At 40.4% G+C, this 144,179-nt stretch overlaps 1 protein-coding gene across 4 annotated transcripts; it reads left to right on the top strand.

Annotated features, from left to right (window-relative positions):
- Positions 1-74,047: 74,047 nt before the first annotated feature.
- Positions 74,048-143,793, top strand: slc12a7b (solute carrier family 12 member 7b; the record flags this gene model as incomplete). 4 transcript variants are annotated; one of them, XM_083901657.1, is made up of 25 exons in its annotated part: positions 74,048-74,294; positions 118,469-118,563; positions 118,974-119,105; positions 120,042-120,188; positions 124,412-124,466; positions 126,516-126,646; positions 126,802-127,043; positions 127,214-127,425; positions 128,527-128,694; positions 128,786-128,884; positions 129,233-129,290; positions 129,849-130,023; positions 130,125-130,243; positions 130,373-130,471; positions 130,770-130,889; positions 131,669-131,773; positions 132,209-132,377; positions 132,845-133,040; positions 133,259-133,428; positions 133,535-133,666; positions 134,845-134,952; positions 135,808-135,924; positions 138,328-138,503; positions 141,743-141,876; positions 143,378-143,793. In XM_083901657.1, 25 exons carry the CDS (start codon positions 74,048-74,050, stop codon positions 143,467-143,469), a joined length of 3,498 nt encoding a protein of 1,165 aa, XP_083757783.1. In that variant the 3' UTR covers positions 143,470-143,793. The 4 variants fall into 4 exon arrangements, with proteins under 4 accessions (XP_083757783.1, XP_083757784.1, XP_083757786.1 ...); XM_083901660.1 differs by lacking the exon at positions 74,048-74,294 and adding an exon at positions 91,527-91,549; XM_083901659.1 differs by lacking the exon at positions 74,048-74,294 and adding an exon at positions 106,505-106,611.
- Positions 143,794-144,179: the final 386 nt, after the last annotated feature.

The raw sequence follows: 144,179 nt of genomic DNA, 5'->3' as shown, positions 1-144,179 counted from the left end.
TATGGATACAACTGCGCATATAGAAATGATCCAGTTTTTTTTACATGCCATTATGTATACATTATACAATAAACACTATGTGGGCAGGCTAAGTGATGTTTGTACATATATCTACACGGTAAATTAAGAAACGGGAAAGTAAAGTAATAAGTAGTGAAGTTACTTTTGAAATCCAGTAACTAGTAAAGTAATCTCATTACAATTTACAGCAGTAACTAGTAACTTGTTACTTTTTTTGAGTAACTACCTCAACATTGATGCTATATAGTGCAGCAATGACTTCTATTGATACTGTTGCCTTGGGAGAGACTGCGACATATTTCAAATTATGATATTTTTCATCCACTATATCAAGTGAGATACAAAGTTAATTTGGAGAAATCTACCTCGACTGTGGATTACTTGTAATATATAGGACATTTTATTAATGTGTATAATCACTTTAGAATTCAAATGTTTTGGATTGTGTAGCTTTACTGTGTACTTTATGTACAATTTAGGCCTTGCTTTACAGAGGCCGCTGTATTTTGTCGTCATATTTCTATACAGCAGCCCAAAAACACAAACCAGTCAGAGAGTGTATGAAATCCTTTTGGGTATGTAGAGGCCACCTTAAATGCTATTTCTTGCACACATACACAAGTTCCTTTTTGTGTCCACAGAGATGTATTTACTGAAACCTCATACAGTTTAAAGCGGACCTAGACCGAAAGTTCCAATTAACGCTGTTTTTTAAGTGTGTATCTGCGTCATTACCTTGTTTAAGAAGCCCTGAAGGTTCAAAACAAACAGTTCAGCCACTGCAGAGAACGCTTTGTTTTATTGTAATCTCTGGCTCAGCGAGATCTCTGAAAAAACCCGGTCCGGTTACGTAAACAGCGGTTCTCCTGAACAGCAGATCCTCCTGCTCCGGGCACTAGTCCGGGCACATAGGGTTGCGTACATTGAACCGCAGAAGAAGAATAACGTCCGTTGTGGAGGTGTTTCACGAGCGACAGTGTCTTCTGACTCTGGGTCCGACTCCGGGTCAAAGTCATAAAAGGGACTGCATCGGGGAGTCGTGAAGAAGCCATTTTTAAACATAGTTTTTGACCATAAAAACAAGTTAATGTTTGTAAGTAGACCTTCATAACTAACATATATGTGCAACAGGACCACTCTATGTGAGCTTTAATCTCCTGCCTGACTCCAACATTGGAACCACAACCTGAAAAATGTACTCTGCCTCTACCTCTGCAAACCCTCTACCAAACCCTCAATAAAACAAGCACATTTAATATATAACTTGAACAATAAACCTTTGAGTGCCTCCAAAAGTTTTCTCTCACCAACCCATTCAACTGTGTTGAACATAATTCTCTATGTAATGCCATGTGACCAAGGTTTACGAAATGTCAGCTGGGATTGACTGTAATTCCCTCTTGGAGGCTTTTAAGGATAAGCATAATGGATGGATGGAGGAGAACATGCAGCAGACTCTCCTGCTTGTTGCTGTCCCTGCAGATTGTTAGTATAATAGACTGAGTATAAAGTCAGTGAACTGCTGTGACTAAGACCAGTCAGTGCTGACACAGCAACAGAGTGATGGAAAAGACAAGTAAGTGGATGGACGCCACAAACAACAAGAAGTGGTGGTCTCAATCAGAAGCCATTCATTTTCAGCTGCTGCGCTGTTTATTTCATTTCCTGTCTCACTTTATCTTCACGGTGGGAATAATGGGCTGGGTAATTAGAAGGGACTAGGATAATGGGAGACTCTGGCTCCTGCCTCTGTAATGAGACTGTGGGATTTGGACTGGGGGAGATGGAGAGAGGTATGACAAATACTGGAAAAACAAGCATGTGGATATTGAGATGTGGTGAATACTGGTGTTAGCTACTGTTGCACATATGACGGAAAAGAGGACCAACTGTCTCAGTGAAGTTACCGAGATGTTTGTGACAGTGAAGTGACTGTAAATGTATCGCTGATGCATGTGTCACAATATAAACTTTACCTGAATCCATCATGTAAGGTTGAATGCTGAATGAAAGAATGCTTTTCAAGTGCAAGCATACACACACAGGTTTGAGTAGCTAATCTTCAAAGGACACATTGACTTCCATTGATTTTGGCAGCCTCAACAAAGTGTGATCCTTAACCTTCACAATAATCAGTTAATGCCTAACCCTAACCTTAACCTAGTCAAAGGGCAGCCTTAAACATAGGTCCTGACAAGATGACAAGTATACACACACACACACACACACACACACACACACACACACACACACACACACACACACACACACACACACACACACACACACACATGAAGATGACCATTCATCTTCATGAATACAATTTAAAAAGGACCCTGGCAATTCACATTCACAATTGTTTTTATGAATGGACACTGAGAAGTGAACTGTGAAATCAGCTTTTCATTTAATTAAATAAAACAAATTCCTGCTGTGAGAGGTTTATTACAATGCCATTTCTCTGAGCTAAACAGCAAAAGCATTTCATATGCAGCACAGTGACTCTTTGTCCAGCAAATGTTTTTCCACAACTTGAATTCACTTTCCCCTCTTTAAATCAACTATTTTCTAGTGGGGACTGGTGGTCTCACAGTGCTGGATCCTATTTCACTGCTTGTTATTGTATAGAAAGTCTTTTTTGTTGAAAAAACGCCATGCATGTATTTCTCCAGAGGCAGCCATTTTCATCAGACCCAGTGTGTTTGGATATACAAGTTCTAAATATACCCATAGTTTAGCAAAACTATACCTGTGCAATTAAAATGGTATGGTCTGTTTCCTGATAGGGATATATGTGAGGTGACCTTGATTTCCTTGACTGTGCAATATGTGAATCCTTACACAAAGTTTTAATGTTTGGATAAAAATGAGGAAATGTGGCCCCTAATAGTTTCCATATGAATTGATTAACGACAGAAGAAGCAAAGATCCAACGTCCAGTGGCAACTGTCAGACGGCAGATTCCCAGCCAAACACCACAGGCCTCTGAGAGCAGGAAGCACCCAAAATGCCACCTTACTGGGTTGTCACATCCCTTCATGCTAAATCAAAGAAAACATTTTTAGCATTTGCATAGTTCTGTCATAAGTCCCACTTACCAAGTCTCACATAAAGATGATAAATACTAGGTCAAGTTCCAATTGAGATAATAAGTCCGGTCAATATCAAAATCAACAAGTCCCTAGGTGAGATTACCAGGTCTCAATTCAATATAAACAAGTTCCACATCATGATGCAAAATTAGTACAAGTACAATTATTCTGATTCCAGGGACGTACACAAAAATGACTTTTGGAGTAATTGAAAATGTTTTTTGAAACTTTTTATACACAGATAAGTGGTGTTTTGGGAGCCCTATAACAATATTTTTGGAAGACCAAAAAATCTCTGAAAGCCACCCTTGTGTTATTGTGTATATGGCCTATAAACTACTTTGGGAAAACAATGTCATATCCTCACCTCTCTCTTGCTCTTGCATTGACTGTCACTATCTTCGCCGTGGTAGTCTTCTTGTTTTTTTGTGTTTGGAGTTTGTTTTACGATACATTTTTTTTTCTTGCCTTAGTTCCCCTGGCTTTGTTCATTCTGTCTCTGTTTCTGTAATTGTATTGTTTTAAGAACAAAAAAGAAAAATATCATATAGGGAGAGTTCTGTCTCAGAGTGGATATGGTCTCAGCCTTAAATATCTTTGTCTCTTTCTTTTTTCAGAGTTGTAAAACAAGTTTAGCTGGGGAAGTTGAACCAGAACATATGTCTTTACTGTTATTTTTGTAAAATTACATCATTATTATGGTTTTCCTCAATGTATAAAGCCTGTCTGAAGTTGCTTTCAGACGTGCACTGAACTCTGGAGAGTCAAGAGATATTCAGAGATGGTTACATCCACAAAATCTCTGAGGACATTCTCCAAAGATCATCCTGCCAACTCCCAGGTATAATATCTGGTTTGTAAGCACATTGACGCTCAGTAGGACACTTTCAGCAACTGAATTGTCAAGTATCCTCACAAGTGATTCTCCTGCTGCTGTGACTATCTCAGCTGGATGATGTCCTGCTGCATGTGTCATTTATGACACAGCAAACTCCAGTGAATGTCCAATTATTACTCAGATTTTATGTCTGAAAATGGCTGAATTTACATCACAAGTCACTGGTAGGTCAGGTCATGTGACACACCACTGCTCTAGTCATATCTTACTTGCTTCCTTCACACACTGAAAAAAAAACCAACCAAATCCCTCATGTTCATTGAGGTACACCTCTAAGTTCATATTACCTAACCAGTAGCTGAAACAGTCTGCCAGCACAACTGAAATACCAGTGCATGTCTTAATCCTGTCAGAGTCTGCATGACTTTGATTAATCCTTCCGTGTTGGAGGGGAGAGGTTGAGCCTGGCTGTAGCGTGACAGAACCTCTGGAAATACAGATATACCTAGATTAGTCTTTTTTTTATAGAATCTATGGCCACATTCCATGACAGGATTAGACACATTGGTTCAAGTTTTTTTTTTGTTTTTTTTCATCTTCATTCAGACATCATACAGTGGGATCTGATTGATAAAAAAACTGTTTCTGTCTGTCACTGTTATACAGTATGTTTGTTTCAGAGGCCTCTGATCCTGTGTGAATCCAGGGAAGAGGTGGGTGAGGGAGGTGGTGGTGGAGGAGGGAGTTGATAAGCGGGAGGAAAGAAGAGAGAAGGAATGCTTGAATGCCAGATATGTTGACAAATCTTGTGTGCTGCTGTGCACTGTACTAGATACAATCAGGGGACTAGAATCGTCTGCCAAGTTGCTGTATCATGGTGATAGTAAATCAGTGCCATGCGAGACTCAGAAGATTAGAGCAAAAAGAGAAAACATCCCATTAAATCCAGCCCTGACACTATAGTGAGCATGCTGGAAGAGACAGACAAAAGCAAAAAAAAAAAAAAAAGCTGCAGTTTAATTTTTGGATTAATTTGACAGCTCATAACATTGAATACATTCCTGCTTGTAATCACAAAGCAGGAGGGGGTCACAAAATAGAAAGTGCAGAGTAATAATTTGCATGAGGCAAGCATTACCTTGGGATAAGGGATAAAGAAAACCAAAAAAAAAAAAAGTATATAAAAAGTCTCAGGAGAGGGTGATGGGAGGTGGTTTCCAGGGAAATGAGGCCATATCTGATTCTCTCTGCTGACAAACATGCAGCCAGGTTGAGGCCTGTTCTTAGGCAAGACCCACAGAAGCCACATCTCTCTCACTCCCTCCCTCTGTTTCTCTCGCTCTCTCCCCGTTGTTATTTGAGGGTTTTCTTGGCAGTGTTCAGGCGCAGGATGCAGGCCATTTGCTGCAGGAAAGTATAACCGCATTGTCTGAGCTTGGATGGCCTAATTGCCCCACAACAAACAATGTGTAAACTGAGGCTGATTATAATTTGAGCCCTGGGCCTCAGTCGGCTGATTGTAGAGGGGGGCCTCCAGCGTCTATTTCATTAAGTCCCCGGGGCCGACAGACTCAAGCGAAGGAACTCTTGTGGATATATATTTACCCACATTTCTTGTGGTGTGTGGTCAAGCGAGGTTAGATCCAAAATGAAGGTCTCTTTTCATTCCTCCCAGCCCTGCAGTAAATAACTATGTAACACAAGCACAGGCACACAGACTGTAATAAGCTAGCCGCAGCGTGCAATACGACTGAATGCAGAGGTGACAGTGACAGCACAGCCATGCATAGCAGTGGCAGCTACAGGGTTAACCATCTGCAAGTATTTATATTAGTGCCATTCATGCATTCAGTCGGTCCACAGTTCAGCCAGACTTTTTCCACTTATCGTTTTAAAATGAATGTATCGCTGTTCTACGCATCAAGCGCATGAGTTACACCTGGCTTGACCAAGCCACGCCTTTGTATCCTGGTTTGACGTCCATGCAACCGACTAAGCCAGGATGAATTTAGTAGCATAGGCTAAAGCCCAATTTATACTCCTGCGTAAAGTGCTCTGCGTAGGTTACGCAGAGCCCTCTGCGTCGTCGCAGAACCTGTCAGAGAGCCTCTGCGTCGTCTCTGACTGCAAAAAATATTTTTTAAGTGTCCGTCACTCCATCAAGGGACAACAGAGATGGCAAGAGGCCGAGCGAAGCTGCTCTGTGCCGGCTCACAGTGAGCACCGAGCGTCCACAGACACGGGGCTGATCCCCATCGATAACGCCGCTGCCAAACTATAAATACGTCATATCTTAACACACACAGCACATGTTTAGACTCTAAATGGCCAATTTCTCGCTTCAAACTATCTTAAAACTGAGTTCCGTCACACAGAAAAGTGAGAAACGGCAACTGTTTCAACAACAACAGTCTTTCGCTCTCTTTCTCTCTCGGACACCATTGCTCACTGTAGCCAGAAGCACAACAACCTTGCGCAGCGACCCCTACTGATCGGGCGGGAAATTGCAGCGCGTGTCCGTCACCATGACGCAGAAGTATGAAGGCTCGAGGCGTCTCCGTGGTGACGCAGTCGGATAACGCATTACGCAGTCGGAGAAGTATAATGTGGCCTTCAGGCCCACTTTCTCAGATATCCTGATGTCTTTATTCTACTTTTGTTAAACAGGCCCCCAGTGTTTTCTGCTGTTAATAAACAACATCCCAATATGTCAAGAATCTTATATTTGTTTCTTTCTAGAAGGCTGAGCATGAAGTGTCCCATAAAAGCCAAAGCCTCATCCTCTGTGGCTTCTGTTTCCAGTAGATTGAGGCTTGTAGAGAGCAGACATTTTAGTCTTTTTTTATACATTTAAAATATATGTTTGTATAGTTCTACTAAGAAAAAGACCAAATACAAGCATGGCATACGTACTACATAAAACAATACACATGCACAATACACGGACATGTTGCAGTGTATTACAGTTTTACTTTACAATTTATGATTGTAGTAATATAGTGGAACACATTAGACACCCTTTATGTGCATTATTTTAAAGATAAGATAAAGTTGTTTTGTCTGATTGAGAGCAGGATGGATTTTGATTAAAGGTACAATTTGTAGTATTTATGGGTTTATATAACCCAAAATCCACTTTTTTATACATATTATGTGCTCCTGCATTGTCTAGTCGCTGTATAATAATTTTTGTTTCATTTTCGTAGTGTTTCAAAAAGTCATGTTAAATAACATGACCGCGGACCGCGGTTGCATAGCCACTGTTAGCAGCGAGACGCCATGTTTCTACCGGAGCCTGTAAAGACAAACGCGAGAGAACAAAACAAGCGTCTCTTTACTTGTAGCGGAAGTCCCGCCTCCTCTCTCTCCGCTTCGTCTGCTACGGCCGCGGTAGCTCGCCCTCTCCCTCACCTCACGAACCTCATCTGCTGACACGGAGAAAGACGACGAGGACGACATTTGACCGGCTGCGGATACCGTAGCGCTCAGGGAAGGGAGGGGGTGAGCAGAGCAGCAGTTCTTTGTTGTAAATTTCAGCCTCTCCTCTAGATGGCACTATAAACTACTTATTTCCCCTTTAAATTGTTTGGGGATGTTGGTCATGGCCCAGGGAGGAAATTATACTTTGGGGTCACAGAAAATGAGCAGCCTTTGGAGAGGAAAACACATGACATACATGGTGTGACTAGAAATGATGATACAACATCTACTTCTAACTCGAAAAAAATAACCATTTAATGTGGATTTAATTGAATATAAAATTAAAGCGGAACTAGTTCCTATTATCGCTGTTTTTTTTGGTGTGTATCTGCGTCATTACCTTGTTTATGAAGGTACATTGAACCGCAGAAGAAGAATAACGTCCGTTGTGGAGGTGTTTCACGAGCAACAGTGTCTTCTGACTCTGGGTCTGACTCCGGTTTAAAGTCATAAAGGGACTGCGGCGGGGAGTCGTGACGAAGCTATTTTTAAACACTGTTAAAACAATGTTTTGATAATGAGGAGCAGTGCATCCACCGCTCCAGAGAGGGAGCTGCGCTTCTGAGAGCTGACGTGATAGATTACGTCACTTCCAGATACCTGGCCAATCACAACACAGGTGGGAAGGCTCTACGCTGGCTGGCCAATCACAACACACTCTGTCTTCTCGGGCGAGATTTATGGCTAAAAATAGCACGAAAAAAAATAGCACGAAAAACAACTTAATATATGTAAGTAGACCTCCATAACTCACATATATGTGCAACAGGACCACTCTATGTGACCTTTAAGACATTTCAGTCTTTTGTCCTTTATTAAAGTTTATTGTATTATGTCATAAACTGTCATACAGATCCACTTTAAAGCCTAGTTTATACCTCTGCAGACAGTGCGTGCCCTCTGAGCAGGCACAGACGCATTAATAGCCAGCGTGCAATGTATGTCAATATGCCCCAAACCATTAGTCAGCATACAAAGAAACTAATCCGTGGATAAGCAGGAAGTCTTGAGCAGCATATTACTGGATTAAGGTTTGCTTTCTCTGCATATTGTGGTTACATTAGAATAGATGAAAGCATTTTATTCCATATTTCTACTGTCAAGTTTCACGGATGCAGTGTTCATATTTATTTTGTGATCAGTACTGTCACAGTGCAGCAGAGGATACAATGATGTCATGTCATTTTTGGCACCATTATGCTGGGCATTCAACAAACCAGGGTGAAATCTTTGAACACACCTGTGTCTCTAGACAGAGATAACCATTATTGGGACATTGGGACATCCAAACTATGGGCCAATTCCAATTCCTATCTTAACCCTCAATCTTAACCCTCAAGCTCAACCCTTAATTTTAACTGGCCCTCAAAACCAAGTGTTGAGGGTTATTTTGTCACTTAGAAATGGGACACCCCTTAAATGCAGATACGTCTTCACACACCACGGCTTGTTAAAAAGTAAACGATAGCAAACGAACGCTTGTCCGCACCGGCCGGCTGTTGACAAATGATCTTAAAATAAAAATAAATGTTACGCAACAATGACGTCAGTAATCCATAATATGGGCCTAAACTAAGATAATACAATGGTTTTCATCATTTTTATATCTCTATTAACAAAGAAAATACTTAATTTGCAGCATACTCGTTTCGCTGCTTTCGGCGCCATCTTTGTTATGTCAAAACACGCAATGCATTCTGGGTAGCCCTTGCTCCCAACGGTGGTCTCGGAAAATCTCAATATTGAGGGCGATACAGCCCTTAAACTTGCCCCTCAACTTAATTTTTTCTGAGAATCGGGACAGCACTTGCACTAGAGGGAGCGCACATTTTTGAGATTGAGGGTTAAGCAAGGGATTGGAATTCACCCTAAGTTTGATAACTTTGATAAGTAAACTTTTGATAGTAAAGACAGTTTCTGAAGTAATGCATTGTATTCTTTCTACATCATAATGGCACCCTGTGGTGAAGTAGCTGAGTGAGCACTCCTGACCTATATGAAGGACACATACCAGTCAGGGAGGTCCTCCTTTGCAGGGGAATGATGTTTGTAGATCATGTCACACAAACTGTCATGACTGGAAGAAACGAAGGGAGGGGATTTTAAGTGAGATAACTGGAGAAGAGGAGAAGCAGCTCCAAGAACTCTTCACTCAGAACTCTCCACCTCCTCTTCTCTTGGGGGGTTATTATTGTTAATCATCTTATTACTGCAGTCAGAGTGAATCGCAGATTGTGGGCCACATGACAGGTCAGCCGCTGAGCTCCACAGACATCCAGCCGTCAAGTGATCAAAGCAGATGCTCCAATGATCCTACACTATGTCGCTTTGATACTGTAGCACACAAAGAAGCATTGGCTTTGGACAGATGACAAAGTTTGATCATACTTTTCAACTGATACCTTTACCCTTCCCTTTCAAAGCCGTGCACTATGTGAGAGTTTCACCTCACTTGGTAAGAGAGGAGTACATACATCACCCATCAGTCTCTACTAGTGCAGTGCTCGTAGGAAGTATGTGCACACCACAAATCAAACATGCCTTGTAAAGAGATTTCAGCGTGGCTGACAGTCACAAAACAGCTAGCTACGCTAATGCTTATTGTAGCCTCGCTAGCTTACCTTTGGAAACAGGTTCCCCAGTTAGCCGCAAAATACACTCAACAAAAATATAAACGCACAAAGAAAAACGTGTAGTTATTATGTGACAAAACAGAGTAACTATCCCAAAATAACAGTCAATAAAGTGGCTTTAATGTGTGAGCATTAGGATCAATTTCAAAACAAAAGTCCAGGAGTAATGGCAGGAAGAACACAATGGGGGTCAATGATCCAAGTTCACAAACTTCAATGTGTGTCCACCATGAGCCTCATGCAGAGCAGTACACCGGCGACGCATGGACATCACCAGGTTGTCGATCGTGGCCTGGAATGATCGTGGAATGATGCACATTCAGTTGTTTGGCCACAGCTGTAACACTCAACCCAGCACTCAGCATGCCAATGGCACGATTTGTGACATCTGTGGCATATTGATAAGTGACAAAAGTCCACATTTTGGTGTGCCCTTTTATTGACCAGACCATAAGGAGTGTATGTGTACTGGTCATGCATATTGACCACCACTCTGCCATGCTCCATGACTCTCGTGAGTTCTGAGATTGTAGTCAATAGGAGTGGCCAAGTGACACTGGACTACTGGGTTTGAGCAAAACAAATCATTCCATAAACAAATGCTTCAAGTATCTGAGCAAATGTCATGACATTCTATTTTTGTTCACCATTTCAAGTTTATGCACTGATGAGCCGATGCCTGCCTGCTGTAGCGTGATAAATCAGCGAAAATTTAAATTACTCCAAAAAACGAAAAATCAAGGATGCACACCAACGGGCCATGCTCAACCCATATCCAAAATCTTAGGTCGATCTGACCAAGGGTCAGCAAGATATGCCCGTCAAAGACACTCAGACAGACACAACTTTCTTTATAGATAGATGTCTGTAACAGATTTTATAGTCTATTCAAACATCCATGAAGATTCAGGTTTTATAGCAGATCTTACAACAAGGACCCTAAATTATATTTAAAATAGGAAAAACATTTTAGAAGTTTTAGTGAGCTGCAAGTTCTTTAAAACAAATGAAATCCCATGGCTAACTAGCTTTCCTTTAAAAAAAACCAAAAAAATAAAATAATTATTATTTTGTGGTGCAGTTCACATAAGCAGCCTTTAACAGGACTGGATTGTCCGATTCAATTCAGCTCAGTTATTATTATATTTTTTAAGTGTCCGTCACTCCGTCAAGGGACAACGGAGACGGCAAGGGCTGCGATTGGTCCTCATGACAGGCCGAGCGAAGCTGCTCTGTGTCGGCTCACAGTGAGCACCGATCGTCCACAGAGGCAGAGCTGATCACAGCCGACAACGTCGCTGCCAAACTATAAATATGTCATATCTTAATACATAAACCACATGTTTAGACTCTAAATGGCCAATTTCTCACCTCAAATTATCTTAAAACTGTGTTATGTGACAGAAAAGTGAGAAACGGCCGCTGTTTCAATGTCATTCCGCTTCCACAGTCTTTCTCTCTCAGACGCCATTGCTCACTGTAGCCAAAAGCACAACAACCTTGCGCAGCGACTCCTTCTGATCGGGCGGGAAATTGCAGTGCGTATCCGTCATCATGACGGAGAAGTATGGAGGCTCGAGGGGTCTCCATGGTTACGCAGTCAGATAACGCATTACACAGTCGGAGAAGTATAATGTGGCCTTCCCTGCTGACTTGAGATGTGAAGTCCTGATGAAGGAAATCCTAACTGCGTATTAAAACACCACCTTTTTCCTGGACCTGCCAAGAAGAAACAAACCAACATAATGTATTCCCTTTAAATTATTTATGCCCATCCATCAATCCACTACTACTGAGTGTCACTGCTCTGTGACCTGTTTACTTTTGGACCGGCTTCCCTCAGTACATACACAGGAAAGGCAAAACTCAAGACACCCAACTAACACAGCTCTCATGGATCATCAGCCACATTTGAAGAGTGCAAAATGATTACTCTCCTTTACTCTGAGGACAGAGAGCATTGTTAGAGCACAAGGGTACGGCTCCCTTTTCAATGAGATCGCTGATGTGATGAGGTTCAGATGGAGTTACTGTTAACAACATGTGTTTTACGAGTAAACACACTGGTAAACGCCCATTCCAAGGAGTTAAATACTGTTCAGCACCACAGTTGCACACAGGAAACATAATCATAGCAAACAAAGTCAAAGTATATCACGCAAAGAATCATAATCACAAACATAATCAATAAAATATCATGTGAATGTTGTCATATAGGTGTGCTATTTATTAAACTGTTCAACAAAGTAAAGCTTTGTCATTTTTGACATGAGCTTTTGTAATTGTAATTGCATATGGACGTCTTGGGCTAAATATTCAATTATTTGCATAGGTTTTGTGATGTTACCTGTGGTACCAGGTTTCGAGATGGATTTTGCTGTCCCACTCCACTACAAGTAAGAGGAAGCCACTCTACACTGCCACCGCTGCATTACGCCTGTTTCCCCTCCCGTAGATCAATACCTCTTGATGGAGTTCCAAAATTGACTTTCATGCTTCTTGTGGTCAGTAAAAACACTCACTCACAAGGAAATCATCATTCGGGAATTGTTTCTGCCAAGAATGACTTACCTCTCTCTCTCAGAGCCTTTGATCTAATCCCAAGGGGAACTCACAGACCAGCCACTGTTACTACTATTCAGTAGTATATATTTTGTTACCTTTATTGTAAATAAATGACTTTTCTTTTATTCGCTTCAACCCTCTCAGTCTCCTCCTTGGATCCTGCCAACCTATTCATGACAACACAAGGGGGCATTTAAACTGGATCTAAGGCCAGGTTAACCTCACAGCACCCTTTGTTGGACCAGGCAGGATTTACTTCAGATGGTCTGAATATTGTACAATCTTGATTCTTCAAAGCTGAAACGGGAACATTAAGTCAAACTGCCTGTTCATTGCTTCATTGCATCACTCAAAGTCAATGTTCCTGTGATCTGTTTGCTTATTGTGAGCTTCTGTCATGTAGCTTTGCTTTGTAAAAATCTGTTTTTAGAAGCCACACGGCGTTCACAGTAAACATCAGCATAGCTAGATAACACATCAAGGTAGATCAAGTTTTCTAAGGCACATACTTCACTGTCTAGACTCCTAACAAACTTGATATCTGCTATGATACCACTGCCAGGATTCTGTCTACTTTCTCATACAGAGGTTATTTAGCTCGCAGACACCCAGCAGGAGACCACCTCCCCCTGTGGCACAGCAATGTGAGGTGTGAATGAGTTTCTGTTACGACCCCCTGACCTTTTCCTGTGTCAGGACCGGCAGTCAGTTTGAGGTCATAGGGCATCTCTTCCACGACAAACCCCCCTGAGTGCAGGCTGTTTCACACTGTGTCAGACTGGACACAGAGGGAGGATTAGCCTGCCTTTGATCAATTATCCTCAGGAAGCAGGAGATCTGGACCTGAAACTAAATTGATGAATTGTGTTACAACTTATTTTTCATGCACATTCCCCAGACCTGCTATTAACATGAGTCTTCATTTTCAGATGACTGACAGTTGTGAGTGATATCGCTGAGAAAAATTTGTAACTACAAGCCATTTATTTTAGTTAAATGAGCCCAGATCAAGAATAGATTTTGAGTTAAGCTCTGAGCTACTCCAAAGAAAATCTGATATGAACAGCAGCAGTCAGCCAAGCAGACGTCAGGCATGTCAAATCAAACTGTGAAGCTGCTGGCATTCTATTTGTACACATTCTCCAGAACTGATATGGAAGCTGAGAAATCCCCTTTCCTCTCACAGGCTTTCTGATGAAGCATCCGCTCATGATCACCACCATCAGGACAGAGAGCACAACTACATGTTTGATAAGGAAATGTTTGATGATCTGTGATGATAATCCTTTCTTTGGTAAGAACCTGTGCAATTTGTATGATATTTCAGAGCAGCACGTTTATTTGGTGAACTCATTAATTGTTTTTTCTCAGTGAATTAAATATAACATGTATGAATTATGTCAACAGCCCTTTGTTGATTATTTTTAAATCAATAAATCAGTTCTATGTGAAAATTGATAATCCGTCATGACTAAACTAAATGAGCCAGTCAGATTTCTGTCCACTGCCAAAGTTTGTGAGAGAAAGCAGCAACACTGGCATCAGTAAACACTAGCAGGTCCTGGGGAGAAGATAAATGTGATACCTATTGACATACAAAGAGTCTATGATTGTCTATGCAAAATAAATGCAAAGTCAGTGTCACAAAAGAAAAACACACACAAAGCTATAGATGCACATCAGCAAACACATGCTGTGTTTCCATCAGCTCTACTCGCCCTTGGACTTCACCTTGGCACGGCACGATTAAGTTCTGTTTCCACAGGTATAGTACCTGGTACCAGGTACTTTTTTTAGTACCTGCTCTGGCAAGGTTCCAAGTGCACTGAGATACTATGCATGACGTCCTCAGATTGCCAGCCACTGATTGGCCAGAGTGCCGTCACAGGAATAGCCGAACAATGCCTAAAAATGTGGGTTAATCTCCAACAATAACCAGGGAAATGGCTATAATGTCAATATTTAACAGTGGAGTCTGGTGTATTTAGCGACAGCACTGCTGATTGTGACCGGCGAGTGGTATCACAAACCCTGCTGCTGTATTTCTGTCCAGTGACTTCGTCAGACGGAGCTCGGGTCATGGAGGAAGTACTGAGCGAATAGTTTTAATTAACTGATTGTAATGATTCAGTTGCACTGAAAACAACGGCTTTACAAGTCACTCGTCACTCGTTTATGTGTCTGTCTTTGTGTGTCACGTGTAAAACAACTAGGTACTTTTTTGTAGTGGAGATGCCAAAGGGCCTATAGACATACAGATATTGTTTAAATCTGTTACTAATGTACATATGTTAACAGCTAATCAAACATTATATGTAAATGTATTTTACAGGTATATGTTTATGTTTCTCTGAGAACAGAGAAAAGTAAATGTAGTATAAAATAATTTACTGCTAAAGAGAGTACTGCTGATATTGTTTCATAGAACTGTACTTATTGTTAGAGACAGTCACAGATACAGTAGAGTATTGGACTGTAAAAAAAAAAAGCACAAACGTAATGCAATATTGAGCTATGTCAGTTTGGTGTGTCCATAGGTAATTGTTTGGTAAAATGTCTCCCCAATTGAAGGCCTGTCATAAATCACACTTTCATGACAGTTGAAATGTTCACTTCATCATTTCAAATGTGGGAGAGCTGCTGATTCTGTTACTCTAAAGTTTACTAAAAAAAAAAAGCTTGACTGAATGAAATAAGGGTGCATTGTTTGGACTGAGTGAATTCAAAACCTTCAAAAAAAAACGGTTGTTGTTACTTTACCAAATCTACGCAGTTGTGTTTCAATGTTGATATTATTTCAAAACCAAACTGTAAGATTACACACACACACACCAAAAAAATATATATATATATATTAAAATGAAAATAAAGCCCTTCCTTCTTCTCTTCCTGCATTTTTCTCATTTGCTTTTTTTAACAGTGTTAAATGCTGGACAACATCAAACAATAATTGAGGAGGAGGTAGTGATGGTTAGGAGGAATTATGAAATGATGGATGTGTTGTCATTGTTGTAGAATGTTTGTAGAATTGTAGAATTTCCAACTCACAAAGTTTCATCTGTATCCTGAAGCTTTTCAAATACATCTATAAACACACATTGATGAAATTAACACAGTTTAACTGATTTCATTTAATTTCATTATGTTTTTGGGGGGTTTTGGAGAGTCATTAATGCTGTTTCTGCTCAGGATGTACTGGTATCCAAAGAGGGATTTACTCTGCTAAACCAAACAATTCTCTGAAGGAGAATCAGGATGGACGAACATGTATGTATGCTACAGTTGTAGCTCGACAATGCTGAATTAAGCCCCCTTTCAGCTTGTTAGTATCTTCTTTCTGTGACTCTTATCTGAACGAATTATACTTGCGGTAAGTTGTTCAACTCCCAATCGCATATGTGAGTTTTGAGAAATTATCCAATGACTGTACATGTACTTCAAAAAAAGTCTTTCACAATCATTCATTGTTGTTGTTTTTTTCTAATTTCCTGTAAATTCACTGTGTTCAAAGCATTAGACTATTAAAGCCTGCAGTAGCAGGCGGAGCAGGGCCTCACTTTATAAGCAATGTTTAATCCTCTGAAAGTCTCTGTTCTGTCTCCTGTCCTGCCCGGGCCCCTGCTGTCCTCACCCTCCCATGCAGCTCCCTGCTCCCTGACCCAGACCAGAGAAGCAGAAGCTTTTAGCAGGCAGAGATTGGGAGTTTATCTGCATCCTCGTGGCTAACGTAACGACCTCAGCTTCATCAAAGAGTACTAATGTCCTCGGGTGGGGACACTTGCTTTAATGAGCCGACCCCTGTGGCCTGAGGATATGGAGACACTCTGTCCCTCTGTCCCTCTCCTCATGATGCACGCATTAGCCATTTACTGTAACATCTTATTACAGATCACTGTCTGGCCACAGACTGTGGAGTCTGTCTGCTTGTTTGTTTCTCTTGCTACTTGCTCCTCATTGTTCTGTTGTCTCTATTCCACTCGTCGTCTTGTTCAGCACTTAATTTTTTTTATGTATGGCCTCTTTTATTCCCTAACCACACTTTCTTTTCATCTTTCTTCATCTTCTTTACCCCACAGCAGCTGCAGACATGACGGTATCGCACACCCTATCTCCATGACGCCTGACCCCCTGCCTCTGCTCTCTACCCGCCGGCGCTAAGACATGACGTTACTATAGCAGCAGACTCCTTGCTCCTCTTTATTCTTGTGATGGTCAAGGACAACAGATTCCAAGCTGTCTCAGCCCCTGTCACCTTTATGTTTCCATTATAACAGTGTCAAACTACCAGTTAGCTCCGTCTTGTGTGGTTTGAGTTAAGACTCCAACACCACACTATTTGGTAACACTGGATCTCCTCACCCACCTCAACTTCATGCTGACATGTTTATACTAAGTAGTAGTGTGATTTATCCCCCTCTACCGCAGTGGTACATGAGTGTCAACATCAGACGTTTGCAGAAAAAGGGGCGGGACTGACTAAACAAGATCTGTTGCTAACAGTGCGGTGAATTGATTGTAACAGTAGATAAATAAGCGCAGAGATAGTCCGACAGACGAGCACGGGAGAAACACACAGCATAACACCAGTGGAAAAAGGAAGTGACAATATGTTTCAATTCATATATTGACTTTGTATATATATATATATATGAACATATATATATATATATATATATATATATATATATATATATATATAAAAAATACATACATATATACCTGCTCCGCTGATAATAACAGTGTGGATCTAATGTGCATACAGGATTTGGGAGTTTTTTGTGAATGTGATGGAGGCTTCATAACTGTCTGTATGAGCGGCTGTGTGTGTGGCAGAGGTGTAAATTGACTGGGTTAAAGGAAAACTCAGGTGGCCATGTTGTAATGTATATACACAAAATGGCACAAATGCACATTCACACACAGAGACACGCATAAGGGAGTAAAAATGGTGTGGCTTGCATACGTTGAGGTATCCCAGCTGCTGAGGCCCCCAGTGGGGTGAGAAGGTCAGGAATATTACCCACCATTTGTAAAGGAGAGAGTAGGCATGTCTAACAAGTCCCACCTGCCACTATATTTATGAAATTAGTCAGTGTAGCATTTGGCTTCCATCATGCTCGACAGTGGGAGCCCCAACCCCCTATTAGTCGATCAATTCTAGTGTTGTCAACTAAAAACCTCAGAACTACAATCCGAAATCCAACCAAGCTCTACACTCATGCAGGCAAGCAAGGTAAGGAACTTAACTGATTTCTAGGGTCATGGGTTACTCAATGATCTGTAATCGGGCCAAAGCTATTGACTGACATGACGTACCTATTGGTTTTGCTTCGATTGTTATTTTGCTTGTCTTTAAATGACTACATTTTTGGCATCTTGAACATGCCCCAAATCATTACCAGTGCCAGCCTGAGTAAAATCAGTGCCAACTTCAGGTCAAAGTTACAGTGACTGCCATCAGGAAATTATATATGTTTGCCTTTAAAGGTGCATTATGTAATAAATCTAAAGCAACTGGCCATAAAATCCTCCTAATATGTCACAGAGACTCAGGAATAATGTTCATATAACAAACTGAACTCACCAACAACAACAGTACAGACAAAATATTTGCATTAAAAATACATAGAGTGTATTCTTTTACAGCTTTGATTTTATTTGTTTTACAATGGCATGATCAATGTCAATCATTAATATTATTTCCCTGAATCCCTCTTGCATTTGACACTCCCAATGAAAATCTCAGCATCTCGGCTCTGCCACCTCCAGCTCCAGTACCCTACTCTCTCTACAGATTACAATATCATCTGCAAACAATATAGTCCACAGAGACACCTCCCTGACCTCATCTGTCAACCTGTCCATAACCGTTGCAAACAAGAAGGGGCTCAGAGCTAATCCCTGATGTAATCCCACCTCCACCTTGAACCCATCCGTCACTCTGACATTTCACCTCACCACTGTCTTCATACATGTCCTCACATACTTCTCTGCCACTCCTCACTTCCCCATACAGTACCACAGTTCCTCTCTTATATTGTTAAATCATTCTTAAGAAACAAGAGCTTTAACAAAGTTTCATCTGTGCTCGGAAAAATGTCTTTATCAGTTGGGGAAGACTGAAATGGAACCCACCAGGAATGACATTCTCCAGCAGGATGCAGACATGTTCATCCCTGTCAGAACGGGCCTGCGCATGGTTAAAACCAAGGGGATGGAGTAGCTCGTGTTGGACTATTGAGTGGAAAACACAACCCTGGCGTCTCAAAGACACAATTGACTCAAACCATGCTGCCCTACATATGACAAACACCTGAGAGACAGCAGTAAATTTGCAAAAAAAAAAAAAAAAATGTTAATAGGGTATTTGTGTTTATACAATTGTGTATGTATGTGGTATATGAGCACTGTGGTCCATACCCTGACATAGACTGGATGAATACAAAGTCCCTCTTTCCTCTCCATGAAGTGGATGCAGGTGGACCTGGCAAATGAACGTAGACCCTGGATTATGGTATCTCTCTCTTTGTGGGCTGAATAGGAAAAAGAAAAGGAAAGAGAAATTATCCATTGCATTGTTGTTAAAGTGGACCTAGAGTTCCTGAGTGTTTTTTGGTGTGTATCTGCAATTACCTCCTTTATGAAGCCCTGAAAGTTCGAAAACAAACAGTTCAGCCACTGCTGAGAACGTTACGTTGTGTTGTAATCTCGGGCTCAGCGAGATCTCTGAAAAAAACAGTTCTCACATTTCTGCGACAGTGTCTTCTGACTCTGAGTCAACGTCATAAAAGGGACTGCGGCGGGGTGTCGTGACGAAGCCATTTTTAAACATTGTTAAAACAATGTTTTGATAAGGAGTAGCAGTGCATCCACCGTTCCAGAGGGGGAGCTGCGCTTCTGAGAGCTGGTGTGCTGATTACACCGCTTCCAGGTACTGGCCAATCACAAGACAGTTGAGAAAGCTGTCGTTGGCTGGCCAATCACAACACAGTCTGTCTTCTGGGGGTGAGATTTCAGTCTAAAACACTGCGGCTGACGAGAGCTTCAGTGACTCGTTTCCAGCAACTTGGAGGTTTTTGACCATAAAAACAAGTTAATGTATGTAAGTTGACCTCCATAATCATACCCTGCCTTCTTCACACTAAATAGTGCAGTATAAAAGTAAAAGTGTGAATTGGGATTTGCGTTAAATTGAACTAATTTAGTCTTAACACCCAATAACAGTTAAATTGACTTTAAATGTTATTAGAATACTGGGTAACACTTTAGATTCGGGAACACATATTCACCATTAACTATGTGCTTATTAGCATGCATATAAGTAGCATACTAGCCCTTAATTAGTAAATATTAAGCACATATTAACTTGTTGATTATGATTGTGATCATGATTATGACTATGCATATGAATCAGATGAAATTTCAGTGGGAGAAACTCCCAGTGGGAGTACAAACCTGTATTCCCAAGAGGAAATAAACCACTTCCTGGATGAAACTTAGAAAAAATCAGTTTCTATAAAATATGTATACTAATAAATTATTAGTATTAGTGACACTACTAGTGCCATGTATTGTCATTGTTGAGGAGCTACGGCCAAAGAAATTCATTGTTTCATGTCAGGGTCCTGTTATACCGTGCTCCGTGCCCATGGAAAGCTGCTTTGCATTTCTGCATGTGCATACAATTGCATTCATACCGAAAATGAACGTCTGCATTGGTTTAGCTTTGCGTGCATGTGTATTCACTTGTATTCCATTCCAGTAGCTGGAATTTCTCACCAGGAAATCCTCATTTGCAATTCCTTGTTTTCTCTTGAGTGCTGACGTATACATGTACTTTGCATTATATAGGGAACATGTGATCAGTCATGTACGGTCCATGTAGAATCCAGCACATAAATGGATGACGGAATTTACATCACACATAGTCTTGCAGAACTCTGTAAACATGCAGATATGGACGGCGTAACCTGGCCCTTATTCATCTGTCATAATGGGTCTGCCAAAAAATCATATAATGCATTACAGAGGATAGAAAACTTCATCTGAGAGTGAAATGTGTAGTTTTCTGAAAACACTGTGTCTTTTGTTAAGCACAGGAGGATCACTGGTAAATTCCCACTAATGCAGCAGCAGCCAGTGTGAGGTTCTATACACTGATCCTCTTCAGCGCTGGTTAATTTAACAGAATCACTTAATGCCTCTCACACATGTACACATGTACACTTGCACACACACACACACACATGCACATGTGGCATGGCTCTTCTCACACCATATATTTAGGTATGTAATCCTGTGGGAAGCTGATAGTGAATGGCTAAGTTCTAAGACCTCTGACTGTGTGTATAATAAGGGAGACTTATTGAAACAAGGCTGGCACTGAGAGCTCAGTGGTGGGGGGATTTATTTGGAGAACAGCAGGACACTGGCTAAACTTTGATCAGCACTCGTGCTCATACCTCCCCTTTCTCATTCTCCCAAACTACAGACTGGTAAAAGAACACTGCCAGTCGCAGGGGGTGACCCTGGTATCCTAGCAACAGGACCAAGCCTGACTCCAATTCCCAGTTTTGCGCTGTTAAGAGAGGCCCCCTTTATTGACCATGAAATACAGTACCAATATGGTCTACAATTATTATCGTGTTCTGTTAATGGTGTGTGTAGAGTGTAAGCCAACAGCTGCATACATGCTGTAGGTATGTTGGTTTTTGATATTGATCAGTCGTTACAGCTACAAAATTCACTTCTGCCTCGCCCCAAGTGTAAAGGGGCCACGTGTAACATTATTTATGCATTATTCAGGCCTCATGTAACATTCATTTTTGTAATGCCAGTCCAAATTTTCCAGTTTCCTCTGCAAGTCAATCATGAAGTGAAAATAAACCCAATAGCCACCAGGGAGCTACACCGCTGGGTGCAAATAGAAGTCTATGGGAAAATGAGCTTACTTCTCACTGAATAAATAATGTTTCCATCCAGTAGGAGCCTGGTTGCAGATGATGCCTTTGAACATCTGGAGACTGGTGGTCAAAATGGGAGGTAATTGATTAATTGGTTTCCAATTGATGTCAATTAATGAATAGATATAATAACGCGTCTTAAAAAATGTAGACCTATGGGAAGGCCACACTAGTTCCCTGACACTTAAAGCGGACCTAGACCGGAAGTTCAAATTAAAGCTGTTTTTTAGTGTGTATCTGCGTCATTACCTTGTAAAGAAGCCCTGAAGGTTCAAAACAAACAGTTCAGCCACTGCTGAGAACGCTGTGTTTTATTGTAATCTCGGGCTCAGTGAGATCTCTGAAAAAACCTGGTCCGGTTACGTAAACAACGGTTCTCCTGAACAGCAGATCGTCCTGCTCCGGGCACATCAGGTTGCGTACATTGAACCGCAGAAGAAGAATAACGTCCGTTGTGGAGGTGTTTCACGAGCGACAGTGTCTTATGACTCTGGGTCTGACTCCGGGTCAAAGTCATAAAAGGGACTGCGGCGGGGAGTCGTGAAGAAGCTATTTTTAAACATTGTTAAAACAATGTTTTGATAATGAGTAGCAGTGCATCCACCGTTCCAAAGGGGGGAGCTGTGCTTCTGAGAGCGGGTGTGCTGAATATGTCACTTCCTGGTACTGGCCAATCACAAGACAGTTCGGAAGCCGGGGTGAGAGTTGAGTCTGAAATATCACGGCTGGGGCACAGCTTCAGCAAAGAGGATTTTCTATCGGCTCGTTTACAGCAACTAGGAGGTTTTTAACCATAAAAACAAGTTAATGTATGTAAGTAGACCTCCATAACTAACATATATGTGCAACAGGACCACTCTATGTGAGCTTTAAGAGTGGGAGGAGTGAGTGGAAGAGTCCTTAGTTTGTTACAGTCAGCAGTCACATATAAATGTCACAACTTCTCACACGATGGACCTGAAACAGCACTGTTTAGTTTTGACACAGTGAAGATGCTGAAACTATACCTCAATTATTTGTACAGCCGTGAATTATTCCAAAATATTAAAGATCTCAGTGCGTTTATTACTTTGTCATAAAAAACAGTTGATTGCTCTCAACAATTACCTTGGTTAAGCCCCCCCCCCCCCCCCCCCCCGGTCTCTCCACCATCATCTTCTCACACTAGCTCAGTATCTGATACATATAAGGGTCAGCCAAAATACAATTACATTCCTTCATATCGAAATAAGCGGCGGGAGACTGGGGTTAAGGGGCTCCATGCTGATCTCAAACATTTACCAAGGTCATTGTTTGACTCTGCCTCGCCATAGGCATTGGGAAACAGAACTGTGCAGTTTAATGAAGGCACACTTGTAGTGCATTTATTGCACTGATATGTGTAAATTGTATGGTTGGAGCAAATTTTCTCATTTTGTCAGGTCCCTCCAGCCAAACTGAAGCACCTTGAGACACTCAGTCATGTAATCACTTTAGTCAAACTAGCATAATGTGATTCATAGTCATATCAGTATACTGCTTACAATGTCTTGAAAATAGTTGTAGTTAGAAGGGGTTCTCTAAATCACAAATTTTACTTTGTGCCATTCTGTAAACCGTTCACTCGAAGCACTTTTTACTTCAGTTTTTGAAAGTAATGACTCAAACGAGGCAGCATTTGACGAGAGTCCATGTTTTTGGCTGAGTACTAATGACATGCATGTTGGCTTACTATTTGCCAATACCTTACACAACCACACCTGGACTATCCATTTATTCACACTAATCCAGCTTTATCACAATGTCTGGATTATGCCAGAGGTAGAAAACTCTTTGCATGCCAGTTTTGCAAATTCTGAGTGAGTTATTGAACTTACATCATTCTGTCATCAACAATCAAGCAGGGAGTCAGAGCGAGAGCAACAGCTGAGCTCCTCAACCTTCCTGAAAAAGACCATTGTGCAAACTTGACCTTGTGGGCTCTTACTCAGGTAATGACACCCCGTCTTTTGACCGTGGGGCAAACCTAGCAGTGAGCTTAGCCAGAGTGATACTTAAGTGGCTGCAGTAAGCAGAGACACTTCACATGGTGGATTTTTCCTTCCAGAGAAAGAGAGAAACCGAGGCAAAGGTCAGGAGGTCAGAGCACTCTGCAAGCTCCAGACAGAGATGAAAGTTAGCCTAAATAATCCTGTAAAGTGCTCAGACAGAGCAGAAATTCCCCTTTGGGAGGGTCTCCAGTATGACCTCAACCCCTCTGTGCGTTTTGCTTACCCCCCCCCCCCCCCCCTTCAACCTCTTCTGCCTCAGATAAATATGGACACTTAAGTTCACATCCATTAGGCAAATTTGCAATTAGAGGACTAGTGGACATAATCAGCTAATGTTTGTAGAGACTGGGACTGTTGAGAGAGGTTCAGGGTGGGTGTGTCACAGCCAAAGTCTTACTTTGACATTTAAGACTTGTCACTGATAGACTGCTGAGTGACTAGTTTTGGCATGCTGTGTCTCATCTGCCCCCTCTCCCTGCCCTTCCCTCTGTCCACTACCCTCCAGTCAACACAGTTAGATAAACACTCTCGAGTATAGGACAGGGCAACTTAAGAGACTAATGGAGCTAAAAGCCCCAATGAAAAGGAAACCCCAGCTAATAAATGTAATGTTTTAAACAGTTGAACAAACAAAGACCCAATGACAATTTGGTTATGTTTAGCCAACAGTATTAGAGGACATGAGGATGCAGTGTACAACATGGAGTTGCTTGAGAAACCCCTCGTAAAATGTCCTGAAAGGTTCAAATTAAGGCCAAGTGTGTTTTGTTTTCCCTCCAATGTTAGTTTTCCCATCCAGAAAAGCCAGTGACACAAGTGCTGTTTAGCTGATATTACCTCATAACTTCCCCTGTTTCTTTTAAAGCTTTTACATGAGTCATCACCTTAGATGTTTTACTGTAACACAGTGAGCCACGGAGGTCACATAAAGACTTAACTGTTGGGTTTAGTAAAATGTACAATTATTCAGCTGAGGACAAATTCAAAAGCAGAACCATCTTCAGATCTTTGATTCCTTTGGTTTTGCTGACTAATGTGATAAACAGACACTTTGTGTAAATCTTTATTCTGTCCACAACATGGATTTTCCTCAACATCCCCTTAGCCATCCTCTTCCTCTCATCTTTTCACCCTACATGGAGCCTTTGCTTTTAAGGACCAGTGCCTTTCTCCAAACGGAGGTTCAAATCTGACATGGCTTTTGAACCTTGCAGTATGTCTGTTGCCCAAACAACACACCTCTGTTGCAGTCTGCCTGCTTCTAATTACAAGCTCAAAACAGTTCAAGTTTGATGTTGATGGTTGAGAGGTATAGAAAGAGAGCGAGAGAGAGAGAGAAGGGGGCCAACTTGAAACATTGCTGTTGGAGCAGACTGACCTGTCTACTTGATGTCTACCAGACAGACGGGCTCTGTCACTCAGGCAGAGTCAGGGCTCAACTTCAAAGAGAGGAACTCATCTCACTCACAGCAGTTCTCACAGTTGGGACCACCAGGAAGAAATACAGAGCGAGGAAAGAGGGAAAGATGGCATCTTTAGATTATGTTGTGTGGGACATGGTCAATGGTCTGTATTTGTATGGCACTTTTCACACACATCATAGAGCAGGGATTATCAACTAAAATTCTAATAGGTCCACTTTGAGAAAATGTCCTCAAGCAAAGGTCCGGAACATCATAATGTCTAACTTGCGTTATCATTTAGTAGTGGGATATATACTGAAGTAGCCTAGTAGTCTGCATGTAATCAACAACTGACTCAGATCAAATACAGAAAGAACAATTCAAAAACATTTCGACAATATTTATTGTCACTTTTATACAATTATATAGATGTAACACTGAACATATGTATTATTTTCTTCTCTCTTAAAGGAAAAGAAGCTCTGAGAGTGCTTATTTTCTGTGACCTAAGTTCAGATTTGAGTGGGTGTGTGGTCAAAAATGTTGTTTGGTCTCATAGTGGCGTTTCACGTTGCCACTTTTTACAAGTGCCACGGTCTCTGAACATATGAGACAGACTGGTTTTGTGCTTCCAGGGGGAAGATTGAACATGAATGAGTCCGTCCATTCTGGGTTGAAAGCTCTATTTTCGCTGTCCACTTTTCTCTTCTTAGACAGCGCCATGTTAATTATTTTTCTCTGGCACACTCTTCTCTACCTGTATCGCTCACTCGTCTTCTCTCGCTGTAAACACTCTTTTTTCTGTCTTCTCTCGCTGTAAACACTCTTTTCTTTCTGTGTCTTCTCTTGCTGTAAACACACTTTTCTCTGTGTCTTCTCTTGCTGTAAACACTCTTTTCTCTCTGTCTTCTCTTGCTGTAAACTCTCTTTTCTCTCTGTGTCTTCTCTCGCTGTAAACTCTCTTTTCGCTCTGTCTTCTCTCACTGTAAACTCTCTTTTCTCTGTGTCTTCTCTTGCTGTAGACTCTCTTTTTTCTCCGTCTTCTCTCGCTGTATCGCTCACTCGTCTCCCTGTCTGTCACTTGCCCCTCACTGCCTTCATATGTCCGTATTCATGGTCGCAATATTTAGCGGGTTGCGCAGATTTGATTGGCTTTTAGTGGCGTCAGGTGGGATGGCTTAAGTCGAATGCAATTGGTCAGTGGATTTCCGGATTCACTCAACCAGTACCGTAAAGTCTAGAGAAGCTGCGCCGGTCAAAATAGAAGCACCTCATCAACATTTAAAATACTTAAATAATTTATTCACTGTCACTGACTCGTACCGCGGTCCACCTGTTAGTGACCTCTGTCATAGAGTGTAGCTATGCGTAGCACATTTTCTATTATACATCTTTCATACCCATTCACATTCTGCTGGCACAGTCATCAGGGGCAATGTGGGGTTAAGTGTCTTGTCCAAGGACTCATTGGCATGTAGAGTAGCAGAGCCGGGAATCAAACCCACAACCTTCCAGTTAAAAGATGACTCGTTGCACTGTATACATAAATACAGAATATGTGCTGTGGAAAGAAGTGATGTAACAGTGATCTGTGATGTCGTCAGCGTGACAGCACATGGAACGGCACCATGATGGAACCTGGAGCCATTCTGGCCTAAGATGCTACAGGCAGAGTTTCTTTGTGGGCACCAGCATGTTCACACACACTGTAAATATTATGCCAATGCCGCAGTGGTCATTATAATGAGTTTCCATTCTGAATCCCTGACGCTGAGTTCCTTGGAATTCCAGACTCCCGCAGCTTCCTCGCCCTTCACGGTGAAGACAACCTTTGTGTGCCTCACTGAAGAGGATTTTCCAGAGGAGAAGGAAAAAAGGGAGGAATAAAAATGAGGCTCGCACTGTGACGAATCACCTAAAGAGGTGCTTTAATATACTTAAAAGAGTTGAATCCAAGGGTGGAAATACAAACAAACACACTGGTCTGAGTGAAAAGGGTGATGGGAAGACTGAGTGTTATGGGCTACAGTTAAATTTACTTTCTTTAATAATTCATGTCAATTTGTTTTTTGTTTCCCAAACCTCAAAAATGATGACTTCCTTGAATGTCATCTTCTGACATTTTGGTATAACAAATAAAGTGGTGAAAACAACTGCACTGTCCTTGTCTTGGTTGTTTGCCATTGCACATATGAGGCACTTATGGCTTTTCATTTGTGTCCGTGTGAAACAATGTCAGTGCCATTTTTCTTCTAACCAAGTTATTTTTGCCTAAACGCAACACAAGTACCTGTTCAATGAAATTACATATTTGAAATGATTTTCTGTTAGAGTTCTAAAGGTTCACTTTGGTAGGCTAGTTAGCTAATTTGAGAAAAAAGTCTTGACTGTCATGTCAAGTCAAAACTGCAGTTTTGACTGTCATGTATAAACACGTATAAACAAAAACTGCTGCTTGTGTCAGCTGTGGTGATCATGTAACTCCAGTCCAGTCAGATCAGGTAAAATATATGGATTTTTCAGTGCTGAAACAGTATTACTGAAAGAAGTAGTGCAGCATTTTGAGCCAAGAATCCAATGTGAAGGTTGGAACTGTTTTCATATCACTTCCATTTTTGGTAAACTGCAGCTCACTTTACCATAACAGTGGGAATCCATCTCTGTTAGTCTGTGGTTTGTTAAAGCTGTCAGACTCACAGTGCTGACAACTGCTGTGGCTTTTCCCCAAAAACCCTGTTCCACTGCTGAGTCTTCACATAAACTGCACTTCCACCAAGCATACGGTGCAGTTCAGTACGGATCTGGCTTGCATTTCCACCTTGGGGTGTGTAGGCAAGACTGCAATATAGGAGGGATAGCAGGATTTTCAAATATTCAACAAATAATTTGATCATAAAAAGTTGGTAATTGAATGTGACTATCATTTTACTAGGCATAATCCAGGTTCAGCTGAGGGCCTTTCTGTGTGGAGTTTCTTCAGGTTCTCCAGCTTCCTCCCACAGTCCAAAAACATGCAGAGGTTAATTGGACACCCTAAATTAACCGTAGGTGTGAATGTGAGAGTGAGACAGCACAAGGAGATGACAGTGCTGTTGTGACTGTGTGTCTCTTTTTCTGTGTGTGTATAGGGAGGTCACCGCTGAGGGACACAGGAAAGGCCTATGCGTCTGACACTTTGAATGTAGATCATGTTACACTGCACCCAGCTCCCCTGGAGTTCAGAGGGGGCAGGTCATTCATTTTGTGGATATTATGAATGTCAAGTTTGTTTTCTCATTGAGCAGAACACGGATGTTTTGCTTATTTCGCCACATGCTGGCTGAGACGGGAACTTTTAGTCTAGGTGTGAATGTGAAAGTGAATGATTGTCTCTGTGTGTTGTCTATTGTTGACTAGTCCAGGGTGCATCCCGCAATTGTACCCCACCTACGTCAGCTGGGATTGGTTTCAGATCCCCTGTGACCCTTATATGTAGGATAAAGTGGTAGACAATGAATGAATATATTCCATATCAGATCGAAGCAGTGAGCAGTGTCATGAATACAAATAATTGCTAATTTATAATAATTATTTTATCATTCCTGAACTGTCCAGGGTGTACTCCGCCTATAGCCCTATGTTAGCTGAGATAGGCACAGCACCCCACGCGACTCTCCAGTGGAGGACGAAGTGGTAGAAAATGGATGGATAGATATTGTAATTCCATAGAGTGTAGTATTATGGTTCCCAACCAAACTTCTGTTTTGAAGCCTCAAGATGTGACTGGTGCCATGTCTCACCGGCATCCAGGCTCCTATTGGAGTGTCAATCACACTGTTATCCACTCTGGTGTCTACTGTTCTATATGATTTATTATCCATTTTCCTCTAAATGGGAACATCATTTGTAACATTTGCAGCGTGTGCTATTGAAAAAGACCTGAAACTAGCAAGTGAGACTATTAAGTCATCCCTGGAAAGTTTACTGACTATAAGTGAGAATTAACTGCTACTTCCATCCTACTTAATGCTTCACTTATTTAACCGACAGTGCAGATTATCTTGCCATGGCACAGTTTGAAATGGTCAACTCTGATCTGGATTGTATTTCCAATGTGGGGTGTATAGGCTGAGTCACAAACTTTGACAATCAAAAAACAAGTCAATTATGTACTAAACAGAACCAAACTGGACTGTTTGGTGGAGTCAAGGCTTTATTGGATATGCAAATTAGGATATACACAGAAAAACACCTCTTTATCTTAGAAATGGACGCCCTTCTGCCTACAGCTCTATCCATTCACACATAAAGGCAGAAAATACATGCCAGTACTCCCCAACAAGACCCCATTTAAAGCTTGTATATCTGTTTAGTAAATCATTTAATCACATTTTGCCAACTTTATATTATTTTTAACATTTCCAACAATTATTTCTTTTTTTTCTTTTTTGGGGACACAAATATAGGTAGATACGTAGATTCTGTTTGGCAACAATCGCCAACTCAGTGGCATAGTAAGATACAATAAATGAGACAAATTCATTTTTGAATGCAAGTACTAGTTTTAAATAATTAGGTCAGTAAATATTCATCTATAAAGTACAATATAGTTAAGGAGAGACGGTTTGTTTCAGCACCTCAGAAGTGCATTCACATCTAACAAGAAGTCCGGGAATGTCACTAAACAATAATTAAACTTTTTAAACACTAGATATTGATCTTGTTAAACAATTAAAATAAAAACTCTAGACTCTGATAAGAAAATGTGAATTTCAAGTAATGCAGCCTTAGAAATTAATATTATGGGCCAAAACAATGCATTAGACAGATAACCTAAACAGTACTCAATATATTAAAATGAAGTAGTGAGAGTACTGCATAACAGACAGTAACTCAGAAAGATCATCTCCAGTTCTGAACCAACTTGAAATCACAACAAGGCAGTGATGTCCTGTCTTCACAGACAGAAACTCAACAGTGGCCAACTGGGCACAGCTACATCTCTTCTTCTTTTCTTTTCTTTTTTTTTTACCACAATCCACCCACACAAAAGGCACTTTCTTCGGATGAAAGCACAGGCGGCGCTGCTGTGGTAGTGTTGGGGTGAGGGGGTGAGGGTTAAGGGTTGGGGGTGAGAACAGTGCAAGGGGATGACAGTGCCGCTCTGACTGTGTCTCTTTTTGTGTGTGTAGAACAGAGAGAGGGCACCGCTGAGGGACACAGCCGAGGCCTATGCGTCCGACACTTTGAATGTAGATTATGTTACACTGTACTCGGCTCCCCCGGAGTTCAGAGGGAGCAGGTCATTTATTTTGTGGATATTATGAATGTGGGATGTGTTTTCTTGTTGAGCAGAAAGCCGATGTTTTGCTTATTTCTCCACACAGCGTCTGAGACTGGGACTTTTATGTTGGACATATCTAAACCATTGGATGAACCACCCTGTGATGTAAAGCCCTGCAGTGCAAGTATTTACTTAAACATAAAACATGAGAAAGGTTGCAGTGTGGAAAAAAAAAAAGTAGTCGGGAGCCTTTCAACTAATAATCATACCTAAAAATCCAGGATAAGCTCATTCATGTACCCAGTAAAAGCTTGACATACACAATCTAGAAATTAAAGAAAGGTTAAAAGCTTTCTTTCCACTGGCTAAAGGTCCTGGGGGTCAGCAATAATAACCCAGAGCAGACTTGGGCCTGATTGGGAAGAAGATAAAGCCTCACACGGCAAAAGAAAGGCAGGCCTGGGCCAACACAACACCAACATTATTGGCTCTTTTCTCTTCGTCTCACTCTTGCCTCTGAAAAACAATGCCTTCATTCAGTTTTTTTTAAGGTGATATCAGTCACATAATGAGCAAAGAAAAAGCTGAGAGACATTCCATGCAGAGAGGGAATTTTTCCAAGAGAGGCATCGCAGGAAAATCAAAAGCTTTAAAAAGGGGGATTTATCGGGGAGATATGGTCACATTCCACAACGTCTGTGTGTGTGTTGTTTTTAAGTGCAGCCAGTGAGGGAGACTGAGAGGCGGCTTGTTGGTTTTGTGCTGATGGTGCATATGAAATATTTTTAGAGTGACTACTTAGATTTAGCGGGTGTATGAAGGGGTTTGATCACCTTAGTGCTGCGGCTATTTTAATAAAGTGAGCAAACACAACTCGGACAAGCAAGCTTTTGTGTGGAAACACAGTCGTCGTGAAAAATGTTCATATTAATCATCAACTCCCAAGTAAAAGAATGTGTGTGCGGGTTTGAGGTGCAAACGCCTGCTTGTGTGGGAACGCTGTGTCTCTAAAATGCAACTTACTTTTGCGTCTTTCTTTCCTTGACATTAATTTACACTGGGATTTTTTTTGTTTCTTTCATCTTGAGGATTATAATCCCATTTTCTACCTCAATGTGACTTCCTCCCTGAACAGCATTCTTAATTAAATTGGCTCTGAGTCTGGGACAAAAGTAATCGCTGCCATTAACCACATCTTGACTTATTCTCAACAAATCCCACCTCATCTCACTCGAAAGTGACTCTGAGAGACCATCCTTCTTTTTCCCTCTCTACACGTGAGTAGCCTGCACTGTGAACACACATGTTTCTTCGACTTAATCACAGACATGAGTTTGAAAAGGTCACTGCTCTCTATGTGTGATGGATGCCTTACAACTCATAAAACTGTACAAGTTCAACAACCCGCAGGAAATGCAGGTTTCCTGCAGGTTCAGACTATGTCTGTGTGTGTGGACTGAGAGCAATACAGTCATTGTATTTGCGTTACCGTCTCAGTCTTCAGTCTATGCTACAGAAATCAGTGTAAGAGTTACACTCTTTTGTTTGTGACCTGACCACCCTTCGGGGGCCCTATTTCCTTTGGCACCTAGAGAGAGGCCTTATTAAAGAAGTGTGGGGGGCTGGAGGAGAGGTGGGGGAGATCCCACTCACTGGTTTGAGGCATGCCCAGCTGACTCCATCACTCAGGGGTGAGATTTTCAGGGGGGTATTTAGCAGGGTTGGGTACCATCCATAATTGAATCTGGAATACATGAATACAGGTACCAAACTGTACATTATTCATTTCGTACTTTTAAAATGTCAAAGAACAGTAAATAAATAAACTTTCCAACTACTTATTCACCTAGTTAGTTAGCAGATAATTACCTGAACGTGTCGATGAGGTGGATTCATCGCTCATTTCGTCATTAACATTTCTAGCTTGACTGGCTTCAGGGGTGTAGCTACTAGCAGTGCTTTCCATGAGTCAAAAACGGTACATTCTTCAGCTTTTAAATAAATCCCATATTTGACAAGGTGCCTCATCAGGTTAGAGGTGTTTCCCCGGCCCGCCTTGCATTTTGCGTCACAAATATTACATTGAGCGCTTTTTGCATGTAATTGTGTGAAATGTAGCCACACTTTTCTTTGCTTTCGGCTCTTATTATTGCTGTTGTGCTCTCGTAGTCTTGCGACGCGTAGCTCTCACGCTCTGTCACTCTCCCGGACATTTCAAGTACCGAAATATGGCACTGATTCATTAAAAGTGAACCAATACTCTGTAGTACCGACGCAAATTGGTACCAAGTACAAAAATAACAGGCTTTCGGTAGCCAAGCCTAGTATTTAGAGGTGTGTATTTATGATTCCATACAGTCCAAGTATTAAGATCCATCCTCAGTGATTCATTCCACCACCCCACATTCTGGGGTGGTTTGAGGGTGCATGTTTTCACATTCTTGATCGTGCAATAACGCAATCTGTCCCCGGGTAGATTAAAGACCTCTGACAGATTAGAGACCCTCTGACCAGGGGTAGTTTTTACAGCATTTTTATATTAATCATCTCTCATATTTAAAAGTATTTGGAGCCACCACAACAGCAGTAATTCTGAATTAGTCCCTCTTTACTTTCGTCATCCTTATGCTTTGTCAGTGATGACACTGAACTGCCACATGTGTTGTGTTCATCCTGACCAGGACTTGATTGATTTTAACCATTGTGACATTTATTTTTATAGTGGCCACCAAATCTGTTGCATGTGACAAACTTACCGTGCAGTGTAATACAACTCCGTTCTTCTGGATAAATGTTGTCAGAACAGGTCTAGAGTATCGGCACACTGTGTGGCAGCTGAAAACTGAGGGTAGCCCAGTAAATCAGCAGGCAGCAGCCACACATGTGATCTCCTTAATAAGCATAAAACCAAGCATGTTCCACTCGCACAGTTATTACTGTAACGAAACAGGATTTCCAGGCAGCATAAATCTGTCTTTCCAGCTCATCTCAGTCAGAAACTGGTCAGGAAAGTCACTGTGTCAGTCGAGCACATCACTTGATGGTTGTGCTGCGGAAGACCCAGATTTGAACAGGTCAAGTAGTTGTTACAACTGGTTGTACAACAACAACATTACATCATAAAACCACATACAACAAACTATTACTGGAAATTCAAAGTATTGGATTATTGCAGAACCTGATCTAATCTTATCTTTGGAGTGTCCGGTAGACGGCAGACGGTTTTTCGTCAGCAGTCTTAATTAAACTCTAATAGAGTTCAATTTAGCACTTTCAATGTGTCCATATAGGTCCACTAAAACACCACTTGTAACAACACTGTCACAGATTTAAAGCGAAATTCTCAAGAGTTAAAATTGAACAGTGGTCATTTATTTCCAACGAGCACACCACACACAACATTTTTTTATTATTATTATAATACTTGTCATGCGGCTGTCCCAGCCGATGGGCAAAGTACAATAAAGAAATCCAAAATATTTAAAACTGAAATAAAGAAGATTGAGTCAAGCTTAAAGAGTATTGCTGCAATGACAAGAGGTGTTCCACATAATTATTAGATGTCAGAATCTTGCCGTCTTCAAGGATCCTAGGTTTGAAAAACTTTGTATTCCACCTTGAGAAACTGCTCATTGTACATAAAAAGTGTACTTCTTGCAGTAGAGTACATTCTAAAGTGGACCTGCTCACACACAAAATCCCACTATACATGCAACCGTACCAGATTAATACAGGAAAATACAGTATATGTTCTTGCAAAGCCAAATCCTAAAAATGAAAACATGGCTGATCAGTGTGTTTTAATTATTCGACACAAAATAACACTGATAACCTGCTGCTTCATATGCATTTTTTTTTTTAAACAAACATAAAAGCCTTAATTTAAAACTCCGCTCCATATGTGGCTAAATGTTGTTCATTAGAAATGCAAACCTAGACGGAAAAAAAACCTCTTAAAACCAAAAATGCATTGTTTCTCCAACAGTCCACATGTGCATGCATTTTATCAAGCAGGTTTTGCATGTTTGTGGCAAAGGAACCTTTTTAAACTCATAACAACAGAGGAAACAGTGCAGCGTCCTTACACAAGGCCTAGATTCTTGCAAGCTAGTATCACATGGTCATCATGGCTATGGTCAACTTAAACTAGCAGCTACCTTGTCCATGCTCTGACTTAATTGATTGTTTTTAGATCAATTGAAGTTGAGTCTCCCGCCTCCTTATGGACAGACAAGTTAGAATTCTGGGAACAACTCTGTGTAGTGTTGATGTTAAAGCCAACACTTTTTGAGACTGTCCAACTGCATTGGAGTTAAATTAAAAAAACAGTGTTAAACTGACTCAGTTTTTTTTACACTCTAAACCAGCATTTGGAACATAACACTTGTGTTATTTGTTGCTGTGAAAGCACGTGTCATGCCAATTACATGAGGAAATTACAATAAAAATAGAGAATCAGTTAAATAAAGCTGTCTTATAAAGATTGACCCAATGGCAGACAAAATCCAGCCTGAAAAATAACTAGATATTCAGTTATTTTTCTCATTTATGTCCATATACTGTAGGAGAAGCAGTTTTAAAGGGGACATTTTATATCCTATTTCTTCATGTTAACCTAATTCCCTGGTGTCCTAATGAACATGTCTGTGACATGTTTTTGTGAAAACACCATATGGATGAAGCACCGTAGCCGTTCAATCACAGCCCTGTTACGAATGCTCAGTTTAGTAGTATCTCTTTAGGTCCACCTTAAAAAAAAAGTAAAACAAAACTTATGGCCCCATTATACTTCTCCGACTGCGTAACCAAGGAGACCACTCGAGCCTTCATACTTCTGCGTCGTGTTGACGGATACGCACTGCAATTTCCCGCCCAATCAGCAGGGGTCGCTACGCAAGGCTGTTGTGCTTTTGGTTACAGTGAGCAATGGCGTCCGAGAGAGAAAGACTGTTGTTGTTGAAACAGTGGCCGTTTTTTCACTTTTCTGTGTCACGGAACGCTGTTTTAAGATAATTTGAGGCGAGAAATTCGAAATTTAGTCTAAACGTGCTGTGTGTGTTACGATATAACGTATTTATAGTCCGGCAGCGACGTTGTCGGCGGTGATCAGCTCCGCCTCTGTGGACACTCGGTGCACACTGTGAGCCGGTGCACACTGTGAGCCGGCACAGAGCAGCTTAGCTCGGCCTGTCCTGAGGACCAATCGCAGCTCTCGTCGTCTCCGTTGTCCCTTGACGGAGTGATGGACAATTAAAAAATATTTTGTTCAGTCAGAGACAACGCAGAGGCGCTACGACAGGCTCTGCGTCGACACAGGGTTCTGCGTAACCTACGCAGAGCACTTTACGCAGGAGTATAAATTGGGCTTTAAGGGACAGGAAATGACATCAGCCACAGAGGCTACTGGGAGCTAACAGCAGTTAGCATTTGCAAAAAGTGATCATTTGCAGGCTCTAGCAGGCACATTGCCATCATATATAACATGTATCCACTGGACAGCTAAATCCTCTGAGGCTGGAAGTTTGTGTAGATCTCTGTGCTGCACTGTGGAGCCAAGAATAGAACCATTCACGGACTTCGCTGACCTCCGCGAGACAACAATTCCAGGAATTTTGCGCATTGTGACGTCCCAATGAGGACCGTTGAGCTTTGAACACTAATGTCAGAAAATAACTGACGGTTTATGAAAGGAGCTAACTATCTAGCTAACTAGCTGGCTGGCGGCTGTTTGCCGGTGCTTCGGGAGAGTATGCCCGTCATGTAGAGCTGCATGGCGGGCATACTCTCTCGGGGGAAACTCGGCAGGTAGCCGCTGGCTAGTTCTGTTACATCTGGGTAGTTTTGTCAGTGTTTTGGATGTGTGTACCAGCGTTCAATCAAACACGAATACCCTGGACTTGTCAGATTTCAATCACATTCGTGATATAGCGTTTATGTTTTTTTATGGGAGAAAAAACGGCGTTGACGGACACAACAAACACAGCCAACGCAACAGGCAACACAACAGCTGGATCCGCCGGCATTTTTCCTGAATGAAAATAGTAACACGCTCCACCGGTAGAATTGTCAAAATGTGACGTAGGATAGCACATTCGTTACGTTCACTACACTAATTTGCATATAGTGGTGTCCCAATTCCATAGAGAAGCCACTTCCCTGAGTCATCTTTTTTCACACTTTGCCGACTGATAGGGCCTCCAGAGTCCCAAATATAAGGATTTTAATGATTAAAAAGTTGATTTTGCGTAATATGTTCCCTTTAAGATAGTCACTCTTGGCCATGTATGTCAGCGGGCCAATCACAGGGCTCCAGTTTTATAATGTATAATTTACGCCTTTACAAGTAGACCTATGTCATTTCTTGTCTTGTGTGCTGGTGGAACAGAAATCTCATGATATTAATTATATTTTTATAACAATTCATAGAAGTTTTGACTTTTCTTAAATGGGTTCTTAATACAAAATAATATAAATAACTGTCATTTTCCTATTGAACTGTATTCTCAGCAATGTTTTTTTGAGGAAAGTACTTTCTTAACCAAAATTACTCATTTACATGTCTACAGATGTACAATTTGACATAAATCATAAATGGTTATTAATGATAACCGGCACAGCGAGTAACCTGTGATTAGGTGTAGCACAGAAAGGCCTTGGTTAAGACCTGGAAAAGATCACTATTTTTGCCTCAAAGTGTAACAATCCACAATGAATTGTCCAATATTGGGTCTTTTGAAAATTTAAGTGAGCTATGAATAATTGTAAATTATTATTAATAAATTGTTTTCTATTGCGGCTCACACAAAGCTACGCAAAAATGCACTCACACCATATTGGTGGTTTGTGAAGTGTGAGCTCATGTAGACACGTTGGCTTTTAAACAGGCTTTCTCTCTTTGTTTGGACAGTGAAGGTCAAACCTGACTGGTGTGTGTGTGTGTGTGTGTGTGTGTGTGTGTGTGTGTGTGTGTGTGTGTGTGTGTGTGTGTGTGTGTGTGTGTGTGTGTGTGTGTGTGTGTGTGTGTGTGTGTGTGTGCACGCAATTTTCAGTATTTAGGGCTATCCTGTACTTTACAGGAGGTCAGTTCTTGTGCGACAGGGAAAACCTCTACACTTTCAATATCCTGGTATAAACTTTTCTGAATCAGCAGTGTCCATGATGTCTAACAAAGAGGCTTTTATCCTCTAATAGCAACACAGTGTGTGATTTTAAACATGTCTCCGAAGAACCACTGCAACTTGCTTTCTCTTCAACAAAAAATCCACACATCCGGATGCAGAGTCACTCTGGTACCCCTTGGTTGAAAGAAAACAGGAAGTTAAAGGACTTTGGGATGAGATGCTAATGTATCTCTGTTGTCTGTTTTGGTTGGACTAGTGTTCATTTATAGCTTCTTTTGGCCCTAAAAGAACATTTACTTTCCTGAACATAGCAACTAAAGATCAGGGAAACCCCTGCATCCATAAAAGCACACATCCTCCACTCTATTCATAACACAATGGCCTGGTCTTCGGGATGTGACTTGAGTTCATGACTGCAATGTTTTTGGTAGCTTCTTTCTTCTCTCTGTTTCTCACAAGGGGACACTTGTTTCAATGTATCCCGAAGACTTCCCAAGTTTTTCTTTTATCAATTCCCTTCTTTCTTGCTGCTTTCTCCAAGATGCATAAACCATGTGTTAAAGAGGACATATTATACCATATTTCTCCAGGGTAAACTAGTTCCCTGGTGTCCTAATGAACGTGTGTGACATGCTTTGGTCAAGATACCATAAGGATGAAGCACCACAGCAGTTCAATCACCCTGCCAAAACAGCCCTGTTCAGAATGTTCTGTTTAGTAGTATCTCTTTAGGTCCACCTTAAAAGTGCACATTAAAAAAAGTAAAACGAAACTTAAGGGATAGGAAATGACATCAGCCACAGAGGTTACTGGGAGCTAACAGCAGTTAGCATTTGGATAGGTGATAAATTGCAGGCTCAAGCAGGCACATTGCTGTCATGTATACACTGGACAGATAAATCCCCTGAGGCTGGAAGTTTGTGTAGAACTCTGTGCTGCACTGTGGAGCCAAGAACTTCTGTTTTTCTTGTACTTTCTTCAGGTTTGTAGATTTTTGTAGGTTTGTTCAGGTTGTACTTCAGGTTTTCAGATACCGTTGCCCTCGCCAGCACTCTCGCGTGATTTACAGACAAAACTGAGCTTTTAATGAAGGAAGATTTATGACAAATGACATGGGCTGAATAATGTTAAACACAAAGTTTGCACTTTTCACCTGTATAGTGATGCAGATAATTCTGTGTTTTACCCACATGCTGTTCACCTCAACTGATTTGTATTAACTCATTGAGGCTCTGTCTTTGACCTGACCTTTACACTCTGTCCAACTGTCAGCATCCTGTATGCACTATATATATATATATATATACATTTCTGGCTCTGCTGCCTCAGGATGTGTTCGACAGGTTTACCAATGACAAAAACATACTCGCTGAGATGGTTTAACTGGGCTGGGAAACACGTGGGTGGTTGTGGTTTGTGCTGCAGGGAGAACACTACACTGCAACCAATGTTGAACCAGCCAATGCCACCTTTGGTTTTGGAGTCCAGTTCCGGCCCGTATTTATTTATGAGTTTGATATAAATCAAGTTTACTCTCTCCCCTTGACAAGCTACTGCAAACGTGTACATTTGACTCTACTTCACTGCTGCTGACACCAAGTTTTCATACTCACTAACTGAGCCTTGACATATCCTGTACATGCTGAACTACAGCTCATACAGAAAAAGATGTATGAGATGATGAAGTAAATAAAAATCAAAAGTTGTAGTTCTTTGCACAAAAACACATGCTGCACACAGAGCAAGACCCTCAGATAAAGGACATGTAAAAGACTTACGGTTACGAAAATTCTAATGTTTTTAAATAATACAATTATACAAACCTACTAATGTGTTGTAAGGTATTATACTGTGTGATGCAGGGTGTAGGACAGATCATGGACCCTTTTAAGGTAACACAAGTTAGGTCCGCCTGTGCGTAAAAGTGCAGACATACATTAATACGAGTGTCATGTTCACCACTGTGAATAAAGTGGTTTAGAGACGATCTACGAGTCTGTATATTTTCTGACATAACACTACGCCATATTAATTTTTTGCCAATAAAGTCACACACTAGACATTCAAGAAATGTATCAACATACTGTCAGTTTTCTACGGTGTGTCCCTTTGTACCTGTTTTTTTTTTTTTTTTTAAATCCCCCTGTTTATCATGCTGTGTCTCTTTTCTCCGACTGCAGCTCTGGAGCCTTCCCACTTACAGAGCGGTGCACCTGTCATCTAATTATCTTCCGTTAGTCACTACAGAACAAGATCATTGCCTCTACACACCCTGTTTGTCAGATTATCCGATTACCACAGTAGTGTTTGTGCGATGACTAACCAAACAAACCTTGATTCTTATCATGTTTTGCGGAAGACTTATTCCTGATTCCATTTCCCTGATTCCCTGTCCCTCTGTGAATGACTTGTCCATCCAGTTTTCCCTACTCCAGCTTCATTTCTAGTCTTGTCCTGATCCTCTCCCATGATTCTACATTAAGCTGGAGATCATCTATTTGCGCTGATATTTATTTTATATATATTTACTCTGTTTCTTGAACTGGTAAAGAAACTGAACAGAAGAGGAAAGACAGGAACAGGATCTTTTTAGTTTTGTTTGGGAAAGCACACACTGTGAATCTGTCTTCTCAGGATACACTGATCATGCAAAGTCTCACATAGACCCCAGGTGTTTGCTTTTATAAATGAGACAAACAGCTCTGTGTGCGTTTAGACTTGGCTTCTTGTCTCCAACAGTGTGAATGAAAGACAGCCTCCTCTGCCCCCCCACCTCCCTGCTAAAGAAAGGCAAGACTACATCACTGTCTTAAGGGGTCATGTACCCAGCACAGAAGAGACACAGTAGTAAACATAGCACACTGTTAGAGGAGTGTGGGTGTGTAAGAGCCTGAAAGAGGACGGATACACTAATGAGGAAAAAGAAAAGTGAAAATGGAATATGTGGCCTCGCTGAGATGCAAGCCAAACCTTATTCCGGATACCAACCCGCCCAGGATGCTGTGCTTCTACTTTCTCTCTTTTTTTTCAAAGCAAACAGATGTATGGAAAAAGCAAATCTATTAATTAAAGTGTGCAGGTGGGCAAAAGGTCATCCAGCGTTCCTTCAGATTTGAAAAAACATGGATTAGACGCCAGCTTACTAATGAGCTTCAGCCGTGTGTTTATAGAAGTGCCAGCCTAGTTTGCTTTCCTGCAAACCACAGGAAATGTTAAATTTGTTCAAAAAAGCTTGAATTAGGGCTGGGCAGTTATTCAATAACAATATATTGCGATATCATTTTCAAGAAGGGTTCAGTATATATCAATATAATGTTTATAAACTGTGTAAAAATCCTCTGAGAAACAATAAATAACTTCTATGATTGTTTGTCTCAGATTTTCAAAATCTCTCTTTATCTCTCTCTCCTCTGTTTTCTGTCCTTAAAGAAGTCTAAAACCACAGTTAACCAGGAGCAAAAGTCAAACCCTAATTGCATTTTATATTAACTAGTGCAGTGCCCGTAGGAAGTATGTATTCCTATATAATAGCTGAAGAAGATTTTTCACTTATGGTAATGCATGATAAGGAACGTAAAGGCTAACATAATACAAATGCTGTGCAACCTCATTAGGCACAACGCAAATGTTTAATTTTTCGATTAGCATTAGCATAGCTAGCTGTGCCACAACAGTCATGCTAATGGTAGCATCGCTAGCTTACCTTTGGAAACAGGTTTGCCAAGTTAGCCACTAATTAGTAGCATGCTAATGCAAAATAAATATGTGCTCGCGTATTGGTGAATGGACACCTCGTCGTTTCAGTATAACACCATTGAACCGTGAGAAAATGTCTCACCCACCGTGAGGACAGCCTCTTCACTTCCACCTTCACGCTCTAGACAGCACAGCTGCTGCTGATGAGCCGCTGCCTGCCTGGTGTAGCGTGATAAATCAGTGAAAGTGCAACATGATAAATCGGTGAAAATTAAAATTCCTCCAAAAAATTAAAAAATAAAGGATGCACACCATCGGGCCATGCTCAACCCATATCCAAAGTCTTACCCTGATTTCCACTGGACGCGGAACGGCCGCGGAAAGGCAGCGGCGCGGTCGCTGTTGCAAATCGCTTCCATTCTAATCAATGAGAGCATTCCCACCGGACGCGCTGCGGCGCATCTCAGCAGCGGCCCAGAAGCGGCTCGCCGCGCCATCGATAGGAATCAGTTCGAACTCGCGTCCGTTGGAGATTATCGCGCGATCTTACGTGAATACCGCCGGCTCCCAAGGCTCCGCGCCGATGCCGTAACGCGTCTGTGATATGCCCGTCACAGACAGACAGACAGACAGACAGAGAGACAGAAGCAACTTGCTTTATAGATAGATTACCGCCATATTTATGGTAACTGATTTCCCACATATGAACATGTCTAACCCTGGATTTCCACTGGACGCGGAACGGCAGCGGCGCGGTTCTGCTTCGTCCTCTTCCCAGCGTAAATCCCCACCGGGAGCGTTACGGCATCGGCGCGGAGCCTTGGGAGCCGGCGGTATTCACGGAAGATCGCGCGATAATCTCGAACGGACGCGAGTTCGCGAGATCCAGCGATAGACTGTGTGTATAAAGTAAACAACAACAACACAGCTTCTTTTCATTCTCCGACGTGGAAGAACTGTTGATCTAGTGTCATAAATGATTGTATGTTTCTCTACTTCAACAATCAGTCTCTCGTCGTACATTATGACTCTCTGAGACGCTCTGATTAATTGACTGTTGACCTGGCAGCAGCGGTGACGACGTAATGTTGATTTGAAGTTGTGACAGGCTATATGACCTGCGTATTGTGTTTTATTTTGAAAGGGGGGCGGAAATGTTTTACTTTGATTCTGTGTCGCTTTTCCTGTCTGGTGCGATCTGCTTCATTGAAATTTACGAGGTTCAGCAGCGGCAACGGAAAAAATAGAACTGATTCCTATCGATAGCGCTGCGGCGCGGCAAGCCGCTTCTGGGCCGCTGCTGAGACGCTCCGCAGCGCGGCCGGTGGGAATGCTGTCATTGATTAGAATGGAAGCGATTTGCAACGGCGACCGCGCCGCTGCCGTTCCGCGGCCGTTCCGCGTCCAGTGGAAATCCAGGGTTAAGCAGTTTAGTCTTGTTTGGTTAGTGTTTTGGATAGTGGTGGTGGCGTGTTTCATAGTGAGACATCTGTGGAGCTGTGAAGCAAAATATTTAAGAGACATATTTAAGAGTTTTCTTGGTAGAAAGCATTTATTTGTTGATACTTTGATTGTATTTACTGTTTATAGTCAGGCAAGCAAAGTAAAATGTGGCCTTTTGGGTTCTTCTAAATGGATGCTGTCTCAATAATTTAAAAAGCCAATAGCAGATGCATTTCTCTCAATGTGTCCCACCTTCCAGAGCAAACCCTGCTCAAATGTGGATGGTCAAACCGGAAACAGAAACACTCATCCTTGTAATCTCACTCTCACCAACACTTTCTAATTTTTCTAACACAATACCAAATGCAACACATGATCCTGGTGAATATATCCGGCACAATGATAAAATGGGTCTCTCCAACTGTGACTGAGCTGAGTTGACATCAGTTATCCTAATGCTTGCTCGGCTGCAAACTGAAAACAACAACAATGATCCAGCACATTAACTTGAAAGCAAAGTCTGACTCGAGTTTGAATTTCTTATACAGTGTAATTTGCTCCACATGTTTATCATTTCCTCTTGGAAAGTTTTGATTCTGCAGAACCAACAGGGCCTGGATGAATTTTACTCACTGTAGTAATTGCCATTGTTGTGGGGACAGAGGAGGAGGGATGATGCCATTTTCCTATTTGATCATCCAGAGGGTTCAGTGGTCTCTACGCTGTGCAGCTCCTCTGAGGCTCCAACATGTTATTAAAAAGATCTGAGGAGCTGTGGTATGTCGTCACGAGCAGGGACACTGGACATGGGATGAAAACAGAAACACATGCAGGACTCTGGCTAAATCTAAATCTGGAGATTTTGATAAGTCATCTAGAATTGTAAGCTTGAGAAATACTTGGAAGCCAGCTGTTAAGTGTTAAATTATGTGATGATATTGTAGATTGTGCAGTAGACTACTATTAGCTGGTTCAGGTAGATCTTGCTAATAAGGAGTTCTCTGAAATTAGTAGGGAGAGCAGGATGAAGCAGGATTTAGCGCTGGTAGCTCCACAGATCAAAGCTTTATCCTAATAGTGTTTCTGCCTCTCTGAGAAAGAGTTAGAGAATTTTTTTTCCTGCACAGACTTTTAAGAATTTTTTTGTTTGTCCGTGCTTTAGGTAAGCTCCAACTTCCCCGGCAGGCAGAATTAATTAATAACAGCAATAGGGTGGTGGAAAAGCATCAGCCATGTTTATACGTTTCAGCTACAGGAATAACATAAATCCTTAAGTAAACCTAATCTGTCTGAGATTGTAAACAGTCTGTCGCAGTAATGGCCTCTAAAACAAATGAGGACCTCATGGCGGGGCCTCAACTAAAAGCCCCCACACACCAAACCCCCCCCACCCATACCTCCCTCCATCCCCATCTCATATCTAACCTCTTTTCCATTTAAAATGTTTCATTCCCTCCACGGTCCTTGTTTGGTCTAAGCAAGGAGGGAGCTGAGAGGAACTTCCTGTTTTAGCTCTAAACTTTTGAGGAAATATGAAAAAGACGGGCACCATGCGCCACAACCCCCTCAATTTCTGTGCACATCCACTGCTCAGGAGCAAGCAAAGGCCTGACACCGAAGCAAGCCAGTCAGGATCTGTGTGCATGAGATAAGACAGGCAACGGGAAGGAGACAAACCAGAACCCTGTTCCCTGGTGTGACACAGTTACTATTAATTTTTCAGGAAACAACAAAGAAAAACAAAATCAGAATCAAAAGCAGTATAAAGCCTCTGATATACCTAACATGCACCATGCGCATGACACAGATCGCGTTATCGGCGCGCAGATGATTTTGGAACCGCACACAAAGACTGCATTGGTTGCGCGAGGACAGCACATGAGTGAACTGAACTTCTGCTCACCAAGCAGAAAAAAACATTTTCGACAGCAGAAGAAGTAGTAGCCAAGGTAACAATGCTATGGATCCGGAAGATGAGAAGCTGGCGGAGGAGGTGAGGAGGTGAGAAGGTACCCCCGCTGTACAATGCAGAGTACAAGGACACCTTTCGGTGTTCGAACCCCTGGAGGGAGATAATAGACGCAGAGAAAGGACGAGCAGGCTTCTTGGCAGAGGTGGAAGATCATATGGGTCAAGCCAAAGAAGAAGGCTAAAGGAAGGAGGAGTGATGCTGTCTGAGTGAGGTCTCCCATCCTGGAACATTAACGAACGTTAACGACATTGACGTTAATGCTTCAAGTTGTTTGCTATTATTATTCCTCGTACCTTCGGTCCGATTTGGCTACATTTCATTTTGTTTTAGAACATGGACAATTGACAATTGTCATTGGCTACATAGGTTCTCCAACATACTTGGAAGGGACGGTTGAGGTGAGGGACACCAGGACATCATTCTTCCACCTCTTGAACATCGCACCCTCTCCACACATCCCTCTCTCACTCCAGTGCATAAATACTCATCCACTTTCCTTCATGACCTCCAGACTCGATTATACTGTAATAGCATTGTCTATGGCCTTCCCCCTACTGACCTCCAAAAACAGCAATACATACAAGTCAACTGCCCGGTTACTCACTCCAGAGACCGCATTACCTCCATCCTCCAACAGCTCCACTGGCTATCAGGAGAAGTTTGTATTGGACACTGTACACTATATCCAGTCCAAACTCCTCCTCATCGACTACAAAGCCCTCAATAACCTTGCCCGCTCTTATCACACTGACCTTCTCCACCACCATTCTCCCACCTGCCATCTCTGATCTGCTGACTCCAACCCCAACCTTGGGTTTCTTCGCCGCCTCCCTACCCTCTGGAACTCTTTTCACAACAATAGAAACTTTGACTCATTTCAAACCTTCAAATCACTGATCAAGATCCACCTGTTCAAACTGGCATTTCCATAGCTTTAACAGTCATCATTTAATCTATTTATTTATTTTTACTGTTCTCTTTTCTTGTTATTTTATTAAGCATATATTAATTATTATTATTATTATTATTATGAATGTAGTAAAATTGTACCCACTGTGCTGTTAAAATCATCCTATTCCAGTCAGGACGAGTGATAGTGTTGAGTCAGTGCCTCTGGGCTTCAACTGATCACACAGGATAAAGAAGCGCCTTGGCGCCACGACAACCCAAACACTTGCGGATGTCACGACACACATAAATCACTCTTTTCTCTTCATCTCTGCACAGAAGCTGCGAACAATAGCAGGTAAACAGAGCTGACGGTGGAGGACGAGTCAGTTAGCCCTCTGCTGTCCTCTCCCACACACATTCCTAACAGCCTGTGTGTGTAGTTAAGGTGCAGATAAACAGCAGTGGCACCAAATGTCAGCACAAAGCAAACACACTGGACAGAGACAGAGCAATGATTAGGATCACTGACACACACACACATGCACACACACACATGCAAACAGTGGCCACATTCATGTGTGCATGTGGACACACATGCACCTTTACCAAAGCCAGGAGTAGTGACATAAATCCACATTTCCCTTCAAAAGTTATGTTCACCTTCACTTCTCATTGTCTCTGTGTCATGTATGCATGTCGTGCTTTTTTACTATCATCTCAAGCCAATGAAAGAGTTCATTTGCAAAGCAAATAGACACAGAGGGAATGTGAGCGACCACAAGCAGCTGTACCAAACTACACTAATGCACGTTTCTGACATTGATTAACCTCATTGATCAGTCATTGATCAGTATGTTCAGTTATCTTAAATGAATTTGATAAAAAAAATAATTTGTTTAAATTTATTAAAACAAACAAAAAAAATCAAATACCAATGCTGTTTTCAATTCCTTTTTTGTGATGTGCAGCCCATATTCATTAGTGGGAGAAATAAGTAAAGCACATGAGACACATATTTTAATAACTATATTGCTTATATTTAATAAATATTATTTTATTTTATTATATATATATATATATATATATATATATATATATATATATATATATATACATATTGTAATAATGTGTACTGGAGCATATACATGTTTTGTGTTATAATCTGAGAGATTACACTGTCTTTGTGTAAACCTTAATTTAGCCCTGATGCCTTCAGCCAAATAAGTCGTTAAGATGACGTAGCATAGTGACGTAGTTCAGCCGCTGAACACATGTAAGTCAAATATTAATATTTACTTACGGGGCAGTTTTGGTGTGAACCAACGCCTGAGGGACATACAGTATGTTTCTGTTTGTGTCTTCTTTGTTTTGCAGACAGATGTATTGTGTCTCTAAATTTGTCTTTCCGCTTTTTAGTGCTGCTGAGCAAATGGAGAAAAAAGTTTCATGAAGGTTACAAGCCAAACAAGAGAATGTGGGAAAATCAATAAGGTGAAGGATTCTCCATGGCAACTGGAAAGTTACATGATAGTTAACTCATTTGTGTTGACATCAAATATCACTTTCACACCCATTTAAATATCCAGTGTAACTTGTGCTCAGGCCGTGGAGGAGGAGTCACAGTCATTTTTAATACCAGACTATTAATCAACCCCAGGCCAAAACCTGAACTCTTCTCTTATGAAAGCCTGTTCTTATAGTCACGGTTTATCGTCCACCTGCACCTTATTCAGAGTTCCTAGTAGATGTTGACAGTGGTAGTCTCACGGCGCTTTCACACAACTAGTTCGATTATTTGATCCTCACCAGGCAATACAATTGTTATTATGTAACATTTGACTCCAGTGTGGACCGCTTTCACACCAGCAAACGAACCAAAATTGGCCCGATTGACGTTTCATCAATGTGTATATATCTTCCGGTAGAAAAGCGCCAATTTTGACTCACTATGGAGCAACACGTTCGCACATTGCTACTTGCTCTGATCTTCGTTTATTACATTCTCTGCATTGGCCATTTTTGGCAAAATATCCAATTTGAGAATGAGTCGCGGCTGCGTCTGATGCACTGGAGTCGGCGAAGACGTATAGCGCGTCATTTCAGGCAGAGGAGACGCGCTATTTTCATGAATGTGGTCGTGCTAACTATGAGACGAAGATTGCTCCAAAGACCTACAAGGTAGGCTATGTCCATGGCATTTACTGCAGAATATGGTTTGGACCGGAATTCGCGTTCTCACCAGAGGGACCGCACCAGAGTCTGATATTTGGTGCGGAGTCAAGCAGACCGAGACCACCTCTTTTTGGCCTGCTTGATTTGGTGCAGACCCGAGTGCGATTAAAAGAACTAGAGTTTTTGGTTCGAATGGATCGTTTGGTGCCCTTAGTTCTGAATTTAATTTGCTGTGAGAATCAGTTGGTTTTCTCTTCTGCGGAACCAGCTCCAATGACAGTTCAGGAGGCGGACACTCTCTCTGTGTTTAAAGTTAAAATAAAACTTAAATTTTTGATAAATCTTATAGTTAGAGCTGGCTCAGGGAGACCTGGACCATCTCTTAGTTATGCTGTTATAGACCTAGACTGCTGGAGCACTCTCTCACACTCAGGGTATGAATATGACTTTATGCATTAACCTTGTTCTTCCTCTCTACATCTCTCTTTCTCTCTGTCCTCATCTTATAGGATCCAGATCCAATTCCGAGGCTATTATTATTATCACTATTATTATGCTATAAATGTGACATTGCAGTCCTATAAACGTCATAACTGATTCAGAAAGGTCCTGTCTAAACCCATAACTTGATACAACTGTTATAAATCTGCTCCTGGTCTCTAACTTGCCTCCCTCTTTCACTTTCTCTCACGCCTTTCGCTCCCCCACCTCTCCTCTGTCCCCCATTTTTTGTCTCTCTTTCTTCTTGTTAAAAGGGAGTTTTTTCTCTCCATTGATACCTAGTTGAGACACTGTATGTTGTGATTTGGCGCTATACAAATAAAATTTAATTTAATTTTTTGTTGTTTTTTCATGTTAGGTTATTCTTGTGCCTCTGGTCTTCATTAACAGACACAATGTGACATTATTTGTATACTGTGTCTCGAGCTTCAGCTAACAGCAATACACCTCCATAATTTGAACTAATTTGACAGTTATTCAAATGTAACCACTATTTGTTTAGATTTAAAAGTTACGCTCCTCAGTTTTAAGCATGGATTAGAGTTTTAAGCTGCACACCAGGTGTAGTCGTTTTGCTATTCAGTTTTCAAGCAAGAAAATGAAATTAAAATACTAATACAAAACAGGCTTCAGAAATGCCCACAAGCGATGACCTTTGAAGTCATGCTTGGCCTGTGTGTGCTGTCAGGGCGGTGGCCTCTGGCTCAGGGAACCAGCGGTTTGTCAGGTCCTCACGCTGGGACCAGAGGAGGCAGGAGGGCAGACGGAGAGACAGAGCCTCGGCTGGGAGGAGGAGGAGGAGAAGAAGGACTGGAGTGACAGCAGCAGGTTGTCCCGAGAACAATGTTGGCTTCATATGAACACTTGGTCTGTGAGATGAATGAAGAGGCGCCACCTTGTTCTGAGGTCAAAGCGTTAGTGTCACTGAGACACAGAGACGATGAAAAATAAATCAGTTGGTGAAGCAATGAAATTATTCATTTCAGAGATCAGCTGTTCGATGCGCCAGCTGTTGGTAAAGTGAAACTGTGTTTATTTACTGAAGCCTATAATCTAATACAAACAAAATAAATATGTATATACAGAAGATAATTTTTTTGGGTGCAGAAGATATAAACATTAAAAAGTACAAGTTATTGAAAATATAACAAGAAGGTCTTTCACAGTATGTTATGTATGGATGTGCCTAGTGCAGGGATGTCCATTAATTGTTCATTTGAGAGATAGCCTGAGGGAAGATGCTCACTTAGAGGATGTAGTCTTGCGATACAGATTCTCTCTCTAAGTCTAGTGCTAGTTCTGTTGGATTCTTTGTGCTAATTGTTGTTTCCTGTGCCTATAGCCACTCAGCCCCGACTCCTGCCTCTGTTCCACTCCTGCTCAACTTGCTACACATTCTGGATCCTCTGGACACTGGACTTGAAACCTTAGATACTCTCTGGAGACACTGCCTGCTAGTGTCAAAACATCAGAATAGACATTAATTGGACAGATAAACAATTAAATAAACAAAGTCATTAAAGCTGAGGTGAATACCGATTCAGCTGATAAGATCAAGTAGGATTTACAGTGCATAATGTTATTATTTAGTGAAGTCATTAAGATGACAACTGCCATGTGTTGCTAGCTATCACTTACAATGTTGGATTATTTGCTGTTGATATTCAGACTCACTCACTCTCTGCCAAGGTCAGATAAGAGAACACAGCAAACCAGAGGGCCCATTGTTTGGAACCGAACATGTTTTGTTTTTTTTTCTTTAGCTAGCATTAGTGGATGTTAACATAACCAGCACATGTCGATAAATCAGTAAGAAAACATTACAGGTGCCATGTGTAGGCTTGCGACTGTTTAATGAGCTGTTATGTGCACAGTGTGTTTAGACTCCATATTCAATCCTCCCTAATACTCCTTCTGCATTCCCCAGGCCCAGCCGCCACAAAAGATAAATCTCCACAGGAGCCACAGAATAAGCTTCCTTGTTGTTAATTGAGATTTAGTGCTAATATTAACATTCTTGGGGCAGTGTTTGAAAGCTCAAATGCGTGCCAAGTCCACTGGAATAAGGATTAAAGGTAAAGAGACAGTAAAATAAGTATGGCATGTCCTGTTAAATTCAGCCTTGACACCCCCACCTCAGCCCTTCACTCCATCAGACAGACCTTTCATTTCACCTGTATTTACACAGACAAGACTTGCACTTGGGTTCATATAGTGGAGAATAAATAGTGCTCCACTGGATTGTTAGCTCTGTGGAGTTTCATGGTGGGGGTTAGGGAATAATCAGGTTTGAATTTCAGAGAGGGAATCTAAAGTTAACGTTTGACGTACTAGTGAATAGCAGTGATGGGAGTAACAACGTTAAACATTAACGGCATTGCTCTTTTACGAGTTATCTAATTAATTGCTGTTTCAATCACGATAACAATGTCACCGTTACTGCCAAAAATGTGGCACGCTACTTTAATTGTTAGCTCATTGAAGCTGTTTTCAATCGAACCAACTAGATCTCTAAACTGAGAGGAAACGTCTTTTTTTACTTTTCTTCCTCGTGAGGGGGCACGAGACAACCGCACAAGTGATGATTGGCTGAGGTAGAGTAAAAGTCTTCAGCGACGGTGTCGACGATGAATCGGTTAAAAAAAAAGAAACATTTGTAAATTGTAATTACCACATCTTTATTCAAAAACTGAACAGTGCAGACTGACGTGTAAAATCAACAGGTTATTGCTCCAATGTCCCTGAGATATTAAATGATATTATATCAAAACATAACTGCAATAACACAAAAAACCATTCAATGTATGATATATTCACATACAGTATGTACATCTACAAAAATGAAAATGCATATAATAAAGTGCACAAAATAAGATTTTCTGTTTCCTGGTCTGTTAGAACAAAAATTATTAAATAAATAATAAGAAAAATGCAAATTACCCATTTGTCCACAGTATTTGTTTCAACAATAACATTAAAGCCATCTTGCTTGGTGCTCTAACACACACACACACACACACACACACACACAAACTCACTGTTCACTTAACTGTCTATTCAGGAACTTTGCATTGCAATGCAAAAATGTAAGCATGTCTACATGGTCCTGGCTAAGGCTGGCTCTCTTCTTGGAAGCTATGTTGCCTGCTGCAGAGAACAGCCGCTCTGAGGGTGTTGAGGTGCCAGGGATGCATAAGTAGGACTTGGCTAGCTTGGCCAATATCGGATATTAATATTAATATTATATTATATTGTCCTGTTTTTTCTTTCACCACTGCAATGGGTTTTCTTCCTTAGCAAGTTTCTTTTCTCCAAAGTATCTGAGGACTTCTTCCCCTACTTGGACACGGTGGACATCATCATCATCTTCGCTTGCTCCATCCCTTTCTTCACTGCTAGAACCAAGGAGTGAATCAAGTAGAGTGGCAGGAGGTGTTGATGCAGAAGTTGTATCGGTGGAAGTGACGGACTGCTGCACATTCATCTCCATTTCTCCAAGTGCCAGTCCTTGCACTTTGGTTTGAACATGAAGGATTTCTTCAGGGGAAAGAAACTTCAGTTTCCTGAACCTTGGGTCAAGTGCTGACGCAAGAATCACTGGGTTTGCTGCTGTGTCTGAAAAGGAAGTCTCCCTTTTCCATCGCTCCTGTAGCTGTTTGGTAGCAGTGAATTGAAAAGCCTGCAACGGGCCTGACTCGAAGACAGCACTCTGGGTGGACTTCAATAGCCTGTTCACAATTGAAGGTATTGCAGATATTGTTGTGTATTTCTCTGCGCTCATGAACACAGTGGCACATTCAAAAGGCTTGAGGGCTTTTAAAAGGTCTTCTAGCAGGATCCACTGTTCTGGTTTCAAATCAAGGTACCTTTTTCCTTTCTGTGTGACGGAGATGTCAGATAGTGTTGCTGTTACAGGCCATCTTTGCTCAATCAGTCGACTGATCATATAAAATGTGCTGTTCCACCTTGTGCTTACATCTTGAACAAGGCTGTGCTCAGGTGTGGTCATCTGTTGTTGTTTTGCTCGTAGCTTACTACTGGCTAGCTCACTTTTTTTTTAAATGTTCCACGAGACATCTTGCAGCCCCAACAGCCTTTTCAATGCTTGGATGCTTTAATGCAGCATTAATCACAAGTTGCAGGGTATGACCAGTGCAACGCACAGAGCACCACCCATTCTTTTCCTCTAGAATGCATGCCGCAGCCACAACATTGGCACCATTATCATGGACAACAGCAATGATGTTGCTAGGAGGGATTTCAAACCTGGCTACAACTTCTTCCAACCATTCTGCGATGTTGGATGCAGTGTGTCTGTCCTGCAGTGGCATAGTAGTGAGGCACATTGACTTCATGTCCCAGTCGTTGGTGATGTAGTGTGAAGTAACACCGAGGTAGGCCTCAATGGCTGCACTTGTCCAAACATCCATGGTGAGAGCAAGTTTGTTGTTGTTGTTGTTGTTTAAAGCAGTCTTTACTTCATTGAATGTCTGTTCATATTTTCTCTCCATAAGCTTGGTGAAATGGGTCCTCGAGGGAAGAGTGTAACCAGGATTCAAGGTGTGAATCATCGTTTTGAAGCCATCATCTTGGACCATTGACAGAGGCCTCATGTCAGTGACTAGCATGTTAAGGATGCTATTGGTCAAGGCAGATGCTTGCTGTGGTGTACATGATGGTGTTCCAATCAGGAAGTCACTCATCGTGTGTTGTTTTTTTCTGCAATAAAAAAGGTTATTACAAATATAACTATGTAAAACAGCACAGTTTACATAAACTTAATATGCCTGGTTTTAGTTATGAATTACTGTTAAAGGCAAGTAAGTGACCCAAAGATCAATTACAGACAAGACACATTTTTTATAATATATTTATTTATACTCATCTAAGTAGATTTAATATGTTGATTTTGACCCTGTCTGACCACAAAATGTTCTACCTCATTTGAATCTCACCTGCTTACTACAGAAAGTTTACACTTAAAACTTAATTATTACATTATTACATCATTGTAGTATGTAAACTCGTTTTTAATAACTTACAGCATAAGTGCTTCAAAAAAGGGGGAAAATGTAAAATGCAGCTTAAGCTGTAAGTACTTTAATAATAGAAGAAGAAAAAGTCTCTCACACACACACACACACATTAATCAGCTAATGCTTACGTGAGTAATAAACTGTTCGTGTTGACTTACCCTGTTGTCGAGCTCCCTTCCTCGTCACGGATGACTCCGACATGTTTTCTTTTCAAATGCTGTATCATCACCGTGGTACTCCCGTGCCACGCCATTTGGCTTTTGCAGAGGTTGCAGGTAACATGTTTTTTTGGTTTTAAGAATAGTAAAGTGTTCCCACACTTTAGATGTTTTCGGCCGAACAGTTTTCTCTGCCTCCGCCATGTTTCAAGTCGAAAATAATATATGTCGCTCACTCTACTCTCCTGCTCCACTATTCACGTGCGCAAGGCTCGCTCTGGGCGCGCATGAACCGACATGAAACAGGCGACATCTGTAAACAGTTCCGCACGTACGAGTGACGTATTAATCGCGCGACTCAACGAATCGATAACTAAATTCTTTGCCAACGCTTTTAGTAATCGATTTTTATCGATTTTATCGATTCCTTGTTGCAGCCCTAAATATGTCCAATGTTTTATCCAGTATAGTGCAATGTTTGTGTTTATGGTTTATTGTGCATTTGTCCTTGAGTGGTGTCTGTGAGTGTGGGTGGGTGCACGTGTGTTTGTGTGTATCAGTGTTTGTTTGTGTTCAGTACCGTGATGGCTTATGGGAACAAGCTGTTTCTGAGTCTGTTGGTTCTTGTTTTGATGGACATGTAGCGCCTGCCAGAGGGTAACAGGTCGAAGAGGTGATGTGCGGGGTGGGTATTGTCCCTTGTGATTGCAGCGGGATGAGTAGTTGTCTCTGAGGGAATGAAGGGGGCATCCTATGATCCTCTGTGCTGTCCTGACCACTTGCTGTAGCCTCTTCCTATCTGACTCAGTGCAGTGGGAGAACCACACACCGTGATGCAGTAGGTTAAGATGCTCTTGATGGTACAGCGGTAGAAGGTCACCAGCAGCTTCTGTCAGATGTTACGTTTCCTGAGCACTCTCAGGAAGTGCAGACGCTGCTGTGCTTTCTTGGTGACAGCCGAGGTGTTAGCAGACCAGGAAAGGTTTGCAGAGATCACGGTGCCCAGGAAGGTGAAGGTGTGGGTCCTCTCTAATCAGTCCCCATGTATGTAGAGGGAAGATGGATCTTTCCTGAAGTCCAGGATGATTTCTTTCAGAGGCAGGTTGTTTGCTGAGCACCAGTCGGACAGTTTCAGGACCTCGTCCCTGTAGGCAGACTCATCTTCCCCCGTGATCGATCCCACCACCATATCGTCTGCAGTCAGTGGTCTAGAGGGTGTAAAGCAATGGGTTCAGCACACACCCTTGTGGGGAGCCTGTGCTCAATGTCCGGGTGGAGGAAAGGTGATGTCCCAGTTTGAGGGTCAGTTTGTGAGGAAGTCCTTAATCCAGGAGCTGGTGGGTGGGTCAGTCCCAGGTCAGACAGTTTGCTGGCCAGGATGTCAGGGATGATAGTGTTAAAAGCAGAGCTGTAGTCAATGAAGAGCATCCTGACATAGCTCTCCCGGTGCTCCAGGTGGCTCAGCGCGGTGTAGAGTGTGATGGCTATTGTATCCTCTGCTGACCTGTTTGCTCTGTAGGCGAACTGGTGGTCGAAGGAGGGAGGGAGGGAGGTTCTGATGTGGGTTAGGACCAGCCACTCCAGACATTTGGTGATGATGGGTGCTAGTGCAACTGGGTGATAGTCTTTGTGTCTTTGGTTGATTTCTTAGGAACTGGGATGATGATTGCCAATTTCAGGCAAGCTGGGATGGTGGACTGTGTCAGGGAGAGGTTGATTATGGTAAAGACCTGCGAGAGTTGTGTGGTGCAGGCCTTGAACATCTTCCCTGGAACACCGTCAGGTCCAGAAGCTTTCCTGGGGTTAACTCTGCTTAGCATCTGTTCTACTTCATGTGGGGCTGGGAACTGGATGGGGCTGGGATGGTGTGGCTGCAGAGTGTTGGGCAGGGTTCTCGAAGCGTGCGAAGCAGGAGTAACTAAACAAACACACCAAAAGTGTCAAACAAATGAAAGATTGTCTCTCTCCCAAGGTATTTTGATCAAAAGATCTTGCCCCTACTCCAGATTTGCATTTAAAAATATAAGCTGGCTGACTGACTCTCTGATATTATCTGTCCCATCTTGCTAAAAAAGAATCCTCTCTGATGGGACAGATGGGGCCACAATACAGAGTCTCCTCTACATGATATCAGAAAGTCTTGGATAGACCAAACCTCTGCTTTGCTACCATGTGAGGGGGTTTGAATATCTCGACAATAGCACGGACCTCCATTACTGAATCTGCCACTTGATTTCGACTGCTGGTCACAAGCCCAGAGACCTGCTGATCAAATTTCTGACAAATTTTACTGTCCTGACTGTGGATTGTGCATTGCTGAGATACTGATAGGCCCTGTGTGCATCCACATCCCTGCCGAAGGTCTTCCTTTTGAACCTGGGGTCCAGTGCTGCTGCTTCAGAGAGCAAAACATGTGCCTCGATTTTGTGGAACCTGCGTGAGATCTGTGTACAAATGGTCTCCACCATGAGTCTCACAGGATCCGGTTTTCAGGTTTCAGATCTTTTTGGACGTTTGTGGCTATCTTCTGTAACCCTCTTGCCAGAAGAATCACCTTTGACGCAGTGATGTATCTGAAAGAAAGAAAGAAAGAAAGACGAGGTTAGGGCCTCATAGTAACAACAACAACAATGATAATAATGTACACTACAGTTCAAAGGTTTGGGGTCACCTATACAATTTTTTTGTGTTTTCCATTAAAAGTCACACTTTTATTCATTGTAAAATAAATAGAAATTATAGTCAAGACATTGAAAAGATTAGAAATAATGATTCTTATATTATAATATTTAAATCCCATTTCTGCCCTTCACCCTTTGCTTTGGTCAAAGAACGAGCAAAACTGTTTTCAGCTGTGCTAATATAATTGCACAATAGTTTTCAAGGGTTTTCTAATCATTAGCCTTCTAACCCGATTAGCAAACACAATGTACCATTAGAACACTGGAGAGATGGTTGCTGGAAATGGGCCTCTATACACCTATGTACATACTCCATTAAAAACCAGACATTTGCAGCTAGAATAGTTGTTTACCACATTAACAATGTATAGAGTGTATTTCTGATTCATTTAATGTTATATTCATTGAAAAAAGTGTGTAGTAGTGTATATTGTTATTGTAAATCTATATTTCATAATAATTACTAATGGTAATAATGCTTGTAATTCATAACCATTTGACACTGATGTCACACCCTCACTGAGTGGGAAAGCCAATAAACAAAAGCCTTAATTGAAGCACCTCTGAAGTCAAGTTTCCATGGCAACGACCGAAGTCAAGCCAGACAAACAGGAGCCTAAAGCTCGATTGACAGTTTTATGACTTTCTTGTGACTGACTGTGCTAGTTAAAAAAGAAGCCTTCAAAATCACAGTTTTATCACAACATTGCAAGAATAAAATTATATACATACCCCTCACCGCTAATTTCTACGGTGACTTCCTCAAAGGGCTTCAGTACGTCACAGGCATACTTTATTTCTGCCCACTCTTCTGGTGTTAGGGTGGATAGCTTGGATTGGTTAGTGCTAGAGTTGTGATGACTGCATCTTTGTTCTGAAGGATAATCCGGACCATGTAAAATGTTGAGTGCCATCTTGTTGGGCAGTCTTGCTTCAGCCGAGCTTCTGGCAAACCTAATTGCATTTGGGTGGCTCGCAGTTTTTCTGTGGCAACTGTGCAGATATTCTACAATTGCCTTCACTTTAGCCACCATTTTTTTATTGCATTAATGCCACTATTTACAATCAGGTTTAAGGCGAGGCCAACCTGTGCTCTGAATTGCTTTCACCACATTGGATTCATTGTCAGAAACACAGGCAGCCACCTTATCCGTGATGCCCTTGCAACTCTAACAAGCTGCTCTGACAGGTTGTTTGCTGTGTGTCTCTCGCTCATTAAAACAGAGACCATATACTCATCAATGAAATGGCATGTTACTGACATAAATGAAGTGGTTGTCCTTGATGTCCAGCCATCACTGGTCAGACTTAGACACATAGCCTGGGATCTTCTCATCCTGTCTTTTATTTTGTCATGTGTTTTCCTGTATAAATCAGGGATGATTGTATTGGAAAGAGTTTTCCTGCTCCAGCCAGTGAAAACACAGTGTTGGTTCAGTTCCTTTGTGAGCTGGCGGAATACAGGTTCTTCCACTATGGAGTACATTTGAAAATCCCATGCAATCATTTTGGCCAGCACTTCATCCAAGGCCTTTTGCCTGAGTGGGACATTGGCCTTGACACACAATGGGTGAGTCTGGCTTGTGTTCCTCTAGCTCTAGGCCTACTAGTTTCCCCTGCTGTGACAACACTAGCTGGACCTGGACCGGTGCTACTCGCTGGAGCAGTAACTGGTGTAGTGGTGGTGTCACTGGCTGGAGCAGTGCTGGTGCTGGAGTCTGTAGGATCAGGGTCTTTTATCATCGCTTGCAGCTGAATAGTTGGGTGTTTGGTTCTTAAATGCCAGAGAAGATTTGTTGTGGAACCACCCCAGAATGTGCGTTTGTTTTCATGTAGCTTCACTCAATTTGATTTTTGATGAATATCTTAAATATTTAATTTCATACTGTTTCACTATAATGGCCAATTTCAGCAGAATTTCACCTGTATTAAGTAGCCGCCTACCATTGGCAACTACTACACCAATCAGAGTGAGACAAGGTCAGCAATATCCAGCGAATATCAAACCTGCTGCTAGCTTATACCCGCTATGGGAATGAGAATGGATTTGCTTAATGTTAACAGTTATTAATAGCAGGTTTAATAAAGCAAATGCCGCTAACACGATAGGCAGTGTTAGTTTGTTAGTTACCTGCAGTATTAACAGGAGAGTATGCGCTAACATTGGTGCTGCTGTTGGGTTGAGAGTCACTCCGGAACAGATCAAAAATGCGATATTCATTCAAAGTTATCGCATGCTGTGTGTGCAAATTCTTTTGCATATAGGTAGTGTTTCCTCCCTTTCATTAAATATCAACTTTGCAAGTATTGCAAGTAGCCCTGTTGTCATCCTTTCTCTTAAAACGTAACCAAACTTTCAAGCATTTGTGCCGCTTAGGCGCCATGTTTCCTTCTGGCTGCACTGGTAAATGACGTGCACATTGCGTAGTGGTCACAGAACACAGCAGTTCCAGTCCCGGCCGGCACGCTCACTGCTGAGCTCAACTGAACTGAGAAAGGAACGAATCAGTTCATGAAGTGATTCCATTCAGTTTGTTCACTCAAAAGATCTGTTAGTTCGAACGACTCGTTCGTGAACAACCACTACTTCAAGCTCAGGAAAGTTTACCGGGCTCTGGGTTGAAACATACACAGAGCAGGGACACCTACACCACAGAGCAAGACGTTAGTAATGTGACACAGATGTAACCCGTACTGGTGGTTTGATGATAGGGTTTCTGTGATTTCAAGAACCTTTCCTTTGCTAGCACAGGCCCTCCACATGGGATTTTTGTGGTGAGCAAGTGAAGAAATCTAAATAACATACCTAACAAAGCTCAAATCTGAGATAAATGTAGCTGGCATTGTGTTTATAAAAGATGTTTTGGTAGTTCTGATAAAATGCCAAATGGGAATTAATGTCTTTGGAAATATTGTTTATAAAGAAGGAAATGTGGAGAAAAATGTCATGTAAGAAAGACCACCCATGGTCAGTGTAGTTCATTCTTTGTGAAATTGTGTGTAATTTGGGCAACTAGTGTTTGTGAAATTGTTCCACATTGAACAAAGACTTAATTTTCCCATGTTTATTGCCTTGAATGAGCTCCAGATTATTGGCTTGCCTGTGTGACACACTGGTGTGAATTCTCTGTCTTTCTGATATTGCCAATAATAACATACAATCTTCTACACGGTGGGAAAAAAAACCAAAACACACAAAAGAGTCTTGAAGAGATTTGATCAGGCTTTTGTTTTGTTTTAGATTTGAGAGTTTTGTTGAGTTTGTCAAAGTTTAAGTCTGTTGTAATTCTGTTTTTAAGGGCTGCTGCTTGTCCCTCAGGTGTAAAGTAAGATTAGGAACTGTGAAACCATTAGGGGGCTACAGCAGTGTTGCTTCATCTGAAAACAAGCAGCATTTCTGTGGTGAGGCTGTGAAATTTCAGGCTTTTCCCCCAATAAACCAACTCATCATTCAGAGTGGGAAATTGGCATGAGGATTCCCCCCAAATAGTAAGAGGAATCTGCAATCTGATTTTTTTTTTTCCATACCCTGCAGATGTAAAACTCACAAGTGATTTTGTGTCTGATGGAAGTTGGAACACACACAACTTATTAGGGTTTCAACAACTTCAGTTATGTTATGTTGTTGAAATTTACCAGTCCACCCACACCAGTCCTCACGGGACATAGCCACGCACAGCCACTCAACTCCCCAACCAGGCATCCGTCCATGCCCAAAGGCTGCCAGCCAGAGGAGCCGCACGGTGCCAAGAGGAGTAGGGAAGCTCGCCTCATAGAATGTGTCATTTGGCAGGAGGTACATACAATTTTGCGAATTGTTTTTCAGTAGGACATTCAATTTAAATTTGAGACTTTGTATTTGGGTGCCATAACATCAGAAAATGTTTCTTCTAATGTCAAATATTTATTCCGGATCCTAAGTGCTGCTAGCAGGAAAGCTATCACTAGAAGGTGGTTAAAACCAGGAAAACCTACGGTAGAAGAATGATTTTTGAATGGAATGTATTTGTTGTTGTTGTTGTTGTTGTTGTTGTTGTTGTTGTTGTTGTTTATTAAGTTCTGGTTCTCATGTATTTACAAAAAAGGTTTATATGTGTATATTATTGGCTGGGTGAATGCCTAATGGGTCATTGCACAATTTTGCACTGCTAATTGTGTCTGTGATACTTTACCGTGAGCTACAATTGTACATTGTCAGTTGACTAAATGTGAAGTAAGTGTATTGTGTAGTAAGATAAGTATTATTACTGTTTGTATGGATCTGAAAAGAATAATAAAAAAAAGAATAATAAAAAAAAAAAAGAATATGTGTCATGTCCTTTATAGTTATTCATGGTTGTTCCAGCCTAGTAGAGTCTTTTAAAAAGGAAGCAAGGAAATGTCTTAAAGGTGGACTCACACATACGTGTTGCTTTAAAGCTTGATGGTGGACAGGCCTGACACTTGTGCTGCGGGGCAGCTATTGGAGGTTAGCAGAGCAGTGTAAACATGTCTAACTATGTAGCAAACAAATGTTAATGTTGTTTAAGTTGTTTGACGCACAGGCGTCAACTGAAGCAATTCTCTTTTTTCGACAAAGTGTGCCCAGCAGTTTTGGACATAGTGGACATCACTTAAGCAACATTAGCAACTCTTGCTACATATATTTCTATATTTCTCTGCTAACCTTCAACAGAGTGTGCAGAGAAACACAAGCAACACGAGCATTGTGAAGCAACGGACCCACAATGCAGCTCTGCATCGCTTGGTGCCGCTCCATTCAAAGTAAATGAGAAGCATTTTAGCTGACGCCTCCACTGTGTACCTTTGAGGCAACCCTTACAGTAAATACACACAGGATCAGCACATTTCATGGAAGGAAAAGTGTCTTCATGGCGGAGTGTCACGTAAATGGCTGTTGAAATGTCGGCGGCCAGGGCTGTACAGCTTGCCGTGCCCCAATGGCCTCCTTCACGATAGCACAAATACAGCTTTGTTGGCCTGGCACAGGAGAGCTGGCCCTGTTCAGAATCCATATTTGCTTGTGATGATGGAGCAACTTGCGCTTATATAGAAACTGCTACCAGATCTGCATCACATGGCGTCTTCTGTTGTTTATTTTGAGTCGTAATACATACTTTTTTGTTGTTGTAGTATTACACTCAACAGAAATATAAACGCACAAAGAAAAACTTGTAATTGTTATTGCTTTAATTTGCAAGCATTAGGATCAATTTCAAAACAAAAGTCCTGGAGTAATGACAGGAAGAACACAATGGGGGTCGATGAGCCAAGTTCACAATAACGTGTGTGTCCACCATGAGCCTCATGCAGAGTGGTACACCGGCGACGCATGGACATCACCGGGTTGTCAATCATGGCGTGGAATAATCGTGGAATGAAGCACATTCTGTTGTGTTTTGTGTCGATCCCTCATGATTTGTGACTGATCTGTGGCATATTGACAAGTGACAAAAGTCCACATTTTGGTGTGCCCTTTTATTTACCAGACCATAAGGAGTGTCTGTGTACTGGTCACGCATATTGACCACCACTCTGCCATGCTCCATGACTCTCGTGAGTTGAAATGCTCAATCTGAGATTGTAGTCAATAGAACCGGCCAAGTGACACTGACTACAGGGTTTGAGCAAAACAAATCATTCCATAAACAAATGCATCAAGAATCTGAGCAAATGTCATGACATTCTATTTTTGTTCACCATTTCAAGTTTGTGCATTTATATTTTGTTGAGTATACTATTTCTCCTGAAATTCCAATTTTTCCAATTTATGGTTCATTTAAGGTGAACTGATCAAAGGTAGAGCTGATTGAGTCCTGATTCAATCGGATCTTTCACCCATGTCTTTAAATTATCCCATGAGTTGCGAGTCTCTAGCATCATTAACCTGGATCATATGAGTCATACTACAATTTAATTTAAACAGCGCCACACGCAAACATCTTGCAACATTAGCTACTAGTCCTAGCCATCTTAGCTGCCAAAAGTTGTATAACTAAACAATTTCGAAGGCAACCACAACTCCACAAGTCAACTCAAGTCCGAGATAGGAACTTCCTGCAGAGCCGGAAACAGAGCACTTGAGTCAGTCAAGTCGCGTGAATATGACGGCTACGTTGTCATATATAGGTTATATGCCAAGGTTTGGTGTATAGAATGTAGCATATAAAAATTAAGTTGGTCGAGTTGTTTAATAGCCTAACCCTGGATTTCCACTGGACGCGGAACGGCCGCAGAACGGCATCGGCGCGGTTCTGCTTCGTCCTCTGCCCGGCGTCAATCACCACCGGGCGCGTTACGGCAGCGGTGTGGAGCCTTGGGAGCCAGCGGTATTCACGGATCCATCGATAGACTGTGTGTATAAAGGAAACAACATAACAACGTAATGTTGATGTGAAGTTGTGACAGGCTATATGTCCTGTGTATTGTGTTTTATTTTGAAAGGGGGGCGGAAATGTTTTACTTTGATTCTGTGTCACTTTTCCTGTCTGGTGCGAACTGCTCTGTTGGAATTTACGAGGTTCAGCAGAGGCAATGGCAAAAATAGAACTGCTGCCTATTGATATCGCTGCGGCGCGGCGAGCCGCTTCTGGGACACTGCTGAGACGCTCCGCAGCGCGTCTGGTGGAAATGCTCACATTGATTAGAAAGGAAGCGATTTGCAACGGCAACCGTTCAGTGGAAATCCTGGGTAATAATAATGAATGAATGAATAGTTTTATTTTCGGCTACAATATAAAATATTTAAATGATATGCAATTAATCGGCAAATATTACCACAAACTTACAGTCAACATTTGCTCACAACAAAATTATAAAGAAACTCTGTCACCGAAAAAGGAATAGGTTGAAGCCAAGGCTTATTTTTGCCTATCCTGTACATTCCATAAAATAACCCAAAATATCAGAAATACAATGAAGAAGAAAAAACAATAATAATAGGCTAATAATAATAACAATAATAATAATGATAGGCAAATAATAATAATAATAATAATAATAGCCTAATAATTTATTTTCTGTGGGCAGTTCTCCGTTCCTGTTTCCATGTCTACATTGAAAGCCTCTACGTTGTTTACACTACAAAGAAGTTATACCAAGTTAATACAATAAATAGACTGAGTGTTCTTGGCGATTTATCAATACTAACTCAAGTGACTCAAGTGACTCGCATAACCCGGATCAGTTGAGTGAGTGACTCAGAATAACCCGAATCCTTAAAAAGAATCGAGTTTGCCAGGCCTAACCAAAGGACAGTTTAAAAATGATTCAATCCTCAAAGGTTTAAACACATGTTATCTTGATTGCCACATACACCACTGTGAACAAGATTATGGTAATAATAAAAAAAAGGCCAGTCAAACATGTGCTGGTTCACACTGCTCATCTCCCTGAGGCCTGAAACAGTATTTTCACCTGCTAAGCTCTGGACTCAGCACAAAGGCCTTATTGTGATCAGTCGGATTCCACTGTTAATCATGGGTGAGATTATGAGTCTTTGATATATACACACACAGAAACAGACATACACACATACACATGCATAGGGTTGTTGTTGTTGTTGTTGTTTTTGGTCACACCAATGGTCACGCAGATGATGGAGCGTAGAGAAACTTGCACGCAAGAAGTCATAAGGAGGAACTCATACACGACATCTTAGACAGTGCAAATATTCACAGTGTCTTCAATTTAAACATCAAATTTAAAGCATCCACGACTGTCCAGTGGAGGATAAAGCGGTAGCTAATTAAAGCATAGTGTATAACATATACATATGTAATGTTGAAAAAATGGTTGCAGAGGTTCTCAATTTCTTCTAAGACAAACTTATAATGTAATTTCTTTAAAATAATGTGACTAACAATTGATATTGATAATTCTTAGATTCATTCTTATTCAACTCCTGACAGAAGAATACATTAGTTAAATGTGAATTTAAACTTCTTTATAAGCAGAAAAGTTCTTTTCATGAATCCAAGCTAAAATATTAACGATCATGAAGAAGAGAGGAGATAAGACAACCACTCTCTCTTTCAAGCCATCTGGCAGCAACAACATCCAAAAAGTTATTTTGCACATTGATAATAATTGCTTTTGTATATATTTTTTTATTTCTTTATCCACTATTTTGTTTCTATACTTTTATATCTTATTTATCTTTGCTGCCTTTGTGCCATACTGTGTCACTATAAATTGCTTGGAGCTGAATAAAAGTTAATCTTATCCACAAAACAAATCCAATAATTCATCCAATTCTGACTGAGTCCCGGTATTTTACATTTGTGGGATTAAAAACATCTCTAGACAAACTCAACATGTCCAGCTGACGACTATTTGCACAAGGAAGTGTACGATGTAAAACTTCGTTGACAGACACGTCAGTTTGTCAGTTTTATTGACGTGCCTATAGCACCATCTGCTGGACAAATCAGGTGAGGCATTGGCTCACGTTACTCCGATTTTACATCACGTGGACATTCAAATAGGGAATTAGACAAATTGGAGAATATGCAAAGAATAATAATACACACAATAAATGCATTTGATTATTTTGATTTGAACTGTTTATTATTAATTGTTTGACATATCCTTTCTTTCATTTCATTTTTGACTCATATAATGAGGGTCTTAAGCACATTAGTATTGTTGGTACACATGCTTAAAGGAATATTTCACTAAAAATCAGCTCGTGCATTCATGAATGAATGAATGAACAATTCACATTAAAACACAAACTTACTGGTTGCCCTTGTACACTTTACTGTAATTCTGCGCTGTTATTCTTGCTCTTCTTTCACACAGGGAGATCTGTCGCTGTGCAATTCTGAAGGACTTACCCTAACACCACACATTCTACTTGAGGGAGAGATGACACCCTGCCCTCTTGGAGCACAACGAGAATATTGCAAAGAGGGAACAAGCCACAACCAAGACAGGAGTGTTATTATGTGTTCTCGGGTGCAAGAAAAGGCTGAAGGCTTTTTCTGCATTACTCTTCCATACAGCATCTCCTTGTGTAAAGTGCGCTGAATAGTTGAACGATGCACAGTGACACCATCTGCAGCAAGATGATGTTGTAGGTGTTTGGAGCTGGTCTGTGGGTTGACTGTGACTGTTCTCACCATCCTTACCCTCTGCTTTTCTGAGATTGTCTTGGTCTGCCACTTCAGGCCTTAACTAGAACTGTGCCTGTGATCTTCCAATTCCTCACAATGTTCCTCACAGTTGAAACTGAGCGCTTAAATCTCTGAGATAGCTTTCTGTATCCTTCACCTAAACCATGATGTTGAACAATCATTGTTTTCAGGTCATTTGAGAGTTGTTTTGAGGCTCCCATGTTGCCACTCTTCAGAGAAGATGCAAAGAGGAGAATCGTGACGCCTGTACTTCCTTGGGCAAGACACATTGCTACTGATGGTTAAGCCAGCAGTGTGTGAATGGGTATGAAAGATGTGTGATAGGAAATGCACTGCATATAAATGCTCTGAATAAATGTGCGAGTGTGAATGGGCAAAAACAGTAGTGTAAAGCAGCTTTGAGTGGTCATCAAGACAAGAAAAGTACGTTATAAATACAGACCATTTTACCTTTAAGGGTTACAACAGCAGATCATCTGCCTCTGTCTTGCTCTATCATGTCCACTTTCACAACGTCTATGAACCTTCTCTGTGGTCAGTGGTCTTCCCCTATAATATCTACATGTGACCCAAACCATTTCAACCTTGCTCCTCTTTTTTTTATTTCCAAACTGTTCAACCTAAGCTGAGCTGTCCCTGAATGTGCTAGTTTCTAATCCTGTCCATCCTGGTCACTCCCAACAAAAACCTCAGCATCTTCAACGTTTAAACAGAGCCACTGTCTCCAAGCCATACATTATAGCTGGCCTCACTGACCCTGACACTCATCTTCACCCTCTCCATCCTGCCTGCACTCTCCTTTCTTCACCTCCTGAGGGCACTGTCAGTTCCTTTGGATATTTGACCACAGGTATTTAGACTCATTCACTTTTTCTATCTTCTTCATCTTCACTGTACCACTGTCACGTTACACACAGGTATTCTGTCATGCTCCCACTTACCTTCAATCCTATTCTCTCCAGGCTCTCTTCCACCTGTCCCCAACTTTCACTACAGATTACAATGACATAGTCAAACAAACAACGCCGACATAGCTATAATCCCAGCTCCACATTGAACCCATCCATCACGCCAACTGCACCTTACCACTGCCTTACTGTCCTCATTCATGTCCTGCACTATCCTCACATACTTCTCTGCCACAACTGACATCTTCTAGTTCTCCATAGCACTCCCAAAGCAAAAAAAAACTCTTTCTTGGCATGAATGGCATGAAGGATTTCTCCAATAGTACCTGTAATAATCAGAAGCTTGTGAAATACTGACAGACATTTCTTCACACATTGGATTATCAATATGTCAGTGCAATGACAAGCCATGTAACATCATTTATGTCATCTGTCAAAGTATGTGAGTTAACACTGCCTCCTCACAGTAAGGCAGCTAAGACATGACACCTATAATTGGTTTTATATTAGAGCAGTAAATATGGTTTGAATAGATTAAGAGTGCCCCCTTGTGGTTGATCTTAGCTATGTATTTGCATTGAGTTTAAACAATAGGAGCTTTGCACCACTGATAGTTAGACTAAACATATAAATAAATCCAAAGAGAAAAATACCATGGTTTCGGCACAAATATTCACATTGTGAAATGTGTGAATGGATTTGAATAAGGTCTAATAATAATTTTATAAATCATTAATTTGTTAAGGTTGTAAATTATAGCCCTGCAATCCATCCAGAGAAATTATTATGTTTTGCTGTGATTGACATGTCTGATGACTTCAGAGGACATTACATTGACTTACTCTAACCTTAACCATAGCGACTACTGGCCTAACCCTTACCTCATCCAACCCTAACCCATACAACATGTCTTAAAACATCTTAAAAATGTAATCAAATTAAAATGCAATACTTGACTTGCTTTTGTTCCCACAAAGAGGACAAATGGCCATAATGTGAATGTATAAACAGATTTAGGTCTCTACAACATCATACCTGATCCACACCCACACACACACAGTCCCTCCCTTATGACTAGTGCAGCCCTTGGGGTCTTGTTATACTCTGTGTTCCATCTGTGTGCAGACAAAAACAAGCTTTGTTGACATCTCCTACCTCTTCTCACACAATGGTGTTTCTGTCATTTATGTTCTTACACACATTATATCATGCAGATCACGCTCAGAGTTCGCTTTAGGAAAACATAGTACTTTCAGGGCCTTTACAGAGGAAGATTATGTATCTGGTGATGCCAATCCAAGTTGACATATGGCAAAAGGCATGGGAAACCCTGGATGTTCCATCAGTGAAGAGTAATTGCATCATTTCAACATAATTTATGCAGTATAATAAATACATATTTGATTTGAAGTTATGTATATGTGTCCATATACATACAGTGTATTGTATATATACTGCTTATAAATGTCAAAAATATGGGTTTAAAGTAAAAAACGTTGCTGTTTCTATATAATCCAGGTTCTGATTCATCTGATCAGATTTGAGAAGGCTTAATACTGTTGGGTTCTCTAAAGTAATTGTTTGAGCACATGTAAGTGTGGCAGCTGGGCCTCATACACAGTTACATCATGCTCCCCTCTGTTCAGACTACAGAGATGAGGATGTGCTGCCAAAATTTGACCCAGCACTGTCCGTCCATAGTGAGGGCACAATGGCTCAGCAGTGGGGGAGGGGGAGGGGGGGTTTCAGAATAAAAGCTTCTCTTCATGCTATAGGGTTGACCCACATATGCTCCAGGCATGTATTTGTGGCCCCTGTCATTTTAACCTCACAGCTGGAGCAGTCATCAGGGCACAGTGAGTTGTTAATGACAGTGATCACTGCAGCGGAGGACAAATGAACAACAACAAACTCTATGCTTATGCACTAGTTTTTTGTTTTTATATATTAAAAAAAATAGGGAATAACAAGCATCAGCAGATTGTATTTAATGTAAGTATTAGGTTAAACCCCTTGAGATTGATCATCTTGATTTTAACGGAGTCCTTACAACTCACTTTGCAGATTTGCAGTAAAAACAGAACATACAAAAAACTACAACTACAAAATATTTGTAAAAAAAATATATATTGTATTAAAATGATTTTGACATTGTTTAGACTATGCAATTTTGCAAATTTCCAAACTCTACAGCAATATACGTATTGTTTTTTTGTGTGTGTATAGAAATTAAAATAACCAACAAAACTACTTGTGTTAAATGTTGCACAGCATCCTCATTCGGCATTACAGGCAGTGAGAATCAGCTGTCAGACAGCCAAATTAAAAGAACATGTAGTCAAGCACCCTGACAACAACAAGACTTCAGGTTCTCTCCCAGAGGAGGATCTCCCTGACGACCAATGACAGGAGACTGTTTGTCGACAGCTGATCCATATTTGTCATGAGTTAAGACTAATCATGTTTATGACAGTCGGCAGCACAAACATGCTCTTTCCTCTCAATGTGTTTGTCATGGAAAGTTTTAATGACTCAAGTCAAAGAGAATTAAGAATGAAGAATTCACAGAGTGGAAATAAATAATACATTTAAAAATAATAAAACACCTTTCAATACTATCTTTTGAAGATGGTCAGGATGGTAGAAAGATGAAGGCCGTGAATACATGCAGCTTGTGATTGTGAAAAATATATATAAATAAATAATCAGTGTTTAATTTTGCCCAGCCAACAAGTTATTCAGAACTGAGGTGATGAGATTAGATGTAGATGAGTAAAACAACGTTCATATGAAAGATTACACTTTGTCAGCCTTGTATTTTAGTCTCACATCCTGTTTGTGCTGCATGGAGCCTTCACGCTTTCATCTGGACAAACCAAAATAGGCAACATTACCTCAACAAAGAAGATTTAAAATACATAATACAAAAAACAAAGTGCATTGATTCGTTCTAACACCATTTGTTAACTTATTGTCTTAACAAATACAAGAAAATCGAGTAAAAAGTAATTAGTTCCTTGTCTGTGAAGAGTAAAGTAATATTCACACTTAAAGCCCACAGTATATTAAGTGCTCTACGTAGGTTACGGAGACCCCTCTACGTACCGGAGAACCTCTACGTCGTTTCCGGTTGCACTAAATATTTTTTAAGTGTCCGTCACTCCAAGGGCTGCAATTGGTCCTCAGGACAGGCCGAGCTAACGCTGCTCTGTGCCGGCCACTGTTTTCTCCGGGCGTCCACAGAGGCGGAGCTGATCACCGCCGACAACGTCGCTGCCAAACTATAAATAAGTCAGATCTTAACACACAAACCACATGTTTAGACTCTAAATGGCTAATTTCTCGCCTCAAATTATCTTAAAATTGTTTTCCTGGACAGAAGAATATTTATTTCAGGTGAGAAGCGGCCACTGTTCACTGTTATTCCACTGCAACAACAACAACAGTCTTTCTCTCTCGAATGCCATTGCTCACTGTAGCCAGAAGCACAACAATCTTGCGTAGCGACCCCTACTGATCGGGTGGGAAATTGCAGTGCGTATCCGTCACCATGACAGAGAAGTATGAAGGCTCGAGGGGTCTCCGTGGTTATGCAGTTGGATAACGCATTGTGCAGTCAGAGAAGTATAATGTGGCCTTAATAGTCCACTAGACTCGGTACGATTGGGGGTTGCGACACTCAGAGTTCAGAGTTTGTGTTCACACTGCACTTTAGTGAAACGAAACAAACCTTTTGAATAATGTATTCCCCTCCTCATCTGATTCACTGAAGGAGAAGACAAGATAACAATGAACAAGAAAACTTGCTCATCTGTTGGTTAACGTAGGACAACTTCTGTTTCCTTCACATAATGTTACTTCAAAAAACTAACATCAAGTCCGGTTATGGTGTCGGAGTGAGAATGTTATACATTCACCTCGCCTAGTCCTTTCAAAGTGATTGCAAATGGTGCTTTATTGTCACTCCAAAATCCCGAAACTTCCAAAACAGTGTAGTCTTGTGAAATGACCGAAGATTTGTCAGCCTCAGGTGTTGCTAACAAAACGGTGGTGACACTGGCTGTGCTGGAGAAACTTTATGCGCAATTAACTAAAGTATTTTTAGAACTTCTAGCCTTTAAATGAAATAGTTTGTGGAATTTCTTCCAATTGGAACCCTTACACTTCTATCTTTAATAATGATGGGTTGTTGATTGTTAAATCCTCAATTAAGTTTGGTTCCAGACTATGTCTCTCGGTTGGCCTTGGAACGCCTCGGGATTCCCCCAGAGGAGCTGGACGAAGTGGGCGGGGAAAGGGAAGTCTGGAATTCTCTGCTGAAGCTACTACCCCCGCGACCCGACCTCGGATAAACGGTAGAAGATGGATGGATGGATGGAAGGTTGGTTAGTGGTACAACAAGGTGATACAGTCTTTTGGTTTGGTGCTTATACTCTTGAGGACCTCTCTATCGAGGTGTTACTTTATGTCGGGGCAAGTAATCAATCTGAATCCACTTTTGTGGATCAGTCCCTTGACATATGGTGATTTGTTTTGTTGTTTTGTAATTTTTTATGATTTTTTATTATCTGCCATGCTACTGTGTATATCTCTCCATATGAGTTCTCATCTGAACATCTGATTCCTCTCTGCTCCGGATGTCTTGTAGTGACAGCTGAACAGAAGTTCCCTGTGGGTGTGATCACCCTGAAAGTGACCTGTCATAAGAGGGCCGCTGCCCTTCTTGGTTTCCACCCACAAACTCTCAAACGTCTGGTTGACGCGCAAGCAGATTACAGCTTCGAGAGCAGACTTCGAGACCAATCATGGCAGTCAGTACTCAGCTGCAGAGCAACCACGGGTTGCCAGTTAGGTATTTTGAATTTGAATGTAGTAACCGTTTTTGGGCACATTCTTACATATGGCACCTTTAATTAATAACCTTCACATTCACCTTCAATTGTGTGTGTGTGTGTGTGTGTGTGCGCGTGTGTGTGTGTGTGTGTGTGTGTGTGTGTGTGTGTGTGTGTGTGTGTGTGTGTGTGTGTGTGTGTGTGTGTGTGTGTGTGTGTGTGTGTGTGTGTGTGTGTGTGTGTTTGTATTAGCAATGGCTTGACCAACTTTCACTCCCATCATTCAAACCCAAACCCCCAAATAATCACAGAATTTGACAGACATAAAAGCAACAAGGCTGGTGGTGACTTGCACTGTACTGTATGTATATATAACTTTTAATCAGACACTGAACTGAACTGACCTTTAATTATGTAAACAAAACACACCCATCCCCCCCCAACAACACTCCTTACCCTCCCACCCCTCAGTAATCCAACTGTCCTGCCAGCTGTCTATTTTAGATGTCAACGTACCACCCTGCAGGCAGACGAACTGCATGCTCTCCTGCAGTTCGTCTAAAATGTTTTATGTCCTAAGGAATTGTGGATGCCTGAAAAGTAAATGAGTATCAAGCTTGGTTTTGAGGGCCACACATATATAGACTATTAGATCATTTAGACTCAAATTTCAAACCTTGGTACCTGGCACGAAAACACGAAAATGTGAACCTTTTAAATATATAATAATGCAGAAAATGTGTGTTCTGTGTGTTTTGTAGTTTGTCTATGTACTTGTTGCTTTTTTTCTTTTCCAACAAGATACAGTATGTCAACAATAACTTCACAACAAAAGGCATGATCCACTGTCTGACTGTGGTAGGAGGGGCATGTGCCATCTTTTCCACTCCTTTAGCCTGACCCATGACAACAATGAGTGTCCAGTCTCAGGGCTTAATGAGATTTATGAGCATAGTATGGGTGTGGTGTGTGACTCTTCAGTGTTTATTTAATCATTAATTAGCCAATCAAACATGGGGATGTTACATTACTGTGCTTTGTGTTCTGTCTGACTGATTTTCCATGGTTCATATTCTATTTTGTCAAGGTAAATTCCTCTCATTCAAAGTCAATACAAGTTTATTTATTTTTTTTACAAGGGTGCTGCTTATATAATCTCTTGAATGGGTTATGTGAACAAGCTTCCAACTGTGCTTGTCAAAGTGAACAGTCGGTGGATTACCCTTTGAATTTGGCAAACAGATTGGTTTTACAATTTGTGATCTTCGGTCGACAACTGATGAAGATGATAATTTGATTCATATTCCAGATTTTAAGCAGACATTCTACTGAAAAATTAAAACATACTGATATAAAAACAACCGTTTCGATGTGTATTTTGATATTTTACAAAAAAAATGCTGTAAAGTCTGCCCACATGTTGTCATTTTTGCAGTGAGCAGAGAGTTTTAATTATCACTTGTGCCAGAAAACTACATGTCTAAAAACTTGCTTGGAAAGATAGAGGTTATACTCTTCTCTATTCTAAGCTGTAACAGGCCACAGTTATTATTGCGAGGTGTTGGCAAATAATTAAACCATCACTGCTTTTTAAATTAGAATGATTAATTGACTTTTTGTGGCAGGCCATTGATAGTGGAGGATGTGGAGGACGGGTGTTAATTACCATATAATTTTGAAACAGTTCAGGAAGTGTGTAATGAGTTTAGTGTGACATGCCACAACATGTGCTCCATTGATACGATATTCTTAGCTGCATTGTTTTTTTCAAACAAGGCAATCAGAGATGGCAGAGATTCGGCCCATTCACGCAACAAGCCTCTGGCGCCCTCTGCTGGTCACAGTGGCAAGTGCAAGTGCGGAAACACAAACAAACGGACAAACAAGCAAACAAACAAACACACAGAGCCACCAAAAACAATACTTCACTCCCCCTCTGTGGGGTGAAGTAATAATGCATTAAATTACACACTTGCCTCTTCCCAGGCGTGCCAGGGAACTGAGCTCGATATTTATACAATACATTGGACAAGTTTTTGGGCACCACCAGCTGTTTTTGTCTGTCAAATCCTGTGATAATTTGCATTTGGATTACCAGCTGTCAATTACTTTAACATGTGTATGTAATGCTCATGCATGCCTTAATGCCCTGGTGTAATTTACCTTTTTTTGACATGAAATATGACAAACCCAATTTCATAAATAACATTAAACAGGGTTCCACTGCAATTTTATTAAAAAGCCGGGGTTATGCTACTGCTAATATATATGTAGGTCACACTAAATACTTGACCAAACCTGTAAAAGCATTTTTTCTGATCAATTATCCTGATGACTATCGTAACGATCTTACTTTAAATCTACATACAGATTGTGTTGAAATTAATTGAATTATTTATAATGTAAAACAATAAATCTAAGAATTTTGCACAGTACTGTATTTGATGTGATTTTACAATATGTACAAACATGTACATTTTTTCTGCCAATAAACCCTGCTTAAAGGTGCCATATGTAAGAATGTGGCCAAAAACGGTTACTACATTCAAATTCAAAATACCGAGGTCTTTTAGGTTTTGTTTTCTGACATAATTGGCAACCCGTGGTTATTCGGCAGCTGAGACTCTACTGACTGCAATGATTGGTAGACGGCGGTAGGTGGCACCACATGCCAAAACATGATTTGCGGTCTGTAAAAAATTTTTTTTAATGGAAATATTTTGTCTGTACTGTTGTTGTTGGTGAGTTCAGTTTGTGATATGAACATTATTCCTGAGCCTCTGTGACATATTAGGAGGATTTTATGGCCAGTTGCTTTAGATTTATTACATAATGCACCTTTAATGTTACATACTGGATAAGAATTTAAATTTTTTTTTTTTAAGTGACATTAACTTTTAAAGTATTTATGAAAAAGTAACAATACATTGTCCACATTTTAGAACTAGCTCATTCAATTAACACGTTTCAACCACTCTGATTTGGCTGTAGGGTTGATTGACATCGCTCCTCGACCCTTTCAGCCAATGAGTGGACTTTAGGGGCGGGCCTGTATGTACTGTAATCAATCCTCTGATAAAGCGCGACAGCCTGTGCGTGTCCCGTTGTATACTGCTGCGCGTGTGTTTGCCGTCTCAGACGGTGAGCGCAGAGGTAAATCCGGCACGTGGGTCATTTTCCTCCACCAAAAGTGCGACGAGACAGAAGGAAAATGGGGGAAAGATTTGTGGTTGTGCCGGTTGACACAGGAGGGGGTGCCGCCGGGATGAGGGAGCCCTCGGACGCTGTGGTCGCTGACCCGGCACCGGACACCGGCAGCAGAAGCACCCGCGGCGGCGACTGCGACGGCGGCACAGTGGAGGGGACAGAGGCGGGGGAGGACTCCGTGTTTGAGCCACCGGAGGACCCCAACGCTGTGGTGCCTATACTGGAGTACAACAGGGAGCCCAACAAGTACGGTAAGACGAATGGTTGTCCCACTTCTTATCCCAGCGGTGTCTCTCTAAGGATTAGGCGTCGAATTTGACTTTGAGCTCCTGCAATTATGAGACAAGGCTTCAGCCTCCAAAAACAAAACCTGGACACGTCTGAAGTCACGTAAAGAGTCGGTGTCTGTCAGACAGTTGTCAACTCTGAGAACTTTGCTTCTTTATTACAGGTAACACACATGCTCTTTCACTCTCATAATAAAACGGACAAATTAAAACTAGCATCTAGCTACATGCTACGTAAACACTGATACTAACACACTTAATCCCTGAGCAGTGCAAGTACTCCATGCGTTTTTACTTTCAGATTATTTGGGGCTCACCTTTTGTGGGTTTTGGCACTTGTACATTTTTAATACTCCTCCATATGAATACATAAACATTCATATTACTGCTTTTCAGCTACTGTTCATGTTTATTTTAAGATGATATCAATATTAAACATAATACAAATATATACTCAATTATCTTAAACTTCCACATTACTGCTGCTCAGTCGGTGTCAATGTTTGCAACAGAATACACAAGGGAACAAAATATCTATTTTATTTTTTATATCTATTTCATTTGATTACATGCGTCTCTCCATGATTTAAATATACTGGACTTTTTCTGAATATAATAGGGCTGCAACTATTTGTCAATTATTAATGGATTAATAAATTACTTGTCAACTATTTGGATAATTAAGTAATAAATGAAGTCTTTTTAATAACTGATACAAACTCTCTGATTTTTCACTTTCCTGTCAATGTGACAATATAATGTGTTATGCATTTAGGTACAAGATTTTAATGACCTCCTCCAGATATTTAAAATAATATTTACCCAAATATGAGTTACATGAATAGAAACTATGTAAATAATATGTGTTAATTTCCTCCACAATTCCTCCACTTTGAGAACTTTGTCATGTTCTAATTTCAGAAATTAGAAATGCCTTAGATTCTGAGAAAATAAGGAAGTGGATGTCTTGTGGATCCTGTCTATTTTAAATAATATAAGTTACTAAAGTTTTGAAAAAGTAACAGAAAAACTTGAGGAAGGTTTACCAAGTCCAAATAGATCATAGAGCAAGTGATGATCCTGCATAAAAAGTACAGTAAATTAAGTTAGTTCCTATGATATTAAAATATATTTAAATGTCATTGCATCAAAATCCACTGTAGTATAGGGTTAGTCTTTAAAATACTGACTAAGCCGCTCTCTCCGAGCCATAACTTGTCTGGCTTGTCTTGGCTGTCATTTTTCCGCTAAAGCAGTTGCTCACAAACAAGGTGCTACTATAGCAACAGGTTGAGGGTAACTGGAATACTGCCTGGCACACAGGCCTAGCAAACATGCAACATTAGTGTCCTGATGGCTTACTGTATGCACAGACATCTGTTGTGTGTGTGTGTACTGATCTGTGATTGTTCGAGCATGAACTGTTTTGTAAAACTGCTGAGCTGCAGAAAATGGGTCACTAGCTGTGTGTTCTTTGGGATGTAGTAATGTATCATACTTTATGTCAGAAGGTGGTCTAGCTTCAAGATGTGTAGCTTTCCACTTGTATGCGCTGTTTGTTTGGATTGATTAATTGACATCAAAATGAGATCTTTGAGTCCCTAAAAATTTAATAAAGGATCAATGAAAATTTGAAATATCACATTGATTGTTGTATTGTTGCTGCTGACACTCTGTGGTATGTGTGGTCAGAACAGAACAATGTCAGAATCAGAGTCAGAAATACTTTATTAATCCCTGCAGGGGAATTGCTTTCTTTACAGCTACTCCACTTGGTTCCTCAGCTTTTATCTTTTATCATGTCTTATTTATTATTCTGTACAGTACTTTGGTCCACTCTGATTGTTTCAAAGTGCATTACAGATACATTTGGATTTGATTGGATTAAACCGGGAGATGGCATCCATTTGTATATACAGTATATGGTAGAGGTTTGTAATTAGTGCTGGGCGCGTTAACGCGATACCGGCGGTTAACGGCGTCAACATTAACGCATGATGAGTTTCTGGAAAATTACCTGAAAAAGACACACGTGACGTCATGTTTACGTGCCTTGACACCGGAGTCCAGGCACTGTTTACCAATTAGCTCCGTTAGCCACGTTAGCTCTAGAGATGTGAATCTTTGGGTGGCTCACGATTCGATTCTCAATTCAACCGATTCGATTCGTACGATTCTCGATTCAAACGATTGTTGATTCAAAAATTGATACAATGCATAGTGTGTTAAGGCAAATTATGCCATCAAAACAATACAGTTTGTATAAGATAATGTGATCACACAAAGGCAAACTTAAGACAAAAGTTAACATTTATTCATTCAAAGCAAATAAAAACTTACTTACTGTACAAAAAAATAACTTTAGCATAAATAAAGGCTTAGACTAGCTGCCCTTTTCTCCCAGAAGTTACAAAAATAAACTGTACACATAAAAAGTAACATTTTGCACATTAAATGATATTGCTAAAATAAAATAAATGATACCTCGTAGGCTGCTTACCACTAAAGAGGGGCTAAACCTTGATGTTTCTCCTGTGTCCTTGTCTTCCTTTATTCTCTTAAAGTTATCTCTTTAAAAATATGTCTAATATGATGTCTTATTTCGTTCTCCAGCTTGCTTGCCTGAAGTGTGTTGCTTAATTTAGTCCTGGCGGAAACGCAGGTCTGTGATGAATAATTCTGCGGATAAATGGATCGGGCTATGTATATAGAAACCTAGTAACGCATCAATAATAATAAATAATACAACAAAAAATAACTGACAGTGCGGGGCAGTTACAGTGCTAACTTGCTCGGCAAGTGAAATTCCGAGCTGACTGGTAGTGATTTAAGCAGCAATTTTATTCAATATCAATACTGATACAGGTGATTTTAAAAATCAAGCAAATGTTTGAATTAACATTTATTACTACCTTCAATCACAAAAAACAGCTGATGGCTCACCATGGGTACTGGCACTATTTATATAGCTTAATCTTTGATGTAGATGTCATGTTGTACATTTCCAGCATTGTATTTTGGACAGCATGAACCGGGGTTACAGACTAGCCATGACAACATCTTCCACATGATTTACTCCTCTATGATGCAGAAACAAGTTTGCACTTGTATTTTCAGTCTGAATGCATGGATTGAATTTCATCTTAAATCAAATTGAGGAGAAGATTGGTGTGCACTTTAAAGTGCATGTTGCGTGCATTGCTTGTGCTCATCCTTTGTTGTACATTTACCTCAGATAGACGGGGATTGCTTTTATTGTGTCTGAACTTTCATCAGCAACCATTTTAATCTCACAGGTATGTGTTACATGACTCCAACGAAGATTGTGTCCCCTTAAAGGGCACATAAACAACTCATCTGTTGTACAGTGATGGAGAATGGCTTTGCCTTATGATTAGAAGTTGTTTAATAATGCCACCTCTGTGTGTTAAGTAATTTGTCTCAATGTGGAAATATGTCCTCCTGTTTTACCTCTTATTTTATGGAATTAAACGGTGTCAATATTTTCAAACAACACTTTTTAAGAAACAAAGAAATTAATTGATTTAATCATTCAAAAATATTATATTTTGTTGTTTGAAAATACATTTGTTCTTTGTGCTCCCTCCCTGGTTTGTTCTTTGCGCCATGTTTTTTTTTTTTTTTTAATCAATGTATTTATAATTGCTTCGTGAAAAGTGTTGTTTGAAAATATTGACACAAAATTTGGGGTTGACCAGACATTAAAAAGCTGAAAGGCTTAGGTCCCCAAACTTTTCAGCCTTGGGACCCCATTATCCCAAAGAACATTAAAGCTCCCATAGAGTGGTCCTATCGCACATATATGCGAGTTATGGAGGTCTACTTACATACATTAACTTGTTTTTATGGTCAAAAACCGAGCCGATCGAAATCTCTCCTCACTGAAGCTCTCGTCAGCCGCACTGTTTCCGACTGAAATCTCACCCCCAGAAGACAGAACTGTGTTGTGATTGGCCAGCCAACGAGAGCTTTCTCAACTGGCTTCGTCACGACTCCCCGCCGCAGTCCCTTTTACGCCTTTAACCCGGAGTCGGACCCAGAGTCAGAAGACACTGTCGCAAGGGAAACACCTCCACAACGGACGTTCTTCTTCTTCTGTGGTTCAATGTACGCAACCGGATGTGCCCGGACAAGAGGATAAGGAGGATCTGCTGTTCAGCAGACAGGATTCTTATGTAACGATTCCAGGCTTTTTCAGAACTCTTGCAGAGCCCGAGAATACAATAAAACCCAGCGTTCTCAGAAGTGGCTGAACTGTTCGTTTCGAAACTTTAGGGCTTCATAAACAAGGTAATGGCGCAGACACACACCAAAAAACAGCGTTCATTGGAACTTCTGGTCTATCGGAGCTTTAAATAATATTTGCTTTTCCGTGGTCCTATAAATTGGCCTGACATCAATAATCTGTCATAAGCCAATAGATCTCAATTTGGGGGAAATATGAATATCAAATACATTTTAATTCAAATATTGCTGCCATAGTGTGGCTGCCATGTTGAATGTCATATTGCAGGCAGATTTAGTTGGGTTCACTCAGGCTAACTTCTGCCAATAATAGTGATGGACATTGTTGAGGAAATGAGCGTGCATTAGGTGCCATAGAAACAGACACCATTGCTATGAAAGAAATGCATTTCAGTCTAAACATGAAATAAAGTAAAAAAATGGTGCTTCCAAAATGAAATACTGTTCTCTTGATTAAGTTAATTAAGTGATTAAATTAATCTAAGACATAAACACCATTGAGGGAAATGGAGTCATAAAGTAGGCAGGTGGACTTCAGTGTTTTGTTTTTGTATTTGTTCAGTTTTGTTTTGTTTTCAGGATTTTGACAGTAACAAATGGAGAAAATAGAAATATCTTCTGTCACACAACATCTTAAAACCTGACCTAACTGTACAATATAACTAAGATCCTGCTCTTGCACAGGGGATGTGATACACAGATTATGGGTGCGACTGTATAATCTCACACAGCTCTGGAGTTGTGAGTTATTTGCCCTGGATGTCAGTTTCATTTCCTTATTTCTCTATGGCAGCTATTGCATAGCAATTGATACAAAAGGTTAAATGAAATACCTCAAACTAATAATGTTGCAGATAATGAGTTTAGATATGGATAGCCTGGTATTTTCTACACCATTGGTTTTTCAGGTCACCACAAGACTATGTGAATTACTATAGGTAGCTGCTGAAGGATGTTTTTTGGTGATTGAGGATACAAAACTAAGTGGTGGTTTGAGCAACACATACAGTAAGTGTAAAGAGAAGTTATGAAGAAATAGTATTTACGGTCAAGAGGACATTGACTGACAGAAACTTGGCTTGTTCACATTGACAGAGGCGAAGGCTGTGCACATTGTGAAGAAAGTCAATTAAAATCATTGTATGTGTACAAGGTATTCATGACATTATATTGTGTAGAAAAATATGTATTAAAAAAGTATAGGATCTGAAAGTACAGTGTAATAACAAGTGATCTTATGAAAATATATGAATTAATAGTTGAATAAAATCATATGTGGAGGTTTGATGGAACAGCAAAGCATGCACACCTGCTGCTCGGATGACTACGATTTCATTTTGATTTCCGGGAGATTAATCAGGCAGTTAAAGAAAGCTAGGCTTCCAGAAGGATAATGGTCCCCAGAAGGTGTTATATAAACTTGATGAGAACAGTATGCAGACACCGGTGGGTAGTCTCTCATTTCTGACAGAGCAGTGTGAGAGTGAGTGTTCAGCCTTATTGCTGAACACTTAGCACTTCAGTCTGTATGTACATAGTACACACAGTACTGGTAGACGGATTTCTTGATTTTTGCCATTCTCCAATAATTGGCATCACCTGATTATTTATTTTTTTTACAGAATATGCAAGTTGAAATTTCAAAGAAGCCATTGCATTCTTCAAATCACAGTATTGAGGGTCTTAAAACCATAAACTCTGTATTTGAATTTGGGTTGTTTGATAGCTGTGAACAGGCGTGTCACAATAACAACATTTTTATATTAAGTATATGTTAAGTATCTCAAATATTCATTTACAGAAGCATATTTACTTTTGTTGCTTTTCTCTCCAGTTTAGATGCACAGAATCTCAGAAACTGTAGTAAGAGCAGAATGCAGTTTGTCAACACCAGTTAATGATTTTCAGAAACATGTGCCCACTCCACAGCATGATGTCGGCATGTATGTGTGCATTCATGTTTTTAAAAAGCCATGCAGCTTGAGGTCATGAGCTGCCCTCTGCTTTATTTGTAGCCATGCAGTCGTCACGCTGACACCAACTGGGCCCTGACCTCCACTAAATCTGGTCCTGCACCTTTGTCGCCCCCCAGTATGCAGACTCCCTATGTTGCAGTTGCTTACCATTTATGAGCAACTCTTTGTGGGGTGTCCCGCATTGGTCAGAGAAATGGGTTCTTCAAGAATGCACACACACAGGCACAGTTTAGTCCAGTCTTTCAAAAAATGTAAATCATTTTTTTCCAACGGTCAGCAGTGACATCATGTCTTTAATCCCAGGACATTATAATCGTTTTTCAGTACACCCATATACACAATGACAGTTTAACCTTTCAGTAGTATGTTTTTTTTTAGTTAAAGGTCCCCTATTGTGAAAAATCAACTTTTTGATCTTTTAGTACTGATATTTGGGACTCAGTGGGCCATACCAGTCCCCAAAATGTGAAAAAACAAGACTCAGTCATGTTTTAGAGGTTCCACTTTGTGTAAGTATAGGCGATAAAACATGCGATGTTTACACCTCCCGACCAAGTGACGACAGTGCGTACATTTCACTGTGAATGTTGGCACCCCGCCAGGCAGAGTACTTCACAGCTCGTAGCTCCCCCTTGTCCCTGTGAAATCGAAACTGCAGGCGAGGTAGTAAAGCCCAATTTATACTTCTGCGTAAAGTGCTCTGCGTAGGCTACGTAGAGACTCTGCGTCGACGCAGAACCTGTCGAAGAGCCTCTGCGTCGTCTCCGGGTGCACAAAATATTTTTTAAGTGTCCGTCACTCCGTCAAGGGACAACGGAGACGGCAAGAGCTGCGATTGGTCCTCAGGACAGGCTGAGCGAAGCTGCTCTGTGCCGGCTCTCAGTGCGCTCCGGGCGTCCTGACAGAGGCGGAGCTGATCCCCGCCGATAACGCCGCTGCCGAACTATATATACGTCATATCTATACACACACAGCACATGTTTAGACCCGAAATGGCCAATTTCTCGCCTCAAATTATCTTAAAACTGCGTTCCGTCACACAGAAAAGTGAGAAACGGCCACTGTTTCAACAACAACAGTCTTTCTCTCTCTTTCTTACTCGGACGCCATTGCTCACTGTAGCCAGAAGCACAACAACCTTGTGCAGCGACCCCTACTGATCGGGCGGGAAATTGCAGCGAGTGTCCGTCACCACGACGCAGAAGTATAAATGCTCGAGGCGTCTCCGTGGTGACGCAGACGGATAACGCATACGCAGTCGGAGAAGTATAATGTGGCCTTAAGAGCGGAGCACAGCGGAGCACAGTGTTGTACACAAACTTCCAGCCTCAGAAGATTTTTGTGTCCAGTGGATATATTTTATTTATGAAAAAAATGTTCACAAGCTTCACGAGCACTTTGTTGTTGATCGCGTATGTAAATTCCTATGCTGCAGGGACACCTTGAATGCACCAGTTACGTGCCTGCAGTTAGCGAGTTGAGTGTGTGGATCGGTGATATGAGGAGCACGCGTTTGAAAGCACTGCAGAAAGATGTAGATGTTGTCCTACATTTCTTCTCAACCAAAGGCTGCCTTTCTGTCGTGTTTCCACTTCTCTCCTCGTGTTGTTGATCCACACACCAGTTAGAGCCCCAGTTATACTGGTGCGTTCAGGGTCTTTTTCTAGCATGGGAATTTACATACACGCCATGTCGCGCGGCGCATTATTCGTTTTTCTTCGATTTTTTTATGATCGCGAGAAGCCAAAATTGTGGTCACTCTATGCATTACGGTGAAACTCAGTAACAACAGGTAAACGGACATTACTATGGGGTATATGGAGCGGGGGTTGTGACGACACTGCATGACAATAGGTGATAAGTGGCGACAGTTAGATCGACACTCCCCTGGAAGCAGTGGATGTGTATTTACCTGGGTCTCATTCACATGTAAATGATCAGGCACAAAACCGAGCGTTTTGAAAAAGGCTATTTTGGCAGAGTTATTGAACTGCTATTGTGCTTCATCCTTATGATATTTTGACTAAAGCATGACACAGACATGTTCATTAGGGCATCAGGACCTAGTTTAACTTGGGTTAATAGGGTATAATATGGGACCTTTAAGTTGTGGGTAATTGTGCGTCAGGGCTGACCTGGTGTCAATTACAGCTTTCAACTATATAGTAGTCATTCTAGCCAGAAGGTATGCAGGCACACATCTTTCTTGTCTTCACCAAACCTTATTGTTTATAAATCTCTGCTTTGATTTCAACAAGCAGCTGTGGTCAGACATTCAATGGGTTAGACTTCTGTTAGACTTGTAATTCTATTATAGTACTTAATTGTCCTTCAGCAGGAACACATTTTCAAACTCACTCATGGATTCCATTTTACATATACACTACCGTTCAAAAGTTTGGGGTCCTTATTTTTGAAGGAAATGAATTTTTCAACGAATATAACATTAAATGAATCGGAAATACACGCTATACATACATACAATGACACTGTGGAGGAACACATCTGTGCAACAATGGGCAACTTTTATTAATGTTCTCTCTAACATTAACAGTCAATGAATAGTAAAAAAGATTCAACATGCCTTCTCAAAGACATTTAAACAAAGCAAAACATAGGTTAATATGTTGAATTTTCAGGTAATTTTAAGTGCGCAACAGAAAATGATTAAGATCTCTTCCGTCTGGCTCTAGTCTGGGCTTATTTTAGAGTTACCTTCAGTGAGAATCTGCAATGTAAATAGTCCAGTAGTGAATAAAGAAAAAACATTCAAATGAATAGGTGTGTCCAAACTTTTGACTGGAGGTGTACATGTATGAAATCCTTTTATTGATATTTAAGGTAAATGGTCTGTATTTATATCACACTTTTCTAGTCTCAATGACCATTCAAAGTTGCTTTACACTATAGTTTTGCCATTCACCCATTCACTCACACTTTCATACAGCGCATGTGCAGCGTTTTTCTGTCACTAATCTTTCAAACCCATTCACTGCTGGCTCAGCGGTCAGGAACATGGGGTTTGAGTGTTATTGCCCAAGGACACCTTGACATGTAGACTAGCAGAGCCAGGAATCAAACCCAACCCTAATATGGTAGCAATGTCACTTCATGAAGTAGGAAAAGCATTTAAAAATGCCCTCTCCATGAAGTCTTTCATAACCGACTAGAAAAGCTTTCCACCTCTTCCAAAATGTTTCCCCAGTGTCCGAAAGTGAGTGCCTCATGTTTTTTCTAGCTTTATATGAAGCATTACATCTCTACAAACTGCTATGTGTTTGGGAGATGCATCCTTCAATTTTAAGAGGATCAGCCTTTGTTCCAAAAGGGTTGTAAATGCATTAACACCTTGAGCCTTGTTCTTTCGTTTAATGCCATCAGGTCTTGCCCCAAATATGGCCATAATTGTGCTTGGATATAATGTAATGAACAGGACCCTCATTAAATGGAGCCGTGTTTGAAAAAAATATTGTCTGCGTCAGTTACACAATATAAATTTGTCAGATACATAGTAAATGTACAGTTTTAAAGACGTCAAACTTTTTTTGGAGGCCAGCACATGGGGAGAACATGCAGAAACTCCATACAGAAAGCCCCTTGGATGAACCAGGATACAAACTTTGCTGTGAGGCAACAATGCTAGCCACAGCACCACCACGTGGCCCCAACTACAACCACTTAATCAATTATCAAAATAGCTGCTGAATCGGTTAATAATCGATAAAATGTTAAATCACAATGAAACGCCAATGTAATCAACGCGGAACCCTGCTCTCTTGTAATGCTCGTTACAAAACCCCAGGTGGTGTTTATTTCAGGTAGATAATGCAAGTAGCCAGATAACAGATAATAACTGTAGCAGCTGAAATACATCACTACTGAGCAGACTGTGAGCACAGGAAACTTAATGTGACCTAATTTTCCCTGTGAGCTTTTTTACATTTTTTTTCTCCTCCTGGTCAGTATGATGTGAAAAACTTTATGTTTCATTTTTGTCAGATGATGATATTTCATCTTGGTGTAAAGCAAATGGTAAAAGAATAAAACAATGATTTAGAATCACTGTAGGACTTCAAATGATTTTGTGTCCACCCTAGGTTTATACATGAAGAAAAGAGTACTAGATATAGTGGGAGCCCCTTGGAGTTGGTACAGTGGATATCAGATGTCAGAAATGTGTAGCGAGACTCATCATGTGAGTATCATGTTCTGCTTGTCTTTGAATGGCGAGCCTAAGAATGACCAGTGTAACCCCACCCCTCTCAAAGGCAGCTTACACGACTGCAGTACAGTTGAATGCCACACATGCAGGGGAAGCTTCACTCACTTCCAGCATCTCTCGTGACTTGATGAGCTGTCAACCCCAAAAAAAGAACTGAGCTGACAACACCCTTGAGTCAGCTTCTGTTTTTGCTGAACGCACTCATTGGTTGATAGGAATGTCCACCTACTTGGCATTTCAGGGGAGATGTTGTTGCACATGAAAAGCTCAGTCATGTTCGACAGTTATCACTTTTAAAATCATGTTTTTTTTGTTTTAAACAACTTGTGTCACAAACATGAAGTGAAAACTACAATATTGTTAACTGCAACTGGATTTTTAAAATACTGTATGAAGAGATACACCCCCTAAATGTGGAGCGAGTGTCACCTGAGCCTGTTTTGACAAACACTGTACAGTCTTTAATGGAGGACTGACAAGTGTGCTGCTGTCACCTGAGATGCCTTCACTGTCACTGTCCATGTGTGCAGTAAAGTCACAACAGACCTCATGTTGCCTTAAAGGGGACATATAATGCAAAATTAACTTTTTAATCATTTAATATATATATTTGGGACTCAGGAGACCCTATCAGTCGGCAAAGTGTGAAAAAGATGACTTACTCATGTTTTTGTGGTCCTCCTCAGCCTTACACGAGATGAAACGCAGGATGTTGACTTCCGCACTGACTGGGACGTCACAATGCGCTAAATTCCTGGAATTGTTGTCTCGCGGAGCTCCGCTTTGTCTGTAAAACACGCGAGAATGCTGGTGAGGGCAACGGTATCCGAAAACCAGAAGTCCACAAAAAGTTCTCTTCTTGGCTCCACAGTGCAGCACAGAGTTCTACACACACTTCCAGCCTCAGAGGATTTATCTGTCCAGTGGATACATGTTATATATGACGGCAATGTTCCTGCTAGAGCCTGAAAATGATCTCTTTTCTAAATGCTAACTGCTGTTAGCTCACAGTAGCCTCTGTGGCTGATGTCATTTTCTGTCCCTTAAGTTTCGTTTTTACTTTTTGTTAAGGTGGACTTAAAGAGATACTACTAAACTGAGCGTTCTGAACAGGGCTGTTTTGGCAGGGAGATTGAACTGCTGTGGTGCTTCATCCTTATGGTATTTTGACCAAAGCATGTCACAAAACAAGGGAACTAGGTTAACTTGGAGAAATATGGTATATTATGTCCCCTTTAAATCATCCAGACAGGGCTTCTTCTCCACTTTAAGTGTGGAATGTGACAAATAGAATTTTCCTTTAGCTGTTAACAACAGTAAACGCATGTAATGGAAACTTAAAGGCCCAATCTGGATTTTACTGACATACATAAGGAAAGGACATTTTAGACATTAGGACTTAAAAAAAACAAAAAACATTTTCCATTTGTGAATTTACTGCCTGTTTTTCTTCATTTGGGTAAAACAAATCAGAAATATTCTTTAAAAAAAATCCCCATTGTATCATGAGGGTGATGTATTTCCCAGTTCGATCAGAAGGGGGCAACAAAGTGTAAACTGTAGTATTTAGTAAGCTCTCCTAACAGACGAGAGGAGACGTGATATTTCAGAAACTGAACACTTGGGAGCCAGTACAGTATTAGCTGAAATCCTGCAGTTTTTGTCAATAAGACACACTCAAGGCTGCATTTCTGCCATAACAACAGTTAGTGAGGTGATTTATCTTCCCTCTGTTGGTCAAAAAGTCATCCAGTGTAGTGTCTAGAAGGAAGTAAATGAGAAAGGAGAAGATGTGTCATGTGACAAAGTCCATGACTCACACTCGCATGACATGATAAAGAGATGATCTTCAGTTTAAGCCTGTTGACTTCCATGACTATTCAGGACATAAACCTCCAGGAAAGTTGTCCTTCCTACTTATTATTTACTATTTTATTCTATCCTACTCTACTGGTTCAGGAGGTTTGTGTTAGGGTTACCTAATGGCTGTCTGCACTATCCTGTCGAGCTGTTTCTCTTTGTAGGATTTGCAGCTCCGAAACTGACACATGAGCTGTAGTAGCCCAAAAGTCTATTGATGTGACCAAACCCAACCTGACAATCATTTCTGGATTTTTGTCTGAGCCTGGCTCTAACACCCTAGAAGACTGCAGCTTTCTCCACACGCCGACTGCTGCCTGTCCTTGGCCTGTGCTCGGTGTATCAAGTCTCTTCCCTTGTTGAATCGATCAATACACCTATTTTGGTTTTAGAAATTTGAGCCTTTAAAGAGAAAAGGTTCACTTTGACAGAACTGTTGTCAGATAACAAATTTTGCAATGGCTTCTGATATTATTAAGGTACCGTCACCTTTTACATATTATTATGTTGTAGATGAAATTTTAAATGGATAAAAATGATTTTTTTTTGCAAATGTTTTAAAATAATCTTTTGAGGGGGAAGAATCTGCTTGTAACGATAAACCATAGTTCCTGTAACTTAACCAAAAAGACTTTTAATTATTTTTGGTTATAATAAATAATCTAATATTTTTGGTTATAATAAAAACATTTTTAAACATGAAATTTCATTTTTAATTTTATTATATTTGCAAAATAAAAACTAACAATGAGTTTGCACCTTGTGAATGTGGGTTGAGTGTAGATTAAATGTTTTAATGACATCAAGTCACGAGTCAGTCACATGTTGTATCCCGTTATAGTGTGTGTCGTATAATTCCAGTGAGTTAAAGCCAAACAAACAGGCTGATGTCTAAAAATGTTTTTTTAATTTTTATTCTGCTTTTAAAGCTTTTGGATAATGTGATTGTTTTCTCTGACTGTGATTCTTTTGGAGCACCAGCTGAGTCTACAATGAAAGTTGTGTCATAAATGCCCTCGCACTGATGTGCTTTCATTTTGTGCTGTGGCTGTGAAAAGCGGTATCTGACTTGACAAGGTCAGAAAGTGTCAGAAAAATTCATGGCACTTGGCCATGGGAAGTTTCAATTTCCAGTCTCTGTGGTGCATTTTTGTAAACACTCGCATAAAAGGACATTGTCCTCCCAGAATGAATGCATTGACTGCTCTTGAGAAGCAGTCAGTCTGTCTGGTCGCTTAATCAGTGCATTCCAGTTACATCACTGCTTATCCACTGAGCAGTGAGCAGATAAGTGCTCTCTTTGAAATGGCAGTTGCTTTGGAACGTGCAATAGCTCTCCGTGATATTCACCAAATCTTTCATTGCCTGTAGCATGGATCCAGTGCGATATTTAGCCTGGATATAACAAGATGTATAGCATGGATCCAATTCTATATTTGAAACCACACCCTTTGACTGGAACTATTAAATCTGACTGAAACCTGACCTGCCATCTCCAGGAAATATTTCTGAAATGCCTATTTGAAAGGCTTACAAACTTAACTGAGGGCACTGTTTTAATCTGTTGCATGACAGTGCTCTGGTAAATGAATACTTGCATTTTTCTTGCATAGTTGCACAGCACCCTGTCCCAAACTACAAATAACACATTGAAATGCTAGGTCAGTTCCACATGCATGTAATATTATGGAGTGGTAGGAAGACATTAGGATGTTGCCTTGGGACATCATTTGGAAACAAGATTTAATACACAGTATGCGATGTATAATGTTTACACTAGTGCTGTCAAACGATTAAAATATTTAATTGTGATTAATCTCATTAATGTCGTAGTTAACTCGCGATTAATCGCAATTAATGGCACATTTTTATCTATTCTAAATGTGCCTTGATTTCTTTTTGTACAATTTTTGTTTTTTACCTCATTTTAAAACTCTTATCATTGGCATATACTATAGTGTAGGGATGATTTGTTCAAGCCAAAATGTGTGTCAAAATATAATTTTAGATGAATTATTATTTCACATCTTATTCTACAGACTGAACCACCCTGTCGGACACAAACAAAAACCCGTCAAAAATGGGTTCGCGTTAACGCCGTTAATAACGCGTTTAACTGACGGCACTAGTTTACACCCTTTGCGCTATAAACACATGATTGTTTTGAAAGTTTGAGTGTGTTTGTGGTTTCTATGCATAAAGAAATAAGTTAAAACCACAAATGATTAAAAATGTATCTTTAATGATCTGACACAAATGCAATTTCATGACCATACATCACATCACTTTGAGATGAGGCCTGTTTACAGGAAAGCACAGTAATTGTTTCTGCATTTGGACAATGAATTATTACTCTGATTATAATACTTATGCTTTTGTAGTTTAGAAAAAAAGAACAACTCCTAAGCCTTGCTTAAATTGCAATTCCCCAAAAATATATTTTCCTGTAATTTGATCCCTGATTTTCTCTTCGTCTTCAGCTTCAACTTGTTTTCCTTTGTCATGCAGCCTCCACCCTTTTGTTGAATGAATTGATCTTTTATGTCATCATGTGAGGGAACCAAAGGGGGGGATTATCTTGTTATGGTTGGGTCTCCAGATGGTTTGCATCCATATGGCTTTAGGGCTGCATTATAAAACAACTTTGCCTCTCGTGCTTTGACATTTTCCTTCAGCTGTGTTTCTCTTTTTCTCATCAGGGTGTTGGTTACTTGTTGTAGGACATCATACCGTGTATCATTTTCCATACACTCTTTGCCCTGAGGAAATGACTCATTGTTTTGGGATCAGCTAAGCTGATAAGCCCAGATTTGAATTTTCAGTGTTGCTGCTGAATATGGTGATTCATGGGGATGTGAGGAAGCTGAGTAAGAAATGGACAGATGATGTGACAGTCCCCCTCTGAAGATGTTTCTCTGTCTTTGAATGTAGAAATATGTTAAGGTATTGTTTGGCTTTTTTCCAATACAGCTGTGAAACCAGTACTTTTTGAGCAGTGCAGAAGCTTTAAGGTGCCTAAACTGTTTCTTTCTCAAGCACAACACAAAAGATAATATTAAAACTTTGCTTTTTTGTTATATTTGTAAGGGCAAATGTGAACTTGGATTTGGACAGTAGCCTGTATCACGTTAAATATATAGCTAAAATGGAACACAAACGTATACTCAAAATAAACATACAAAATAACATAACATAACATACAGGAAATAACAATTGTGTAAAATGTTAAGTGTTGGGGAAAAACTTTAAACTTAAAAGTCCTTTTTATTATTATCATGTCCACAGTATTTACTGGTTTAGATCTGTTTACTCTGGTGAGCCTTACATCCCATTTCCACTGGTCAAAAACCTGTTTCATCCGGGGTTTAAATTGTTTTATATATATATATATATATATATATACATGCATATAATTACTCTGCAAAGTACGTAAGCTTTTGTCAGCTTCAGCTCTAATCAGCACAGGTAGCATCCAGGGGATCTGCTCTGTTTTTGCCAGAGATGCGCTGTGCAATGCTATGACATGCATCCATCTCCCACTTGTTGACATAGCCATTAGCATTGTTTGTAGTAATTATTACTATTTAAAACTTGAAACGATGCTCAATATCATTCATTTCTTCAATTGCATCATCTAAAAGATTGATTTAGAGGCCAAAGTAAGATGCAAAAATATTAACCAATGTAACATTATCACCAAGGGCTATGGCAGTGGCTCTTTCTACCCTGGAATCATTTTGTTTTGGGCAAATGACATCACAATTAACCACTCTGCTTTTTAAGTGTTACTTGGATTTAAAAATTCTTGTTTACCCAATAATTTCATTGTGAAAGAGGCTTTTTTTGAACCGAATTCCTGTATCCAACCCTAGTACCAACAATCCAGTAATTCTTTGTTTAAACAGCTTGTCTCTACTGTCAACACCTCATTTCTGTGGTTGCTCTGAAAAGATGAGTGCACAACGCTGACAATTTTATTGACTCTCAGTTGCTTATCCCTGTCTCTAAGTGCATTTTTGCATTAACATGCGGTAAAATGCATCGATAATGAGACATGATGTACATGTCATGCAGAAGATGATTGTGTGTCATTGTGTAATGTGTATGCCCTTGTGCTAACCCTCTACATAGTTGTGTGTTTGGAGGGCCAGTGTATGTCTTTAAGTTAGCCCTGCCCACCGCAGACTATGCACAGGGTCAAATAACACTGCATAGGAAGTGAAGAGATGTGTGTGTATGTGTGTGGAAAGCATTCCTCCCTGGGTTTCCTCCGCTCTTTGAACAAAGGCTGACACTGCCGGCTTTTGTTGTGTATGAGACAGAGGAACATTCCTGGTTAGGGTCTCCGGCCTCAGACACAGCGTCATGTATGTGCTCACACACAAACCCGAGCACAAACGCATGTCATGTTTTCTGCGAGTGTGTGTTTTGTGTGTACTACCCCCACTGGGGCGGGGCAGTTCTTTCCTTCCTTATTTGGATAGTCGGTGGAGGTGGGGGTCACATGGGTGTACAGTGGGGAACGTAGCGATAGGAACAAAAACTCAGAAACAAGACCTGACATCTGTCCTGTAGGGGTTTAGTACATCAGAGCAGCAAGTGAGGGGAGGGGAAAAAAAACAAACAGCTGAGAACAAGAGAGCAAGATAGAGAAGAGGAGTGACAGCTATTGGACAGAAGAAGAGAGAGGAGCAGCGGAACAGAGAGGCAAGAGAACGGGGAAAGAGATAAGAGTGTGACAAACGGCGAGGGTGCACATGGTGTGAAAATGCCCACTAATTTCACTGTGGTCCCGGTGAACGACAACGAGAGAAAGGCAGAAGAGGGGGATGAAGAGGATGATGTGGATGACAACAGCGTGTTGAAGGGGGATGAGGAGGAAGCCACAGGTGAAAGTAAGATGTTTTATTTAGCTCCGTCAGGTGGACAGTTGGCACAGATTAGACATATGATGTTTCTTTTTTTTTGTTTACATGATTCTATTCTGACATGAAACGATATGTGTGTGACTTTAAAGGTGGGAACACATCTTGGGTAGTTTGTAAGTTCATGTGGAAAGTTCCAAACGTACAGGGATGATTTGGATTTAATGCTCCTGTTACCATTGCCTGTGTATGGGCTGTGTTGGTGGATAATGTGTAGGGAGGGAAGACGGTGAATTTTAGGAAAGGATTGTTCATTTTCCAGCAACTGCATGAACATTACATGAACTTGTTTCCAAATGTCAGCCTTTCCCCTTCCCCTTCTCTTTCCCATTGTTACCCTCCAGACCATCAGCTCTGTGATTTTTGTCATTGTAGTTTAATTGCCTGTTTCTCAACAAACCTTTTACTCTGTTCTTTTGTCTGCCACATTCCCTTGTGATGTAGTAACAATCACAGGACTAACACATATGGTGTTATTGGGTCTCTGTGTTGATTATCATTGACATGCAGCCTCCAACATGACTCACCCTCTGAGGAGCAAACGGTGAACTTTAGTGTTAAACAAACAAGAAGATAACGGAATATTTGCACAATGCTACAGCTCCGATAGGACACATTCATATGTAAGCCAGTGCTCAATGAAGACAAAAAACATTGCATTTTATATTTAATAAATGTGACGTTCTGTAAATATGTGCACATTTTCAAAGTGGAGAAGCACAACATATTTGGTGTAGCCTGTGTGTCTTGAGCTGTATGTCAAACTTGAATTGTCCGATGACCTGAATGACTAGTTTTTCCTGACTGTCAGAAAATTGTTCCTTGCATTCCATCCTGCATTATTCATCCTAAATAGATTTAAATGTGAAAAAAAATCCCCATTGACGATGGAACAAAACGTTCTCCCTTTCCTCTGGCCTTTGCCAACCTGCTATCAGCCTGACTGAAGGCACACAGCCAGGGTTAACATACTATTACAGAATATTCAGAAAGGAAAGGTCGCTGAGTACACATTTAACAAACTCCTTTGTAATACACCGTGTTTTGCCAGACTGCTGTTTGTGAAGTTGTTACTTTTACAGCACTTCTTGCAGTGCTGAGAGAGTCATTTCCCAGTATTTAATTTCTGCTGTGAGGCTGCATGCGGGGTAAGATTTTACAGACTGTGGGAAAAGAGAGTGGGGTTTAATGTTGGTGTTTATACAGGGTTCTGTACGGCTTATAGAAGCATCATGGACCAAACAAAAAAGTAGGCATATTCAGTGTCGACAGTGGAGACAAGACGGTACAGATGACACAAACTATTGTTTTCTTGTTTTTTTAACGTCAAGGTTTTAGCTGTTTGATTTAGAGAAGACTTGATGTCATAATGTCTGGATCAATAGGTTAATGCTGTCAGTTTTGTGTGATTTACAGGCAGGGTCACTGATTGCATGCATGCTGCTTGCCTGTGAGCATGTTGTGCAGGACTGAGTCAGGCAGCAGTGACTCTTATTGATTATACTGCTGGCTTGCATCCTGTTGGCTGAGTGAAGGGAGGTGAGACCCCACCCCCATGCTGTAATGGACTCCAGGTCCTGCTCTCATTCACACTGAATTCCCTCTTTGTGCTCCTCTCCCTTTCCGGTTGTTATATTTCCATTGCTTATTCTCTCATGAAAGTGATGATGGTGATGGCATCCAGGCTGAGACTGACTTTACTGAACCCACAATATGAAGCTGCAGCTTATTTAAAACCCAGCGGAGTAGCATCATGTCAATAACGTAAAGCAGATGCGCTCAGACTTTTTTCTTTGGTTTTTAAGAGTCACTTTTTTTCTGTCGAAGTCATTCTTCTCACATGAGGTTGGCTAACAAATATAATACACTGTTTTAATGCTTTAAATTCATCCACATATACATATAAACATAACCAAACGTCACTCATTTCAGCTGCTTTTATTGACTGTCAATCATGCGTTCCCTTTTCCTGACAAAATTTAAAATCAAACCAGTAAATCTAGTAAATCTGCAAATCTGTAAAGACAGCAATAATGGCGAGCCGAATGCAGTCGGAAGTGTGGCTGCATTTCACACAATTCGATGCAGACAGCACTCAATGTAATATTTGTGATGTGTAACGAAGGCAAGCAGGTGTCCCTAGCCTGCCGTCTGTGGCAAGTGTTAACCGTGTGGCTAACTTCTGGCCGGTTAGCTCACAGTCCACAGCTGATTAATATAAACACTTGTTTGTGACAAGAGACAAAGGGCGGACAAAAAAGAAACGTTGGTTGTGGAAGAGAGGACCTGTTCTTACCTGTTCGGGTTATTCTGAGTCACTCACTCAAAATGATCCGGGTTATTCGAGTCACTTGAGTCACTTGAGTCAGTATTGCTAAATCGCCAAGAAAATTCAGTCCTAGTATATTATAATAATTCATCCTTTGTTGTTGTTTTGTTAACAATAGAAAAGTCTGTCTAGCATTAACCTATTATTATTATTAGCCTATTATTATAATTATTAGCCTATTATTATTATTATTAATATTCTTCTTTTCTTCTTCTTCTTATTATTATTATTAGCCTATTATTATTATTATTATTATTATTATTAGGCTTTAACAACTCGACCAACATAATTTTTATATGCTACATCTATACACCAAACCTACGCCTAGAACCTATAAACATGCTATTTCAGAAGTGAAAGTATGGCTTTTGTTGTGGATTTGCTGACTCGTGGAGAAATAGCCTACCTCTCGTCTGCTAGCTAGGAAACAGATCCACTCACGTAACCGCCTGATTCTGCTACAGGTTCACTCATGACAACATAACCGACTGATTAGCGCGAGTCGCGACTCAGCCTTCGAAATCGTAAGTTCACAACTTTTGACAGCTAAGATGGCTAGGACTAGTAGCTAATGTTGTAAGATGTTTGTGTGTGGCGCTGTTTAAATTAAACTGTAGTATGACTCAAGTCACTCAACTGGTCCTGGTTAATGATGCTAGTTTCTCGTGACTCATGGGTTAATTTAAAGACACGGGTTTAAGAGTCGGTTGAATCATTATTCGACCAGCTCTACTGAGAAGTGTAGACTTTGTTTTTTTCATCTGAAATGCATATTTAAAGTACCGAAATAAGGTACCGGTACCGAATTCAAGATACCGTTACCACATAGGTTCAATTATGAACGGTACCCAACCCTTGTGGCTAGCACTGTTGCGTTACAGTAAAAATACCTGATCTAACCAAGGGCCTTTCTATATTCTATTCCATTCACTCATTCTAGTAAAACAATTTAGATTAATTATCTATGAGGGATAAACAAGTCTTTTTTTCTTCTTCTCCGAACATTTAGATGTTCCCAACACTTGTTGTGGACTGAGTAATCTGAGTCTCTGTGGGAGTGGGTGGAGTGGCATGGTTTGTGTGTGAGCAAGACTGCACTAATAGTTAGAGTTTCTTTCACAGCAGATCAGAACAGGATTGAAACAGCAGCACTGTGCAGACATATACGGCACATTTCCTGAGGAGGAACGTAAAGCCCTAGATTTGGCCATGTTAGTGCCTCCGTCAGTAACTTGGAACAAAGCTGCACAAAGCCACTTCTTGTTAGTAAATGACAGAGTACCAATGTTATGGATGATATGGCTTCAAGAGTAGTAGCGTGTTGGTAATGGTTGGGTTTGACCCTTTAATTAATTAAATGTTTACAAAGCTAAATGCAAACCTTGTAAATTACAGTCAGTGCTGTTTAGATGAAAATAAGAGAGTGGTCTGACCAAGTGGCTGCTGCCACTGTCCGTTGGTCTCTGTGCCCATCTGTCCTGGACATGTGTTTCCTGTTTATTTCCCAGGCAGGTCTGGTTCTGTTTAGAGCTGCTTTCTGTATGCAGCTCTCTGTATTCATTCCCTCCTCCAATTATGTTGTTGACTCTGCAGCCTCCTATGCAATTACAAAGAAACAAAGAAATTCAAACGGGAACTTGATTCATAGAGTGATTCACAGAGAACTCGTTCAATGTGGAAACATCATGACGTGACTGTGACTCTACATCATTCTGTTGAGAATGTACCTTTGTAAAAGGCAAACACACATTGATGGTAAAACCAAGATGTAAAGATGTGTAAGAGATGTGTTGGCTATTACAAGGTATTTGTGCCTTATTCTGCATTTCATGTTGTACCTTAAACAGGGGCCCACGGTTGGTGTAGTGGTTAGCACTCTTGCCTTTGCAGCAAGAAGACCCGGGTTCCTAGGTTCTTGCCCCCGTTGGAACAATTTCAGAACAAGGGCCTTTCTGCATGGAGTTTACATGTTCTCCTCGTGTGTGCGTTGGTTTTCTCCGGGTTCTCCAGCTTCCTCCCACAGTCCAAAACAATGCAATGTAGGGATTAGGTGAATTGGTCACTTTAAATTGACCATAGGTGTGAGTGAATGGTTGTTTGTCTCTATATGTGGTCCTGCGATGGACTGGCGAGCTGTCCAGGGTGTACCCCGCCTATCGCCCTATGTCAGCTGAGATAAGCACAGCACCCCCTGCGACCCTCCAGTGCAGGATAAAGCGGTAGATAATGGATGGATGGATGGATACCTTAAATATAATGTTGGTCAGCTCTCGAAATGTGGTCATTTTTGTTGAAGACGCAGACAAGAGATGTCCTCTCAAAGAATCAGTTTGGAAAAGTCTTTTGTTTTCACTTTACCCCAGTGAAGTATTGTTTTGAGTGGCTCTGTGTCTGTTGTTTTGTTCATTTATTGTGGATATTTAAAATGTCTTCCAGTTCCAGTGTTAAATACTCTTAGAAATAAAAGTTTATTGATCTTTGAAAATAGTTGATTTGTTATCGTGACAGGCCTACAGGTATTTAGTTTGAGTCCTATCAAAGCATTAACCTATCAAAGAAGAAATACCTCATACGTTTTACATGACCTATACTCTCAAAATCAGAATAAATGCTGGTTTGGTTGTTTTTATCTTTGCCCATTGAACATTTTTAGATGGACAGTACCTGCTTCGACTCAAGCTTGTTCTTTACTGTTCATTCATCTCCTCACCACCAGCTCCCCCCTCTCCATGTGGTGTGTCTGATAAGCCTCTTAACCAATAAGCATGCACTACATTTTTGTGACATGCGCTTCATCTATCTGTTCTCTGTCAGCGATAGTTTTGTCAGACCCTCTCCGTGCATCATGACTTAACAGTATTCTGAGTCTATGGACTATGTCAACATGGAAAACTTGGCTCTTTCGGCTATGTTTGCAACAATTATGTGTCTTACTGGGAAAGTAAAAATAGTCCTCTTTAAACAATGTTTTAAGACGGTGTGCTCTAACTTTTTTTTATCATTTTGTTATTTGTTGAAATCCTTTTGACATCCTGACAGACATCAATAATTAAATTTAAATTAAATGTAATCCTGTCATTTTATTCAGAGTGCATAGAATGATTGGCTGGTGTAGCTGTCTGTCATTAACCAAGCTGTCGATATGTTTGCAGCACTAGACCCAAAGGTCTTCACAAAAGGCCAGACAAGTGAACAGTGTTGAAGCAGAGATGACGAACCAATAAATTAGGGAGCTGGTCACAGAAAAATTGCAGCGAAAGTGTAGCCAGACTTTGCAGTTCCACTACAAAGATTTCCAGTGTTTTTGGGTCAGAGCTTTGGTACGAGGGCTGACAGGAGGGGGTGTGATGCATCTGTTGCTTTTTAACTAAGTATAGCTGCTGGCATTTCTGTCATTTCTACTCTCGCAGCCTCTAGCTGTTGGTGCAGACATTAACTGGATTTTAACCTTGTTATGGTCCATCAGTTTGTAAGATGATCTGGATTATTTGCATCCTTATTCAGTAATGCGGGAAGTAGGGGTGCTGCAGCACCCCCTGCTGATGACCCCAAAATGTAAATTGTCGTGGAGACGTCTTCAGTGACTCGTTCCCGGTAATCATCAGAGAGAACATTTCCACTCTGCGCCGCATGAAGACATTACGCACATCTTCAGAGGCTCGGAGACTGTGGTGTTGGTATTACATGGTGGAGCCTAGCCTTACACAGAAAAGGGCAGGGACATTACTTTTTTATTTCACTTGAGTTGGCAGAAACATCACAAGCCAAGAAAATAAGCCTGGTTGGTTGGTAGAGTCAGAAGAGAGCTTCTCCTGTGCGTAAATGCCGCTGTTCACCACACAGGTGCTGAAAAGTGACAACGCATCACTCACTGTCAACCAGGGCAAAACAAACCTGTGACATCACGAGTGGGGAAAAGGCTAAACCAGACACGGTTTACAATTCAAGCTACTTTCCCTTCAGCAGCCACGTGCAGATGTCCAGTAACAGTGTTTTGTAATATCATTGACCTGGCTGAAGAGAAAAGCAGTAAAATGCTTTGATAGAAATAATTATGTTCTATTGAGCTATAAATAAAAAATAATAAAATAAAAGGGGCTTTTATCTGTAATTTCAAGAGTGAATTCAATTTCTGTTCATCAATTAACGCATTTTCTCCCTTGGTATAATTCACATTTTGCTTCCTCATATTTACTATCATCTATATTCACATGGCACATCTATTTATTTTCACTTTGTACTTTAATCATTGAAATGATATATCCATATTAATTATGAACTTTCAAAATGACCGCTATGGTATTTCTAGTAGGTGCATTATTCCCGGAGATGTCCCCTGCTTTTCTGACGCCTTTGTTCGCTTGTATCATTGTGCATTTTCTGCGTGGTTTTGTGCAGTATATATCCTATATTTGTTAATCAATGTAGTTAGTTGCGAGTTAAGTACACCGCTGAGGTTTTTTTTTTCTCAGCACCCCTGCTGAGAAAATGTTCTCGCGGTTATGCCATTATGCTTGGATCGTTTGAGCTGGTAAACTATTTTCTGTTTGTGTAAATGATGCACATTGTGGTTACGATGGGACCGGTTAGTCAGTTAAATGATGTCACCTTGTTTTTCCGATCATAAGCAAACCAGTATCTAAGAGGTTTTGCAAATGTCCGGTTAGAAGAATCATTTAATAGCAATTAAATAGTTGAACTACTGGATGTCGTCACTACAGGCCATTAGTAGTCTCTCTCTCTCTCTCTCTGTTGCTAAGTACTCAGTCAATGCTAATGATCTGCCTACATGTCTGTTTACACACAGTTGTGGTTTTAGACTTTAAACAGGTTTTAGGAAGTGGTGCTGATTTCAAAATGATTGTGTTTTCATGGTTTGTTACTTGCTGCATCATTGGTGAGAATTACACAGCTGTGTACGAGCACAGCAAAGCGTGGTCATGTGGTGTCTCGGGAACAACGCTGCTGTTAGTGGACCCTACGACATGAAAACTTTATGAGAAATGTGAATAAATGAAGACAATGAGGGGGTTTCATTTACAGTTTTTAAAATATTATGACAAAACGGGTTCTAGTTATTTATTTGACGCTCATTAGCATTTATTTTCGAGCTGCTGTGTGGATTCATTGAGGAGAGGAGACTGACATGCTGCACTTTATCACTGTGTTCAGTTCTGGACATCGTGACACTGACGGTGTGGACTCCGTAGCTGTGACGGAGCGATGCACTGAGACCTGCGGTCACTTCACCACTGATGCTGGGAGGCTGTTTGTCTTATCGTCACTATCGGTTCATGAAGTTACACGCAAATTATAGTTGAATATAAACATGTTGAGTGAAAGAATCGGGAGTTATAAAATTACTTTTAACACGTTGTTATTGTTCCTAAAAATAATTATACAATTATATAAGGTAAATCAGACAAAAACCGCATGATTCCTGTAACACATATAAACTAAAGCCGAACTTAACGTCGGTATTCATGAAATCCACTAGCGCACGTCATTGGCCTCATAGGACTCAAGGGGTCTCCGTGGCTACGCAGTTGGATAGCGCATTACGCAGTTGTAGAAGTATAATGTGGCCTTTGTTAATATTTTTTTCTTTCTTATTCCCACATTTTCATTATCACACCTTCATTAAATGTGTTGTATTCTGTTACACACGTGTGTCTTGTCCTCCTGACTGTCTCCAGACTGTTGACTCATCATGATGAGTATTGTTTTAGACAGAGATTCATTTTTGTCATCACAACCACTCCCCACTCTTCTCCCACCCTCCCATCATCGTCTGTACATTTCCTGTCCCTGTCTCTCCATCCTTTCTTTTTCACCCAAGGTGTTGCATAACCGACGTGGTGTTTACCTGAAGGGTTTAAAGGCTTAGGATGTCATTAAGTGTAACACACACTTGTATGGACATGCACGCGCACACACACACACACACACACTTACAAAGACACACAAAATAACACCAGCCATCTGACATCAAACCAAGTGAAGCTTGATACGGCTAAATCCTTCTTACTGTTTAATTTGATATCCCCTCTTTAAGCTCTGCCTTGACACATCTGTCCGTTTAATGTTGATGGCAGCTGATGATCCGTTTATCTTCATATGGGATGTAAAAGCTGGTGTGAAGAATGGGTTTGTAAAGTTAACTTTTATTGTCTTGTAACATATTGTCATAGCCAAAAGCCTATTTTAATGTTTAATTATATTGTCCAGGGTTATATTGTCTAGGGAACCAACCCACCAGTCTCACATGAAGAAGAAGAAAGGAATCGTCTAAAATAATTTATAAAATAAATGAGCTACACATTATACATATAGCTCAGTGACTATCGTGCATCATGTCTGATCTAATCGACAGTAGGTTTCAGTCAGGTACTATGAGTTCAGAAAACGAAGTAGAAATCATGCTGCCGTTGGATTTTTTCCTCGCTCAGCATGGCTTCTATGTTTTATAAAAAGTTCAGGATTAGCCTAATCTGGTTAAGTGATTAGTTCCTACTTCACATTCAGACGGACAGATTAATGGGCAGCAAGACAAAGGTTGAAGGCAGAGCACCAGACTCACACAAGCTTTGTTTGAAGGGCTGGATCAGAGCCTGGTTTTCTGTTGTCTGCACTGTTTGTGGGTCTGTAGCACATCGATCATGTGTCTAAGCTGAGCTCAGGTCTGGTCATGATCCAGCTGGTGATGACAAAGGTATTTTGTCTGGTCAAGAGCGGGTCAGTCAAGAAAAAAAAAATGTAAGTAGCAAGTGGGCAATATGACCTTTGATATTTATTATAATATTTCACAGAATTTAGTAAGTATTAAGTAAAAGTGCTTTTGATATGTCAAAAACAGATAAATGTGAATACTTGGAGAACAGTAATTAAAACACGAAACAAACTGTCATTTCATGTTGAGTCTTACGAGGGCCGCCACAGTGATGACCACACTGTCAATGAGTGTGTGGGACAATAAACATTTAACGGTGCGTATAATAATCCAGGTCTACCAAGCTTGCATCATCAGCACCTTGCTGTGTACAGCAGCGAGACTTGGACCCATTATACCAGACAAGAAAGACAGCTGAACAGCTTCCATCTACCATGCCTACGCCACATCCTGGGCATTACATGGCAGGACAAAGTATCCAACATGTCCAGGAGGTCCTGAAGGTGCTCATTCCACCAGCATACCTGCAATGCTGCCTCAGATGGCTTGGACATGTCCACAGGATGGAACTCAGTCGATTCCCCAGAGGTGTCAACAGGTTCCAGGCCACTGTTCGCCTGAACTACAAAGATGTCTGCAAACGTGACATGAAGGAGGCCCAACAACCCCAACAGGTGGGAGGAAGCTGCAAAGGATAGCAGCATTTGGAGCTAGATCATCTCTGCAGGAATCTGCCATGCTGAGGAGAGACCCATCTCCTTTCTGCAGGCAAAGAGATGAGAGAGGAAACTTCAAGCAGCAGCTCCCCACTCCATCCCCTCTCTGTATGTGCAAACTGAAATAGACTGCAACTCTAGAGCTGCAATAAAAACTGTTGACTTTCCAGGTGCACTCTATCGCCAGCATTGAACGGATGCCGACTAACACATTTAATAATGCAATAGTTATATGCGAACGTCTTATTCTTAGTATTATAACAACATTGCTAGCAAATATATAGTATTATATTCTCCTGGCTGACAACTGCACCTCTATCACATGTACTGTGCTTTAAAGGAAGAGTATGTTGTGGGCCACGTTTTCATTTTATAAATTATATTAAAGGTGACATACAGTGGTCCTGTTGCACATAAATGTTAGTTATGGAGGTCTACTTACATACATTACCTTGTTTTTATGGTCAAAAACCTCCTAGTTGGTGTAAACGAGCCGATAGAAATCCTCTTTTCTGACAGTGTTTTTCTGCTGCGAGATTTCAGAGTGAACTTTCACCCCCAGAAGACAGAGTCTTGTTATTGGCCAGTACTATCCAGCACATCCGTTCTCAGAAGCGCAGCGCCCCCCTCTGGAACGGTGGATGCACTGCTCCTCATTATCAAAAAATTTTTTAACAGTGTTTAAAAATAGCTTCGTCATGGCTCGCCGCCGCAGTCCCTTTTATGACTTTAAACCGGAGTCCGACCCAGAGTCAGAAGACACTGTTGCTCGTGAAACACCTCCACAACGGACGTTATTCTTCTTCTGCGGTTCAATGTACGCAACCGGATGTGCCCGGACTACCGCCCGGAGCAGGACGATAGGTTGTTCAGGAGAACCGCTGCTTACGTAACTATTGCGGGATTTTCAGTGATCTCGTTGAGCCCCGAGATTACAATAAAACACAACGTTCTCAGCAATAGCTGAACTATTTGTTTCGAACTGTCAGGGCTTCATAAACAAGGTAATGACGCAGATACACACCAAAAAAACAGCATTAATAGGAACTTCCGGTCTAGTTCCGCTTTAAGTGGTGGTGCTGCTTGTAATCAATTGGGAAGCCACACATGACCCACGGGCCACCGGTTTGACACCTCTGCTATACATAATGATTTTAGCTCCCAGGTCTGTTGTCCTATGTGCTCCTTGTACATTGCCAGTCAACTGATTTAGATGTCGACCTATATGGGTTTTTCTATAGTTGATGCCGATGTTTAGATGTCAGCTGCCAGTTTTTCATTTTTGGCCCATATTTGAACGTTTTGCACTCTATTTGCATTGTAAAATGTCACACAAATAATTTATCCTTCACCTCTCACCATACAGTCTTTTAATAACCATTTAATAAATAAATTGATAAACCGATTATTAAATATATATAACGGGTAATATAAAAGAAATTGTCAAACATTTACATAAAACATTTAGAGCATTCATCAAGCAGAATTTTTCGAGTTTGTGTCTCTTAAAACATGTGAGAAGAGTCACAGGATTAAACACAAAAACCACAACAAACCAATAAACAAACACAGTTAAGTAGTGCTGGTACAGCAACTGTCAGTGTTTATCTTAACTGAAATGTTGATAGCTATGGATTTTTTTTTTGAATGCTTCTCTGCAGTTTTTAAATGGTCTTTGTCACTGGTGATACTGGAGATAACACTCGGTGACACGAGGTGTGTGTGTGTGTGTGTGCAGTGAGTTTGAATGAGCATGCATTTACAATAGGCCTAGAATGATGCACCAAAGTCACAATTCACCATAAACCATGCACCTGCGTCGTGGTCAGAAAGGAAATTTGCGACACGCCCCTTCCAACTCCCAGAGTTAGTCCTCCCGATCCACCCTATCAGCTGTCAGTGCTACCAAACTGCTACAAAAAAAACAAAACGTGCATATGATGCTCAGACTTGCCCTGTGCTTTGATGCAATATTTCCTGTTGCAGAAAACGGTCGCTCTAACTCATTGCATTTGTCTGTATCCTTTTCTTTTGCCTCATAGCGGCTTGTTTTGTCCCGCTCAAATTTGCAATACAGGCTACCTTCTCTCTGTTGTGTTTACGTTTGCTGTATTGTGTTTCAACTTCTTCTTCCGTGTGACATTCAACGTGTTGCGGCATTACAGTTGGCACTCAGCGGGTCTTCGAATATTTCTCCCAGGATTTTTGTAAGCTCTTCCTATAGTTCTTGCTTGGGGTCCTTCACAGTTGGCAGGAAGCACAAGTTCCACCGCATCAATAACCCTGGGCTGCCCTGGACGTGCCTGACTTTAAAGGGACAATGTGTAGTATTTATGGGTTTATATAACCCAAAATCCACTTTTTATACATATTATGTGCTCCTGCATTGTCTAGTCGCTGTATAATAGTTTTTGTTTCATTTTCGTAGTGTTTCAAAAAGTCATGTAAAATAACATGGTCGCGGGCCGCGGTTGCATAGCCACTGTTAGCAGCGAGACGCCATGTTTCTACCGGAGCCGGTAAGGACAAACGCGAGAGAACAAATCAAGCGTCTCTTTACTTGTACCGGAAGTCCCGCCTCCACTCTCTCCGCTTCGTCTGCTACGACCGCGGTAGCTCCGCCCTCTCCCTCGCCTCACGAACCTCATCTGCTGACACGGAGAAAGACGACGAGGACGACATTTGACCAGCTGCGGATACCGTAGCGCTCAGGGAAGGGAGGGGGTGAGCAGAGCAGCAGGTCTTTGTTGTAAATTTCAGCCTCTCCTCTAGATGGCACTATAAACTACTTATTTCCCCTTTAAATAAATAAAGGCGTCCTACACTTGGATATCAGCCAATGCCGATAGATTAAAAAATGCCAAATATAGGGCAGATATGGTGGACAACCAGTATACCTATGTATACATATATGTATACGTATACATATATATACATACGTACATATATATGTATATACGTAGATACATATATATTAGGGCTGTCAAAATTAACGTGTTAACGCAAGATGATTCATTTGTGGAATTAACGCGTTAATTTTTTTAACGCATTAACGCACTTTCTCACTTTCATCGCACTACGGTTAGAGGTGCAGTTTATGAACAGGCAAGGCGGCGGGCAACTGCTTGGGGCCCCGAGCCGATAGGGGGGCTCCCGACACTCGGAGCCTAAATGCATCAGTGACCAGCTGCGTCCCTGTCTCCCTTAAACAAGGGTTGATTTGCAATGACATCTCAGTAGGAAACCTCCCTAAAGGGGCCCCACGTCTCCTCATGTTAACCTGTGTGAAGCTGAAGGAAAATGAAGAGGAGTTATCAATCAGGAAGTTAGAAGAGGAAGAAAAAAGAGAGGATGAAGAAAAAAGAAAGAAAGACACAGTTGTAAGTGGCGCTGCTGACGCAGATAATGATATAACCATAACATTAACAGTCACTGTCTAACGAACGGGGACACAGACAGCAGCTAACATTAGCGTCAGAATGCTAGCTGACGCTAACGCTAACTAGTAGAAGCAGTGCTTCAAAGTGCTGAATTTCCTGCTGTGGGTTTAGTAAGAAAACTATTTAACTTCTATACTTTATATTTTGTTTATAATGTGAGTTATTTACAGTGCAATGTATAGTTATGTTTTAAAGTTATTTACAGCATTTTATTTTTTCTATTTATTTCTATTGTTTTATAATGTGTTTCTTTTTTACTAAGTTTGTATAGGATTTTACAAGTTATTTACAGTATTTTATTGTTCTTTACATTTATATTTTCACATACTTTATTAATCTCTCTGTTCATACAACAATATAAATAGAAAATTAAATTTTTTTTTGGCATATTTACGAATGGTAATTAATCGTGATTAATCGTGATTAATCCACAGCTACCCTGTGATTAATCTGATTAAAAATTGTAATCTTTTGACAGCCCTAATATATATATTAGGGATGCAACGGTATTCGGTATTTTACCGAACCGTTCGGTGCACCCTGTTCGGTTTAATATGCAACGGCAAACAATGGTATTTTGGTACGTTTCAGTCCGTCATAATGTATTAAAATACACAATGCTGCGTGATTAGATCCACTCAGGAGCAGAGACATGAGCACAGCTGTGCACTCAGCTGCTCTGCTCATGCTGCCTTCAGCGTCAATCACCGCGAGTGAATTGATTCGTACGTACTGCACTCGGGGATGACGTGAGTCACGTAGCAGGGCACTGGGCTCCTGCAAAGCACTGAACGATTCGGTGAACGAATCTTTTGAACAAATCATTTTAATGAACGGATTCTAGTGATTCAGTACACTCAAATGAACTGCCGATCCCATCACTATTGGACAGACACTCGCTCTACAGCGCCACCCAGAGCAAGTGTCATCACTTGTCTCTTTCACTTGAAGCAGCATGGTGTATTTGTAGTTGTAGTTTCTGTGAGTGGATTAAAATTGTGTTTATTTGTATTGGATAGCACTAAACTTTATTTATTTTTAATTTGTGTGGTTTTATGTTTGCTGTTTCATTTGATCTGATAGTGCACTATTGTTTAAATAAAGTTTGTGGTGTTATTATATCTGTGCTTTTAATTATTTTTACAATGTAATATTGCCTTTGCTAGTCTGAGTAGTTTTATATTAAGATATCGAAACCATACTGATACCGTGCCCCCAAAACCGTGATACATACCGAACTGTGTGAAAACTGTACCGTTGCATCCCTAGTATGTATATGTATATATGTATACATATGTATATGTATATGTATATATATAGTGTACATCTGTGAGCTTGTGGTGCTGAGAAAGCAATGACTTTTCTTAGTTTTTCCCTCTCTCTACTGCTGCCACTCTCCTCGAAAGCCATAGATCTGACTGACTGCTTTTTGCTTCCCTCGCTTTATTGGCTCCACCCCTTTGGTGTGTACTTTTAAGCATGCACGCGCATGTGTTGTTGTGTGCGTAGGGATCAGAAGCTCAGGGAGATGAGAGTGAGTGTGATTGTGTGTTTGCGTGTGCAGGTCTGTCATTGGGAGGGTGAGGGCGCTCTGTGATGCATGGCTGATGTTGAGGACATCGTCGTCATAGGCCACTTTTCTCTTGCCCGCACACACACACACACACACACACACTGTCACAGAAATAGCTGATCCTCACATTATCCACACAACGCAGGCAGCATTTCTGACTTCTGCACTTAACTAGCAGAATCTCTGTAGTTTGGACCTCCATCATTGGCGTTCCCCAGGGACCACTATTAGGACACCCCCCCTTCACTCCCCTTTTCAGCCTCGCTCCTCAGAATGGAGCACAGGGGAGGTTCGCGACGGAAGGGTAAGTTTACTGAACTAAAGTATTCCTTGAGTTGCGCTTTACAAGCAAGTCTATGTGGGTGCTATGAGTGTGACAATATTTGGTTTAGTGTGTACTATTTACACGAATGTAACGTGTTTCTAAATTTGTATACATCCAAGTTAAGAGGATATCTGTTTTATTTGCTGGCTTTGAGTAATGCAGCTGCTATGGAGCATGTTATTTGCCTTTTAAGATGAAAGAAACATTTAAATGAATCAGGCTGTAATGAATGAAGAATGAATTGTGTAAGTAATGGAGATGTATCAATGAGCAAAGGGCAGTGTGCAGTGTTCATGCTGAAGGAGACACAAAGTCATAAGTCATCTGCCTGATTTTTGCCTTCTGTATGAACAAATTCTGCTTCTCTCCAGTAGTTTATTTTATCTCTGCATTTTCTTAAAATAAATAATGTTGTTTTTTTAGTTTTTTTTTACATTAGCCTTGATTTGCTATGCATGTCTTTTGTGTTTTAGTTGGTACAGTAAGCCATGGACTACCTCTGGCGTGTGTTAGGCAGCTTACACCAGTGTGCTGCTTAGTGGTTATAAATAGGATGCATGGTCATTTATTACCACACTGAGAGACAAACCGCAAACACATCCTAAATGTACCTGTATCTAACTTGTCAACCTGATGTTTAAGGTAATGAAAACGGACAAAAGCTTACCATATACAGTATGTGATCAAATACATTAAACAGTCCAGTGTGCCGTAGCAGAATCAGGGAATCCCACTCTCTTATGTAATGTCTCTTCCAATGTGTCACTGCTCTTCAAATCAGCGTTGACTGACTGTACTGACAATTTGATATTGCTTTTGTCAAGAAGTAAAAACAAAAAAAGATATGAGATACATAAGAACATATAAATCATGCTTTATAGCATGATTGCCAGTATGTGAAATATAAGACTCCCCGCATAACATTTTTGTCAATTTCAATTAGATGTTGACATCTAAAATGTACCTGAATCCAAGGAAATATTTTTATATTTTTTATTATGATTATTTTTTGGTGAGCTTTGCTGTTTGAGTTATGTTTTTTCGTTGTTGATTTTTTTTTGAATACCGTCTTGGAATATGGCATGATGAGTTAACAGAAAACTATATCTTTTCCAGAGAGGGTGGTTTATTTAAACCTGGCTGTTGCCTCTTTTATATTGCATAACCTTTAGCAATGCCACATTTTTTCAGGGTGACCTAATGTGCTATTGCACAGGAAGACTCAACTCCCCACCTGCAGAAGTGGAACACACACACACACGTTTGCCATCAAAAACACCTGCATTCATTCATCAACAATTACACAAGAGGTTTAACCGTTTCCTCCCTTTATTTAATATACCCAGATCAGTGGGTTGCTAAATTTTTATTTAAATGGCCATTAGCATTTAAAGCATTTCAAAAATCAACAAACTATCTGGCAATCCGGATAGCAATAGCAGGTCCTACTGCATATAACTAGAGACTAATTGAGTTAATACTGCAGTCATTTGCAGTGATTGCATCTAATTTTATCAAAGTCAGCGTGAGAACATAGACAGTATAATTTAATTCAGGCGTGGGGAAAAAAAGGGGAATCAAGCAATAAGTGTCCATGCGCAAAATTCAAATAGATCAATACGATAAAGAGAAAAATTTAGAAGTATGAAAAGACACAAGACAGACAAGTAGCTCAGTGGTAGAGCGAGTCATCTTTCAAATTGTTGGTTGGTTGTGGGTTCAAATCCCAGCTCCGCTAGTCTACATGCCAATGTGTCCTTGGGCAAGACCCTTAACCCTGCGTTGCTCCTGACGGTTGTGCCGGCAGCTTGTGAATGGGTATGAAAGATGAGTGATAGAAAATGCTCTGCACATAGATGCACTGTATGAAAGTGTGAGTGAAATACAGAAATATAAACCATTTATTTACTTAAGCACAATAAATGTCCACAAAATCACACGATAATCGTGTGTGTTTCTTCATAATAACATATACATTGGTTTTGTTTAAGCACCAGTCCAGTGTTGGCTTCGATAACATTTTATGTGAATGCGAACATCAAAGACTACGTACGTAAGTGGGAGCATCTGTGTGTAAACGGAACTGAACTGAACTGAATTGAGAACAATCTGCATGGAGAGCTTCACCGTGCAGTCGCTCCATGATATACTAAAAAGTACCCTTTCCCTTCCATTTCTTATCCAAAAAATGTCAAATTAACAGACGGGACAGACAGACACTACTTGAATTAATAGATCATATTAGAGGGACATTGTCATGAACATGAATCACAGGCTAAATCTGAGATAGGGATTCTTTTCCCTTTTTGGGTCTACCACTTGACTTTTTTGTTCCATAACCCTCAGGATCTTTTAAGAAGTTTTAAAATGACTGTCTTACTGCGTCCAACCTCAGCAACAATGGCACACTGTGAGAGGCCTTGCTGATGCAGCTCAACAATCTGGCCGCGTTCAAAGAGAGAAAGCTTTTTTGCCTTTGCCATCAGGAGGTCATGACAGTGTGGATACCTGACAGAAAATGGTACTGAATCCACCTTTGTGCGAAGATTTAGGTTTTTAACGGACTTTAGATCAGCTGATGAACAGCCTAATTCAGTTTAATGGTTGTTTGAAATAGATTGCTTACTAAATATTTTTTTTGTCTCACTCCAATTTCTTCTTTTTGCATTTTGAAGAACTACTAAGAACCTTAACATACAACAGTGCAAAAGGTAAATTCTCACAATTTTTCAACTGGTCTTAACATTTTGATCAGGAGTGTATATACAACCTCCTAGCAGCTTTCATCTTCAGTGTTCTTTTTTTTCTTTACTTCAGGTGCATATCGAGAATTACTGCATATATAAATATATATGCAGTGTATTTAATTTGCTTTTTTTGAATGTGCACTTACAGCATTCCTGAACTGTCATGAAAACTGCTGATGTTAGCACTTTGGGTAATGCAGGGTGGGTTATAATGACAAAGAGCATGTTGCCATTTTTGTTGTCATGTTTTGTTGTTTGTTTTTAAAAGTTACACATTTTCAGCGTTAAAGAAAAAAACAAGAAGAAACAGTCAAAATTGACCATGATTTAATCTGGATTATGATAACTGTAATCTGTCTCCCTTTTTATCTTTCTGGAACATTTGGGTATTAGCACTGAGAGCTGCTGTCATAGTTCATGATGGGTGGCTGCTACATATCCAAGACACAACAGCCAATGTTGTAGTGTAAAAAATGTCATGTAAATAATGTTGCTGACTAGCAAGGGTAGCATGCACTGTAACTGAATTGAGCCCATCTTCAGCAGCAGCTGTCAAATAGGTAAAGTTCAGTAGTCTTTTTCAATTTACTCTACCTCAAAAAACAACAACATAAAAACCCAGCAAGCTAGGAGTGTTACTTAAGTGTAGTAAACAATGTCTCTCTGGTACCTTTTAATATTTATCATATTATGTTATAAAAAGTAAAAAAAAAAAATGTTTTTATAGTATTGCAGTTAAAATAATTACCATCTTTATTATGAAGTGCCAAATGTTGCTGTTGGTTGCCAGAATGGTCCTGTTCAGATCATCTTTCAGTTTCAGTTTGTTTTGTTCTGCCAACATTAAAGCAACGTTTTGTGTGATTAAACAACCACACTGCTCTGATGCTTTGAGTCGTCTGCTTTAGTGAATAATTACAGTTGAACTGGATCTGATCATGTTTGGAAAATAAACAGCATGTGTAATGAGCACAGAGGCTAACATCCGTTAACTGGGCCAGAGTCTTGCCACTGCTACTGCACATGAATCTGGACCATGTCCCACAGGACTGTTAGCTACAGCACACAAAGGGACACAACACATTGCCCTGTGTCATTTGCACCTGTACATTACCTTAAGTGCAATTTACATGATTTACTGCAGTAAAAAAAGAAAATGGCATTCATCAATTGGAGCATTAGTAGTAGCTGGCAGCTTTTTTAGGGCACAAGCACTGATTGGTGCAAAGGACCTATTGTGTTATCATCATCCTCTTCATCTTTTACTTACTCTTTGAGGGCCTTGTCATGCCCAAAAAATCACCAGACTAAGGCCCCGTCCCACTACCTCCCCCTTAAAATTTCCACTTGGTTTGGAGTGCCCTCAACTGTAAATTCCCCTCGTTGAGGGAAGTGGCTTCCCTATGGAATTGGGACACCACTTTATGCAAATTAGCATAGTGAACATAACGAACGTTTGTTGTTGACAATTCTACCGGTGGCGTGTGCTACTATTTTCATTCAGGAGAAAATGCCGGTGGATCGAGCTGTTGTGTTGCCTGATGGGTTGGCTGTGTTTGTTTATCTCCATTCACGCCGGTTTTTCTCCGTCCTCGTAAACGCTATATCACGAATGTGATTAAAATCTGACAAGTACAGGGTATTCGTGCTCAAGTGAACGCCGGTGCACACATCCGAAACACTGACACAACTACCCAGATGTAGCAGAGCTAGCTATTTGCCAAGTGCAAATAGCCGCTAGCTAGCTAGTTAGCTAGCTGCTTTCATAAATCGTCAGTTATTTTCTGACATTTGTGTTCAAAGTCCAACGGTCCAACCAGCTCACTGAATTCACAAAGCATCATGGGTAATTTCATCTTTCACTTCGCCCGCATCAGAGCTCACTACATTCTGAGGGTTGATTATAAGGACAAAATCACACTCCCCTTGCTCCCCCCTACACAAGCACGTGCAACATTTAGGGTTAGGGCAAAAGTTTAGGGTTAGGGGAGGTATTGGGCAGGGCCTAAGTGTACACATCAGGATCAGTGGAAATAGCAAGCTGACTAAGGTGTTCCCACTAGCCAGACATAAGTTTCCAACTCCTCACCTTCTGTTGATCGGTATGCAGTAACCGTGTTAACCATGCTAGTGTATAGCGTGTAGCACCCTGTGGTCCAGGATATGATTGTGCCACCTACTGGAAACAGGATTTGCACCTTCAGTTACTACATTTACTTAGGGTGTGATCTAGGGCCATGCAACGTCCATTGCCACCTCCGCCATGCATGTGGGTGTGCGGGCCTGTCCAGTGCTGCTTGCAGCCCAAGTTGTAGCTTGGAATGCTGATGTTCAAGGCTTGCCTGTGGTGAGTGAAAGATGAAATATTTGAGCATGTTTTTATAGATGAGTATTTTTAGCTGCATTCTGGATTATCGTCAGAAAAATATGATACTACAGTGTTTTCCCAGTAACTCAGGCATTAGCAAGAGAGAATATAGTTAATGAGCTAACTAATGAAGTGAGCACTGACTGCTGTCTTATGCACTCATTATATGAATAGCGCCGCATACTCTATGTGTGAGTGGTCTTATTGTTTGCTATATGAAATAACATCAATACAAGTTTATTATAAAAAGTCAGTCAGTTACTGTGACTATTCATGATATATTAAAAATATACAAAATAAATTTATTTTATGAAAACAAAAACCAGCAAGCTGCTTCCGTAAGCTCAACACCCCATTCCTGCGTTACTTTCACTAGCTCTCATGCACTGGAGTTTAGAATATTTGAATAGCATTTTACTTGCGATCCCCATCTCTAATGTGAACAGCAGTTTTTTCTTTCTATCATAGTCATCAAATCATTCATAAGCAGTAAGAGTGGACCTTCAAATATGTTGAAATTAAATTAATCCTAAAACATAAGCCACATTTTTTAGCAAACATAAGTAACATTTTAGAATATAGGTTTCAAAAAAGAAATTAATTTAGATTTATAATTTGTCTTAGTATAAAACTGACATCTTAGTTTATAGTCATTTAATTTAGGTGTACCTGAATGCTGAGATACACGAAAGTCTTGGAATGGAAGATAAAAACCCTGAACATATAGTAAATTGTAAATAGTATACAGTGAACTGTATTGTCGGCCTTTTGTCAGTGGCTCTAAATAAATCCTTACAACTTCCGTTTTCAACAATTGCAATGACTTCGAAAGCACCTTATGCACAAGCTATAAGCAGAAACTTCGCCCGGATTTGGAAACGATGCTGCCAGTTTTATCCTTCTGACACTGGGTCCTCAAAGAGGATTTGCCCTGTGTCATTTAAGACGATGATTATCTGTGTTGTGTAGCATCTCCAGTCACCACAGCTCTGGTAGGTTTGACTGGACCTCAGCTGCATCCTCACAGCACCATAGAGCAGAAAGTCATTATCTTACAAATTCATTCTGTTCTCTCACAGCTTACTGAAAACTCTCTGCTCTATCGTAATACACCATGTTCTGCTCTTCCACTCAGACTGTGTTCACGCAGAGCCACACAGTACAAGGACATAATGACTTTCCCTGTGATTATCAGTGGGCTAAGCCATGCTACAAGCCTCTTATTCCCCCTGCAGCTGGATGAAACAGTAAAAGTTACCCATGAAATCCCCACTGCAGTCAGAGTTCACAACCGGCAGCTCCGCTGATGGATGTTGAAGTGCAGGGAAAAAAGCTGTGGTTGTGATTGGCTCACTAAGGGGAGGGGTTAAAAAAGAATTGGTGTATGGTTGTAAATATTTTTTTGTTGTTGTTGATGATGGTGTTTTGAGGAACTTCACTGGTTTATTTGTAGGGTAGAATAACCTTAAAATGAAAACACTGTACACTGAAAACTAGCTGTGTCTTTTACTGTAAAGGTCTGAGCTTTGTTGGAGTTTATGCTCTTACTTTCATGGTGGTGCAGGAGCTGCTACATATCTTGGTTTGTTTTTGTTTTCATTGTTGGTGCTTCTGTGTAGCGGTAGTCGCCACCTCCGTTTTGCTTACTGTGGTATTTTTAAACTCAATTTTATTGTTAAAAATTAATTTTCCTTGTAAAGTTTGCATTTTTATCTCAGTGTTTTATAAAGGTTTAAACCCAACAGATGAATATTATTGACCTACTTGTGCTGCATAGCTGCTGCACAGCTAACCAGATAGCACAGTTGGTCTTGTTGAAAATGTAAGCAACTGACAAGAGCAACCTTGATGTAATCCAGTTAATGAATGAAAAACATGAATCTGCCTTTTTCTGAACAAATGTAAGCATTTGCTCTTAAATAGATAAATTGCATGAAAATATATGCCTTTGTACTATAACTTTACACAGTCTTAAGCATAGAAAATATGGATAGCTCAATGTGATTCTAGTGTTTCTAGTACGTATTAATCAATGAAATAATTGAATGCAGTTAAAGCAAGTTTGTTTACTTCTAGTGTGCGCTGACCTCCGACATGAAAGCCAGAAATTGAAACAGAAACTGGTTTAGCCTGTGGTACACTACATGACAGAAGCCACCGGGTTGTGTTTTGGTTTGGTTGAGTTTGAAGTGTTGGTCCGGTCGTTCATTGGTCATCCATCAACCAATTTGGTTTGTTCTCTTTCCCGGGTTCTCTCTCTGAAAGTTGGCCTGTCAATCAAATCTGGCTCGCTCTCAGAAACGACCAATCACAATAGAGCCGGTACGCCCTGGGTTCCCTCCCTCAAGTCGAATGTTAACCCACAGGAGCAGAACTTGATTTCGAAAGAGCACAGTGGTTTTCAGGGGCACTTCTCTCTCTCTAGTGGCTGCTTTGCGCGCTGCTTCAAGATTCCTCCTCGTGCGAGCAGTTCTTGGAATAATATTTCACCCGCATTCACATTGTTTTTTGCACGACTGAATTTTGGCATGGTTTGGTCGCCATAGGAAGGTTTAATTATAAGACGATGAGCGACGGAACCATCGATAAAACAAAAGTTAACCAGGTGTCTCGGCACAATTTATTGAAAATGACTGGAAGTTGCAATCCTTTGTTTGACTGTCAAAAAAACAGATACGCGACTTATTGCTGAGACCTGCACCGAGGAATTCCTCGGCATTGACCAATGAGTGGAAAGTACATGGCAAACTAACCACTCTAGGCACAGATAGCACTGGCAGCTGCTCGGAGACTTCCATATGGACAGAGTTTCTAAGGACATTCTCAGTTTTGTTGTTGTAATGTTAACACATGTTCTTGTTGCTTACAGGATGGCAGTCATCTATGTTGGCCTTTTTTAAGATGACCTGGTTGGCACTTGGCCTGAGTCTCTTTGAAATCTCAGTTTTATGCAATTAAACGATGGTGTCTGAAATGCACACTGTCTGATTACTCATTAATTTAGTCATTCGAAAAAAAGCAAACTTTTAATTAGTTAATTTGTTTTAATATATCGACAGCCCCGTCAATTATGTTCTGCTTTTTCATTTTACTTAATTCATAAATGAAGCGACCTTCTCAAAGTTAAACTTACAAAGTAAAAATCATTTGGGTTGGTAGCTTTTAGCACTTTTGTTGTGATGTTTTTGTCATATTCATATTTCATATACAGCATGATGCAACACATCAACACATTTCCTCCAAATTGGTGTACTCTGCACTTTCAAACATGACAGTGTTAAGAGAAGCATGCATGCTCAAACTCTGTAACTTGTCTGCTCATTTGAAACATGGCCTCAGTACAATGCTGTGTTTGACACAAAGTGGTTTCACAGTTTGCTGCTACAGTGTCCTCTGTGGAGACGTGATAGCTGTGCGTTACTTTGACTGAATGTGTGAGCGCTGTTGTTGTCAGGAGAGTGGAGATACAGAGAAGACGGGGTGTTTGCCACTAATTTGTGAAAAACAAATACAATTAATAGGTCTTTAATGGATCTTGTTTGGCTGAACAAAGACAGTGGCCTCCTATCCTGTTGGGATGTTCTATTAAATCACACTATCTATTGTTCTGGAAGCTAATGTGGATACAAATCATTGACAGGTGAGGTCATAGGTGACTAGGTGATTTGTAGTTGTTTACTTCTTGTCTTGATGACCACTCAAAGCTGCTTTATACTACAGTCAACTTTTCACTCACACATTTATGTGAAGTGCATTTTGTATCACTCATCTTCCATACCCATTCACACCCTGCAGACACAGCCATCAGAAGCAACATGGAATTAAGTATCTTGCCCAAGGACACATTGGCATGTAGATTAGCAGAGCCGGGACTCAAAACCCACAACCTTCCTGATGAAAGACGACTCGCTCTACCACTGAGCTACCATCGAAAAGGACAAGGTGGTTGTTTGGCATGCACGTCCACAGATGATAAGGACAAGATGTTTTTATCCCAGCAAAATGCTGACCGCACAGTTTTTTGCTTTAGTTGTTTTTTTTTGTTGTTTTTTTAAAACCTTTCATTGGCTCTCCTTTGCATTTTCAGTCATACTTACAACCAGTTTGAAAAAAGTGACAAAAATATGTAGAGCGGGAAATTCCATGCATGTAGCTGTGCAACACAACTCCTAAACAATGGTTTACTGAAAATTGTTTGATTGTGTGAGGTCATTTGACTATGGTTTGAATGTAATAGACATTTGTCGATATTCAAATGTTGCGCACTACAGTTTTAATTTTTAGATGTGAAAACCATACAAACAACAGACCATGAGGATCTTTACCACATTGTGCATTTTCTTTCCATGTGTGCATGGGAACCTCTCCAAATACTCTGGCTTCCTCCCACAGTCCAGATTGGGAGATGCAAGCACTTGTGAATGTGAGAGTGAATTGTGTAGGGCTATAATTGACAAATATTTTCAAAATCGATTAATCCGTTTTGTAAAAGTTTAATTAATTAGTTGTGCGGTCCGTCAAATGTCAGAAAACGTTGATTGTTTTCTCCTAAACCTTGAAATGAAATAAATACAGTATTTCATGTGTAATTATTCCTTTTGTTATGTGGAGAAAAGAAACCAAAAAACAAATATTCACGTGTAAGAAGCTGAAAAATCTGAGATCTTGTTTTATTTACTACAAAAACCACTCAAACTGATAAATCATTTACCAAAATGATTGATGGTTGCAGACCTAAATGTTTTCTGTGTTTGTATTGTGGCCCTGTGGAGGACTGTCCAGTGACGGTATATTTACTGCAAGACTCACAGTGGGGAAAACATACTGAGGAGTCCAAGGAGTTTGACTGTTTGACTGGTCACCAGCTAGTAGAAGTATAAAGGTTCAGAAACTCACTTTATCTTGACAAACTTCAGTTGCGCTCATCATCTTCCTCCGCTTCATGACGCCGTGTAGGGGGTAGAGCAGCAATAGAGAGGCTGGAGTGGTGAAAGACAGTGTGTGCTTCTTTTACCGTTATCTTTTGCATCACTTATCCACAGAATGTCCGAACTTGGCACTGCATTTACTCTTGCCCTGTAGCAAGGCACCTGTCACGTTTGAAATCAGTCGGACCTTCGGTTCGAGAGATATGCGAATAACACACAGACAAAACAGACATTCCTGGAATTTATAGATAGATTTAGAGGATGTAGACTGGTCTTAAGAAAAGTGCTTTTTATTTATTGTTGTTATACCTCAGACTAGTGTAAGAATTTCATTTTGATTTTATTTATCTAGACAATGTAGACTGGTTTTAAGACAAATGTTTATGTTTTTGTATTCCTGGATAGTTAAGAGATTAATAGAAGTGTTTATTTTGGTCTAAAGAAAAGTTTTATACTAGTAATGGTCATGTTCTTGATATTGCAATGCAACAATCGTTTAATAAAATCCAGACATTTTTTCTGCAAGTTTTCCAAAAGGTTTTTTGTTTTGTTTAAACCAAACCACGTGTCAAAAACCAAAGTTGAACCGAATCGTTACACCCCTACCAGCAACACTCTTAGAAATAAAAGTGCTAAGTAGAACACAGAGGTGGAAAAAGTACTAAAATATTGTACTCAAGTAAAAGTACCAATACATTGAGGAAAATGTACTCAAGTAGAAGTAAAAAGTAGTTCATTTGAAATGTACTTTGAGTAAAAGTTACTTAGTTACTTTGTGTGGGGTGTGAGGGTAGTAGAAATATGACAGGGGCTCAGAAATCCAAAACTATGTTGGAGCTCATACGCCCAGCGAGACACAGGATATTACCTCACATTTGGCACGTGCCCTCTATGTTCACGCACCAGTGCTGGTGCAAATCACATCATCATTCGTCTGGTTCTGGTGTATATTTTCCCCTGTAGGTCTTCATTGTGCTGAATTTTTATTTTTACTCAGTAACGGATAGGATTTAAAAAGTAACTAAGTACAATACTTGAGTCAATACGTACTCAAGTAAAATACAAAATCCTGATTTTAAATTGTACTTAGAAAATACAAAATACACAAAAAAAATATTCAATACAGTAACTTGAGTAAAAGTATTTTGTTACTTTCCACCTCTGGTAGAACCATTTAAGGTTCTTAGGCTTGTCCTCTTAGGAGAACCCTTTTTGGCTACAAGTAGAACCTTTATAAAAAGGTTCTCCCCTTTTGGAGGGTTTCCCGGGGGGGAACCCGTTTAAAACCCGTTTAAAACCCTTTATTCAGGAAAGGGGTTTTAAAGGGTTCTCTGGATCAAAATGGTTTTTACTGGAACCATTTGTGTTACCAAGAACCCTTGAAAAACCCTTTCTTTGGGAAAGGGTTTTTCAGAACCAAATGGTTCCAGGTAGAACCTCAGCCTTTGTAGAAGGACCCTTTTGGAACCCTTATTTCTAAGAGTGTAGATAATTACATAATAAAAACAAATCCCTGACTACATTGGATCTTTGCAAGCTGGAATGTAAGTATGGAGGGGTTTAGAGTGGCCTGCTGGCTGGCAGTTTGAGAACCCTGCGTTACAGCTCATATTTGTATCTGTGGTGTGGAAAACAACCTGCTCTTTTGGAATTCACTCAGTAAAAAGAATGTTGTTGGCAACAGTTGACAGTGAAAACAGTGGAATGTATCAATTTCTTTGCTCCGCCATATTTTGGTTAAATCCAGACTGCCTTTCCTCTAAATATACAACTGTTTTGTTGTAATTCCACAGGTGATGGTGTTCCAAAGGAAAACAGCCCCTTTATCAACAACACAGACAATGACAAAGGCAGCAGCTACGATGGCACCAACATGGCTCTTTTTGAGGTAACTGTAAAACAGTTTCTAATGACAACACAATGTGTAAAGTAGTTGTATGTAATGATAAAAACATTATGTAAAAGCTACAAATACAAATAATTAATTGTATTCATGAATACATGTTTTGGTGGTGAACTAAATTAATGGTTCACAAAGAGGTGAATGTACCACTCTTTTGGAGACGCTGAGTAAATCTTAAGATATAGCGGTAAAGTTTTTATGCTTGAATGAGCTGAAGAATTTGTTTAAATCTGCAGTACAAGTTCAAGGATTGTTGTCTGAATAAAGACAAACAATATATATTTTGTTGATGTAACACCTTTTGTCACTGGCCATGGAACATGGAATTAATCCTGAGAGACACACCAGCTGCCATTGTTAAGCATGTTACAATTTTTGTTGTATTTGTTTTGAAGGAGGAAATGGACAGCAACCCCATGGTGTCATCTCTCCTTAATAAACTGGCAAACTACACCAATCTCACCCAGGGGGCACATGAGCATGAGGAAGCTGATGAAGATGAAGGGCCCAAAAAGAAAGCTGTTAAGGTACAACAGAGAGCCTTGTTTCCCTATGATATGTGTATGGATGCTGTTATTTAGGTCACAGCTGGTGAACTATCACAACATAATCAGGTTTTTAATTGATGAAGCTGTTTGACATGGCAATATCAAAATGTATTCTATTGTAGTGGTGTTATGTATCTATTATTATTTACAATCTGGAGGCACATAGTCAGGCCAAGACCTAATGTACAATAAATAGTCAGTCTCCTTCTTATATAGGAACATCAAATACTGGAGTTATTACACTTGGCCATTTGGTCAGTTTGCCTGAGCTGCTTTGTTTATCCTTTTGTGGTTGAAATTAAGAACAATTCCATGATGAAATAACTGACCCACAAAATTTCATATTCAAAGATCTTCGGATGCTCATATTTCAGAGATTTTCTTAGAGCAGGAAAATTGGCCACAGTGCTTTTATGCAGCATGGTGCTTCGATAACCACAGCTTCAGTCCCTCGCCCATCCTGTCTGGGCCTGTGGCTCCTCCCACTGGCTTGTAAGAACATAATGTTAGAAAAACGAGGGATGTCACAATTATAGATTTTCTTGGTACGATTATTGTTTATTATGGGTTAATTGATTTCACAACACTATGAATGCGTAAATTCACATCAACACTGCTTATAGGTCATTTATTTATATCATAACGTAACCATATAGTACGGGAAAAATTACAATAATCCCATTGAGATATGTCTTCATTAATGTTGGCCACGTAAAGTATTTTTCTGTAAACTTATGTTGATGATCCATCAATAAGATTTAGCAAGGACATTTATGCATTTAGCAAAAAACTGACAGCTTTACATTTTCTTAACTTAAGAGCACTAATTATGCTGTCAGGTTTTACTTAACTGACTCATCATGTGCTGCACTCATTTCATCCCCTCCACATTCTCTTATCGATCTCTCTCTACAGAGCCCACAGATGGGGACCTTCATGGGTGTCTACCTCCCCTGCCTCCAAAATATTCTGGGGGTCATCCTTTTTCTGCGCCTTACCTGGATCGTCGGCTCTGCCGGCATCCTGGAGTCCCTGGCTATTGTCGGCTTGTGCTGCTCTTGCGTGAGTACTCACTCAATGTGAATCTCTTTATATTTACTATGTTTTATTTGCCCTGGCTTGAAAGGGGATATAAGATAAATGGAAAGTGTGTATGTGTGTCTGTCTATTTGTCTTCCATCTGAAAAAGATGTCTATGTTTTGTTAAATGATAGAAACGGACAAACAGGAAGGAAACGCTCTGACTCTGCCCTTTTATTAAGGGATTTAGAGTCCAAGTATTAAAGCAATGACGTAAAAGATTATGTTAGAGTGAAGTTAATGTACATACGATACCCAGCTCTTTACTGCATTATATATACATCAGCACATGGGAGTCAGTGAGTCTATATGCTTGAGGATTTAAGGTTTTTCTCGTTCCGTTAATGGGCGGACTGATACAAATGCCGGATTGACAGCAGTAATGAATGACCGGTTGAAAAGGTGACTGTGGTCACTGATCCCTCCTATATTTAGACGCTGTGACTCTCCTTTTCCCATTCACCCTTGGCTTCTAATGGTCCCTGGCAGCTTGACGTGTAATCCCTCCATCTGCAAAGTGTTAGAGCAACATGCACACTCTCCAAGCATCCCACAGCAGACAATGGATTACTTCAGATTAATCAGGGAAAGTACTAAACCTTTCAATACTGTGTCAGATGAATGCTTTTGGCTCCATAATAGAACGCTTTAAGGGCATCAATTGATCAGGTTCCCTCATATGGTCATGACTGAATCTCGACATTTCTATTCCACAGTCACATCCACATGCAGGATTTTAAATGACTGGATTTGGGTATTGGCTTCCCAGTGGACTTGGCTGTCCATAATATGAAGCTAACCTTATCTATATGTAAGCTGCATTTACACTAAAGTTGTGGAGGAAAGGGATCCACAGTAGCCTGTGTTTGGCTTTCAGTGTGGTGCCGTAAATAATCCCAGGTTGAGCTGACAGGTCCCATTGGGTGCCGATGGGCTTTGTTTGGTATCATGGTATCATTATGACATGATTAAAAATTGTTTTGCAACTGGGGCTGGTAAATATGGCCTAAAAATAAAATCCCCGATTTATGTATAATATATCCAAATCACTAAAGATACTAGTCCTTTCTTAGAAACAATATTCTGGCACTCGTTTGCGGTAGCCATGTTATGAGTGCATCCTTGTGCATGTTCGGAGGGGAAAAGTAGGACGGGGTTGTGCACTGAAGATCCCAAGGGCAAAAGGTGCGCCGTAGTAATAGGAGAAAATAATTGATGTTTTTATTTTTTAAATCGTCCGGAACAAAAAACTTGAATTAATCGATAAAATCGATATATTGCCCAGGCAACAAATACAATATAAAGTATTCTATGAAACAATTATTTTTACTCAGGCAAATTACTGATATTAACTCTGTAAAAAGCAGAATATTGTCAGCACAAATTAGTACATATGCCATGGACACTACTTTGCATACTATTTTGCATTATATTATATTTTTGTACTATATTTTTGTATGAACTACTCGACAATGGAGAAAATAATTCATTGAAATCTGAGAATAATTGTTAATTATTAATTAATTGGCTAAAACTCAGTAGCCAATCAGCAGGCAGCTTCCTTGGGCCCGCCCATAGTCAGAATGGCAGACAAAAAAGTCAGAGTGCAAAGAACATGTTCGCCGTTGAGTCGGAGCAAGCGAATTTCCGACTTACAAACCAAAAGTGTATTTTCAAACAAATGAAAATACAATCATTTTCAATGATTAAATCGATATTGTATTTGCAATTTATGTATTTTTGATTTTGTGGTTAATTTTTGTTTGCTCAATTCATAAAGTTTTGTTTGCTTCTTAAGAAGTGTTTCTTGCTTTGTGAAAAAATATTGAGACAGATCCAATTCCAATATTAAAAGGAATGGGGATTTTTTGTCATTCATTTTCATTTGAATAACATGTTTAAAATTACTGTTATATTGGTGCAGGCTTTTGTGAGACTTTATGCTCTTAAACTTGCAGCCCTCCACTCAATAATTGATATTAAGTGGATATTAAGTGGCAGGCCACATGAAATTATTTCATGTGACCTGCCACTCAATATCAAGTTATATCTGTTTTTTTTTTGTTTTTTTTAAATAATAGACCAATTTTGCATTATAAATACATTTGGACTCTGAACCCTGTATCGTTACATATCAAAAGAAACACTTTTATTTTGATATTCTGTGAAAAATCATCACAAAGACAATTGTCTTGATATTATGATGGCATAACATTTTAGGCTCATATTGCCCACCCCTACATTATTTCGTACCTTTAAGTCTTTGAATCATCTGTGGTCAAGTACAAGCTTTGTACTTAGGTTTTCAGTGGAAGTCGGAGGTAAAACTGTCAAGTAATTGGCTTTACTCCAGCTTGTCTGCCACTTTAAACCGAACGCTCGGCAAAGAGCACACGGTTTAGCTTCACTGTGTCCTTGTCCTTGTTTCACTTTTCCACTTCCTCCTCTTCCCTCTGTCCTCACGCCTGGGCCTTTGTCACTTTGTATTTCTTATGTTGTGACTGTTAGTCTGTCTCCCTCCTCTGTCCTTCCTTCCATCTGGAAGCACTGTTATGTACTGTAAATGTATGATGCAAAATACAGTTAGGCCCATAAATATTTGGACATCGACACAGTTCTCTTTATTTTGGCTCTATACACCACTACAATGGATTTGAAATGAAACGAACAAGATGTGCTTTAACTGCACACTTTCAGCTTTAATTTGAGGGTATTTACAATATTTCCAAATCAAGTGAATGGTGTAGGAATTACAACACTTTCTATATGAGCCTCCCACTTTTTAGGGGACCAAAAGTAATTGGACAAACTAAACAATCATAAATCAAACTTTCATTGTTTAATACTTGGTTACAAATCCTTTGCAGTCAATTCCAGCCTGAAGTCTGGAAGACATAGACATCACCAGACACTGGGTTTCATCCCTGGTGATGCTCTGTGAGGCCTTTACTGACACGGTCTTCAGTTTCTGCTTGTTCTTGAGGCATTTTCCCTTCAGTTTGGTCTTCAACAAGTGAAATGCATGCTCAATCAGATTCAGGTCAGGTGATTGACTGATAACATTCCATATTTGCCTTAAAAAACTCTTTGGTGGCTTTTGCAGTTTGCTTTGGGTCATTGTCCATCTGCACTGTGAAGCTCCGTCCAATGAGTTCTGAAGCATTTGGCTGAATATGAGCAGATAATATTGCTGGAAACATTTCAGAATTCTCTTCCCATCACTGTGGTACAAGTTGATCTTGGTCTCATCTGACCAGAGGATGTTCTTCCAGAATTGTAACAGCTTTTTTAGGTGTTGTTTGGCAAATTCTAATCTCGTCTTCCTGTTTTTGAAGCTCACCAATGGTTTGCATCTTGTGGTGAACCCTCTGTATTCACTCTGGTGAAGTCTTCTTTTGATTGTTGACTTTGAAACACTTACACCTGCCTCCTGGAGAGTGTTTTTGATCTGGACAACTGTTGTGAAGGGCTTTTTCTTCACCAGGGAAATAATTCTTCTGTCGTCCACCACAGTGGTTTTCTGTTGTCTTCCAGGTCCTTTGGTGTTGCTGAGCTCACTGGTGCATTCTTTCTTTTTAAGAATGTTCCAAACAGTTGATTTGGCCACACCTAATGTTTTTGCTATTTCTCTGATGGGTTTGTTTTGATTTTTCAGCCCTAATGATGGCTTGCTTCACTGACAGTGACAGCTCCTTGGATCTCATATAGAAAGTTAACAGCAACAGATTCAAAATGCAAATGTCACTCCTGGAATCAACTCCAGAACTTTTACCTGTGTCATTGAAGATGAAATAATGAGTGAATAGCCCACAATTGTCCATGAAATAGCTTTTCAGTCAATTGTCCAATTACTTTTGGTCCCCTAAAAAGTGGGAGGCTCATATAGAAAGTGTTGTAATTCCTACACCGTTCACTTGATTTGGATGTAAATGCCCTCAAATTAAAGCTGAAAGTGTGCAGTTAAAGCACATCTTGTTCGTTTCATTTCAAATCCATTGTAGTGGTGTACAGAGCCAAAATAAAGAAAACTGTGTCGATGTCCAAATATTTATGGGCCTAACTGTATATCCTCAGCTAGAAGGAATGATGTTATGGACAAGTTTGTATCCATAATACATACATGTATATATTGACATTACAAAACCCATTGTTGCCAAATGTATGGATCACATAGGTTCATGTTTTTCACTTTGCTCTCTCTACAGACCATGCTGACAGCCATATCCATGAGTGCAATCGCTACCAATGGTGTTGTGCCAGGTATGATACTTTGGTACTTTTTAAAAGGGATGCATTATAAACAGAAAAGTAATCAATCAATCAAAACCAATTTGCATTTAGCTCTGTTTTACTAGAATTGGGTAGTATTTAAAAAAAAAAAAAAAAAATGTGCTTGCCAGGGATTAAAACTAACTTTTTTCACCACCGTCCCGGAAACGTCCCGAAAAACATTTTGAACCGTCCCGAATCGTCCTGAATCGTCCCGAAAATCTTTTCTTACATTTTGAGTTGTTACTTACTGATAATATAATAAAAACACAATACATTATGTTGATAATAAATACCATATTTATTTCCAGACTAGATTTGTCGTGTTGTAGATGACAACCAACACACTCAGTCACAGAACTGTGGCCTACCGGACCTAATGCCACTACTCCACCATTTAGTGACTGCATTTAGTGGGTTGTAGTCGTCATGAGAAGGGCCATGCATTGAGATTTGCATGAGGCTGTTTAGGGCTGTCAAAATTACTCAAAAATGACTTTTGAAAAAACACAAATATTCGAATATCTGTATTTGCGCATGATATCAATGACGCGCGCATCTGGTGTGCTCTGCATCCGCTGCATCTGGGTGCTTTAAATCAGCCAGACTGTCAGGTGATGACAGCATGACGTCAATAACAGGACGAACTAATACAACCAGACATAACTACTTGTAGATGTAGTTTATTGAAGTTTAAACATATTTCACAACATATTACCTACACAAAAATAAGTAAATGAACTAATGACCAAGAGCGCTGATCTCTCTCACTCACTCGCTCTCTCTCTCTCTCTCTCTCTCCCTGCGCATACTGATTTACAGGGTTTCCCCCAGAAAACCTGCTAAGCCCGGTGGTACCTCTTGGGTCCACCGGCGGCCCATGGCGTTTTTGTAAAAAAAAAAATTAAATGCAGCCAAGTTTCGCTTTTGCGCAGCGACTTTCCAGCGTTTAACAGGTATTGTTCCACAGTGAACTCGCTCTGTTTCGACCGCCGAATTATCGGTGCATCCCTAAATATAACATCTTTATTGACAAGAACGATGTAACTGTAATAATGACGCACTTGATAGTGTGACTTGGGTTTCAATCGGCACCTGGACAAGTGTGCGCTGATTACATGGGGGAACATGCGCTCTTGTTCCCCGGTATAGAAAAAGCCGTGGTGTATAAAAAAATATATATTTTAAATAAATAAACAAGCAACGCTAAGCCTGGTGGGGCTTCATTCAGTGATTGAAACAAACATGTCAACATTAATGAATTGTTTACATGCAGTGCGGGCGCGCAAAGAACTGCATGTGCGCCGCAGCTCGAGCGGCGCACAGTGAGAGAGGAGCAGTTTCTGCGTCTCACTGAACAACACAAACATGAGCGCGCAGCCATTTACCTTTTCACATTTCCCACCGACCGTGAACCCGTTCTGGTTCACAGAAAGTGTTGAAAACTTAAACAGAAAAATTTAGTCAGTCAAAATTCTCTTTTGTCCTGTGGTCGTCCCGAGAGACAATTTTGATCGTCCCGATGACCATTAATGACGTCCCCGGGACGACGGGACAGTGTTAATTTTAATCCCTGGTGCTTGCCAACCTCATCAGTTTCCCCTGAGTCAAGAAATGAATGAATTATTTTTTTTTGTTGTGTGCCCACCAGTGACACTTGGTCCGAGACTTGAAATTACAATGCTAATTCTGCACTTTTTAGACCCACCAGTAGGGCGACGGGACCTCATTCCCAGAATGTAAACCGTGTCCGCCATCTTTGCTAACAGTTATGCTAACAGCACCAAGTGTCACTGGTGGGCACATAAAAAAATAAGAATGACGATATTTCTCAACTCAGGGGAAACTGAGATTGGGAAGCACAATTAAAAAAAAAATCTACCCATATTCTAGTACCACATCACGGTTGGGTTCAGATACAGAATACAAAATACGTGTCAGTTTGGGTCGGGCTCAGGTCAGGTTTGGATAGAAATCCACACCTCTCTTTCTCATGAAATGACACCTGCTGGTGTGTTGTTTTGTTTTCCCCCTCAACAGCTGGTGGCTCCTACTATATGATTTCCAGATCTCTCGGCCCAGAGTTCGGAGGCGCCGTAGGTCTCTGTTTCTACCTGGGGACAACATTTGCCGGTTCCATGTACATCCTGGGTACTATAGAGATTTTTCTGGTGAGTGAAACTTGAATGTGTGGGTTTTCTCTTCAGGGTTTCAATCCATCAAACTTGTCTTCCCTTCTTTCTTCTCTCTGCCCTCTAAACTAACCTTCTTATTGAGAGTAACATCTGTATTTTTTCTTTTATTTGTGTCTCATCTGGCATTGAAGACCTACATCGTGCCTAAAGCAGCCATCTTTGTGGCAGAGAAAAGGGAGGATATGGGGGATGCCCTGCTGAATAACATGCGTGTTTATGGCACATGCTGCCTCGCACTGATGTCTGTGGTCGTCTTCGTTGGAGTAAAATATGTCAACAAATTAGCCTTAGTTTTTCTGGCCTGTGTTATTCTTTCAATCCTCGCCATATACGCTGGAGTCATTAAGACCATCTTTGAGCCACCAGACTTTCCGTAAGTCCTGTCTACAGTCTATTTTCTACCATGTTGTATTGAACCATATTGGGCTATAATGGCTTATGACGAAAGCATATTAATGTAATTTAATGTTTTAATTGCAATATTCTAATTAATGCATACACTGTCATTTAAAGATATTGATTATCTTTTCTTCCTCCACACAGTGTTTGTATGTTGGGAAATCGCACCCTGCAGAACCAAAACTTCGACAAGTGTCTTAAGACAGAGGATATTGACAACCTGACAGTCACGACCAAGCTGTGGACGCTGTTTTGTGAGGGACCTGAGCTCAACGCCACCTGCAATGACTACTTCAGCAAAAACAATGTCACTGAGGTGCAGGGCATCCCCGGGCTGAAAAGTGGGGTCATTTCAGGTCAGAACACGATGTTTCCTCTACGCAAAATAAACACCTATGACCCACTCAACCTGTACTCCATCGCTGTAACATACAAATATCCTCAATATTTTAAAGTTGTCCCAGTTCATTACACATTTGCTTGAATGTACAAGACCTGCCAAAATGAACTTTGATATTCCAACAGGGGATAACAGAACAGGCTTGGGTAATATTTGTTAATAGTAAACTCTTAGACAACTTACACAACCGAGGACTGAATGGTTTCATTAAGGAGTGCAAGCTCAGAACATTCCTCCCGTTTCGTAACTGTGGGCCATGACCAAACTAGGTTTATTCCAAATTGTCAGAGGAGATGCATTCCTGACATATTTGTAGTGAAGCAACTGGAATAATAAGTGTCAGTTTAGCTTTTTCTTCAATCCAGTTTCCCTTAGATAACTGCTCCTTAACCATATTTTCAATTTATTTGATAACAAAAAGGTGATCACATAATGTGACCAGTCATTGGTACATTAAAAGGTTACTCCCATGTGCAGGGGACATCATGGTCACTCCACCCCTGACTGGTTGTATTCAATAGTAAGTCGCTTTAGATAAAAGCGCCTGATAATTGACATGTAATGTAATGTAATATAGTCATCACAGGTTTTGTTACAAGGGTCATGATGACACCGTTTACCTCTGTAACTTTGACTCAACCTCTGTGAGTGTGCATGTGGACATTGCCAGGGCCTGTATTACTCATGGGGACCAAAACCTGGTCCTAATGAGGCCAAATCTGAAGCTAAGATTTTAATTGTGGTTCAGATTAGGGATTAAGCTTTGATTGGCCTGTCCAAAGTAATAGAATTTTAACACACAGAGACTGTTGACTAGCGTTTTTGCCTGAAATGCAACATGTTTTGTTTCTAATGCATTATATGATCTATTTTTGTTGAATTTATCTTTTCTCTCAAACAGCTTCTAACAATACTTCAAACACATTGTATTTTTCCCTTTAAATAATTAGTCAGGGTTTTACATTTACCCTCTGTATTGCTGTATATTGTGTCAGTGCTGGACAGCACTGCTTTGTGGAACTTTGAAGTTGAACTATTGTTTCTTTCTGTCTTGTAGAGAACATGTGGTCAGAGTATGGTCCTCTGGCTATGTTGGTAGAAAACAAGAAGCTGGAATCTATTGAGGGAAGTGACTCTGCCCAAGACATCTACATGCCATATGTAGTCAACGATATTACCACCTTCTTCACGCTGCTGGTCGGCATCTACTTCCCCTCAGTCACTGGTGAGAATGTGACAAAAAGATCCACACCCACAAATGAATGTGGATTTCTGAATGTAGAAACTAGATTTTCTGTTGTAACCTCACTTTCTAGGTATCATGGCTGGTTCAAACCGGTCAGGTGATTTGAGGGACGCCCAGAAGTCCATCCCTATTGGGACCATCCTGGCAATTGCTACCACCTCCATCATCTGTATCCTTATAATTATATACAGTATATTATGTAGCATAAATTTAGGGCTGTCACTTTTTACTTGAAATTCAATATTACTAGTGCAGTGCCTGTGCAAAATGTGTTTTTGTGTGTGTTTTTAGTAATTGTTGGTTTGGTGTGTTGTTGCTTGTGTGCTCGTTGTTAACTATTAGCCCGCTCATCCTCTCAGGTAGCCCACGGTGCTGTGTGAGTGAGAGGGGGAGTGGCTACAGTAGAGCGGGGAAAGACAGTGTGTGCTTCTTTTACCGATATATTTAACAATAACTTGTAATCGGACAGATTTTCACCAAGTATTTAGTATTTATTCTCCTGAACAATGCATCCCAGATGTCACCTGTGTGGTTCTGTTTGGTGCCTGCATTGAAGGAGTTCTGCTTCGAGACAAGTAAGAGTTACACACAACTAGGGATGCACCGAAATGAAAAGGGTTGGCCAAAACTGAAAATCAGGAAACTATTAGAATTATTATTCCAATTCTCTTGTTTTTGAATCTAGTTTTGTTGTTATGGCTGGGACTGTGTGCACTTACCTCACTAAAGTCAAGGCATTGTAATTATATTGAGTACGGTTCCGACAAAGTGCAGGGATCTGAGTGAATGATACGGGGAGGTCATAGTCTGCGCTGTAAGTTGTGCTTTTGCGCAAAAAGACTTTACAGCATTTAAAAGGTTCCACCGTGTACTCGCATCTTGTTGGAACCATTTTATTGGTGTTCCAAACTGATCTTGGACAGACTCTAAGCGGGAATAGACAGACACATGCTGGCTGCAGTTTTTTTTATGGGTAATCACAACAATCCTATTTCTGTTAAGCGTTTGGTAGAGGCCATTTTAGCTGTGTATGAATGCACATGGTTTGGCAGGCATTTATGGCAACAGGACACACTGAACTCGAAATAAAACAGATATGTGTATGAACATATCCAACTGTTTTTGTATTGCAGATTTGGTGACTCGGTGAAAGGAAACCTTGTCATTGGCACGTTATCATGGCCCTCACCCTGGGTCATTGTAATCGGCTCATTCTTCTCCTGCTGTGGTGCAGGACTGCAGAGTTTGACCGGTGCCCCTCGGCTGCTGCAGGCCATTGCACGGGATGGCATTGTACCTTTCTTACAGGTCAGACACACAACAACACAAAGTATACTGTAAAAGCAGTCGTCATCCTCAAATGCTCATTCTCCATTTTCCAACTTGATTGTGTGCATGTGTCTTTATAGGTGTTTGGTCATGGGAAAGCTAATGGAGAGCCTACCTGGGCTCTGCTCCTCACTGCTGGGATCTGTGAGATTGGTATCCTCATCGCTTCACTGGATGCTGTGGCTCCTATCCTCTCCATGTCAGTACCTGTCTGCAAAATTTCACTGCAGGCTTTCTTTTAATTAAAAAACACATCACCAGATAAAGTATATGATTCCCTGCGATTTTTTACTTCTCCTAAACTTGACTTATTTTCGTCCTTGCACAGGTTTTTCCTCATGTGCTACCTGTTTGTCAACCTGGCCTGCGCTGTTCAGACCCTGCTGCGAACACCAAATTGGAGGCCACGCTTCAAATACTACCACTGGTGGGTGGCAATTTCACTGTGCTATGATCTCTGTCTTTATGTCCAGTGACGAAAAAGTGTTTCTTAAAAGTCAAACGTTACGTTTTAACAATGCAGACGACGATGCTACATAAGATTTTTGGATGCAATCAAATAATCAAACTAAGAATCCTCCATCTGCATACAAACTCTGTCGGTGTCACCAAAAAACTCAGGACTAGCTTTACTTAAAACTATGGATTTCAATATGTGTGTAATTTTTCTCCCGTTCTTCGCCTATATGAATTTTAAAACACTGAGTTTTGTTTTTCTCTGGCAGGGCTCTGTCATTCCTGGGAATGAGCTTGTGCCTTGCCATAATGTTCATCTCCTCCTGGTATTATGCCATTGTTGCCATGGCAATCGCTGGATGCATCTACAAATATATTGAATACAGAGGGTAAGAATAACTTAATACATATTCATTTCTTTGTTTTAAAGGTCCATTGTGTAATAATCTGCAATTTAATCGTATGCTTGTTCATCCATCCATCCATTTTCTACTGGTGCTGTGCCAATGTGAGCTGACATAGGGTGATAGGGCGGGGTACACCCTGGACAGTTCGCCAGTCCATCGCAGGGACACATATAGAGACAAACAACCATTCAACTCTCAGATTCAGACCTACGGTCAATTTAACAAGTTAAACTCCATGCCCTTGTTCAACCAGGGCTGGAACCCAGGTCTTCTTGCTGCATGCTTGTTCATATAAGAGTGTCAGGGAACTATGGTTGCCTTCACATACCAGAAATGAATGAATTTGCTCTCAACTCTCAACACATTCCGTGATGTTTCCCCCTTCTTCTTTTTTGGTTTAAATGCATTGGGGCAATGTATGTGGAGCAAGGCCCTTTTCATATAAAAAAATCTTGTTCTAAAGCAAATTTTTTTCTACTTTTAAAGTGATTATACACTTATACAAACACACTTATAGGTAGTATATTCCATTTCTGTCATTAAACCTTCCTGAATATTACACACTAGGCCTGGTGTTTTTGTAGTACACAGAGAATTGGCAAGGTGAATAACTTGTTTTATGCACATTGTAAAATATGTAAAGGTGGTTGCATTTAATCAGATAATTCTTTCATTACCATACCAACACTTCAAATTTCAACTCAGAACTTTAGAATGGTAAATGGCAAATTATATATTTTTCAATTCATTGTTTGCTTTAGGGCAGAGAAGGAATGGGGTGATGGGATCCACGGTCTGTCTCTAAACGCAGCACGCTACGCCCTTATTCGTCTTGAGGAGGCTCCACCACACACAAAGAACTGGAGGTACGGTATTGTGTGTATACATATATATATATATATACTGCATGTATGTGTTTTATATGGCTTTGGTTACAGTTTAGAAACAGTGCCACCTGTCACTGTGTGACAAAGAGAGACACGACTAGACTCAGAGAGTGAATTAGAATAATCTGTCGGTCCTCTAACTAATCTGATTAAAAATATTTTTGCTCAGCCTTCACTCCAAGCCAAGGCCCATCATGCAGATAGTCTGTCTAAAAACTATCAAACTCTGTTACGTTTGGTATGTGATGTTTACAGAAGTCTGTATACATGTTTCTGGGTTCCAGTAATTCTGTAATGACAACTCTACTCTTTACTACTCCAGGTTTTCCTGAAGTTTTCTTTGTAAGGTTGTTAAAGATAAACTAAACAAGCCTTGTGAGATTGAAGTGTGTTCTTTTCTCTTGACATATGCAGGCCTCAGTTGTTGGTGCTCTTGAACGTGGACTCAGATGCAGGAGTGAAACACCCTCGTCTGCTCTCTCTCACCACTCAGCTGAAGGCAGGAAAAGGCCTGACAATAGTGGGGAATGTTTTAGAGGGAACGTATCTCACTAAAGACGCAGAGGCCAAGATGGCTGAGCAGGTATAACAAAACAAATACAACACAAATATATAGTCATTGGTTCATAATGCTCATGTGTTTCACCCTTTTTCTTTTAAAAATGGCAAAATTATCTGTGTATTGTTTCCATCAAGGGTCATTTTAATTCATTTACATTGTAGCTAAATGTCGCCACCTACTGGCCACATTGAGCAAGTCATCCTTTCAGCATCTTGATTGTCTGTGTCCTGAAATTAATTTTTAATCAGTGGATTATATTTTCTGAGAAAGCATGTCATGTTTGAATTCAGAGGCTGGGGTGCAGATTATACAGGCTGCTGCAGTAATAGGCAAGCATTTTCAGACCCATTAGTATGAATTAATGATGAGAGCACTGAGGAAGCAGTAAAGTTGATCCATCTGTTTGGTATTGTTGAATAAATTGGTGAATCGCTGAGTTTTCGATCCCCCTTCTGTTGTCTTTTGTTCTCTCCTCATGGGGTTCCCAGAACATCAAGTCTGCCATGTCAGCAGAGCGGACCAAGGGTTTCTGTCATGTCGTGGTGTCTTCAAACCTCAGAGACGGCATGTCGCACCTCATTCAATCTGCAGGACTGGGAGGCATGAAGCACAATACAGTCCTAATGGCCTGGCCTGGGAACTGGAAGCAGTCCAATGACCCACAATCATGGAAGAATTTTATAGGTATTAGTTCAAATATGGAAAACACGACACAACTGTGGACATTTATCAGCCACTACAAGAGAATAATAATTTAAAAATAGTTAAATAGTTTAAAATAGTTGGACGTAATGAAAATGCATATTCTATTCCACAATATAAAGTAATTTAACCAAAGTCGCACAAAAACAAAGGCATTGACACACAGTGTCACATTTTTTTCTCTCCCTGAAACCATCCAGAGACGGTGCGGGAGAGCACAGCTGCCCATCAGGCCTTACTTGTGGCTAAGAATGTAGACAGTTTCCCCACTAACCAGGACCGCCTGGGGGAAGGCACCATCGACGTGTGGTGGGTGGTCCATGATGGAGGCCTACTCATGCTGCTGCCTTTCCTGCTGCGACAGCACAAGGTTGGTTTGTGTGTTGAAACCCTCATTTTCATTGCTCTTCTTTTATTCAGAATGGTTTTCCTTTATATAGTCACTTCTATCTGTCACTGCTGTGCTCTTTCACTAGGTGTGGAGGAAATGTAAGATGCGCATCTTCACTGTGGCCCAGATGGATGACAACAGTATACAAATGAAGAAAGATTTACAGATGTTCATGTACCAGCTGCGATTGGATGCAGAGGTGGAAGTAGTGGAGATGGTGAGGAAAACAAATTCAAACACGATGTAGGTAGTGTCAACAAACCTGTTATTTGTGGATGCTATCTCAACATAAATGAGATAACGACAAATAAATAGGGCTGTCAGTAGATTAAATAAATGAACTCATTAATGAATCACGATTAAAAGCTTATCTTCTAATGACTAAATGAATAATAATTAGAGTAACCAGACAGTGTGCATCATCTTTTAATCATATCTGTCTTTTTACACTATGTGATTTGGTGGATGAATGCAACTAAGGATTATTTTCATAATAGATTAATTTGTCGATTATGTTCACGATTAATCGAGTAATTCTTTGGTCCATAAATGTCCGAAAAATGTTGATCAGCGTTTGTCAAAACTGGAAATGATGATGTTCTCAAACGTCTCGTTGTTTTGTCCACAAACCAAAATTATTCCGTTGTTAATGATTTCTATGTTTAATGCAGCAAAGAAACCAGAAAATATTCACATTAAAGATGCAGAAACATCACAGAAACTAGAAAATATTTACATTTAAGAAGCTAAAACAATCAGAAATCTTGTTTTGATCATGAAAAAAAGCTTCAAATCGATTATCAAAATAGTTAGACGAGAATCAAGATATTGTTTCAGACCCTAACCTCTATGATTGCCATCCCGCATGCAAAAAGAACATGTGTTAACGTTACAACAAAAAACTCCACCTGAGAATGTCCTTAGAAAGTCAGACATTTACATTTGTGATGATAAAGAGAGAGAGAGAGTTCAAATGGAGGTCGCCAGGCAGCTGCCAGCATATTACGGGCACTATCAGTGCCTGGAGTGGTTAGTTTGTCACTTACTTTCCAGTCAAGGCAAAGGATCGCAACTTCAAGTCATTGTCAACAAATTGTGCCGTGACACTCAGGTAGTTGTCATATTGCATAAAACGTTTGTTTTATCAATGGTTCTGTTGCTCACCTTCCACCCAACAATCTCTCACATCTGACTGACTGCAGGCAAGTGACTCTTTCGCGCGGATAATTCCCAGCTTTCATGTCGCTCAGCGAACACCACAGAACTGCGTTAAATAATTGTATCGCCACCATTAACGTGTTACCGTTGACAGCCCGACAAATGAAGCTTGTAAAGTAACTTCCTGGACATTGCCTTTGATTTGACGTTGATTACTTTCTGTTCCAATCTTTGCAGCAAGATAATGACATCTCAGCATTTACCTATGAGAAGACACTGGTGATGGAGCAGAGGACTCAGATGCTGAAACAGATGCATCTGTCCAGGACTGAGAGGGAAAGAGAGGTAATGCAATGTTTATGAATCTGCACTCTGCAGTCCTGTCAACTCTGGCTGGCTGGAGCTGTATTCATGTACACTACCGTTCAAAAGTTTGGGGTCACTTCGAAATCTCCTTATTTTTTAAGGAAAAGCACTTCTTTTTTTTCAATGAATATAAGATTAAATGTATCATAAATACACTCTATACATTGTTAATGTGGTGATTCTAGCTGCAAACGTCTGGTTTTTAATGGAATATGTACATAGGTGGTGTATAGAGGCCCATCTCTCCAGTGTTCTAATGGTACATTGTGTTAGCTAATCGCGTCAGAAGGCTATTGGATGATTTGAAAATCCTTGTGCAATGATGTTAGCACAGCTGAAAACAGTTTTGCTGCTTCTTTGACGAAAGGGCAAAACCATTATTTTGAATCAAAATCGTTATTTCTAACGTCTAATTTCTAAAAGTGTGACTTTTAACGGAAAACACAAAAAAAACTGTATGGGTGACCCCAAACTTTTCAACAGTAGTGTAGATACTAATAATATCAACTGAATGTTTGTCCGTTTACTCAATGTATACCTGCAGTGATGACTCACTTGCTCTATAACTTAATGTCAGGCATTTATATATATATATACATATACATGTGTATGTATATATATATATATATATATATATATATACATATACATATACATGTGTGTATATATATATATATATATATAGATATATAATGACATAACAGAACAGACTGCATAGTTAAATGATGACAGTATTTTTGTCAAGTTTGATCAACTGCTGCAATTCGTGACAATTGGTCCGTTTCCCTGTTCACCTGCCACCTTCTCTCTGGGTCGCCATGCCGCTATGCTCAGATTCAGAGTATCACTGATGAATCGCGTAGTTCAATCCGGAGGAAGAACCAAGGTGCTGCCGAGAGCACAAGCCTCAGCCAGCAGTCCTCAACGGTGGAGGACAGTCAGGAGGATGAGGTAGCCGGTTTTCAGTCATCCCACTGTCCCTCACTGTGCCCAGTGGCCCATCTTCACAAAGCTACATTGTTTTGGCTACCATCGTTGCTTGGCATTTAGAAATGATTGGACAATTTAAGTAGCCTCACTCTGAAATGTTAACAGAAGTCAAAAAAACTCAGTTTGACATTATTCTCACTTGATAGGAAGGAACTGGAGTGAGTCTTAAGGAGCAGTACCACAGGATGAGTTCTTGCTGTAACCTAATTTGGGCTGTCAAAAATAAATAAATCAGTCTTGTTTTTTTTTGTTTTTTGCTGATATAAGAGCTGTTAGAAAACATTTAGCTGATTTTATTCAAGGTTTTCACCAAGATCCCTCAGAGATTTGAATAAAATGTGAAGGTTCTTAGTCGTCCAGGTCAAAGTCATCTTCAGGAGTTCACCTGTTATTTTAGGAGGCTTCTTCAGCTTTGAAGCACTGTTGTCCTGTTGCAGCAGTGAAGGCCTTTAGTCCTTTTTCTGCAGTCACTGGCTGACAACTTAGTTGCCCATAGGTCCAGATTGGCACCCAACATTAGGGCTTTTTCTTTTCTTTTTTTTTTACTGTGTAGTCATTGACACCTGCTTTGTGAATATCAGCCTGATGCACCGGACCCTTCAAACTCCCATTAATTTCATCACGCCCCTCCCAAAATAAATGGAAAGAGGAGACAGTATTCTCTCAGAAAACTGAAACATGTATGAAACAAACGTAATCCTTAAATTTACCTCTAATTTGAAATATTGGATTATGTGATCTAATCAGTTGTAAAGTTAAGAAAAGCTGAGTCATGTCTACTTTATCCATCTTATACGTCTTTGCACTAGGTTTTCCTGGTGTGTTATTAACGTTACAGCCTCAGTGGGCTTGTTTCATTTGAATGACTTTGTCTGAGTTGTGACATGATGACAATTCTGTCTTCTCTCTCTTTAAAAAAAAAAAATAGTTTAATTCTAGTGACCATCCCTTTTTTCCACAATAACACCCCCCACCCTCCTGCCACTCACATCTTGGTCAACCCAGAGGTTGTACAGTCAAGGCATCTTGCTGACTTTACTGCTTAGTACTTCTCTGAGTCTCTGAAATACTTTTTTAAATCTTATTTCTTGAAATCCTTTGTCCTCATCATCATTAGGTTGTCTGGAAAATAGGCCTGGCTAATTATGGGGAAAATATCGTATCACAATATACTTTTTATGTCATTAAATGTCGATATATATCACAATATAAATCTAATTAAGACTCCTGTCAAGCTTAAAGATTAGACTGGGCGAGATATACGAGATATATGGAAATATAAAACTGCATACAGGTTGTTTCTCAGGGCTTATGAAAGGTTTTCTTTTGAGATGTTTGCTCTTTTCAAGGGAGACTCTCATGACTAAATAAAGTCTACAGTTACCTTGTTTAATTCTTTGAATTTCTTATGGTAAATGAAGGATATTTACCTTTTAGAAACAAAGGATTGGCTAAAACAATTATGGTCAAATTTAAACTGTAACACGAAAAAATGGGCTTAAAGTTAAAGAGTTGTTATTAATTAAATATAATCATGTCGATTTGTCATTTTTATCTATATATTTAATATTTATAATCATGTAATATTTGGTGAATTTCACTCATTTGTTGAGTATAATAATTATGGAGATTATCAATGTAACAGCCTTTAAAACCAAGGAAAGTCATGACAGAAATGGACCATATCTTAGACCATGACTGTCATGATATAGATAATATCTGTATATTCTAGCACAGCCTTTATTTAAAAAAGGTAATTTACTGTTTTATAAACTTGGGAATACTAAACACACCTAGCTTTATGGTTCATAATAAAACTATATTCTATTCTATTCAAAAGCAGAAGTGAACCACATAGTGTGCCATGTATGTTAACGATGCTTATCTGTGTCATTGCAATACGCTGTATCAAGAGAATGTATTTTGCATTAATATTGTATAAATAACACACCTCTTGGTTGATATCATGCTCTATACCACAGCTCTCTTTTCTCATCAGTGCTATATTGTGTCGACCCTTGTAGAGGCCTTCAACCTGCCCTGTTGTCTTTGTTTTTACTTCACTTGTTCGTCAATGGTCTGTATGTTGTGTTGTGGTTGTTGAACAGGTTTGTATTGTTTCTATAAGCATGATGGTGTCCTCTATCTTCACCTTCCTGCAGTTTTCTTCCTAATTGTCTCCATTCTTCAATATCTGTTGTCTTTGAGTATTTGTAATCCCCGTTACCAGTTCCACCGCTTTTCACGTCACGTCCTCTCTCGTTCTTCCTTCTCTTCTGTTCTCAAAAAAAACATCTGTGGGTTAAAACTCTCATCCACCGGTGAGATCTTTTCTTCTTCTCACCGCTCTCCTCTCCTTTCCAGGCTCAGCTCATTCACGACAGAAACACAGCATCTCACGCCACGATCAATGACAAAGGCGAGGCTGGGCCAGAGCGCGTTCACATGACTTGGACGAAGGAAAAGTTGTTCATGGAGCGCAATCGTAACCGCGAGTCCAACACCAACACAGTTGTGCGCGACCTGTTTAACATGAAACCGTAAGTACTTTCAAGTTCACTCTAAACGAGACACGTTAAGCAACATCTGTGCATTTATTGATGATGGGCAAAAAAGGAGGGAAAGTGAAGCTACTGCTAATACATTCCTTTGAAGTGATAGTGACGGGGCAGGATGTGGCTGTATGATAAACTAACAGTCAATGTTGACTGCTGTTTGCATGCCCTGGGCACCCCGTGCACCACAAATCAGCTGGAGACACAGACACACACACGCCGCTCACTCTCCTGCACCAAAGTCTATGGAGAAAATGTGTGGAAATTTGTAATGCTGCTTTATTTGTTAAATTTAGTCATTTAGTTAAATCCAAACGAAGGGTTTATCACATTTGAACTTGCTGATGAAAGCAGCAGTGGTTCAACAACTGTGTTGTGGTGTAAAATTTATGATTTTCTGTGTGGACATCAGTGCAGGAAGTGATCTGTGAGCACAAAGCAACGCAAACTTCAGTTTCCATTTGGGAAAAGGGTGTCTTAACAGTGAGATGAGGTGGCTGACATCCATGTTTTCAGTAAAAAGTTGAAGTGTCTGTGTCAACAGTGCTCTGTGCGAGTACCTCATACATTCACACTTTCTATGTACTGTATGTTACTTAAGAACGCCGTAAAGGTGCTGATATGTAATGTGATGCACGTGCCTTGAAAGAATTTTGAAAAGTTTCTTGCAAATTGTAAAAAACATGTGTCAGTGTGTAGTGAAGTAGTCGTAGCAACAAGTCCCGACAGGGTGAATGTTGTCGGCGCTCAGGCTGCAGTTGGTGCATGTGTGTGTGTGTGTGCACTGTCAGTCATTTCAGTCTTAGGTTAGTGTACATGTGGTGTGGCCATGCACTGTCTCCATCCCAGACTGTCTATAGTGTCAGTGTGTTGATTTCTTCTTGTGTGTCCCAGTTCAGTTTTATATTGGCTGGTAAAGTTTGGAAAACACCACAGGAAAAACTAGGCACCTGAAAGCCTTACCTGTACATAATATTCTCAATTAATTGATTTTCTGATGTCTGAAAATGATCAAAAATGTGGATGACGTTCTCAAATGTCTTGTTTTGTCCACAACCTGTGACATTTACTGTCACAGAGGAGCAAACCAGAGAATGTTCATATTAAATGGCCATTGGATAGCTCACCTGGTAGAGCTCGTGTCCTCAGGCTAAGTCCATTTTCATTGACCTGGGTTCAAAAGCATGCAATGTGGTGGAGAGAGCTGGTGTAGAAGCATCTAAGCCTGTTTCTGTTGTTCTGTCCCATTTTCCTCCTTCTAGAGAGTGGGAGAGCCTGTAAGTCGCATTCTCTTTGCCCTAGGCCATACGTGTGTGCGTGTGCGTGTGCGTGTGCGTGTGCGTGTGCGTGTGCGTGTGCGTGTGTGTGTGTCCTTGTGTGTGTGTGTCCTTGTGTCTGTGCATGAATTTAATGATTCTACATTTTCCGTATGTTGGTGGCAAAATTTCCATTTTACTTGCATGTAATAATCATGACATGAGCAAATCTGTGTGTTCCTGTGATGTTTGTGCTACCCTTGTAAATGCCTTCTTTTCTCCTAATCTAATGTAGCGCCTGGCAATTGGTGTCATGTGCTTGTAACATCGCACTCTAACATTTATGATAAAGAGGCAACTTCTTTAGAGATTGGAAATGCTTTGAGTGTAGTAACTATTACAAAAAACATATGGTACAACTGAAAAACTAAACTAATAGACAAATAATGTCAAATAAAATGCTGCATGTTCTCTTTTTCTTTAAAAGTTGCCTCTTTATTTGAATTCCAATGTGCCTCAGTCCCTTTACTATCCCTTTTTTTTTTGTTTTTTGAAAATAACATATAGAGATGGGTATCAAGAACTGGTACTTAAGTGGTACTTCTTAGATTCCTAACTATGCCCCAAATGAATAATGAAGCATTAAGTGAATATGGAAGTTGCTGTGAACAAAGTCTTTGCTTGTCATGGCGGACAAGTGCTCAACAGCTCGGGGTCACTTTAGTACTTCTATCATAAGTAATCAGGTAGTTGTGAGTAAACGAATTCAACAGTTTATAGTTAAAGGGGACATATTATGCAAAAATCAACTTTTTAATCATATAAATCCTTATATTTGGGACTCTGGAGGCCCTACCAGTCAGCAAAGTGTGAAAAAAGATGACTCACTCATGTTTTTGTGGTCCTCCTCAGTCTAAGTACCGGACTTCCACACTCATTGGGACGTCACAATGCGCTAAATTCCTGGAATTGTTGTCTCGCAGAGCTCCGCTTTGTCCGTAAAACACACAAGAGTGCTGGCGAGGACAACAGTATCCTAAAACCGACGGCAATGTTCCTGCTAGAGCCTACAAATGATCACTTTTCCAAATGCTAACTGCTGTTAGCGCAGTTTAAGTTTAGTTTTACTTTTTTTAAGGTGGACCTAAAGAGATACTACTAAACAGAGCGTTCTGAACAGGACTGTTTTGGCAGGCTGATTGAACTGCTGCGGCGTGCTTCGTCCTGATGGTATTTTGACCAAAGACATGCTCATTAGGACACCAACATGTCCCCTTTAAATGTGTGGCTACTGTTAGCATCATTTTTCACAAACTCTCGTTTGAGTTTTGAAAATAGATTGATAAGCAGTATCAGTATTGGGATCGATAAAATCCTAATGATACCCATCCCTACAAACGCAACGTTTTTCAAATCACAACTCAAAACTCAATAACCACATGCACACTGCCCCTCTATAAAGTGTATACATTTCCTTTGTACATTGTTTTATATATCTTTTTATCCTATGTTTGAATGCCCTATGATTTTATTGTACAGTGTCCTTTAGTGTACTGAAAGGCACTTTTTAAATAAAATGTATTATTATTAGTAGTAGTAGTAGTAGTATGCTTTAATTAAATTGTGTATTTTGTTTGTTAAACTGGTGAAGGTGCTTTCTCTAGATGTATGCACAGTATTACAGTATAAAGTATATAACATTCAATTGTCACATAATTTTTTTAATTTTACAACCATGGAAACAAGAGACTCTTTTAAACACAAGCGTGTTCTCACTGTGTTTTCCATTAATACTGTGGACCAAGATTATATCTTAATTTGACCCAAATTAGGCCTCAATACAAGCCAGTATCACGACTATGATAAAATAAATGACTACATTTAAACATTAGTGTAGATCATTATTAAACTGTGTTTTCTTCAGTGCTGATTTTTTATTTATTTTTTTCTGTGAACTTCTCACATCAGGAACCAGTCTAACGTCCGTCGGATGCATACAGCAGTCAAGCTGAATGAGGTGGTGGTGAACAAATCACAAGGAGCTCACCTGGTTCTGCTCAACATGCCTGGACCACCAAAGAACAGAGGAGGAGATGAGAACTGTATCCTTACTGACTGCCTTACTCTAGTCCAATGGAATGCATTCTTACAGCATGTGATTGACGGAAAGAGCCGTGTCTCATTTCATTGCTTCGCCTATCCCACCATTCATGTTTTAAAGGAATACTGTGCTTCCCAACCTCAGTTTCCCCTAAGTAGAGAAATATCGTCATTCTTTTTCTTGTTACGTGCCCACCAGTGACACTTGGTCCTGTTAGCGTAACTGTTAGCAAAGATGGTGGACATTAGCGTTGCAGTTTTAAGCCTCGGACCAAGGCTCAGACCAAGTGACCAAGTGTCACTGGTGGGCACGTAACAAAAAAAAAGAATTAAAATGTAATAAAACTACCCCTATTCTAGTCATATGAAGCTAAATGTTACGGTTACTACATTCAAATTCAAAATACAGAGGTCTTTTAGGTTTCCTTTTTTGACCTAACTGGCAACCCATGGTTGCTCGGCAGCCGAGACTCTTCTGACTGCAATGATTGGTAGACAGTGGTAGGTGGCGCCACATGCCAAAACATGATTTCAAAACATAAACATGATTTGCAGTCTGCAAAATATTTTTATATTTTTTTTAATGCAAATATTTTGTCTGTACTGTTGTTGTTGGTGAGTTCAGTTTGTTATATGAACATTATTCCTGAGTCTCTGTGACATATTAGGAGGGTTTTATGGCCAATTGCTTTAGATTTATTACATAATGCACCTTTAAGTGTGTGTTCTGTTCTTAAAGGAATACTTCACAGATTTGCATTTAGCTTTGTATTGCTAGAATAGGGCTAGTATTTATGAAAAATTGTGCTTCCCAATCTCAGTTTCCCCTGAATTGAGAAATATCTTCATTATTTCTTTTGTCGTGTGCCCACCAGTGACACTTGGTCACTTGGTCCAAGCCTTGAAACTGCAAAGCTAATTCCGCACTTTTTAGACCCACCTGTAGGGGGACAGGACCTCATTCCCAAAATGTAAACAGTGTCCACCATCTTTGCTAACAGTTATGCTAACAGCACCAAGTGCCACTGGTGGGATGAAGAATGAAGATATTTCTAAATTAAGGGGAAAATGAGGTTGGGAAGCACAATTTTTCAAAAATGCTAACCCTATTCTGGTAATACAAAGCTAAATGCAAATCTGTGAAGTATTCCTTTCAGAGACAATAGCAGCGCAGCATTGAATCGGTCAAGAGAGCTACAGGGAGAAGATGTTTTGGTCCAACAGTTAAAGTTCTGACAATATAATTTGAATTTTAATGATCTGTATTGTGTTCAGCTGGAGCTCTGCTGCTAGGTGACAGCGGTAATGAAATGGAAAAATCATTTCAGCAGTTTATCCTCTGAGGTCTGTGCAGCTGACAAAAGACATCTGCTCTGTATAGGCTGCTTCTGTAGAAGAATTGAGACACAGCTATGGTGGAATGAGGTCTCAGTGGTGTGAATATGATGTTGGTTTACATAAACTGTCATATAGCTATATGCACCTTAACTGCTGTCACTTTAGACATGGAGTTCCTGGAGGTTCTCCTCGAAGGTCTGAACCGGGTCCTTTTAGTGCGAGGAGGTGGTAGTGAGGTCATCACCATCTACTCTTAGAAAAAGAAAACTCTTTCACCCCACACTGCACACATGGTCTGTTACCATGGATACCAGTCAGCGGGCATTCTTGGGGGAAGAATCCAAATTGGGTTGTGTTTTTTTATGAAGGGCAGGGTTGTTAGAAGGCTGGACCACTTGTGATTAAGCGATGGTCTGGAGGACCTGAGGATAAAGGGAAGCGTTGGCACTGAAGCTGCTGACAGACAGAAGGACTGAGAGGGCAAACACAAGTTTGAGTCCATGCTGGGCCACAACACACCTGCACATGGAAAATCGAGCATAGAGACACTTTATACTTTTCATTTAACTCTGAAAAATGTCAATGCTGTTCTGTTACATTTTCATGTTCTGTGTTCATGTGTTCATGTGTTCATGTTGTTTTGAGTTACTGACACACGATGTTTAAAGATGGGGGGGGGGGGGGGTGGTGAGGGGCCATTTACATGTAGCTGTAATCTGAGTTTAGTCTTACAAAAGTAAACAAAAAAACAAAGAAAAGCGGAGAACAATCCTGCTGCAGAAAGCTCAGTCAAAACGACATGCTTTTTTATTTGTACATATATATAAATATCAAATAGTTTGCCAATGTAAAGGGTCTGCATCTGCATTTGCACTCAGATGCTGTCATTTAAAAATGGCTTCTCAGTTCTCGTGCAAGTTGAAATGACTGTAAAGGCTGTAGCATTTATTGCATTGCAATTATTTAG

This window comes from Microchirus variegatus (genome assembly GCF_963457635.1).
Source record: "Microchirus variegatus genome assembly, chromosome: 15".
NCBI classification, from domain to species: domain Eukaryota; kingdom Metazoa; phylum Chordata; class Actinopteri; order Pleuronectiformes; family Soleidae; genus Microchirus; species Microchirus variegatus.
The sequence above is the reverse complement of the archived record's forward strand: the minus strand, read 5'-3'. Positions and strand labels throughout refer to the sequence as shown.